General features: G+C 45.7%; 1 protein-coding gene across 1 annotated transcript; it reads right to left on the bottom strand.

Annotated features, from left to right (window-relative positions):
• Positions 1-20,012: 20,012 nt before the first annotated feature.
• Positions 20,013-71,640, bottom strand: LOC141052110 (protein phosphatase 1 regulatory subunit 14A-like). Its single transcript, XM_073549332.1, has 4 exons — positions 70,977-71,640; positions 47,529-47,609; positions 33,356-33,388; positions 20,013-23,157 (listed from the first exon to the last, which is right to left on the bottom strand). The coding sequence occupies exons 1-4, from the start codon at positions 71,166-71,168 to the stop codon at positions 23,047-23,049; spliced, it is 417 nt and encodes a 138-aa protein (XP_073405433.1). The 5' UTR covers positions 71,169-71,640; the 3' UTR covers positions 20,013-23,046.
• Positions 71,641-129,178: the final 57,538 nt, after the last annotated feature.

Raw genomic sequence — 129,178 nt, 5'->3', positions numbered from 1 at the left:
TCATCTGAATGTCATTAGGTTTTCTATATATAGACAATAGTACACTAAAAGAATGAGACCATTGGCTAAGCCCCCAAAATGTTTTAATTTTAGTTTTTTTTAATAAAAAAGTTTTAATGACTACTTCCTACCCCCAAAAACATTCACCAAAAAGTAAAACAACCACTAGAAAATATGTCTTCTTGAACTGATATTCAACTGTTGTATAGTTTGATAGGAAAGTTGGGTGCCAGCTAACATTAGCACCATTTTACCATTCATAGGTGTATCACCCAGCTTTCTTATACTTCCGAATGATAAATTTGCTAAGTTATGTAGATTTGCGTATCCCCATCTCTCATATCACTGGCATCTTAGCTGCCGTGTCATTCAATTTCCAACAAAAAGTATATGGAAATTATCCAGTCACCAAATATTTTTGTAAGGGAGATGTACTTATGTACTTGTCTCTAAAAACTGTGTGTTTTCTGGTTGAAGAATAAAGGTATTGCTCGTAGAAATTTTTAGCCATTTTTGGTATAAAAGTATTTATATATGTCCAATATAAATCTGTTTTTAATCTAAGAGAAGACTATTAATCAAATAAGTATAGATGGAAAAAAAAGGGGACCATAATGGGGACAATCTTGCCCCCAGAACTGCATGATCATACACTAATCTTAACTAATGACTGCTGGAACCTAACAAATAGGATAACCCTTTATCTTGAGGCAGCTTTCCTAAAATTTAACTTATCCTGGAGATCTGGACACTAGGCAATCATGACTGCATTTAAGATATAGAAAGCAGCTAGTTAGTCCACATTTTACCCGCATCTATTTCATGATTTCCCATTAAAAGGACCTGTCAGCTGTTATGACATGTCTATTTTAGGAAGTAAGGTGCTCATAATATGACTTTTCATAACTACTTTTTAGAAGTCTGTTCTTTGCCTTTCCCCTGTTATTCCTTCTGGAAGTGTATTAAGGACAAATGTGTTTTCCATTTTCCCCCTGTCAGTAGTGTGTATCCCTACATAGTAAGATAGTATTGACCAGTGTCAGACCATGTAGGTGTAGCATTCGCAGGCAAGCGAGATGCAGTGACTAGACGGGATGAACTTCAAGATGTAACTTTATATATATATATATATATATATATAGATGCCTATAGGGGCTATCTCAAGCAGCCAAACAAGCTAACAGCAGTTGTCCTCGCAGGGATCAAAACAAGAATACACTGGTAACACAAACACGACTAACCCGGCAAAGACCGGTCACTATATGGCCGCGGTATGGCCGACTAAGGGTCCTAAATATTTACTACAATATGTCACTTCTCCTCTCTGATGTACGGCAGAGTGCTGATCAGCAATGCTTTGGCATTTCAGTCGCTGGGCCCAGCCGACGAGGATCTGCCAGAGACTTCAGGCGTTCCTACGCCCAAGCGAAGTGGGGGCACAGCAGGCCCCTGGAGAGTTCCTCTGCGTTGCGCCTCCCGGCGGAGGCGATCCGGTTTTGCCCGGGGACCGGACAATGGAGGCCACAGCCACAAGATGGGGGCGGGCAGTGGCGGCCGCGGGTGGCGGCGAACAGGCCGCAGGCCGGAGCCGAGCTGCGGGGGCAGCGGGCGACAGCGGACAGGCCACAGCCGCGGGCTGGAGTGAGGCGGCGACCGCTGGCGGCAGCAGACGAGCTGCAGTCGCGGGCTGGAGTGAGGCGGCGGCGACCGCGGGTGGCGGCAGACAGGCCGCAGCTGCGAGCCGGAGTCGGGCGGCAGCGGACAGGCCGCAACTGTGGGCGGGAGTCAGGCGGCGGAGGCCGCTAGGAGTGCGGATGGACAGTCAGTGTTTCTCCGCTGGACGACTCGGTGCCGTCTCCCTTCTATCCGCGGTGAGTCTCCCTTCAGTCTCTCCAGTCACTGCTCTCCTCTCTTGTCTCTGGCTCTCTGGCACCCTCTAGCTTCCTTGCTCCTTCTCTCCTGCTTTGTCGACTGCCCTCTGTTGACGTCCTCAGCCCCTTTTATACTAGCTCCTCCCCCAACCTTTCTGGAACTCTATGTCCGTCCCCTAATTATGTCCCCCGGAAACAGTCCCCCTAGGAACCTTGGTGACAGTCCCCTTGGTTCCGGCCCGGGCAAACAGCAGGGACTCCTCCTACATAGGAATGCCCTAGTAACAAGAGTAATGTCACTAGACAAAGCTCCTATCCCACTTTTAAAAAACAGAATACAAAGTAATTGTAAAATTACATCGTAAACTCGTCGCATAAAAAAATAAACCCTTTCTTTGCTCTGTGAATAGATAAATAAAACAATTATAGCTTTCAGAAAGTGTTACCATCCACCTTTCGTGTCTCCCCTTTTTTCCTCATAGATTGTAAGCTTGCGAGCAGGGCCCTCATTCCTCTTGGTATCTGTTATGATCTATGTGATTATTGTTATGCTGTAATGTCTATTGTCTGTACAAGTCCCGTCCCTAAAATGTAAAGTGCTGCGGAATCTATTTGAGTTATAGAAATAAAATTATTATTATTATAAGTGTTGACAATGCTTTTTTGTTGTTATGTAAAAGTAATAAAACATTAAAAAAACTATATAAACTTAGCATTGCCATAATCGTACTAACCCCCAGATTAAAATTAACATGTTATATATACTGCAAAGTAAACACTGTAACAACAGATGTGGAAATAAAAGCAATTGCAGTGTTGTTGTTTTTTATTTATTGTCTACTTCCACAAAAAAATTTTTTACGATAAATTGCATGTACTCCAAAATTGTGCCATGCTAGAATACAACTTGATCCACAAATGTCCTCATAAGGCGCTATCGACAGTAAAAATAAACACCTCCTTTTGCAGCAGATCGGCTGAATCCAGGTCCCTTCTGCATTTCTCTAAAATTGATTCCATCTGCTCCCATTCACATGCAAAATAATGGCGACTGGTCATTTATATTCTCTTCTAAGTGCAAATTTTACCTGAATTGGAGGGTCCCTTTTGTGAACCAAAACATCTTTGTCTTCAAGGATTTAAGTGGAACAAGTCTTTCAATAACTTCAACAAAATTTGAAAAATTCTAGAAAAATGCAAAAGATACAGTAAAGTCTTTCAACCTGAAACGCTGTTAACTGTGTTTTATGTAAATTTTTCTTTGCAGCGAGCGGAATGGTATGGGGTTTTATAGGGAAACAAGAGCACAATTCAATCTTTGAGGTGTGGCAAAGCGTAAGAACTGACCCGTGACCCACTGAAGAGCTCTTGTTATGGGCCAATTTTCCGCCCAAAAAAATACAACCTTGTTTTTCCCCTTTGCTTTGTTTGCACAATATATGAAGTCACATTCAGCAGTTTGCAGAAGACTCCAGATTATTTCCTTGTTTTGTTTAGAAACAAATAAAGACCCCCCAATACCTTCTATGGTAATGAATACGTGTGAGGGTTACGGTCTCATACAAGCATCTGGACTATTATACACAAGTTTCCAAATCAGAGGAGACAAATAAATACAGAGAGCAAGAACCCGTCCCAGACAAGTCAGCATCGCCCACAACTAAAAGTGACTTTCCCTTGTTTCTCCCAAATGTTGGGTGCCATCAGGAATATTTGGCTCCATATGGCCAGGGTCCCTGAAACTCTAACATGTCAATCAGTGCCATCTTGTGCTTTATTACACACATTTTCTGGGGATCTGAAAACAATAATTATGAAATGAAGGTTGTAGCAGATCCAGGTAGGACAATGTAAAGTTCTAGCTCTACAGAATTTGATTAGATGCACTTTCCTAGGCTTTTACTAAAACCATAGCCTGTGTGTTCACTAAGTATGTCAGTGTGCTGGATGGAGAAGAGTCGTGTTACCTCTAAAATGTGAGCTGTAGCTGGGAGAGAGACATGCCAGGGTCTCGCTCTGAATGGAGACTGCAAGGTTCAGCTAGGAAAGCTGAGCAGTCTGCCGAACGAAGCAGAGTCAAGTATGCTGCTGGTGAGTGACCAGCCAAAATGTGAGCTGTACCTGAGATAGAGACATGCCAGATTCTCTATCTGAATGGAGACTGCATGGCTCAGTTATGAAAGCTGAGCAGTCTGTGTGTTGGAGTTGCAGAGAAACGTGTGGAAGCTGCAGGCTGTTCAGTGTGAACTGTACCCGGAGTCAAACACTTCTGTTTGGAGCTGGAAGCTTCTGGAGCTCAAGCTGTAGTGGATACCGAGACTGGTGGGATTGTGACTTTTCTGTGCAGAAAGGACAGTAATCTGTTCGACTGAGTATGTGTGCCCAGCTTACCTGTTTATTTGCTGTGATACCCTTTGTGCCCAGAAGAGGCTATTTTTTGTTTTGAATCCTTTGGAGTTTTATGAAACCAATAAAACTGCACCTGTATGGACCCGTCCGCACTGCCTGTGTGAACCCTGCCTAATGCCTACATGAGAGTGGATCCCTACAAGGGGAATAACAGGAACTTACTATTTCACATATTTAATGGGTCCATAGTGATTGGAGTTCATGCAACATTTACGTGAAGTGAAGGGTACCATGTTGGAAACCAGGTTTGCCAACGATTCCCCACTGAATAGAACCCTTTAGTTTTGATAAACTTTGTAGCTCCTGTGTACAATTGCGGGAGGATGGCAGACCACAGATTAATTTGGTCCCCTTACAAGTACTGGCGTAAAATCTATACCTGACCCAAAACTTGCAATCAAACGTAGGAAAAAAAGCTTGTTCTCAGCGATAGTTTAAATGTTGCAATATTTTTCAGATAATAGGAAAAGCTGTTCAACAAACCGCGCCACTCTTGTCTGGACCCGGGGAGAGCGAGTAATGCACTGTTTGCTTCTTTTTTAAAAAAAAAAAAACAACCTCAGCACTCCTTTAAAAATAAGTAGAGCTCCTGAAAAGGTCTTCTGGTTTTTGAAAACCCTTATCCCCTTTCAGCAGATTGTTTTTAAAAAACAAGCTATCCTTTACTCATCCTTCCCAGGTCTCTGCCACTGCCCACTTTGTCTGTTATTGTCTGCAGCACTGATGTCACGTCGACAATGCTGCTGCCAGTCAGCGAGTTCAGTGGCGCTGCCCAAGTTAATGGCATGATCAATTCAGAGCTACTGAGCTCAGTGATTGTCTGCAGCACCATGGACATGATGCCAGTGCTTCCGACAAAAACAAACACTGGGAGCAGCGGCAGAGACTCAACACTGGACCTGGGAAGGGTGTGCAAAGCGGCATTTCCTTTTTTAAAACAAAGTGCAGCTTGGGGGGGCAGCGGTTTTATAAAATGTAAAAAAAACCTTTAAGTGCCATCTTTACAAGTAATAATGAAAGGAATCATGTAATATTGAGTGCCTCTTAGAAAATAATAATGCCCCTGAGAGCCCCCTGTAGCAGGTAATAATGCCCCTGAAAGCTGAAAGCCCCCTGTAGCATATAATAATGCCCCTGAGAGCCCCTGTAGCATGTAATAATGCCCCTGAAAGCCCCCTGTAGCATATAATAATGCCCCTGAGAGCCCCTTGTAGCATGTAATAATGCCCCTGAAAGCCCCCTGTAGCACGTAATAATGCCCCCTGTGGACACTGATACTGATCGTTATCCAGTGGTTGGGCCCTATAAATGGTTTCAAAGTCACCAGCATATAAAGCTTTCTTTTGCAGTTCCCCTTTCTCAGCTAAGTGTTTCATCTATACAACTTCCCTTGGATGGGGGTCTCAGTCCTGTCCTGCTCTGTCCTTATTCACATTGACGTCGTATGACACATGGTAAGGTTTTAATAATGGACAGGTAGAACTGTAGGAGGGAGAGTTCCCACTGTGTAACCGGACCAGAACCAAGGAGACTGTCACCAAGGTTCCTAGGGAAACTGTTTCCGGGGGACATAATTAGAGGACGGACCAGGGACAGTTCTAGAAGGAGTGGGAGCGGAGCAAGTATAAAAGGAACTGAGAACGCCAGCAGGGGGCACTCGGCAAAGCGGGAGAGAAGGAGCAGGAAGCCTAGGTGGCGCCAGAGAGCCAGAGCCAGAAGAAGTGAGCGACGACCAGAGAGATTGGAGGGGGACTCACCACGGTCAGGGAGGAGACAACACTGAGCAGCCCAGCAGAGAGACGCCAACCGAACGACCGCACTCCAGCTCCTGTCACTTCAGCCCGCGGTCACGGTCTGCCTGCCGCTGTCCACGGCCGCCACTGCCCGAGTCCAGCCCGCAGTTGCGGCCTGCACGCTGCCACCCGCGGCCGCCACTGCCCGAGTCCAGCCCGCAGTTGTGAACTGCCCGCTGCCACCCGCGGCCGCCACTGTCCGACTTCAGCCCGTGGTTGCGGCCTGCCTGCCGCCGTCCGCAGCCGTCACTGCCTGGCTCCAGCCCGCGGCTGCGGCCTGCCCGCTGCCACCCACAGCCGCCGCTGCCCGACATCAGCCCAAGGTTGTAGCCTGCCTGACGCCACCCGCGGCCACCGCTGCCCAACTTCAGCCGGCGTTCGCGGCCTGCCTGCCGCCGTCCGCGGCCCTCACTGCCCGACTCCAGTCTGTGGCTGCGGTCTGCCCGCTGCCACCCGCGGCCGCCACCACCCGACTTCAGCCCGCGGTTGCGGCCTGCCTGCCACCATCTGCAGCCGCAGCTGCTCGACTCCAGCCTGCGGCTGCGGCCTACACGTCCAGGGCCCCGGCCACCGACATCCCGCCTTCGCAGGGAGGCACAACGCAGAGGAACTCTTCAGGGGGCTCCACCTGGGCGTAGGAACGCCAGAAGCTTACGTCAACTCTTTGTCGGCTGGGCCTAGCGGCTGAGACGCCGGACAGACACCGACCACCACTCTGCTGGATGTTAGAGAAGGATAAGTGACACGTTGTAGTTGATCAATCTTAGTTCTTGGACCCGTAGTCGCCCATACCGTGGCCTCATAGATACCAGTTCCGACCGGGTAGTTATTGTCGTGTTTACCTGTGTATTATTGTTTGGATCCCTGCGAGGATAACTGTTGTTAGCTTGCTAGTTATTTGAGATAGCCCCTATATATAAAGGTTGCAATCTATGCTCACTCCGGCTCCCGTCTCGTCACTGCATCACGCGTACCTGTGATTACTACAGAACCATCCCGATATGGGCACACAAGTCACAGTGGGCCGGCTTTTTTTTTTCATGAAAATAGTGTAAGTGACTACTGTATGTTATTTACATGGACTGTCACCAGTTACTGATTTACTTGTAGGGTACAGGCTCAATTTATTTTTTTGTTTTTATTCCTTGGGTTTTCACTGTTGTATTAGGGGCTTAATAAATATGATCGTATGCTTCTCTGCTGGGTCAGTCCCACCTCAGATCTCACTAAGTAATAGCTGAGCAGGAAAAATAGAAGCCAAGGCCTTGGGTGTATATGAAGATGAGATCTGTAGTCACCCTGAGGTCAGTATTCACAGCACGCCAACATCCACAGCACTCACAGCATTCACAACACCCGTAGCTGCAAGGGGCTGACATTGCTATGGACAGCAGAGACACGCTGCCCCTTTAAGAGACAGCACCCCCTTGGCTGATGCGATGGTACATTCTATTCTACCCTTCAAAAGTCTGCTTTGGTTTGCTCTTCCAGCTATGGAGAGGGGAGGGGCTGTTTTCCCAGAGTGTGATTGGAGCTGGGAGTCTGCAGGAGACTGACGTGAGGAGAAAAACGTGCAGCTTGTAACTGACTGAACTTGTGGATTGTGTATACCCTTCTGGGGATAACGAAGGTGGTTTTCCTGTGATACTGCGAGGAGCCACGAAGATCTACAAGGAAGGAATTCAGAAGAGGGAGTTCACCATTTCTAGGAACAGGTTCGGAATTGTCCCACAAGGACAGGACCACGTTGCGCAGAACTTCCAGGGAGGCCATCGCATCATCTTCCAGAGTACCAGACACCAACTTCACCGTGAGTGTTAACTCCGTGTGCGCACATGTTTAGGGCTTAGGATAGGCTGCAATAGACAGAGCACGGTAGCCGTGCAGCCGAAGTAGCAGCGGCCAGTCAGGCTATAGTTAGAGTAGCAGCATCCTGTACTTTATTGTATTGTTTTGCCTTTTGAAAGAGTACACTGATCTGTAATAGTTGGTGCACCGTGCCATTTGTATGGCCCAGCTAGAGAATATCACTTTTGTAAATTGCTTTATGTCATTGCATACCCCTGTTTACACTTTCCTAACACTGCATTCCTTGCCTGTAAATAAATTAACCCTTTGTTGTTTGCACCTCATCTTGTGTACCGTAGTCTCCCTGCATTGTGGTGGTCACCCGGCCATCGCTTCAAGTGGCGCTGCGAGCAGGGTGACTATCACCAAGATGCAGGCAAAAGGTGGCAACGGCGCAAATGCTAGTGTTAGTCGGGATGCTGTGGACATTGGTGGAACCCCTGCAAGGACACTCCCTATGGGCACCATATTTAGTGTGCTTCCGAAATTTAATGGCAATAATATGCCCCTGTCTGATTGGGTGTCCCGGCTGCAAAGCACCCTTAAGATTTATAACATCAGCACAGTTCTTGAAGTGGACATTGCTTTGACTGCCTTGGAGCGACAGGCCCTTAAAAACATCTGTCTACAGCCGGAACTCACCCGTAGAACCCTGAAGGAGCTAGTGAAATTCCTGAAAATGATCTACGGCGAGACTGCTAGCTCTGGTCACCTCCGCCCCAAATTTTTCTCTAGACTGCAGCAGGAAGAAGAAGGGATCTCTCAGTATGCGATAGCACTGCAGGAAGTGTTGGCAGAAGTGCAAAGGAAAGAGACGGATGGACTCAGTGACATGGGCTCCACAGACCAGATACTCCGGGAACAATTCATTCTGGGACTGCATAGCACATCCTTGAGGAGAGCACTGTCAGAACGGGTCCGTGTAGATCCAACTCTTTCATTCCGTCAAATCCTTGTAGAAGCAGTAGCCCGAAGCAAGGAAGACAGTTACGCGTCTGGTGTGATGTGTGTCCAGGGTGCCAATACCAGAGGAGACCCAAATCATCAGGAGGCACTGGTCCAGGTAGTGCACAACTTACAGCAGTCTCTTGTCAGTATGCAAGATACATAAACCTGGATGGAGCAAAGAATGGGAGAACAACAGTCTGTTTCAACGCACTCATATAACCATCCTTTGGCCCGACCTTTAAGGGGTCAGTGGGTGTAAGCTCCCCCCCGCCAGTCATCAGAGGTATGAAGACAGGCTCGGGGTGCCCCTCGGCGAAGAGGAGGCATCCAATGCTGGGAATGTGGAGGACAAGGGCACCTTGCCAGGGACTGCCGGGATTATGCTCAAAGCCAGCAACAGCCGCCGTTAAACTACCAACCCCCGCAGTAACGCGGTACTCTGTGGGGGGAGCAAGAAGAGAGGCCGCTCCTTATCATAATGAACATCTGATTGCTGGGAGTCCCATCCTGCATGCTGAATTTGAGGGCGGTCCAGTGGATTTCTTGATAGATACCGGGTCACAAGTGACAATGATGCCAGAATCATATTTCAAACAGCATTTTCAAGCCCTGGCCAAGCCAGAGAAGGAGACATTGATCCGGTTGTTTGCTTCCAATCAACAGCTGATCCCGGTCACAGGGGTCGTGTGGATGAATATTCGAATCTGTGGGCAAGAAGTAGGAAAGAAAGGGATCCTGCTAGTCCCTGAGCCCATCAAGGAAGATGTGTCTGTAGTACTGGGAATAAATATCCTATGAGAACTTGATCAGATAATGTTCACCAACCTGGACCCAGTTATTGGAAGAAGGCTGCCACACACAAGCCTACTCAAGAAGCCCTTCAGCGATTGATCTGTGTCTGTGGGACGCAGAAGAGTGTGCCGTCTTATCAGGCAGTAGGGGTCATAAGGGCCCCTGGGAAGGAGTCTGTAATCCTGCCTCCCGAGCGAGAAAGCATATTACACCTTCCAGTGGGGACTCATCGCAACCTTGATGGGATGGAGGTGATAGTTCAGCCTGTGGTAGGTGGAGGAGCGGACCAAGAAGTCACAATAGCTCGTACGGTAACTGTGGTCCAGCAAGGACACGTCCCTATAAGAGGTTTGAACGTGGGCCCCGTGGAAGTCACCTTGCCCCTGGGAACAGATCTGGCCCGGGTGTACCTACACAAGGGCGAAGTGGTGAGTCAGAAGGAGATGTCTTTATTGCCGATCGAAGGTGTGGGGTGGACCCTGGCTGTGGCTGCGGGGCCCGAAGAGAAGCCATCCCCAGAGTGGAATGGGCGGATCATCCTTGACCAAATGGAAGTGGATGTGAAGGCTCTTAGCCCTGAGCGTGTGCGGGCGATAGAAGCTATGCTGTGGGAAAATCAGGCCGCATTCACACGTCACGCCGAAGATTTTGGCTGTACCGAAGTGATCACACACGAGATACCGACCAGGGACGCTCGTCCAATTCGAGAACGATACCGGAAAATCCCACCCAAGATGTACTAAGAGGTGAAGACATAATTGAGGCAGATGCTGGATTCAGGAGTCGTGCAGAGTAGTCAGAGCCATTGGGCGGCACCGGTGGTGCTCGTCAAGAAGAAGGATGGGATCATCCGGTTTTGTGTAGATTACAGGAAACTCAATGTCTGCACTGTGCGAGACTCATATCTGTTACCCCGCATTGAGGAATCCTTGACAGTGTTGGGGAAAGCCAAGTACTTCTCCACCTTTGATCTAGGAAGCGGATACTGGCAAGTGGTCATGGACCCGAGAAAGACAAGTAAAAAACTGCCTTCATCCTCCCTATGGGATTGTTTGAGTTTAACCGGATGCACTTCAGACTCTCCAATGCTCCGGGCACGTTTCAACGGCTAATGGAAAAGTGTTTGGGAGACTTAAACTTTGAGGCTACCCTGATCTACCTGGATGACATCATTGTGTTCTCTGCCTTGTTTGAAGACCATCTTGCCCGGCTTGGACAGGTACTTGGAAGACTGCGGGCTCATAACCTGAAGGTGATGCCAAAGAAGTGCCACCTCTTCAAGAGAGAGATCGAGTACCTGGGCGACATAGTGTCACAAAACAGAGTTCTGCCTTCACCAGAAAAAGTGGCTGCAATCCATAAGTGGCCAGTTCCTCGAACCATGCGGGAACTCCAGGCCTTCCTTGGACTCTCTGGGTACTACCGACGGTTTGTCAAAGATTTCGCAAAGGTGGCGGGTCCTCTGAATGAACTGCTGAGGGGGACCACTGGAGTGCTGAAGAGAAAGTGCATCCCCTGGGACTAGAGGCGAGAGGAGGCCTTCCAGGCTATAAAGAATGCTCTTACTTCAGCCCCGATTTTGGCCTATGCAGATTTTGATCAACCATTCCTGTTGTACACAGAGGGTAGCCTTCATGGACTCGGTGCAGTACTTTCCCAAATACAGGATGGACATGAGAGAGTCATCGGGTAGGCCAGTAGGTCCCTGCGAGACAGTGAAAGAAACCCCCATAATTACAGCTCTTTCCGGTTAGAGCTCCTGGCCCTCGTGTGGGCCATGACAGAGAAGTTTGCGTGCTTCCTGGCAGGGACATAGATTCAAGTTCGAACAGACAATAATCCCCTGGCCCACCCTGAGAATGCTAAATTAGGGGCCTTAGAACAACGGTGAGTGGCTCGCCTGGCCAAGTTTGACTTTACCATCCGTTATCGCTCTGCTACTGAAAATGCAAATGCCGATGGTCTGTCACGAGTGATGGTGGAAACTTCAGTGGGGGATCTCGATGAACAACTTGAAGAGGAAGAAACCCTAGACATCCGTAAGTTCAAGACCCCAGTGGTTGCGGTCCAGTCAATTAGGGAGGCCTGCGCACTACCCCGATCTCTGGGGAGAACCAATGAAGAGTGGGGAAATGTTCAAGATGAAGACAGAGGGCTGAGAAAGATGAAATGCTGGGTAGCGCAGAAGCGGAAGAAAGGCAAACAAGAGAGAGATAGTCTGGACACTGAGATGAAGAGTGTCTAACACCAGTGGGATAGACTGGTGGTGCTAGAATCGGTGCTATATCGCAAGAGGCAACATTCGAAAGATACTGAAGTAAGGTGGCAGGTGGTCATCCCAGGAGGAATGGCCCAAGAAGTGGCTAAAGATGCCCACGAATTCGGAGCCCACTTCGGGTCCACAAAGACCTACCAGTGGTTACAGCGGCACGTGTACTGCCCCCGGTTGTAGTCCGTGGTAGAAGAGGTTTGCCGGCAATGTCGGGTATGCGATCTCATTAAGAGTACTGATCAAAGGGCACCCATCCAGACCATACATAATAAGGAACCGCTAGAAGTCTTAATGATCGACTATCTCCTCGTGGGACACTCAGCCCGGGGTCCACAGTACTGTTTGGTGATGACCGACCATTTCTACAAGTTCGCGGTAGTCACCCCGATAAGAGATCAGACTGCCGAGTCGGCAGCATGGGCCATCTGTCAAGACTTCATCAGAGTGTATAGGTGCCCAAAGCGCATCCACTGTGACCAAGGTGCATATTTCCAAGGCAAGGTGATGGAAGAACTGTATCGTTTGTATGGCATCAAGCGGTCCCGGACTACCCCTTACCATCCTCAAGGTAACGGAGCATGTGAACACTTTAGCCGAACCTTGCTTCAAATGCTGAGGACGTTGGAAGAGGACAGGAAGGCATGCTGGCCAGATTTCCTGACAGAGTTGGTCTGGACCTACAACTATCAGGTCCATTCCACCACGGGTTACACCCCCTATCTGCTGCTGTTTGGAAGAGCTGGATGAGAGATCATTGAATTGAAGTTGGAACAGCCAGAGGAGCTGATGGAGCGAACCGTCACTTCATGGGTGAAAGAACATCGGAAACGACTGTAAACAATTCGGCGGTTGGTGAGTCAGCAGCTCCAGGACAAAGAACATATGGGCCGTAAACCGATTCAAGACATACCGCTCCAGCCCGGGGAACGAGTATTACTCAGGGAGAAACGCCCCAAGGGTAAACTAAGCGAGAGATGGGAAGTACAGCCTTACAAAGTCATCGAGCGAGTGTATGCTGACGGTCCGGTCTACAAGGTGCAGGTTGAGAATGGAGCGTCCGCCCCTAGAGTGCTCCACAGAAATATGCTGCGGCCATGCCAGTCTGAGGCCTGTTCTGTACCATTGCCGCCTGAAGGCGCTGCCCCACTTCCTGAACCTGTTTTGCCTGCTAATGAAATCAATGATGAGTGGTGGACCGGCCCTGACACCGTGGGGGGTGCTCAGGCGCACAGAGAAGGTAATGTTCTGGATGTACCGCTACCGCCAAGTGACGACGAATCCCGAAAAGAACCTACTATAACTCCTGCAGCAAGTGTTCCTCTGGAAGATAGTCAAGAGCTCCAGAGATCCCAGCGGTCTACTGCAGGGGTTCCACCAGTCCGATACGTAGAACAGTGTTCTCTGTCTGTTTTACGGATTTTGTTGCCTCCACTGTAGGTGCTGTTCTCGCTTTGCAAGTTTCTTCATTTCACTGCAACCTTGATGCTGTGATGGCCGAGGATGACCATCTTTAAGTAGGGAGGCATGTAAGGGGCTGACATTGCTATGGACAGCAGAGACACGCTGCCCCTTTAGGAGACAGCACCCCCTTGGCTGTTGCGATGGTACATTCTATTCTACCCTTCAAAAGTATGCTTTGGTTTGCTCTTCCAGCTATGGAGAGGGGAGGGGCTGTTTTCCCAGAGTGTGTTTGGAGCTGGGAGTCTGCAGGAGACTGTCGTGAGGAGAAAAGCGTGCAACTTGTAACTGACTGAACTTGTGGATTGTGTATACCCTTCTGGAGATAACGAAGGTGGTTTTCCTGTGATACTGCGAGTAGTCACGAAGATCTACAAGGAAGGAATCCAGAAGAGGGAGTTCACCATTTTTTAGGAACAGGTTCGGAATCGTCACACAAGGACAGGACCACGTTTGCACAAAGCTTCCAGGGAGGACATGGCATCATCTTGCAGAGAACTGCAGGGGGCCCCCAGGAAGGAACTGAGACACCAACTTCACTGTGAGTGTTAACCCCATGTGCGCACATGTTTAGGGCTTAGGATAAGCTGCAATAGACAGAGCACGGTAGCCGTGCGGCCGAAGTAACAGCGGCCAGTCAGGCTATATTTAGAGCAGCAGCATATAGTACTTTATTGTTTACCTTTTGAAAGAATACACTGATCTATAATAGTTGGTGCACCGTGCCATTTGTACGGTCCAGCTAGAGAATATCACTTTTATAAATTGCTTTATGTCATTGCATACCCGTTTACACTTTCCTAACACTGCATTCCTTGCCTGCAAATAAATTAACTCTTTGTTGTTTTGGACCTCATCTTGTGTACCATAGTCTCCCTGCATTGTGGTGGTCCCCCGGCCATCGCTTCACATCATCCACAGTACTTGCTGCATCTTCAGCACCCGTGGCATCCACAGCAGCTGCAGCATCTACAGCACCCGCAGCAGCCGCAACTACAGCACTCGCAGCATCCATAGCACCCACAGTATCTGTAGCGCCCACAGCATCCACAGCACTCGCAACATCCACAACACTCGCAACATCCACAGCACTCACAGCATCCACAGCACTCGCAGCATCTACAGCACCTTTGGCATGCACAGCATCTATAGCACCCGTGGCATCCACAGCACCAAGAGCACCTGCAGCATGCACAGCACCCGCCGAATCTACAGCACCCGCAGCATCCGTAGCACACACAGCATCCGTAGCACCCGCAGCATCTACAGCATCCGCAGCAAACAGCACCCGCAGCATCCATAGCACACAAAGCATCCACAACACCCGCAGCATCTACAGCACCTGCAGCATCCACAGCACCCGCATCATTCGTAGCACACACAGCATCCACAACATCTACAGCACCCGGAGCATCCACAGCACCCGCAGCATCCACAGCACCCGCATCATCTACAGCACCCGCAGCATCCACAGCTTCCGCAGCATCTGCAGCATCCACAGCACCCGCAGCATCCACAGCACCCACAACATCCATACACACACAGCATCCACAGCACCCGCTACATCAAGAGCACCCGCAGCACACACAGCATCCACAGCACCCGCAACATCTACACCACCCCCAGCATCTGCAGCATTTACAACACCCGCAGCATCCACAGCACCTGCAGCATCCGCAGCATCTACAGCACCCACAGCATCGACAGCACCGGCAGCATTGACAGCACCCACAGCATCCACAGCACCCGCTGCTTCTGTAGCACCTACAGCACCCGCAGCATCCACAGCACCACTGCATACGTAGCACCTACAGCATCTACAGCACCCAAACCAACTCCAGCATCAGCAGCACCCCACAGCCCGGCACATGATGTTTGCCTGAAACAAACCCAAGATGTTTATGTTTATAAAGGAATGTTTCTTGTAGCTGAATAAAAGCAGACTTTTCCTGAGGCTTCTAGAGCCGGCGCGGGCTGTCACTGATCGAGGCCACATGTCGATGGCTGGATGCAGTACAATGCCACATTGACAATGGGCTCCAGAGAGGGGGGAACAGGACGTGTACAATGGTGACCATCCCCACAGGGCACAGGAGGAGAGAGCAATGGGAAACTGGCTTCTGATCTCAAATTCACAATTCATTCCTCGTAATTGCTTCCTAATGTGATCACTTGCACGATGCTCTGTGACGGCTTATTATGGTGTCAATTATCAGCACAATACAGATTATTGCATCAGATGACTTTAATAAAAGCCACAAAATTAATGAAAAAAATGTTTGTTGTAATTTCCGACAACTTAATCTCATATGAATGGTAATGTGATAAATAGACACTCTGCAGATCGCTTTATTAATTAACTATGTTGTCTTACCCCCTAAGAGTGCAAAATAAGCTGGGAAGTGAAGGAATGGAAGTTCCAGCTCCTGTAGTGCTGACAGACTGCTGCTAAAGAGAAACCAACAGCTCAAAAATAAAATTGGCTGATTAGGAAAAGAGCGCAGGAATTGGGAAAGTTCTTTGACATATTAAATTGCACCTAAAGCAGCTCTAACTTGTGGGGGATGGGGGCAGCAAGATTATGTCATTTTACAGGCTGTGTGTGAAAGGACAGATATGCTATCAATAGAAAGCTTTCATTCTTAAGGTACTGTCACACTTAGCGATGCACCAGCGATCCCGACAACGATATGACGCGGTCAGGATCACTGGTGCATCGCTAAGTGGTCGCTAGTGAGCTGCCACACAGGCAGATCTCACCAGCGACATAGCAGGGGTCGGGGGTCACTACTTACCTGTCAGACGAGGCGATCCTGACGTCCTCCCGCCCGCATCCACGTGTCACTCGTCGTCACAGCAGGAAGCCCAGCAGGAAGCTGACGACGAGAAACGGTCCAGGACGTCCTCGCATGATCAGCGATAACCAGCGGGGGAGCGGTCGGAGGTAAGTATCAGACACAGCGATATCGCTATAACGTCACAAAAACCAGTGACGTTATAACGATATTGCTAGTGATATCGCTATGTGTGACGGGGCCTTTAGAGATAATTAGTCTGTTAGATGTATCTAGGGAATTTTCCTAGGATGCAAAATGCTCAAGGGGCTGATTTTTAACCCTATAACCCTTTTTGTATGTTCTCAGTATTATTTAGCATTTATTCCACCTACACTACAACTATACACACCATTACTGTATTACAAGGGCTTTTGCAGGGGCTTTCTGACATTGAGGACACATCTATATAACTCCGTGTTCATTGACATATTGCTGAGGAGCTGGTGGAGAACGGAGCTGCAAAGAATCCCATACACAACAGACTCAAAGAAAGTATTTGAAGATTTGCATTAAAGGAAATATTTAATTAGAAAATGACCTGATATACATACATATATATATATATATATATATACACAGTATATAACAGTGATTCCAGTGGTGATAGGAGCACTTGGAGCAGTGACCAATAAGTTAGAAGAATGGCTACAATAGATCCCTGGAGCAACATCTGAGCTCTCTGTCCAGAAAAGCACAATGCTGGGAACAACTAAGATCCTGCGCAGAACCCTCAAACTCCCAGGTCTCTGGTAGATGACCCGAGAACAAGAAAGGACAACTGAGACCACCCACCGTGGGGGTGAGAAGGAAGTTTTTTTTATGTTATCAGTCATTGTACAGGAGGAGGAGGTGAACTGTGACATCACCTATTGTGAATGGTGGATCCTGTGTTATCTACTCTATATAGAGGTTTATCAGTCATTGCACAGGAGGAGGTGAGCTGTGACATCACCTATTGTGAATGGTGGATCCTGTGTTATCTACTCTATATAGAGGTTTATCAGTCATTGCACAGGAGGAGGTGAGCTGTGACATCACCTATTGTGAATGGTGGATCCTGTTATGTACTGTATGTAGAGGTAATACATATTGTATATAGAGGAGTTGCATATCACTGTAACCTTGTCTGTGATATAATTGAGACTGCTGAAAAATGTCCACTACATAAGGATGTAGGAGTTTAGCATATGGCTTAGGCTAGTTTCACACTTTTAAATGTTTTTTTAATTTTTTTGCTATCATGCAGTAATAAAGGCTGAATATTTTATGGCTTAACTTCGTTTTGCTTGTTTGATATTATACTTTCTCACTTGCGTTTGGAGACGCAGCGGACGCTCGCCATGAAGCTCCGCCCCCTGCTGCTCCTCCTCCGGTCAGCTCCGCCTATGGGCGCATGCCGCTGCATGCGTCCTGCGTACCCTATCCTTAGCATTGGGTATGCAGGACGTGGGCTGGTATGCTTTTGCCGCCGCATGCGTTCTATTGACGGTGCGGCGATCACTCCAAAATGCAACACATTGCGTTTGGCGCAGGTCACCGCATCGTCAAAAGGACGCATGCGGCGGCAAAAGCATACCTGCGCACAGCCTGCGTACCCAATACTAAAGATAGGGTACGCAGGCCACATGCAGCGGCATGCACCCATAGGCGGAGCTGACCGTAGGAGGCGCGGCAGGGGGCGGAGCTTTACGACGAGCATCCGCTGCGCTTCCAAACGCAAGTGTGAAACCAGCCTTAGTGGCTATTGTCAACATTGCAAGATTTCAGACTTTTTTTTGTAATGTTATAGGTATTGATAATTGAAAAAAAAATGCATTTTTTTAAAATACATATGACATAAAAACCTAATTTAAATAATAGGTCATTTTCCCTTTTTGAGAAAAGAACTGTATATTTTTTCTGATCACTCGATAGAATTGACGTCTCATCTTTCTGCTTACTTAGTTTGTCTAACAGTTTCTGGAGGGAAGCTCCAATCCTAAATTCATATCATGTCATTGCCAAATATGGTCAGCTCTGTGGAGCCATCTACAGGATCATTAATTACAAGCCAATCCCCAGGGCTGATCACCGCCATAAATCTCTAAGTAATCTGTCTGATCCTCACTGAAAACAGTGGAGACCCCTAATCAGTGGAATGGAAGAAACTTAGGAAAGTCATCCATTAAGTTCTTTGTAAATACCCAACTAATGGCTTGGTGACAGTCTAGTGGTTGCACTACTGTCTGTCTGGCTTTTTTTTTTTTTACACCTGTGTGCGGTAAAATCTTTTTCTCCCCCTAGTAGTTGATGAAGTCAATGAAAATTTTACCATTTAATCGTTTAAATAAGTAGTATATATTTTTATTTTAGTTAATTGCATTTACTTTAAGCTGAAACTTATTTTTGCAATTGCATTTCATTACAAATGTTGCATTGTTTTCCTTACATAGTCCGTGTCATATAGATTTCTGCCTGTACGAGTTTATTGAGAATTTGCCAATGAGTGTATTCTGACGGAAGAGATTACAACACTTAGCTTCCTTTTTCTGAGCTTTTATAATCACAAAGCTGAGCTCAACATTTATGCGGCCATGAATCAGCTAAAGGAGCTTAGAAGAATGAAGACAAGAGTTATAAACTCTCTGACGGAGGGAGCTCGCTGATGGATTCTCAGTTGACTCATTCTGCAGTCAGCAGAATAGAATAGACTATAATGCAGAGGCTTTAAAAGGCAAACGATGCAAATTTTTTAATGGAACCTAATTTCAAAAAAGATTTTCAGCCAAAAATATATGTATTTAAGTGAGAAAAAACCTTGAAGGTGTCTATATCCCAATTACAATGTTACCATCTATCTACCTACGACTACCTACGTAAGTCCATTAGTAAATTTACCAGTGATCGACCGCCATTCTGAAGAACCCTGAATGTTACGATTGGTGGTTGTCTCAGTGCTCAGACTCCCAGCGATATGGGAGTTATAGGGAATACCCCATTAAAAAGAATTTCTAAGATTCGTCCCCGGCACTCACTTTACAGCAGCCTAAATTAGTATTGGGGAACCATACACTGCAATGCCGAGGGGTAACCTGAAGCTCCAGGGCCCTATTGCAAAATCTAGAGCAGCCCCCAACCTACCATGTCCATTTGTAACAATATAGGTATAGAAGAGACTTTCCGGGTGCAACTGCTCCCTCTGCACCCTTTTGCTGGAGATAGTTAGGTGACACAGAAAGATTATTTAGAAGTCAATAATACCAAATATTGTGGCAACTCTGTACCAAGAGCTTCCCCATTGTATATATTGAGCAGCTGCAATTTCTACTTTAAATGGGTTGTCCAGGGTCGGGGTTCAAACCTGTAGCCTTCTGAATCCTCACAAAATGCACAGTGCATGCTGTCAAAGAGCGGGTGGGCGTGTGACCGTAAGTATGTGATTTGCATATATGCAGTTACGTGCAGACTAGACGTGCACAGCCTCGTTCTGAGCAAGGACGGGCACGTCTAGTCGGAATGTGGCTGGTAGTAAGCAAGTTGCATACTTGTTGTCACATTATTGCCCGTTCCCAATGCCGGAGAATCCTGACAGCATGCAGGGCGCACAATGTGAGGATTCACAAGTCTGTAGACTTGAACCCCCAAGCCTGGACAACCCCTTCAAGGCAATATGGAGAAAACATAGAACCTTTTGCGCTTAGCCATGCTGCTCACATACACAGATTATAATCTGCCTTGTACTAACAAATTTGGCATAATCTTAATGTAAACCTTTCAAGATTTCAATTACAGCAGACCACAAACATAAAGTAAAACATTTTATTAACATTGAATTAACGGCACGGCATCCATGTAAATGCTTATATTAAAAGGATAACAAACGTGTATAAATAGGCTTATGCATGCTCCAGTATTACATCAGGTTACTAGCCAGCAGTAGAAAATTGTGTGAACTGAAAAACGGGTTGAAGAGTTTAGAACTTCCCAGATTCTGGAAAATGTACTGGGGTCTATTGAAATATACGAGGAATGCTACTATAGGTACTTAAAGGAGCGTAGAAAACACAGGTTCCCCCTTTTTAAGACTTTAATCTATTAGAGTGGAGAGCCTCTCATGTGGAGTACCCAATTAATACCTTATTCTACCTGTGGTGGTACTGTAGGGGAATTCAACACTTGCTTTCAGGATCCCATACATTCTATGCGTGACCTTCCCGGATACTAGCAGCCAAACAGCTTGTGATCAGTTTATAATCAGGATTCATTCTTATTAATGACTGGGTGATCTCTGGTTCATATTCAGGATTGCTATTATAATTTATTGATCTTTGGGTCTTTATCTTTATATAAAACCCTGCTTATTTTTATTTTTTTTTCTCTACATAATTATTAATCTTTTGCCCTAATTTCATAGCAATCGGTTCCCTCTATTCAAACATCTATAAAACGGGTCCAGTCGAAATTCTTAAGAAACTTTTATAAATATTTAAAAAACCTGTTAAACAGTCACAAAAATTTAAATTAGAAAAAGCAAGCGTGCTATCTGCTGCTTATCAGTATACCTGATGGCTCCTCCAATGGTGTGCAGAAGAAAATTATGGCGATAGCTGTCGGCCAAACAATTGTCCGACCGTCATCTATCTTCCCCATGCATAGGAACGCTGGACTTGGCCAAGCATGCCAGTGTTCGCTATAAGAGAGCCTCCATCAGACTCATCTGTCCTCCACCTAAAGACTTTTCTGGCGCTGGCTTATCTTCTGGGGGACAAAAGAATTAACCACTGGATTTACAACAGGTCGGCTCTTCCCTCCTCCAACATCATCTGTCGGGGAAGAGTCAAGCTCTCATACACATTAGACTGTAGGCGAATCCACCGATGCTGGAGAGTTCGGTCAGTTTTAATCTAATTTTTATGATGGCCCTTGGACTATGTTCACACTATTTGCAGTGCGTGTTCAAGCGTATGGGCAGCACGGTGGCTCAGTAGTTAGCACTGTAGCCATGCAGCGCTGGAGTCCTGGGTTTGAATCCCACCAAGAACAACATCTGCAAGGAGTTTGTATGTTCTCCCCGTGTATGCGTGGGTTTCCTCCAGGGACTTCGGTTTCATTCCAAAGACATACTGATAGGGAATGTAGATTGTGAGCCCCATTGGGGACAGTGATGATAATGTGTGTAAAGTGCTGTGGAATATGTTAGCGCTATATAAAGATTATTATTATTGTATGTGCCATTAAAACTCCCAACTTATATGTCAAATTCATCCATGGGGCCATAATGGTGGTTAAAAAAAAGTCTTTTTGGGATTCATCAAGCTTGCATTTGACAATACATCTCTTTTTTACTATATAAATGAGCACAATTGAATGCACTTTTCTATACAGAAGCTTCCCCAAAAAGTATAGTGCATACCATGTAGTATATTTTTTTTTTTAACATGGATGACCATAGAAGACATGGAAGACTTAAAGAGGATCTGTCACTTGCTCAAAAAAATAAGTTAAATACCTTGTAGTAATCTCTGAGTTCAAATGATTCTGCTGCTTTTTTCAGTTTTGCGCTGTGTTGCTCCATTTCAAAGATATTCACATGTGTTGCTTTTGAAGCGCAGTATGTGAAATTCCTGCTTGTAGTTCAAGTGGGTGTTCCTTTTGAGTCTTCTCTGGGGACGTGCGCTTTTATCCATCCCAGATCAATCACAGCTTGGCAGAATCTGAGAATGCGAGAGCTGTAATTGACAGCAAGTGGGAGAGTTATTTCTTTAGCACAAAAAGAAAATACTGTGAAGAAACTCCCAGTTGAACTACAAGCAGAGATTTCACATACTGCAACCCAGAGTAAACAAATGTGAATATCTCTGCAATGGAGCAATGCAGTGCAAAACAGAAAGGAGCAGCAGAATCAGCGGAGCCTCTTTTTAGCAAGTGGAAGGTCCACTTTAAGTAAAGTATGAGTAGAGCTTTAAATGCAAGTAGACTGAGCCAGACACACAAGTTGGCCAAAGCACCAGTAATGGTAGAAGTGACCTATGGTCTCATGTGTTGGAGCCAATTATTCCCCTTTCCTCAGTAAAATATGAATGTTTACGGTTGATTCGGCATTAGAAGCTGTCTGACGAATAACAGTTAGGTTGGCACCTATCTCAAGTGTACAGCTACCTTTCCAAATTACCATGATTGATGAAGATGAGTTAGGAAGGACCTCAAGAATTGACTGAGCTTAGCCCTAAAGAATTTGTGGGCTAAGCTCAGTCAGTTTTTTTGGGCTGCACCAACTAGCATAGCGCTAATTAGGTAGCTAAAAACTGTCCTAAAATAATGAGTCTGGTGACCATGCACCAGAACTTATGTACAAGAAATACACTGCAACTTTTTTGAATGCTGCTGAAAAAGGAAACTACCATCTTGAGACATGAATAATGTCCCCAGACATCTTGTAAAGTCTTCTGCACAGTCTATAAAGAGAAGTAACACTTGAGATTACAGTGGACACTTCACACATGATACGTATATGAACGGTTTCCATTCATGATCAGAATGATGATTTCTAAAGAGCAACATTTTGTAGTAGGCATACTGCGCTTTTTAGGACAATGGGTAATGTAGAAGAAGATGGTGTGCTGGCATCGTATCGTAGGCATCAGGTCTGTGACATGGTGCTTTTTTGGAATAATGAGTGGTGAAGATGTGTGACACACCAATGTGGACCTATCACCAGGTACCTCCTGATCAGCGCTTTAATAGTCATTTTGTCTTTTCAGCCATCCATTCTGAACTTGCTGAGTTTTCTTGTGCTTGTTGACCGCCTCCCCTCTCTACAAGTCGGGAATATTTGCTGGTCATGCATGCTCCATAATCTCCTCTTCATTGCTGATCTCCAGACCGTTCTTCCTTATGAGAGTTTGTTTCTGAAGACCCTTTAACTTGAACAGGAGATCTCGAATAAATGCCTAGAAAACAGTGAACAAGATTTATGCTCATGATCAGCAAGTCAGAGGTATATCTTATAGCAGACAATTTCCTAGAGGAACTGTTTAACCCCCTTAGGATGTACCTATTTGGGGATTTTTTTTACAGCCATATAAATAGGCTTTGGTTATATTTTTATTCAAACAATTTTGGGGTGTAAACAGTATACACATTATCTATCTATCTATCTATCTATCTATCTACATTTACAAAATAATGAAATTGTTAAAGGGAAAAGTCAGCACATTTATACACATAAGAAAGTCAGCGGTGCCACCGAAATCTGACGGTTTTGCCAACTTTTCTCCTCTCTTATGTGTATGGGCACTTTTGGACCTTTTAAGACCACTAAAAAAAGTTCATTGGCTGCAACTGATAATTTTAAACTTTATCTATTTTTGTTGTGTCAGTTTTGGGGTTAGGGGTGGATTATAGTTTGGATTAGTTACACAACCATAACCAGCGATATCTGAACAACTTAGTTGTTAGCCAACAGTTGAGTAGTAATTGGAAAATCTCTCCATACATGCAGAGAAAAAAATGTCCAGATGTCACCATACGAAATCGGAAGTATAGGACGGTACAGTAAAGGGTCTGTGGAAACCCCATTACGGTTCCATACAAAACATGACTCTACAGTGGCTCTTAAAACCATCTCTAACTATTTAAAGCAAAAAAAGAAAATATAAAAATCAGCATTAATCACATGATTTTTCCTTCAAAGAATTTGGCCTATGTGCGGGAAATCACCACAATTTATATTTACCAACTTCCTCAATGTGAGCAATGTAGGTATGACATTTCTTACAAAATCTTTGATACATGAGCTCGGACAAGAATGTGCCTGTTCACACTAGTTATGGGAGCATTCTGCTGGCATTGTTTATGGGGGACACATGGGTGACACTATATGGGGCAGACAGAGTGTATTGCTTATGTAGGCAACCTGCTGACACTATATACTACATTTTGCTGGCATTATTTAAGCGGGCACCCAACTAGCATTATTTATAGTGGATATTCTGCTGTCATTATTTAAAGGGCACAGAGCTGGCACTATAGACAACACTATGTTGCCATTGTTTATGTGGATACCCTTCTGACACTATAGCAGACACTATGCTGGCACTCTTTAAGAGAGCACTCAGCAGACACTATGGTGGAAACTCTGCCATTGTGTATGGAAGCCCCCAGCTGATGCTATAGTGGGACAAATCTATGTTACAGAATTAAGTTGATAAAGATATGGTAATACGAGCGATAAAAAAAGATTACGTCAACTACTTATTCTCAGCAATTTGTGGATGAATGGAATTTGAAGTATTTATGAACAAGGCTCAGTCAACTATCACCAAACTTGAAGACAGTATCATGTCCAGAAAGAAAAAGGAAAGATGTATATCTTTGTACCGTGTTAGCCAGTAGATAGAAAAATATTCAGACTCTCAATTCTGAATATTTTTCAGAAAGAAAAATACATTTAAATGGAACACAAATGATTATATGTCAAACCAAGTGTATGAGAGAGGCAGATGGAGTGGAGCCTGTCATGCACCTAAATCTATACTGAAACTCAACCATTCATTCTGAAAATCAGCGTCCAAAGCTCATGTTAGCTTCAGCTCCTCTGAATTTGATTCCTCTGATTCCACCTTCCAGGACTCTGATTCTAATGAATCTCATCATAATTCATCTTACTATCACAACCTTAAAACTCTAAAGCGTCGAAAAATCGACAGAGGCGTGACGGCAGGAAGAACAGGAAACATGCCAGGAATGATGAGCGGCCGCAGAAACATGACTTAATTCCTGATTCTGCCAAAAGTGTACTAAACTTATCATCTGTACCTCTCACCAAGGACCAATTGAAAGTTCTTTCATTCGGATTTAATTTTGTTCCAGACTGCAACTTTAAATTATTTTCTACCTTATTGGATATAAACCGATTTTTCTGTAATCTTACATTCAGGAGACATTTTTGGTCAAAGGTTGATTTAGCTCATGTTCCAAGATTTTCGTGAACAGCAATCTATTCTTACTTTACATTAACTGCAAAATGATGATCATTCTACAGGGTGGGCCATGTATATGGATACACCTAAATAAAATGGGAATGGTTGGTGATATCATATCACAGATATGTTCTGTGTAAACTGAGGGTCCTGTTCCAAATTTTGCTTTGCCCATTCTGCAAATTCAGCGCGACGATCTGGGTCATCCTCGTTGAGATGCTGCAGCAGCTGGATTTTGTAAGGGTGCCATTTGTGAGTAGCTAATATCCGCCGAAGGGATGTTCGACTGATGCCAGATCGGCGCGCTGAATTTGCAGAATGGGCAAAACAAAAATTGGGACGGGACCCTCAGTTTTCACAAAACATTATGTTTAGTGATGAGGCAAACTTTTTTGGGTGGGCCATTTATGTGGATACACCTAAATAAAATGGGAATGGTGACAGTTTTCTTGTGTAGGGTGTCTTGCATTGAAATCTGCTGCAATGACCCGGGTATTGCGCTCACCAGACATTAACACAATTTCTATCAGCTCCTCACGTGTTAACCTCTGAGACATGTCAATGGTTGTAAACAAAGAGAAACTTGTAAATAAATCATGAAAGAATAAAGTTACGTTAAAACCAAGCACACCATTGTTTTTCTTGTGAAATTTTCAATAAGTTTGATGTGTCACATGACTCTCTTCCCATTGGAAAAAATAAAGTTGGATCCAAAATGGCCAACTTCAAAATGGCCGCCATGGTCACCATCCATCTTGAAAAGTTTCCCACCTCCTATATACTAATGTGCCACAAACAGGAAGTTGATTTCACCAACCATTCCCATTTTATTTAGGTGTATCCATATATATGGCCCACCCTGTATTATACCTACCAACCTGATTAGTAGGTTTCTCACGTAAAACTCAAATCCATTATAATGTATGGATAGATTTCAGGAAACAGTTGAGAGACAACCTAAGAAATTACATGTTTCTGTACAGTCTAATCCATAATCTATGAATTAGTCTCCTTCAGAATTTAAATCGCTAGAGTACCTGAAGAATATGACAAATATCATCAGCAAAATGTCAGATTAGGAAGAAGTAGTGTCGTGATGGACTCCGAGGTTTATAGGTCACAAATCATGGATCTCTTAAGTGACATTTCCACCTATATCAAATTACCACATAACCCCACTCAACTTCAAAATGAAACCAACATAATTATTCAAGAGGCTTATACATTGGGGAATCTCAGTGAGAAAGAAAAGGATTACCTATTAGTGGAACACCCCATTCTACCTATCCTACATTCTCTCACAAAAGTTCACAAAGCCACCAATATCCCCCCTATGAGATCTATTATTTCAGTGGTTGTTTTTGGAACATCTGAGTGAATGGCTGGATAGGGCGCACCAACCATTGGCTCAGAGAACACCGGGTTTCCTAAAAAGACTCCTATGATATTTTGGAACACTTCTCTGATAACATATGGTCTGATAACTTATGACTCAACTATGTCGTTATTTCATTATATACGTCTATTCCCCATGATGTCTCAATTATGGCTCTTGAATTCCATTTGTCACATTACAGAGATTTTTCCACTGATCTCCAGAATTATCGGTACATCATACACGCCACCCATTTTCTCATGAAACACAATTTTTTATCTTTGATCATGCTTATTATTTACAATACGGAGGTGTGTTGATGGGGGCCAAATACTCCCCGTACTTCGTTAACCTGGTGATGGCAATTTGTAAGATGACTTTTTTATATTCTATGTCTAACAATTTTTCAGCTGACCTTATTTGGTATGGCAGATACATAGACGATCTCCTCTTTATATGGGGGATGGTGTGTATCTGCCATACCTGCTTTCATTGAGTACGTCAACAGTAACAACTATAACCTTAAATTAATGTACAAATTTCATAGTACCCAAATGGCCTTCTTGGATTTGCAGTTGATAGATCTACTAGGCAAAATTATTTGTCCGTCCACTGGCAATAAGATATAACATCCCCGCAGTAGCCATCCACACTATTAGATCTATAACTATTGGGGATTTTACCAGGATTAAAAGAAATTGCAGTAGCCAAGACAAACTGGACAAGGAAATAGGGGAATCTCGTCATAGAGTGAAACAAAGGGGATAACCCCTCCCCATAGGAACTAAATAGGGCATCCAATATTGCTCAAAACAAAAGTAGTAGGCAATGATTATTAAATAAAAAATCTAACGATTTAAAATCAACCACTAAACCTACTTTATCTATTCAATATAGCCCACAATTTAATCACATAAAATCTGGCATTTCAAAGTTATTGCCCCTTCTATATGAAGACCCCATCCTGTTTTTCATCCTGGAACCAAGGATGCTCTATTGTGGCAAAAAGAGCAATGACAATTCCTCCGTCTTTGTCTTTTGCAATGAAAGAGTCAAGAGACCTATCAGGGGGGAGATCACAGGAGACCCTTACTTACCAGGGATCTACAATCTAGGCACTCGCGTCCCTGATGGTCTGAACATGCGCAGAGAACTTATGTTCAGGTTATCTGCTTGTTTTAATTTTATCTGTTCTCTGATGTTTTTGTGAGTGTATAATTTGTTTCCCATTGTTTTTATTAGGGATATGGAGGTGTGTTATTCTAATTAGACCCATGCGATTAGATCTCACATGTCACATACCATGTGACTACATTATTTCACCTGTTTGTAATTACACCTCCGTCAATAAAACCTCCGCTATGTTACCATCTCAGCAGTTCTGACAATGGACAATGAAAGTGCGTCTGAAACACATCACACTATGTCCGTCATATTTAACTTCTCCCATTATGGAAATGGTATTTTAATCAAGTTTCTCAATAAAATAACCACTTTAATTGGAGCTGGATACATTCCCTTTTTTCCCTGCTGTTTAACGTCAGGTCAGGAAGAGCTTTCCAAGCTCCTGCCCATTGAGCCCAAACAGGTGAGCTGGCTTTTTTACTACATATTTTCTGCTATAGTGGTATCTCTGCTGCCATTGTTTTGGGGGCACATGCCTGATAGCATTTATAGGGGACACTTTGCTTGCTTTGTTCATAGGGGCACATGCCCGATATCATTTATAGGGGACACTCTGCGGGCATTGTTTATGATGGCACATGCCCGATATCATTTATAGGGGACACTCTGCAGGCATTGTTTATAGGGGCACATGCCTGATATCATTTATAGGGGACACTGTGCTGACATTCTATATGGTGGCACATGCCTGATATCATTTATAGGGGACACTCTGCTGCCATTGTTTATGGTGCCACATGCCTGATACCATTTATATGGGACACTCTGCTGCCATTGTTTATAGGGGCACATGTCCAATGTCATTTATAGGGGACACTCTGCTGCCATTGTTTATGATGGCACATGCCTATATCATTTATAGGGGACACTCTGCTGCCATTGTTTTTGGGGGCACATGTCGGGTATCATTTATAGAGGACACTGTGCTGACATTGTTTATGGAAGCACATGCCTATATCATTTATAATGGGACACTCTGCTGCCATTGTTCCATGGAGCACATGCCTGACATCAATTATAGGGGACTGTTGTGAGCTCATTTTCGGGTTTGCATCTGGCTTCTGGTGAGGGTTATGGAGCTGGCTGTGCTGACAGAGGAGTAGTGAGTTCTCTATATGGACTCCCTCTGTTGGTGAAGGGAGGTAATGAAGCTGATCTAAATGGCAGAGACCGGCCACCTGAGGAAGAGGACTGCGATTAGACATCAGGAGTTTCTGATTGGATTTAAGGCAGCCGACTCCCTAGTTTCTTGCTGGTGATTTTTCCTGACTGTGGCTTCTGGTTTCCAGTTTGGTTCCTGCCTTCACAAAGCTGAGTTTTCTCTGCTATTGTTCATATGAGTTTTGTCTGGTTTACTTAGTTTTTGTGTTCAGCCAGCCCTGGCTGGGACTGGGCTGAATCCCCATTTTGTCTCTGATCAGTTGATCTCTTTTGCTCTGTCTTCAGAATATACCTGAGTGCTGATATAGTGTTTTGAAGTCTAGCGACTTCAGGGCCTTTTTCTATCAGACGTGTTGGACATTTTTTTTGGCAGGGTTTTTTGCGTGATTGCAGACAGCAGCTTTTCTTTCCTGTCCTTTCTAGTTAGTGAGGGCCCCATCGTTTGCTCAGCCTATCTTTCTATCTGTGTCTGTGTTTTCATCTTGTTTCACCGACAATACATGTTGGGGGCTGGCTATTGCTTTGGGGTCTGCTATGGGGCAGTTTAGATTTTCCCTTTCTTTCTTTAGGCTTATTTAGTTCTCCGGCCATGACGAGGCATCTAGGACCACCGTAGGCACGCTCCACGGCTACTGCTAGTTGTTGTGGATAGGATCAGGGGTCTGCAATCCGCTAGTTACCAACCTCTCCGGTTTTCTGGGCTTAGCTTGCTTTTTGTTTTTTCCTCCTCGGTGACTCATTCATAACAGGGGACACTCTGCTGCCATTGTTTATGGGGGCATGTTCCTGATATCATTTATAGGGGACACTCTGCTGCCATTGTTTATAGGGGCACATGTCTGATATATTTTATAGGGGACACTGTGCTGACATTGTTTATGGTGGCACACGCCTGATATCATTTATATGGGACACTCTGCTGCCATTGTTTATGGTTTAACATGCCTGATACCATTTATATGGGAAACTCTGCTGCCATTGTTTATGGGGGCACATGTCCGATGTCATTTATAGGGGACACTCTGCTGCCATTATTTATGGGGGCACATGTCCGATATCATTTAGAGGGGACACTCTGCTGCCATTGTTTATGATGGCACATGCCTGATACCATTTATAGGGGACAATCTGCTACAATTGTTTATGGGAGCACATGTCTGATATCATTTATGGGGGACACTCTGCTGCCATTGTTTTTGGGGGCACATGTCTGGTGTCATTTATAGGGGACACTGTGTAAGGTTTATGGAAGCACATGCCCATATCATTTATAGGGGACACTCTGCTGCCATTGTTTTTGGGGGCACATGTCCGGTATCATTTAGAGAGAACACTGTGCTGACATTGTTTATGGAAGCACATGCCTATATCATTTATAATGAGACACTCTGCTGCCATTGTTCAAGGGAGCACATGCCTGACATCAATTATAGGGGATACTCTGCTGCCATTGTTTATGGGGGCACGTGCCTGATATCATTTATAGGGGACACTCTGCTGCCATTGTCTATGGGGGCACATGCCTGACATCATTTATAGGGGACACTCTGCTACCATTGTTTATGAGGGCACCTTTCTGACACTATAGTCAACACTCTGATGACATTGTTAATGGGGGCACACTGCTGATACCATTTATAGGGGACTATCTGCGGACGCTGTTAATTACACTTGCCAAATCCTCCAGAGCATCTGAGAATCTCTCCGGAAAATGGGAGAGCTCCTGAAATCCTGGAAAAAGTAGAAAATTCTTGTCTGTCACCAAAATCTACATCAGGGGTTCCAGAAGGTTTCTTTGATTTGTGATGCTAGGACACTTCTTACTAACATGGAGCCCCAGAACCCAATCGCCCAAGCTGGAAATGGGGAAGAAAGTAAAAGAGTGCATGTTTTGGGCAAACATTTTTAGCAATGCTATACTGATAACTCCTCTAGGGAAGATCTTGGCAAAGGACATTTTAATAAAGGTGCTCTTGGGTTAGAGACATAGAGGTTGATCTCGACCTATGGTGTCACAAAGATCTTTTTGCCATATAAAAAGACACCAGTACCATCAGGCCGCAACCCTGCCTAGGAGCCACTATGATATTATCAGATCTCTTCTGCTTGTGAAGGGACATTCTAACAAGAACATTTTACTAGGAAATCTCTGATATTGCACTTTTCTAACAGGAATAGATGTGATTTCCTTTGGTGACCCAAATTCTGCTGACGGGGTCGGGTTGTGATGTCCTGCTCCTACGTGCACACCCTTAACAGGAAAAAGGTTTATGCTTGGGGTTCAGGGAGTCAATTTATTAATGGCAGGCGGAGGAAACTGCCTAGACATATTACACAACGCAGACGCATTTCACGGGCAAACGTTAAACCATTACTGTGGAATCTGATGAGCTGGTAATCCGTGCTTCACCTCGCACAGAACAAGGCATGCATTGTTCATTGCCCACATGTAAACACGCACTCTACATTTCTCATAACCTACAGCTCCATGTTTAAGAAGAATGGTCAACACCCGATGACACTCAAGATCAATGTGTTATGTAAGGCTACAAAATAGCTGATGGCAAGAATATTCCCATTACCCATATGTGGACAGATTCAAACCTAAATTCTGCCAGCATTTATGCACCGTACATAACTGAGAACAAAGGATCAGACATATTGAAAACCAATATGCCTGATCCCTTTTTTTTTTCTTATATCTCTGACACTGGGAGAGAGGCCAGGACAACTACATACACAATGGATGGTGGATCAGTCCTATAAAAATTAGCAGTCGGTCTGACATTTTATCTTATAAATATTTCCATCTTGATGTGCGTGGCTGTCTTGAAGAAACACTAAACCTAATAATAAATTAATAAAGTTAAGAAGAAATCTAGTTTATTGTTAGTCTGCAAGATTTTCTGCATTCCCGTTGATTGATTCTATATTCAAGTGTGGAATTATCAAAGTTCCGGGCTTAGTTATAGGGGTAAAATGTGACTCTATTTTATTACAATGTGCTAACTACCTGCCTGTTGTGGGCGGCAACGATCTGCTGGTCACTGACTGCTCCTGCTGGCGAGTCAGAGGTTTCCGCAGACATCATATCGACAGGGCAGCGGCTTCTTTTTCACTTTGCTCTGCTAATGGGGTGTGACTGCCAATGTCATGCTGATTGACACCTAGCTCCCCATTGCCTAACTGCGGGAGTCGGCTGTCACTCAGCATGACGTAAGCAGTCATGCCTCGTCGACAGAGCAGTCTGGAAGAAGAAGGGCTGCTCTGCTGTCGTGAAGCAGCTGAATCTATGGCAGTATTTGTTCTACTGCAGACAACACAGAGGGGAGAGGCTCCTACTCCAGCCAGTCGTCTTATAGGAAGACTGAGGAGGAGAATTGATTTCTCTTAGATTTTTGCTTTCTACCTGAATTTTGAATACCTTTTCTCTGTTTTAGAGAAATGGAATTATTATGGAATTGGATTGAAGCAAACTAAAGAAGAAGGACCCCGTTGACTATAATGGGGACCACTTGGTTTATATTTGTTTTACAGAACAGAAAGTTGATAGACTTTTTCTCAGCTAGAAGATGTAAAATCTCACTATTGCTAGTCTAAGCTGCGCTAAATCCATCCCACCTATCACCATTGGCAAAGGTAAGGTATGTTGATGCAGCCGCATTAAAGGCTCCTATGTGCATGATATTCAAGTCCCCCTTTCTGAGCTGGGCTTTTCATCTATACAGCTTTCCTTGGATGGGGGTCTGTTGGGCCCCTGTCCTGCTCTGCCCTTACTCATACTGAGGTCGGCTGACACAAGGTAAGGTTTTAATACTAGAGACAAGATAGGATCGTCCTGACTGGGTACACCTTGTCTTGGTGGGATGGCTTTTACGCTTTTTGATCAAAATAGTGTTAACTAAGTACCCTATGTTATTTATATATCCTATTACTATTTATTTATTATAGGGTATAGGCTCATTCGGGTTTTTTTTCTTGGGTTTTGTCTGTGAAATGGCCACAGTGTGAACGTGCTCTTACATGTTGCACTTATACCAACTAATGGTGCGGCTCATTTCTTTGGTTTTACTGTAGTTTCTTGTATTTTTTCAAACAGTGGCATGGCTCCCCTCTCTGAGCTAGGCATTTCCTTTATATGACTCCCCAGGAACACCTGGTTGAACAGCTGGGTATATGCACATTTTGTAGTTTTATATTAAAGTTGGCCTAAACCACCAATTTTGGTGATATCGACCAGCCATCTAATATATATATATAGATGCTTTGTGATGATTTAGCCAGGCAGATAATCAAGAACCAGCGTTCCTACAATTACCTGTCCCTCATTATCAGCTGGTCTAAATGGGATTTTCAAAAATAAAGCAATCAATATAAATTACAGAATATATACGGACAAAACACAACAATTCACTAAAACACAATGTAGCCTTATACTATACATACCTCTGTGTTGTTAGTACAAGAACCGAGGATGACCTGGAAACAAGCATAAAATCACATAAATCTGTTAGTTACTGTGTGATTTTTCAAAAAATTCTACAAATATATGAACACATGATGGAATAATCAACTAGATATAAAAATAAAGATATAAAAATAAATAAAACCCTCAAAGCAGAACATGCTAATTATATAATGTGATTTCTAGAAGGAATTTTGAAACTTGTGAAGACAGAAGTCCCAGTCGAGCCCTGTGTATATGCCGATCTTCCTGGAGACTCTTACCCCCCCTCCGACTTATCAGCTGTATGTGGGAAAGCATTTACTCTGGACCACTTCAAAGATGGGACCCTTTCCCTGGAAGTCCCAGCACTGACATTCACAGATTACATTTATTAGTGAAAAGTTAATCTACATCTCCCAGATGTTTGAAGTGGTCGGCGAGTTCTGTACTGAAAACCCCATTAGTCAGAGATAATATACACAAAGTAAATACTGAACTGTTGGAGTCTACGGAAAGGAAAAATCTGGATAACAAACAGAAGAAAAACAAGGACAAATATTTCCCTATCACCAAATGACTGTATAGTGCAACTTATGGGAAGGGATAGATTTGGGGGGAAGATAAACTGAATAATTGTCCCAAAAAAACAGAACCATTGTATCACCTTGGGAAAGGATCTTGTAAGGAATTATTTCCCTGCAAAAAATACTTGCTACTCATTCCCTTGCCAGCAGCCCACTATGATTAAAGGCGAGGACCATTAAGTAGGAGTTGTGAAATAGATATAAGCGTTATGTCATGGGAATAAACCAGACAACAGTGGTGGCTGGTTTCACGCATTTCTGCACTGGAGTTTTGTCTGTGTGCAAATCCTCATCCTCTCCTATTTGGTTTCTCCTTCCTTAACCTCCTTTGTGTCCCACTTTGTTGTTTGGTGTGTGCATTTTGTATGGTTGGTATTTTCATTTCTCACTGTCCATCTTCCCTCATTTGTCTAGTTAGTGTGTTCCTATACACTTCAGCTTCCCACTAACCTGGGTCGGGGAGGTGACAGATTGAGGTTAATATATGAGCATAGCAAGTCAAGAGGACCTGGTGTCTCGTCGTTCAGGAGTAATCCGGGGGACAGGGAAAGATTAGGGTTCCCTAGTAGACTAGGAGACTATACCAGACTACAGTGGCAAGTAATGAGCTTGCACAAAGTGGCTAATCATTACCCACTTCTACACCATCAGAGCAGCACAATGGCCGGATCCAGCAAGCCAGTTTCAGATCAGCACTTGCAAACTCTGTAGATAAGAGCTTACAAGCAAGAGCTCCTTATCTAGGAGAGTCTTTGATACTGCCGATGCCATACCCTAGGCAGTAAACTATAACTCTAAAAACCCCTCTGCTCTTTAAAGCAGGGATGATTTTGAAGAGGTAAATTGCACTATAAAATTTTACCCATTCTTGATCATTAAAAACACACCATTATGACTCGCTCACTCTTTTGTATAAATCGGATCCGGGTGCAATCTGATAAAAAAATAAATAAATCGGATTGCACCCGGACCAATGTTATTCAATGAGGCTGTGCAGATCTATGTACTTTTTCTCAGCTGTATTTGACATGCTGTGATTTTATTACAAAATCAGACAGTGCGAGAAAAAATTGCATGCCATATTGACCGTCAGTCTAGCATCCAATTTTTACAGATACATTACAATTCTGTAGCATAGAAAACCGTAAATGGTCCTGTAAATGATTAATAGCTGCTGGTTAAAAAAGCGGATTGTACACGGATGACAAATGAGAAAAAATTGTCCCACTCTACTAGATGAGAATGGGTCCGATTTTGTAAACACAAATGTGAGGGAACCCTTAAGGGGATGTTCACTTAGAGTTTATTTTTAATGGAGTTTGGAGAAGATTTAGCAAAATACACATCAAAAACTACTTTAAAAACTCTCGGAATAAATAAGCTCCATATTGATAAATGAGAAAATACACTACCGTGCACATGAAGCTATTTTTTCTATGTGGCTTTTTTTTTCAGTGTGCAAAAGAAAGCAGCATGTCAATTCTTGAGGCATTTATTATATAGGCACCATGGCTGTGAGGACATTGTATGGCACTGGATGGCGGAGAAATTGGAGTATAATATTGCAATGTTACGTGGTATTATTATGTTTTCCAGGTCATAAAGGATGGATCGTTTTATGGCACTCTGCATGACATTTTAGAAAACCCTGCCATCACTCGATTAAAACATCAAGTTTTATTCATTATTGATTAACAGCATATACATAATGGCAACGACGCCTAATCTGTCGGCTCTTACTCATTTTGCACAATGTGATTTATTGCCAATTGACGTGTTATAATTGAAAATGGCCGGGACAAGAGTAAGATATTTCTTTGGCTCGATACACCGGAGCACCATTACTATTATATGTATGGTTTTAATCACTAATAAATAAAACCTGAAGCTTTAATGGAGCCATTCACATCCACCATTCCACAATGTATTTTGCAGTCCTGCGGGGGAAAGAAGCTTTTATTCATGCTTCCTAGTGATACAATGACATCAAAGGTCACTCCTGGAGCCGACTGTAAGCTGGGAGCTGGCTCCGCTTCTTCCTCTATAAATTGATTGCAACTTAGGGCCCTGTCACACATAGCGACTCACCAGCGATCCCGACAACTATATGAACTTGTTAGGATCGCTGGTGTGTCGCTACATGATCGCTGGTGAGCTGCCAAACAGGCAGATTTCACCAGCGATCAGGACAGCGACACGCGGGTAACAAGCGACACACGTCGCTTAGCTACCCGCAGTGTACTTAAGATACCAGCGCGCTGGTGCAGGGAGATGGTAACCAAGGTAAACATCGGGTTTCTAAGCGCCGCCTTGGTTACCAGCTCCCTGCACCAGCGCGCTGGTATCTAACCTACACAATGGGTTTCTAAGCACCGCGCGGCACTTAGAAATCTGATGTTTACCTTGGTTATCAGCTCCAGCTCGCTGATCGATGGTCTTCCACTGCCACACGATGCGTGCTGGCCAGCGGGAGACCAACGATCAAAAAAAAGTCCAGGCCATTCGAGCACAAATAGTGATACCCGGCAGGGGGGCCGGTCGATGATAAGTGTCACACACAGCGATTTCGCTGGTGAGATCGCTGTTGCGTCACAAAACTTGTGACTCAGCAGCAGTCTCGCTAGCAAGATCGCTGTGTGTGATGGGGGCTTTATACATCATGTCCCATACAGATAGTACTATTAAGAAACTGTGTAATTAACTTATTAAGTAATTTGAGCTTTGATGGCATAAAGATTAGAGTACATTTGGTGTAATCACTCATACAGCAAAAAGAAACCGTGTGGACCCCATTCGGTGCTTACAGACTTAACTCAGCCCGCAATCTACCTTTTCTTTTCAAGTTACGCTACTATGAGCTGCATTGTCAGTACTTAATTACAATTGTGCTCAATAGTCTATTAGCACAGATACTTGTTGGTTACATTCTATTGGCACAGAAACTTTGTGGTTGCTGTCTATTGGCATATACAGTTGTGCTCAAAAGTTTACATATTCCGGCAGAATTTTTGCTTTCTTGGCCTTTTTTCAGAGAATATGAATGATAATACCAAAATTTTTTCTCCATTCATGGTTAGTGGTTGGGTGAAGCCATTTATTGTCAAACTAATGTGTTTTCGCTTTTTAAATTATAATGACAATTCAAAACATCCAAATGACCCTGATCAAAAGTTCACATACCCTGGTGATTTTGGCCTGATAACATGCACAGAAGTTGACACAAATGGGTTTGACTGGCTACTAAAGGTAACATCCTCACCTGTGACCTGTTTGCTTGTAATCAGTGTGTGTACATAAAAGATGAGTGAGTTTCTGGGATCCAGACAGACTCTTGCATCTTTCATCCAGCCACTGACGTTTCTGGATTGTGAGTCATGGGGAAAGCAAAAGAATTGTCAATGGATCGAAGGGAAAAGGTAGATGAACTGTATCAAACAGGAAAGGGATACAAAAAGATATCCAAGGAATTGATAATGCCAGTCAGCAGCATTCAAACTGTGATTAACAAATGGAAAATTATGGGCTCTGTAAAAACAAAACCACGGTCAGGTAGACAAACAAAAATGTTGTCCACACTTGCCAGGAAAATTGTTCGGGATGCAAAGAAAAACAAATAACATCAGCTAAAATACTGGACTCTCTGAAAACTAGCTGTGTGGCTGTTTCAAGATGCACAATAAGGAGGCACTTGAAGAAAAATGGGCTGCATGGTCGAGTCGCCAGAAGAAAGCCATTACAGCGCAAATGTCACAAAGTATCTCACCTACAATAGGCAAAATAGCACAGAGACAAGCCTCAAAACTTCTGGAACAAGGTAATTTGGAGTGATAAGACCAAAATTGAACTTTTTGGCCACAACCATAAATGTTAAATTTGGAGAGAGGTCAACAAGGCCTATGATGAAAGGAACATCATTCCTACTGTAAAGCACAGAGGTGGATCGCTGATGTTTTGGTGAAGTGTGAGCTACAAAGGCACAGGAAACTTGGTCAAAGTTGAAGAAAAGATGAATGCAGCATGTTATCAGCAAATACTGGAGGCAAATTTGCAATCAGCCTGGAAGCTGCATATGGGACGCACTTGGACTTTCCAACATAACAACAGTCCAAAACAAAAGGCCAAGTCTACCTGTCATTGGCTACAGCAGAACAAAGTGAAGGTTCTGGAGTGGCCATCTCAGTCTCCTGACCTCAATATCATTGAGCCACTGTGGGGCAATCTCAAGTTCGCAGTTCATGCTAGACAGCCCAGGAATTTACAGGAATTGGAGGCTTTTTGCCAAGAAGAGTGGGCAGCTTTACAATCTGAGAAAATAAAGAACCTCATCAACAACTACCACAAAAGACTTCAAGCTGTCATTAATGTTAGAGGGGGCAATACACGGTATTAGGAAATGGGGTTTGGGAACTTTTGATCAGGGTCGTATGGATGTTTTGGGTTGTCATTATAACTTAAAAAGAGAAAACACTGTAGTTTGACAATAAATGGCTTTACCCAACCACTAACCATGAGTGGAGAAAAAGTTTTGGTGTTATCATTCATATTCTCTGAAAAAAGGCCAAGAAAGCAAAAATTCTGCTGGAATATGTAAACTTTTGAACACAACTGTATATGCCAGAAGACAGCAACCACAAAGTTTGCGTGCCAATAGACTGTAACCAACAAGTATCTGTGCTAATAGATTGTAACCACTAAACATCTGTGCTAATAGACTGTAACCTCTAAGCATCTGTGCTAATAGACTGTAACCAGCAAGTATTTGGGCTAATAGACTGTACTCATCAAGTATCTGTGCTAAAAGACTGTAACCAACAAGTATATGTGCTAATAGACTGTAACCACTAAGCAACTGTGTTAATAGATTTTAACCACAAATTATCTGTGCAATTAGATTGTAAATAACAAGTATCTGCGCTAACAGACTGTAACCAACAAGTATCTATACAAATCGACTGTAACCACTAGATACCTGTGCAAATAGACTGTAACCACTAAGTATCTTTGCTAGTTATTATTATTAATATTTATTTATATAGCGCCATTGATTCCATGGTGCTGTACATGAGAAGGGGTTACATACAAATTACAGATATCACATACAGTAAACAAACTAACAATGACAGACCGATATAGAGGGGAGAGAGGACCCTGCCTTTTCGGGCTTACATTCTACAGGGTAGACTATAACCAACAAGTATCTGTGTAAACAGAGTGTAACCAACAAGTACCTGTGCTAATAAACTGTAACCACAATTATCTGTTCTAATATATTGTCACTACCAAGCATCTGTGGCAATAGACAACATCCACAAAGCTTCTGTGCTAATACAGTGGGGCAAAAAAGTATTTAGTCAGTCAGCAATAGTGCAAGTTCCACCACTTAAAAAGATGAGAGGCGTCTGTAATTTACATCATAGGTAGACTTCAACTATGGGAGACAAACTGAGAAAAAAAAATCCAGAAAATCACATTGTCTGTTTTTTTTCATTTTATTTGCATATTATGGTGGAAAATAAGTATTTGGTCAGAAACAAGCAATCAAGATTTCTGGCTCTCACAGACCTGTAACTTCTTCTTTAAGAGTCTCCTCTTTCCTCCACTCATTACCTGTAGTAATGGCACCTGTTTAAACTTGTTATCAGTATAAAAAGACACCTGTGCACACCCTCAAACAGTCTGACTCCAAACTCCACTATGGTGAAGACCAAAGAGCTGTCAAAGGACACCAGAAACAAAATTGTAGCCCTGCACCAGGCTGGGAAGACTGAATCTGCAATAGCCAACCAGCTTGGAGTGAAGAAATCAACTGTGGGAGCAATAATTAGAAAATGGAAGACATACAAGACCACTGATAATCTCCCTCGATCTGGTGCTCCACGCAAAATCCCACCCCGTGGGGTCAGAATGATCACAAGAACGGTGAGCAAAAATCCCAGAACCACGCGGGGGGACCTAGTGAATGAACTGCAGAGAGCTGGGACCAATGTAACAAGGCCTACCATAAGTAACACACTACGCCACCATGGACTCAGATCCTGCAGTGCCAGACGTGTCCCACTGCTTAAGCCTGTACATGTCTGGGCCCGTCTGAAGTTTGCTAGAGAGCATTTGGATGATCCAGAGGAGTTTTGGGAGAATGTCCTATGGTCTGATGAAACCAAACTGGAACTGTTTGGTAGAAACACAAATTGTCGTGTTTGGAGGAAAAAGAATACTGAGTTGCATCCATCAAACACCATACCTACTGTAAAGCATGGTGGTGGAAACATCATGCTTTGGGGCTGTTTCTCTGCAAAGGGGCCAGGACGACTGATCCGGGTACATGAAAGAATGAATGGGGCCATGTATCATGAGATTTTGAGTGCAAACCTCCTTCCATCAGCAAGGGCATTGAAGATGAAACGTGGCTGGGTCTTTCAACATGACAATGATCCAAAGCACACCGCCAGGGCAACGAAGGAGTGGCTTCGTAAGAAGCATTTCAAGGTCCTGGAGTGGCCTAGCCAGTCTCCAGATCTCAACCCTATAGAAAACCTTTGGAGGGAGTTGAAAGTCCGTGTTGCCAAGCGAAAAGCCAAAAACATCACTGCTCTAGAGGAGATCTGCATGGAGGAATGGGCCAACATACCAACAACAGTGTGTGGCAACCTTGTGAAGACTTACAGAAAACGTTTGACCTCTGTCATTGCCAACAAAGGATATATCACAAAGTATTGAGATGAAATTTTGTTTCTGACCAAATACTTATTTTCCACCATAATATGCAAATAAAATGCAAAAAAAAACACACAATGTGATTTTCTGGATTTTTTTTTCTCAGTTTGTCTCCCATAGTTGAGGTCTACCTATGATGTAAATTACAGACGCCTCTCATCTTTTTAAGTGGTGGAACTTGCACTATTGCTGACTGACTAAATACTTTTTTGCCCCACTGTATACTGACACCAACAAGTATCTGCTCTAATATACTGTAACCAACAAGTATCTGTGCTAACAGACTTTTACAAGCAAGCATCTCATCCTATAGACTGTAACTAACAAGCATCTGTTCCTATACATTTTAACCAACAAGCATCTGTGCCAATGTATTGTAACCACAAACAGGGCCGTATTTAGAGTTTATGCTGTCCTAGGCACTTTTAGTGCTGCCTCCCCCATTGGTGAGTATGACTAATGCAGACAGTTTGGCAAAAATCACTGATGTGAAAGTAGCCTTTCTCCCTAGTGCAGCCATCTCCCCAGTGCAGCCGTTTCCCCAGTGCAGCCATCTCCCCAGTGCAGCCATCTCCCTAGTGCACCCATCTCCCCAGTGCACCCATCTCCTCAGTGCACCCATCTCCCCAGTGCACCCGTCTCCCCAGTGCACCCGTCTCCCCAGAGCACCCGTCTCCCCAGAGTACCCGTCTCCCCAGTGCACCCATTTCCCCAGTGCAGCCATCTCCCCAGTGCACCCATCTCCCCAGTGTAGCCATCTCCCCAGTGCAGCCATCACCCTAGTACAGCCATCTCCCTAGTGCAGCCATCTCCTCAGTGCACCCATCTCCCTAGTGCAGCCATCTCCTCAGTGCACTTGTGGCGCCCCTGAGGCTCAGTCGCCACAGAGGTACTGCACCTTCTCCTAAGGTGTAGTGCCCCACCAACCAGGTAAGGTGGGAACTCCTTTCCACACTCCAACACTCGCACCCCACACAACAGGGTAGTTCTGCACAACCACATTGCGGCTCAGTGCTTAGAGAGTAGCAGAGCACCTTTGGTGGTTCCCTGCTTGGAACACTGGATGTGCTGGGAGGGGGGTGGAGTTAGGACACATAAAAAGAGTGGGAAAGTGTAGGATGACAGGTCAGTCTGACGGGAGGTCAGCGAGAAAGGAAACCACTCGGGAGGAGTGGGGATCCCTGGAAGAAGGGATGGAGGAAGGAGTGCTGCAGCTGCCTCAGTGATCTGAGCCGGCTGGCACGGGAAAGGAAAAGATGAGAGAGACGTAGAACTGCAACCTAAGCTTCCATAAGAAAGAGAAAGACTAGTACGGAACGAAGGAGTAGGAGAACAGAGAGGACGTGGGTTGGAAGAGGAACCCTGCCTATAGGTTCTCAGCGCAAGGCCGGGGCCTGGTCCCCGAGGTTGCATGGACACTTATGGTTCTGCAGCAGACACCGGTGGAGTAGTTGGCTGTAAATGCACTACTCCCATCTAAGACTTGGGGCACAACAGCAACTGATTAGAGAGCCGGGGCTCAGGAGAAGGGAGTCCCCGAAGCAGGCTACAGCTGTCTGCCGTACAAGTAGAATTCTTGGGAACATCTGTAAAGAGGAACTCCAGGGTACCACGGTACTGGAGATCTTCACACCTTAAGGCGCAATAGAGGAGTCGTTCAGGAAAGGTACATGTTGGCGGAGTGTTGGAGAGGAGCTTTTCATCTTGCCTGGAGGTTGGCTGAGTCTCAGACCCGGAGGACACGGCCCGGAGGCAGGCACCATTGTGTACCACAGACTGTGAGTAAAGCTTTGGAACTACAAGCCCCGGTGTCCTCCATTCATTCTTGCGCCAACCCGCTCAGCTCTGCTACATCTGGGTATCATCCTTTACACTGCCTGCGCCTCTCCACAACCCTTACAACTACACTGCCCTGGGACATCAGCCCTGCCTGTGGAGGGCTATACCATCACTGCTGCACTACACCATCTGTCCCAGCGGAGTTGTCTGCAGCGTCGGCTTAACACCTCCCTTGCCGAACACCACAGGTGGCGTCACGAACCATTCCACTTGAACTATTACATTACAAACTTCCACTGATTATTGGGCGCCCAGGGCCACGGACCGGGTCACCCCTGCTGTGACACATCCCCCCTGACACCGGCCCGGTACCGAGTACCCCACGGCCCTGGGAGGGTGACCCACACTCATCTCCCTAGTGCAGCCATCTCCCTAGTGCAGCCATCTCCCTAGTGCAGCCATCTCCCTAGTGCACCCATCTCCCTAGTGCAGCCATCTCCCTAGTGCAGCCATCTCCCCAGTGCAGCCATCTCCCCAGTGCAGCCATTTCCCTAGTGCAGCCATCGCCCTAGTGCAGCCATCTCCCTAGTGCAGCCATCTCCTCAGTGCACCCATCTGCCCAGTGCAGCCATCTCCTCAGGGCACCCATCTCCCAGTGCACCCATCTCCCTACTGCAGCTATCTCCTCAGTGCACCCATCTCCCTACTGTAGCCATCTCCTCGGTGCACCCATGTCTCCAGTGCAGCCATCTCCTCAGTGCAGCCATCTCCCCAGTGTAGCCATCTCTCCAGTGCAGCCATCTCCCTAGTGCAGCCATCTCCTCAGTGCAGCCATCTCCCCAGTGCAGTCATCTCCCTAGTGCAACCATCTCCCTAGTGCAACCATCTCCTCAGTGCACCCATCTCCCTAGTGCAACCATCTCCCTAGTGCAGCCATCTCCTCAGTGCAGCCATCTCCCTAGTGCAACCATCTCCCTAGTGCAGCCATCTCCTCAGTGCACCCATCTCCCTAGTGCAGCCATCTTCTCAGTGCACCCCCTCCCTCCCCGCTGGGCTCATACTCATCTCCCCCCCAGGGTCATACTCATCTCCCCACTCCCTGCCCTCTGGGCTCATACTCATCTCCCATCCCCCCCCGCGCAAACTCATCTTCACCCCCGGGCTCATACTTATCCCCCCCGGCTCATACTCATCCCCCCCGCTCATACTCATCTCACCCCTCCCCTCGGGCTCATACTCATCTCCCCCCTCCCCTCGGGCTCATACTCATCTCCCCCCTCCCTCCCCTCTGGGCTCATACTCATCTCCCCCCCTCATACTCATCTCCCCCCAGCTCATACTCACCTCCTCCCCCCAGGCTCATACTCGTCTCCCCCTCCCTGTATGCATAGCTGGGCTCACCTTGCGCTTCCTGCATGTATCACGTTTACCGCTCCAGGCGCTGGAATTCTTCCTGTGTGTGTGAGCGGTCACATGACACCACTCATTAAGGTCATGAATATGGACGCCACACCTATGGGAGAGGAGTGGCGTCCATATTCATTACTGTAATGAGCAGTATCACGTGACCGCTCACACACACACAGGAAGAATGCCGGCGCCGGAGACCATCGGAGCTGCAGGCACGCTGGAGCCGAGGAGGCGAGTATGATGTCTTCAAGAGGGGAGGGGAGGAGAGGGGAGGAGAGGAGAGAGGAGCGGAGGGGAGGATCTGACCCGGACTTCTATTATAATAATAATAATAAATTTTATTTTTATAGCGCCGACATATTCCGCAGCACTTTACATTTCAGAGGGGATTTGTACGGACAATAGACATTACAGCATAACAATAATCACATACAGTAGATTATAACAAATACCAAGAGGAATGAGGGCCCTGCTCGCAAGCTTACAGTCTACGATGAAAGAGGTAGACACGAAAGGTGGGTGGTAACAGTTGCCCTGATTGAAAGGACCAGCCATAATGTTAAGTGTGTAACAGTACAAACACAGAGGGCTAATGGATGCATAAAGCATGTGGGAACATGATGCGGGAAATCTGGTTATGGTAAAACTTTTGGCTGTGCCACACAGGGATAGATTAGGTTAATGTGTTGAGGCGATAGGCCAGTCTGAATAAATGCGTTTTCAGGGCACGCTTAAAATTGTGGGGATTGGGGACTAATCGTATTGACCTGGGAAGTGCATTCCAAAGAATTGGCGCGGCACGTGTAAAGTCTTGGAGACGGGAGTGGGAGGTTCTGACTATTGAGGATGCTAACCTCAGGTCATCAGCAGAACGGAGGGCGCGGGTAAGGTGGTATACTGAAACAAGGGAGGAGATGTAAGGTGGTGCTGAGCTATGGAGGGCTTTGTGGGTGAGGGTAATAAGTTTATACTGAATTCTGGAGTGGATGGGTAGCCAGTGTAATGACTGGCACAAGGTAGAGGCATCGGTGTAACGATTGGTGAGGAATATGATCCTGGCTGCAGCATTCAAGACAGATTGGAGAGGGGAGAGTTTGGTAAGAGGGAGACCGATTAGAAGAGAGTTACAATAGTCGAGACGAGAATGAATAAGAGAAACAGTAAGAGTTTTTGCAGAGTCAAAAGTAAGAAAAGGTCGAATTCTAGAAATGTTTTTGAGGTGCAGATGACAAGAGTGAGCCAGTGATCGAATGTGGGGGGCAAAGGAAAGCCCGGAATCAAGTATGACCCCAAGACAGCGGGCCTGTTGCTGGGGAGTAATAGTGGAACCACACACAGAAATGGCAATGTCGGGTATAGGTACATTAGTAGAGGGAGGAAACACCAGGAGTTCAGTCTTTGACAGGTTCAGTTTCAGATATAGTGAGGACATGATATTAGACACAGCGTTTAGACAATCGCTGGTGTTTTCTAGAAAGGCTGGCGTGATGTCCGGAGAAGAAGCGTATAATTGGGTGTCATCAGCATAGAGATGGTACTGGAAACCAAATCTACTGATTGTTTAACCAATAGGGGCAGTGTACAAGGAGAAGAGGAGGGGGTCTAGAACCGATCCTTGAGGGACCCCAACAGTAAGGGGAAGGTGAGAGGAGGAGGAATCGGCAAAAGATACAGTAAAGGAGCGGTCAGAGAGATAGGAGGAGAACCATGAGAGAACGGTGTCCTTGAGGCCAATGGAATGGAGCATAGTGAGGAGGAGTTGATGATCCACAGTGTCGAATGCTGCAGAGAGATCCAAGAGAATTAGCATGGAGTAATGACCATTTGATTTAGCTGTTAGCAGATCATTAGAGACTTTAGTGAGGGCAGTTTCAGTGGAGTGTAAAGAGCGGAAACCGGATTGGAGAGGGTCGAGAACAGAGTTTTCTGAGAGATAGCAGATAAGACGGGAGTGGACCAGGCGTTCCAGGAGTTTAGAGATGAAGGGAAGATTAGAGACAGGTCTATAGTTAGCGGCACAGTTTTGGTCGAGGGATGGTTTTTTAAGTAGTGGATGTATGATGGCATGCTTAAATGAGGAGGTAAAAATACCAGAAGAGAGAGAGAGGTTAAATATTTTAGTTAGGTGAGGGGTCACAGCAGGGGAAAGGGACTGGAGGAGATGTGACGGAAATGGATCACTGGTGCAAGTGGTTGGGCGAGAAGATGCAAGGAGCCTGCTTACTTCTTCTTCTGTGACTGGTTCAAAATCAGAGAGTGAGCTAGATGCAGTGGGGGAGGGAGGACAGTGCATGGTATGAGGTGATTGGGAGATAATTTCCTGTCGAATCTGGTCAATTTTTTCTTTGAAGTAATTGGCCAGATCGTCAGCTCGGAGCTCCGTGGTTGGGGCCTGTACTCTTGGATTGAGTAGAGAATGAAAAGTGTCAAAGAGACGTTTCGGGTTATTGGACAGTGAGGTGATGAGGGTGTTGAAATAGGCTTGTTTGGAGAGGTGAAGGGCAGTGTTGTATGTTCTAAGCATAAACTTAAAATGGATGAAATCTTCGTGTAGATTGGATTTTCTCCACAGACGTTCGGCACACCTGGAGCACCGCTGCAGGAAACGTGTTTGCACCGTGTGCCAGGGTTGTCGCCGTCTGAGTTGTGGTGTTCTATTTATAGGGGGTGCAAATTCATCCAGGGCACTTTGAAGTGTTTCATTGTAATTCTTCAATGCAGAATCAGGACATGAGAGGGAGGAGATAGGGGCCAATGAAGACTGCAAGTTCTTCATAAGTTTCTGGGTGTTAATGGCCTGTATGTTTCTATAAGTCTGGACAGTGGGGGTGACCTGAGCAGCCTGGCAGTTCTTGATAGAGAATGAAAGAAGATTGTGGTCGGAGAGCGGGAGAGGGGAGTTTGCAAAATCATCCACTGCTCAAAGCCGAGAGAAGACCAAGTCGAGGGAGTTTCCGTCTTCATGCGTTGGAGAATTAGTAAGCTGCGAAAGGCCAAATGAGGAGGTTAGAGATAAAAGGTATTATAAAAAAAAGAAAATAAAACTTTGCCCAGGTGCCGCCCCACCGCATCGTCCCGGGCTAGGCACGTGCCCACGGGTGCCTAGTGGCAAATACGGCCCTGACCACAAAGCTTTTGTGCCAAAAGACAAAACCATTGAGCGCCTGCTCAAATAATCTACGACTGAACTTCATTATATCTGCCATACCACACCCCGGTGTGTGAATATGTGATTAGCCAGTTCCACCCATGTCTCTGACTGCTTGTAAACCCAGCCCTTGCCACACCCTATTAACACTCAGCACTATACAAGCTGGAGTTTGCTTACGGGCTTACATCACTGAAGACAACCACCTCCAAGATGCATATCTCCCATCAATGATGTATCCCGCTGCATGTTACACTAGGTAACATTAACCTGGGCAATAGAAGTAGGATCCAAAAATGTTGCATTGCCCTTTGGTACGTCTTCTCTATATTCTGTCCCAGACACAAGACACAATGAGAATGGTTTGATGTGACTCCTATGCAAGAATGTTATCATGTGTTGCTTATTTTGGGGTAATTGCTCAAATATAAGATGTATTAGTATGTCATTTTTTCCATGGTCAGGTACGTACAATATCGGTGAAAGAACAAAACCATCCAGAAAACAAACTCAGCTGTAATACAGAATTCTCCTCACCTGCAAGCTGCTCCTTCTCTGCTCATCTGTATCTAGGTCCAGAAGATCATCAATATTTACTTCATCGGGCATGTCCATTTCCTACAAGACAGAGAAACAAAATTTTGAGAAAGGGGTTAAAGGTAATAGCTCTGATAAGGCTTCCAGCCTGGTCTTTTTTGTGATCACATGTGAATAGAGGAAGCTATAGAGGAAATTGGAGGTGTATATACTGTGCGGAAGACAGCTGCTGGGTCTCCGAGGGGCCACTAAGACCAATAATAGGGCAATTATTCAGTAATTGCACAACGACTGTGTTCCTGGAAGAAGCCAGAACCACCAGAGAAGGAGGGTTAACAGGAGACTGAAGGTTCTCTCAGGAGACACAGAGAGGTCAGAAAAATGACCACACAGGGAAGAGGGAGACACCTACACTGTGAGTCATTGGCCGTGGACTTGTTCACTTTTGGGTACAATTCTACTATTTTATCTAAATGCTTGTATTTATAGGTAAAAAGCATTTTGCAGTTGGGTTTCGTTAAACATGCTGCTCCCGTTGGCCTTTTACAGACTCTTTGTCATCCTGCACATTAAACTTTGATGTGGTCTGTTGTCATAAAAGAGAAGAACTCAGAAAACAAAACAAATAAAAGCACTATAAACTGTCTGTATGACCTTCATAGCAAACTGACTGCCGGATTCTCTTACAACTCATTCTACAGCCAATAGTCAGTGTAGCATGTAGGCTGTAGAAGGCAAAATGTTTAACAAAACCCAAGAGTGAAAAAATATTTTAGCCTCACTAACATGCAATTAAAGAAATCTCCAAAATCCGATTCCAATATGTAGTAGGTGTAGTAATAATAATAATATTAGCAAATGCCTTTAATTTGAAATGTAGTATAGTTCTTTTGATAAGCAATGTTGCTTAACCCATGTGCAGTGCATTGCCGTAGCGTAGGTAGCCATGGTTATGACCAATTATTTAGTGACAGTTAGTTAGTTGTTAATGGTCTTAACCACGGATATCTTTGCTACTGACCCTGCATGGGGTAAGAGACATAACAAATCAGAAGTACTAAATGTAACAACTCTGTTGTCAGGTGTCCTGGGACCAAGGGTTCCTTCCCTGACCCTAACACTAAGGGTGCCCCAGCTCGCCCTGTTCCCCAGATTACTTCTGAAGGTGAAGATGCTGGGGCGATGCCGACGTGCCTTACCTTAGGTCCTGGATCTGCCCTCAGTCTGTAACCTTTCTCTACCCAGGGAAGAGGGGAGTAGTAGTGTACCATAAAACACCAACCAGACTAACAAGTTAATACAAACAGGGGTAACAAAAAATGCCAATCAGGGCAGTTTCACATGTCAGTGTCTCCGGTACAGTTGTGGCCAAAAGTATTGACACCCCTGCAATTCTGTCAGATAATACTCAGTTTCTTCCTGAAAATGATTGCAAACACAAATTCTTTGGTATTATTATCTTCATTTAATTTGTCTTAAATGAAAAAACATAAAAAGAATTGTCCTAAAGCCAAATTGGATATAATTCCACACCAAACATAAAAAAAAGGGTGGACAAAAGTATTGGCACTGTTCGAAAAATCATGTGATGCTTCTCTAATTTGTGTAATTAACAGCACCTGTAACTTACCTGTGGCACCTAACAGGTGTTGGCAATAACTAAATCACACTTGCAGCCAGTTGACATGGATTAAAGTTGACTCAACCTCTGTCCTGTGTCCTTGTGTGTACCACATTGAGCATGGAGAAAAGAAAGAAGACCAAAGAACTGTCTGAGGACTTGAGAAACCAAATTGTGAGGAAGCATGAGCAATCTCAAGGCTACAAGTCCATCTCCAAAGACCTGAATGTTCCTGTGTCTACCGTGCACAGTGTCATCAAGAAGTTTAAAGCCCATGGCACTGTGGCTAACCTCCCTAGATGTGGACGGAAAAGAAAAATTGACAAGAGATTTCAATGCAAGATTGTGCGGATGTTGGATAAAGAACCTCGACTAACATCCAAACAAGTTCAAGCTGCCCTGCAGTCCGAGGGTACAACAGTGTCAACCCGTACTATCCGTCGGCGTCTGAATGAAAAGGGACTGTATGGTAGGAGACCTAGGAAGACCCTACTTCTTACCCCGAGACATAAAAAAGCCAGGCTGGAGTTTGCTAAAACTTACCTGAAAAAGCCTAAAACATTTTGGAAGAATGTTCTCTGGTCAGATGAGACAAAAGTAGAGCTTTTTGGGCAAAGGCATCAACATAGAGTTTACAGGAGAAAAAAAGAGGCATTCAAAGAAAAGAACACGGTCCCTACAGTCAAACATGCCGGAGGTTCCCTGATGTTTTGGCTTTGCTTTGCTGCCTCTGGCACTGGACTGCTTGACCGTGTGCATGGCATTATGAACTCTGAAAACTACCAACAAATTTTGCACAACAAAAGGGGGAGGACAAATCCAAAAACACAACTGAATGTCAAATGTAAAATTGCTTTATTAGCGTGGAAGGCATGGTACAAATATAATGTGCTATAAAATCATAAAAACACAATCAGCGAAAATGGACACTGATACCCTGTTGGCCAATACTACCCATAATAGTACAATAGAGTACATAATAAACATATATCTGAAGACTGGTTTATAGATAATATATATAATACCAATAATATACCAGTATATAGTCACATGTCGTATACACCAGGTTCTACTACCTTCTTTATTTATTATCAACAAATTTTGCAGCATAATGTAGGGCCCAGTGTGAGAAAGCTGGGTCTCCCTCAGAGGTCATGGGTCTTCCAGCAGGACAATGACCCAAAACACACTTCAAAAACCACTAAAAAATGGTTTGAGAGAAAGCACTGGAGACTTCTAAGGTGGCCAGCAATGAGTCCAGACCTGAATCCCATAGGACACCTGTGGAGAGATCTAAAAATGGCAGTTTGGAGAAGGCACCCTTCTAATATCAGGGACCTGGAGCAGTTTGCCAAAGAAGAATGGTCTAAAATTCCAGCAGAGCAATGTAAGAAACTTATTGATGGTTACCGGAAGCAGTTGGTCGCAGTTATTTTGGCTAAAAGTTGTGCAACCAAGTATTAGGCTGAGGGTGCCAATACTTTTTTCTGGCCCATTTTTGGAGTTTTGTGTGAAATGATCAAGGTTTTGCTTTTTGCTTCATTCTCTTTTGTGTTTTTTCATTTAAGACAAATTAAATGAAGATAATAATACCAAAGAATTTGTGTTTGCAATCATTTTCAGGAAGAAACTGAGTATTATCTGACAGAATTGCAGGGGTGTCAATACTTTTGGCCACAACTGTACGTGTAGTGACAGTTTTCTCACATACCGGAGACACTGACACACGTAGACACAATCTCATAAATGTGTCTATGCAGATGTCAGCGTGTTTTCACGGCCGTGTGTCCGTTTGCAAAACACGCTGACATGTCCGTTTTTGTGCAACAGCACGGATCACACGGACCCATACAAGTCAATGGGGCCGTGTAAACACGTACCGCACACGGATGCTGTCCGTGTGCTGTCCGTGTGCGATCCGTGTGCGTTTTTAAAAGTCAAAGGGTTAAGATTAAAAATAATTTTTAAAAAACACGGATACTGACAGACGGACAGCACACAGATGGTACACGCGGGCTGCACACGGATGTCACACGGATGACCTCCTTATGCACACGGACACACGGACACGGATAGCTCCGGTACCAGTTTTTCTGGTACTGGAATTATCTGGACGTGTGAAACTGCCCTCATACAAATATACACACATAAACAACAGAGGTAAACACCAGGGAATGGAGGATAGGGAAAAACCACAGTAGGAGAAGGAGAGGATTGTCACACACCCAAAACCAAGCAACAGTCTCAGATAAATCCACCAAATGCCTTCTCCAATTACCACAAACTATCATCTCTTAACCATGCAGCATAAGCTACTCTGACAATGAGTGCTTGCCAGGACTCAGATTATATTGGAGATGGGAGTGACAGTGAACAGCTGAGAGCATTAATGCAGGAAAGTTTCCAGGAGCTCTAAACTGAGCAGGTTAACCCCTGCACTGTTAAAAGAAATCTGCGCCATTTAATAAGTAGGTGAAGTGGTTCTAAACAGTGCAGGAGTAGGAGAAATCAGTCATTGCGGTTTTCTGACTCTTCTATGTTGAGATAAACCTGTGGTAGTATACTACATTTTTAACCGGAGGTATTTGCTAATATTATTATTATTACACTAACTACATATTAGAATGTGATCTTAGAGATTGTAATATCCTATTAAGTACAAAAAATTGTCCCCAGAGGTGGGCAAGGCACATAACATAATTACCGTATATACTCGCATATAAGCCGAGATTTTCAGCCCATGTTTTTGGGCTGAAAGCCCCCCTCTCAGCTAATACGCAAGTCATATACCGGGGGGCGGCGGGGGAGGGAGAGCACAGGTGTCAGAGATCATACTCACCCCCACCTGGCGCTTTCTCTGCAGCCCCCCCTGCTTGTTCCATACTCTTGGCGCCCCTGCTCTTCCTGCGTTCAGTGGTCACGTGCATATTCATGACTTTAATGAGCGTACCACGTGACCGCTGAAACCTGGAAGAGCAGGGGCACCGAGACCATGGAACAAGCAGGGGGGCTGCAGAGACCATTCCAGGAGGGGGTATTACGGGGGAAGATGGGAGCAGAGCAATATTCACCTGTCTCCGTTCCATTGCTGTGCGCCGCTCTGTCCTCCTCGTCCTCTGTCTGTGACTTTCAGGTCAGGGGGCACGATGACGTCGTCAGTGCGCGCCCTCTGCTGAACGTCACTGCAGAGACCCGGGAGACAGAGCGGCGCCCTGCAATGGAACATGGACAGATGAATATCACCAATGCCTGGGACCTGAGCGAGCGGTAACACCAGCACCTGTCCCACATAGCACGCCGGTGTCCCCGCTTGCTTAGGACACCGACACCTGGCCCCCAGCGACGAGAGGCGAGTATGTCATTTTTTATTTTTTTTCTAATCGCAGCAGCAGCAATATTTGGGGGGTATTTATCTATGGAGCATCTTCTTGGGCCACCATTAACCCTTGTGCAGCAATATATCGGGGGTATTTATCTATGGAGCATCTTCTTGGGCCACCATTAACCCTTGTGCAGCAATATATGGGGGGTATTTATCTATGGAGCATCTTCTTGGGCCACCATTAACCCTCGTGCAGCATTTTATGGGGAGTATTTATCTATGGAGAATCTTCTTGGGCCACCATTAACCCTTGTGCAGCATTTTATGGAGGGTATTTATCTATGGAGCATCTTCTTGGGCCACCATTAACCCTTGTGCAGTATTATATGGGGGTATTTAACTATGGAGCATCTTCTTGGGCCACCATTAACCCTTGTGCAGCATTTTATGGGGGGTATTTATCTATGGAGCATCTTCTTGGGCCACCATTAACCCTTGTGCAGCATTTTATGGGGGGTATTTATCTATGGAGCATCTTCTTGGGCCACCATTAACCCTTGTGCAGGATTTTATGGGGGTATTTAACTATGGAGCATCTTCTTGGGCCTCTATTAACCCTGCTGCAGCATTTTATGGAGGGTATTTATCTATGGAGCATCTTCTTGGGCCACCATTAGCCCTTGTGCAGCAATATATGGGGGGTATTTATCTATGGAGCATCTTCTTGGGCCACCATTAACCCTCGTGCAGCATTTTATGGGGGGTATTTATCTATGGAGCATCTTCTTGGGCCACCATTAACCCTTGTGCAGCATTTTATGGGGGTATTTAACTATGGAGCATCTTCTTGGGCCACCATTAACCCTGCTGCAGCATTTTATGGAGGGTATTTATCTATGGAGCGTCTTCTTGGGCCACTTTTAGCCCTTGTGCAGCATTTTATGGGGGGTATTTATCTATGGAGCATTTTTTTGGACCATCATTAACCCTTGTGCAGCACCACCCTCGGCTTATACTCGAGTCAATAAGTTTTCCCAGTTTTTTATGGCAAAATTAGGGGGTCTCGTCTTATACTCGGGTCAGCTTATGCACGAGTATATATGGTAACTCTTTAAATGGAACTGCTACCATGAAAAGAGAAAACTAACTCTGTAAAAGAAACCATGACTTGAACTTTCGTTAGGCACTACACGGTCAATGGCTCCATATAGTCAAGTAGTTACAGTCATACCATGGTTTATGTTATAGCTGCATTATAAAGGATCATTTATGTACAGCTGTTATCGGAGTGGGACCAGCATTTTATGGTAGGGGAAGCCAATGTGGTATGAGGCTTTGTCAACGCCTTCCCATTTTGTTCAGTATGGTGGCTTAGTGGTTAGCATTGTTGCCCTATATAGAGTTGATTAAATGGGGCAGAACCTGAAAATTTCAGCCTGACTGTCTCACTGTGTACGTGTGCCATCCAACTTAAGCTAGCCATATACAGCTGTAGATAAAACTCTCCTGTGCTTGTTGACAACACATGAGGGTTTGGTCAAGTATGTTAGTCAGGTTTTGCGTGGATTTCCTTTAGGTTCTCCAGTTTCCACCCACACTCCACAAACATCTGGATTGGTAAATTGAGTTCCTATGAAATTGGCCCTATGTGCTTGAAGGAAATGAATAGTGATAAGCTCTGTTCCAGGCACTTAGTGCCGACCATTGTAAGAATATTACTATCCACAATAGAGTCGTAAGACATCTATGATTTTCTAAAATGTTCTGATGCAAAAATAAGGGGTTTAATTGTTGTGTTTCAATCATAATATTGTGATACTTATATGGTTCAGACATTGTGATCATCTCAAACCTACATCATCTGTATGGCGAAACAAAAAAAGTATGTTGAAAAATGGCTGCAGTTCAAGATACTATGATGGACATCATTGTGTTACTCATTTCTACTGAATCCAGTGCCAGGCGCTGCATCCTCCACCTGCCTCAGCCAGATACCTCTGCTCTTATACCAGTTGGGTCACCATGTGATGCCACATGTTGTAGCCTTGTATTCCAGCTCAGGTGATGGTTCACCTACTGAATATTCAGGAATTTCGTATCCATAAACTACTTCTGCTGTAGTACCTAATGACAAACCCAGCTCTACTATTCAGTGCTATATTGCTGCATAACTCTTCTACATATCACTGTGACTACTTTGCTACGTATGCTGGACTCTGTGACATACCCACCACTGCCATTCAATGTTAGATCACTGCGTAACACTTCTACATATACCTGTGACCCCTCTGCTGCCTACACTGGACTCTGTGACAAACACAGCACTGCTATTCAGTGCTACATTGCTTTGTAACTATTTTACTTATTAGTATGACTGCTCTGCTACGTCTACTGGATTCTGTGACAAACCCAGCTCTGCTATTCAGTGCTACATTCCTGCGTAAGTCTTCTACATATCATTGTGACTACTACGCACACTGGACTCTGGGACAAACTCAGCTCTACTATTGAGTCCTAAATCACTGCATAACTATCCTACATATCACTGTGCCAGCTCTGATAGTTATAGTGGAATCTGTCACAAGCCCAGGTCTGCTATATCACTAATCAATTCTGTTATACTATTAGCCAGCTCTGTCTTGGACTCCGTGACTCATTCAGCTCTGTTTCATTGTTAGGTAATGCTGCCTTACTGCTGAGTCAGCTCTGTTTTGGACTCTATTACAAATTCAGCTCTACTACACTGCTAAATTATCTCTGCTATACCAGTTTTGCCACTGTATCTACTTTGGCACTCAGCTCCACTAAAACTCTGCTGTCAATACAGTTGGACATGGATTCTTTTGTAATGGAAGTTTGATGCAGTTCTGACTCCGATACATCTGTGCACACAACTGGTGTAAAGTAAGCCATAAAATACTGTTATAAACTGAACACACACTATTAAGGAACACAACTGCAGCCATTGTCATACATCAAGCAGTACAAGGATCAATAAGTCAGTCGAGTCAAGCAGACACTATGACTTTAGCAGAACATGGATTTACTACATTACCAATTGGTTTTGTAAGACAGCACTAGCGAGGTGACAAATTATAGAAATAACACATTTTATTAGATGCTACTTACAATCACTGCACATTGATGGATTAATAAAAAAGGAACTCACAAAAAGTAATTCAACATCACAAAATAATACTCTGTGCTCAAAAAAGTCCCAAATTTATATACCATATGTCAAAAATGGCATTTTGTGCCACAATATGGATTTCTGTCATTTGCCCAGTATTAGATTATATGCTATGTTTAGGATCAGGCAAATAAAGCACTCGCTAGACACAGCGCCCTATATTAAGTTGTGGCTGTCATTGGTACTGCAGCTCAATCTCATTTACTTGAACAGGGTTTTGACAATGAAAGCAATAATGTCTACAGAATCAAAGTGGTCAGAGCCACCCTATCCTTCACACAATAAGGGATTGCAAAAATGCCAATTCACTGCAATACTGAAGTATTACTGTGTATTGCACCTGCAATCACAAAATCAAGTGCCCAGGGGGCTAAAAATATGTTACAAAATCATTTTTTTAAATGACTCCCCTGCCTTTTCTAGTTTAAATACGACTGGTAGATTTGAGAATTGCTGTTTTTTTAGCACCCACACCTTAAAAAAAATAATTATTTTCCATAAGTCATCTGTATCCGAAAATGGTATCAATAAAAAAGCTCTAAACACAGTTTTATCCACAGAAATCTAAAAAAAAAAATGCATGGGTCTCAGAAAATGGCGACACAAAGACAAATTTTTTTCAAGAATTTTTTTTAAACTTTAAAAGTAGTAAACAAAAACTGTATAAGTTTTGTAGTGGTATAATTTTAATAAAAACTAATATTGAAAACTCGTATGTATCCCAAAATGGCAACAATAAAATGCTCTAAATAATAAGTAATAAAATAGTTTTAAATAAATACATTTATTAAATATAGATACAATAAATGATAAATCAATACATTATTAATAAAAATAATAATGATAAATATATAATTAATCTATAAAATATATACAAATGATCATAATAATATAAAATGTATAATATAGAAGTATAAATAATACATACAAAATAATAGGAATACATAATTAATAAATAAATAAAATATATTTATGAAATATGTGTAAGTAATAAAATGCTTTATCGACAGAAAACTTACAAAAAAAATGCATGGGTCTCAGAATAGCGTGACACAAACCAAATTTTCTTTTATTTTTCAAGTTTTTTTATTTTTTAAAAGTAGTAATAAAAACAAACAACGGTATAATTTTGGGATTGCTGTAATCATACTGACCTTCAGAGTAAACGTGTCATTTTTACCCTGTAGTGAACATCCTAAAAATGGAATCTGAGCAACATTGTAGGAGTTGCGAGGTTTTTTTTTTTTTCATTCTACTGCACAAATAATTTTTCAACTAATTTATATTATATGGTAAATTAAATGACGACATTAAATCTGCAACTCATTTTTCCTAAAACAAGCCTCATATCATATAGCTTATGTAGATAGAAAAAAAGATCATCGCTCTTGGAAGCAGGGGGAAGAAAAAATTAAAGTGAACTTATAAAAAGAATAGACAGCGGCAAATGGTTAACATCAATAACTTAGAGGTTTATTCTCAAGACTGACCCCGTAGCCTACAAACAGACCGACGTCAATGCTTATCTGAATATTATACAATAATATATAATATTCTAGAACGAATGGATGAGACTGAGGGTGAATAGATTAAACACAGAATGGCCCTGCGTGGGTCACTTTGCCACCCCATAGATAACAAAGATGGACCCAGCTGCCCAATTAGCAGATAACAGACGATGCCCCCAGAGAATGGAGGTGACACTCAGAGAGGGGGGATGCGCTCCTCTAGGGACACTGATTAATGTCACATACACAGAATGTCCATCCATGCTCATGGGAAGATGAACGATAGACATCCCTGAGAAGCTGTTCAGTGCTGAGGACTACATGAATAATTTATACATGTGCACGCATGAATACATTATACAGAAGGAATGGAGAGTAAATACCCACGATAGGACAATGTGCCAGGTCTGCAACTAGCCTACAAAAATGATGTTTAAGAAAAGATATCACTAAGTCAGACCCCAGATCTTAGACAAGAGTCACCGATGAAAGATGACTTAGACAAGGTTTTGTCACAAATAACAAGACATAAAAATGAGCATTCACTAGGGAACTATTGTCAGCTTTGGTCAATATTTCTTGAAGATGGAGCCACCACTAGATTTTGGTGGAGACCAAAAGATGAGACCATTCTAGAATGTTGTTAGAAGGGGTTGATCATCCAAATAACCAGTTACCTGTGAACAGCCAGCTGAACCCTAGTGGGTCATTTTTCCATACAATACCCAATGGCTAGTGCCCAAAGACTAAAATCACGTAATGAAAGGTTCATTCTACAGAATGGGGTGTAAGGATCCAGTTATTTTGTTTGAGAATCTTTTGGTATTTAACTTTTTCTTTGCTATGAAGGCTTGATCTGTGAAAAATTAAGAAAATCAGTATTATGTACCTGCTGCTGCTCAAGTGCTACCTTTATGGTGCTGTCACCAGTCTTTGTTGACATGGCTGTAGTGACCCCCGCAGCCAATCACTGGTCCACTGGTCATGGTTATGAAAAAGAATAAGCCCAAATGACCTCTTGATATGCATTTTGCAGCCTGATCTAAGTTTCAGATTTTTCACTTGTGGGAGTATCTTTCCCAGTAATAAAGGCTGGATGTGAGCTTTTGTGTGTATCCAAGGTGCTGCTGTATTCTCTCTCTCTTATTTATCAGTACTGCTTCTATCCTGCAATTGTTTCCTCTTCATATGCTTTTCTCCTTATCTACAGCTATTTTCTCTGCCCTCCCTGAGATACTTTCTCTCCTCTCCATGATGTGAAAATCTGTGTATTCCCCTGCTGTTAACTCTAAAATTCAAAGAAAGGATGGGAGAGCAGAGAGAGTCATCAAAACTGAACAAGAGCATTGATGCATAAAGTAACATTATTGCAAAGTCACAGAGCCAAATAAAGGACTCACAGAAACTGTGCGCAGCAAAATGTTAAAAGATGATGATGATGATGAAGACTGCTTTTATGAAGCAAGTAAACACTAAAAAAATTATCTACAAAGGTGTACATAGCGTGTAAATTAGCACAGTTCCACTGTTCATATCGATGGCAGGTGCTGGTGCAATTTTGCTTTAAATATCCAAAATTTATAAACCTAATGAGGAAAACACTGTATGGAAAGTACTTTTAAGTATTAAGATCTCTGTCAGCTCCAATCGGGCACCGTTGTACCTACAGCCAAAAGATACAAAAAGTTTCACCACCTAACAAAGACTGCAGAAACCCAACAATCTTCTTTGTTAAAGGGAATCCGTCAGTAGGTTGTTGCTATGTAATCTGAGAACAGCATGATGTAGGGGTAAAAACCCTGATTCCACCAATGTGTCACTTACTGGGCTGCTTGATGCAGTTTTGATAGAATCCCTGAAGATCTAGCAGAGCTTGGAATGCTGAGCTGTGTATAATCCCGTCCACACCACTGATTGGCAGCTTCCCGTGTACATTGTGCATTTTCAGCAATCTGCCAATCAGTGGTGGGGAGTGGAGCTGGACCAGGAGTCACAAGACTCCTAATGCTGTAGTGATAATCTCCTGCTGATAAAACACTGATTGAATTGAAACCACACCACACTGTCTAATAAGTGACACATCTCTGGAATCAGGGTATCAGCCGCTACATCACGTTGCTCTCAGACTAGATAGAAAAAAATCTGCTGATAAATTCCCTTTAAAGTGATTGTTTTAGACAAAACCATTTAAATTCAATTTAATAGGGTTCTGCGCTTCGTACAATCCCTACATGTTTGCACGATCCCTTGGCAATTAGCAGATCACAAAGTGACTGAAAAAAGCTCCCAGCAATCAGCTGCAGTCCGTGGTAAAAGCTGTCTGTGAGAGTTTCATTCATTTCCCTGCATTACATAATGGCCATTACTGTCAATGGGTTGTCCATGTAATGCAGCACAGGACAGGTCCTCCAAAGCGACAGACAGTCCTTGTTCTCCTGATTGTTCTTTGCTCTGATTCATATACGAGGACCACCGTTCCATATACAAGTAGTACTTACTTGTCGCTATCTCACATAAAAGAACAAAAAATATGAAGTACCACTTTAGAGTGTGTTCACACTTTGCATTTTTGTAGTTTTTTTTTTATGAACCAAAAAATGAGAGTATTGGCAGGAAGGGAAAACACTGTGTATGATATGCGTGTTTTTCCTTCATTTTTGCAGCGAATTTATGTGTGAATGAAAAACACTGCAAAAATGCTGAATGGGTTGACATGCTGCAGAGTTAAAAAGTCTACCTAACATCTCAAAAAACATCAGAAAAAACAAAGTATGTGAATGAGATTTTTTTTTTAATTTCATTCACTTTGCTTGTACTGTAAAACATAGAATTTTTGCCGTTAAAAAAAGCAGCAGAAATTTGCTGCAAAAATGTCATGTGTGAACATAGCCCTAGGGGCATCTGCGTTAATTAGGGTTCCCTGTTCAGGACCTTAATCTACTAGCCAGTGTGAAGAGAAGCTCTAGTCTTGGAAGATCCAAGTAAACGCAGCTACGGCTGGGTGTCACTGCTCGACCTCTATTGCTGAAGGTCCGTAGTAAATAGTTTCCGTAGGGACGTAGCCTTAAAGGAGTTGTCCAGGATTGGTGTTCAAGTCTGCAGTCGCCCTATGTGACTGTAGACTTGTAGTGCGCATTGTATGTGCTGTCAAGATTCTCTTTAGCCTGGAGTGGGACATTTGCATACATGAAGTCAAGTGCTGACTAGACGTGCATGACATTGGGCAAAACAAGTGACTTGGGTGTGTCGGACACATCTAGTCGAAATGTGGCTGGAAGTATGGAAATTGCATACTTGTGTTCACATGGCCGCTCGGAATCCGGAAAGTGATAGTGCACACTGTGAGGATTTACAAATCTGCATTCACAGAGTAACTACTGACTGTAAATAGTGGATTCCTTTTTGTATGTGTAAGGGTATGTGCACACTTTGCGGATTTTGATGCGGATCTGCAGCAGATTCTGCTTCATTGTACAGTACCATTAAAGTCTATGAGAAATGAAAAACACTGTGCACATGCTGCAGATTTTTACGCGCGGATTTAAATCCTCAGCATGTCAATTCTTTGTGCGGATACGCAGCGTTTTGACACCTGCTCCATTATAGGAATCCGCAGGTGTCAAAACACAGGGGAAATCCGCACAAAATCTGCACTAAATCCGCAGGTAAAACGCAGGTCATTTGACCTGCAGATTTACCTGCGGATTTAGCCAAATCCGCGCAGAAAAATCCGCAGTGTAATCCGAAACGTGTGCACATACCCTCAGAAGATGAGCCGAGACAGAGTCAACGGTGTCCGGTGCCCTTTAAGACCGGAACTATCAGGACTGTCATTACTGTCACCGCCAGTTGCTGTGAACTTTAAGCGTGCCCATGTTTTGTGTCCGGTGCCATTGGTGAGGAATCCGCCTAAAAGATTGTTTCATCATTCCAACGCACTCAAGTCAAGCAGGACCGAATCCATCAACACAGTTGGGAGACAGTGCTTCTCATATCTCCGTAGCAGAGCCAGAGACTTTGTCCACGATTTGCGACGTCGAAGGGAGATTTTCCAACCTTTTCCCTGCAAGAACTGCAAGAGATAAGTGTCATGAACTCATTTTCTGCTCCACCAGTTGAGAGTTCCCCTTCCGTTCTCCCTCTGGTGGTGACAGGAGGTAGTGCAGTTGGTTTAAGTGGTAATGATCTGCCACTTGATGAGGAAGATAACGATTGGATCTCTGGAGTATCAGACTGGATATAAGACAGCCGACGCCCTATCCGGGTGCTGGTGATTCAGTCTGCTTCTCAGGTCCTGGACTTCAGCTCTCATCCAGTCTTCTCAATTTAAATTTGTTTTTTGCTAATGTTCACACTTGCGCTTGTTGGTCAATTCAGTTTGTTGTGTAATCAGCCTGCCCCTGCTGGGGCTAGGCTGAAATTCCACTCCTATTAATCAGTATTTGCCAATCTGCTTTTTGTCCCTTATTAGATTGGCCTCTTTTTTGCTCTGTCTCAGAATATTTCAGAGTGCTGATATAGGTTTAGAAGTCTAGTGACTTCAGGGTTAATTTTGCTATCAGAAGTGTTGGACAATATTTTTGTAGGTTGTTTTTGGCAGATTGCAGACAGTGTCTTTCCTTTTCTGTCCTTTTTATTTAGCCGGGCCCCATCGTTTGCTCAGCATATTTTCCTGCCTTTGTTTGTATTTTCATCTTGCTTCACCGTCAATACATGTGGGGGGCTGTCTTTCCTTTGGTGACTGCTCTGGGGCAGTTAGTTTTCCTTTTTTCCTTCTGTAGGCTTATGTAGTTCTCCGGTTGTGACGAGGCGTCTAGGACCAACGTAGAAACGCTCCACCACTGCTTCTAGTTGTGCGGTTAAGATCAGGGATCTGCAATCTGCATAGTTTCCAACTTCTCTGGTTTTCTGAGACTTAGCTTGTTGTGTTGTTTTTTCCTCCTTGGTTTCCCAATTATAACAGATAAGTTACTGTGTTTCTTTATCTCTTATTCCTGAGCCTTGTGTTTGTATGTGTTTTCCTCTGCTCTTTACTGGACTTGCCTCCATGTCTGGAGAATTACCTGTTAATTTCCTGTTCAGTAAACCCTTGCTAACCCCTTCTCTGCCTCCGGCTATACACTGCATCAAACGGACCTCTCCTGTTATGAGCAGGGTCACCGAGGATGAAAACAAGACCAAGCTAAGTCACAGAAAACCAGAGAGGTTGGTAACTACGTGGATTGCAGACCCCTGATTCTAACCACACAACTAACAGCAGCCGTGGAGCGTACCTACGATTATTCTAGACGCCTCGTCACAGCCGGAGGACTAAATAAGCCTAAAGCAAGAAAAGGGAAATCTAAACTGCCCCAGAGCAGACCCCAAAGGAATAGACCGCCCTCACACATGTATTGACGGTGAGACAAGATGAAAGCACAAACAAACACAGGTAGGAAAATAGGCTGAGCAAGCGATGGGGCCCACACAAACTAGAAAGGACAGGAAAGGAAAGATACTGTCTGCAATCACGCCAAAAAATCCTGCAAAAATGTCTAACACTTCTGATAGCAAAAAATACCATGAAGTCACTAGACTTCTCCCACTATATCAGCACTCTGGCATATTCTGAGAACAGAGCAAAAAGAGGCCAATCTAATAAGGGACAAAAAGCAAACTGGCACATACAGTGACATAGGAGTGGAAATTCAGCACAGCCCCAGCCGGGGCTGGCTGACCACACAAAAAACTGAATAGACCAAACCAAATCAAATGAGAGCATAAGCAGAGAACAACTTAGCTTGAGAAGGCAGGAACTGAGCTGGAAACTAAGACCTCAGGAGGCAGGAAAAAATCACCTGCATGGGAATAGGGAGTCGGCTGTCTTAAATCCATTCTGAGACTCCAGATGTCCAATCCTCTTCCTCATTATCAGGTGGCAGGTCTCTGTCAATTAGATCAGCTTCACTACCTCCTGCCACCACCAGAGGGAGCCTGGAAAGAGAACTCACAACTTCTCTGTCAGCACAACCAGCTCCCTCACCAGAAACCAGAGGCAGACCAGAAAATGAGTTCACAACACTCTCCTCTTTACATTTGCAGGAGATAAAAACCTCTAGATTCCTTGCTTTGGTTGTCCACCAAGCTGTGCTGTGCTTTTTCTGTGCCTGTTGCAGATTTCAGCCTTCAGCAAAATCATCAGCATTCAGACTTTGTGGGAGAATTAATCACTTTACTTGGCACATACAGCCACCGTTATCTTCATCATCACAACGGGATAGGTCATACATGATAATCTGGAGGAACTACATGCAAACCATAACAGATAAAATGTCACCATCTGTTGTCTGCTCAATTTAGTCCTTACACAGTATGAGCATGCAGCTGTTATATACTTCAGCAAAAGTGACCATGCAGAATAACAGTTGGCCAAGCAATAGATTGAAAGAAATCTCTTAACCCTGATGTCTTTAAAGTTGTCCATGTGCAATGGAACCAATGGATATTGAGGGGGGACGGTTGACCATTCCACTAAATATAGTACCCATTCACAAAGTGATGTCCATAAAGGCAAATGGTGAAGAGGAACTTGAGTGTTTACACAGAGCCCTGACCTCAGCTCAACTGAACGCTTTTGGGGTAATTTGGCATACCGATTGTAAACCAGATCAACGTTGGTGACTGACCCCACAAAAATTCTATTGACCCAATGGGTACAAAATCTCACAGAAACACTCCAAATTTTTTGTGGAAAGGCTTCCCAAATGAAAGGATGCATTCATATTTGCAAAATTTTAACCCTCAGGGTTGTGAAGTGAATTGTCCACCCAGCTCCCCCAGGTGCGGTGGTCAGGTGCTCACGTACTTTTGGCCATTTAGTACGTATATGTCGAATACGCAGCATCCGCAGTTCATGACATTTCGTCTGCATACACATTACATGGCAGATTTCAATCTATAATAAATCAGATTTTCTTCCTTGCTTTTGCCTTGAAGGAAGATTTGCATATAACACGTTTTCTGTTCTTGCATAACTCTGAAATGTAACATGGAGACTTTCCAGGCGTGCAGGATCCCCTTATAAAGACACAGAATTGTGATTCGCACACGTGTGACAATTACAGAGGAGCACAGTCACAAAGCACAAGACTTTTCTACATATATACTGGCCATAGGCAGGTGTATAGATCCTGCCACCACAACAAACCCACAGCAATGTTCATTTGCAGAGGAGTCGGTCTTATCTAAATAATGGGCAAACATTCACATTAATGCCCCAGCCCTACATGTAAATACCCGGGCAAGACAGAGCGGCTTGTGCCTAACCACAGCAGTCAGGGCATCTATTAGGTTAGTACGACCTTTCTCTGCTTCTCTCAACTCCCTATACTGTATATCTGTGTGCCATAAAGAGTCCATAGACCTGATAAGAAAAATTAGGATTTATCCATAATCCATGAGTGTTAATCCTTAAGATTAGAGATGAGCGACTTTGCCTTTTTTAGGGTCAAGTCGGATTCCATGAAACCAGACCTTCTCAAAAGTCGAGTCGTACGAAATCGGCCGACTGTCGGGAAAAGTCGAAGGTCCGACTGAAACACGAAACCCAATGCAAGTCAATGGGGAAGCAAAGTCAGTAGGGAGTGGAGGACAGTAAACACATCTACATGCCGGACCGCTTTTTTAACGTGCACGAAAACTTTCTCCCCCCCCTCCCCCCGGGACGCTGCACATGTCATCTTGTTGCCCATAGTGTACGCCCTTGCTCAGTGGCTGAAAAAAGTCACGTGCAAGCATCCTGGGAAATCCGACTTTGGCGCTTGTTTTGCCGACCGCATGGCCGACTTCACGCTGTGGTCGGGTTTCGGTCGGCGAAACCCGACTTTGCCATAAGTCGTCGACTTATGAATCTGGCCGACCTGTTTCGCTTAACTCTAATTAAGATCCATTATGGCCCAGGACTAAAACTACAGGTTCCAACCATTGGAAGCTTGTCTAAAATCCACGTTCATCAAAGGTCATGTTACACACCTGACTCAGATCCGTGCTTTGTATACCTCACCCCGGTGCACTAGACTCTGTTGTACTCCATGTCGGGCTTTGCAGATGGCCCTGCGTGATTCCATCTGAGCATTCACCTGGGCCTATATAAGGCTCACCAAGACACGTACCTGAACTTTGGTATTGAGACTTCAGTGCTTCTAAGACTCTTCTAAGCTCTGCTGCCTGTCTACTGTCTCCTGTATGTCTCCTGCCTGCCTGCAGTTTCCAGCATCTCGAGTGCCTTCCTGCGGTCTCATGGATGTCTCCTCCATGCGGTTTGTAACATTTCAGGTGCCTGTCCGTGGTCTACTGCCTAGCTGCAGTTTCCAGTTGCATGAACACGGTCTCCTGGACAACTTCTGCCTGTCTGTGTTACCAGCATGTCTACTGCCTGCCAGCAGCTTCCAGTAACTTTGGTACCTGTCTGCGGTCACCAGGACATCTTCAGTGACCGCCTGCGGCTTCCAGTAACTTTGCTACTTGTTTCCCATGTGCAACACCCACCCGCTGCACCAACGCCCATGGCCTGTATGCCCACCTGGACACTGGGCTTGAAGGATCCACCTCACTTACTGAACCTAATAGGTTCTCTTTTGGGGTATATGGACATCATCAATGGTAAATTCCTTGCTTAGGATCCCCTTATATAAATGGATAGTCTCTTCTCTCTTTACAAGCGGCTGCTGTTCTGACTGCCGAACCTGTATGAATAGTGGCAATGGCTATCATATATTTCTATATTTCCAAACAGGGGAAAAGAAAAATTAAGAGAAAATGATCATCTGGCTGTGACTTCAACTGGCATAATCGGAAGTTTGGTGAGAGATGCCTTAAAATGGACCTAGAACAATCAGCTGGGGGCCTCGTGGGCGGCATTTCAAAATAGGGTTTTTCTGAAGATATTATTCCTTTAAGGGTACAGTATAGGGATATTTTGAAATACTTTGTACTGCTGCGGTATACAGAAATGATATAGCTGGATGCAGTCTTGGGTGCTAATGAGGGCCCTCTGCTCCACACAAGAGAACATCAATGTTCTTATGTTACATTTCTAATGTATAGATCCCACACACAGTATAGATTTAGCTCCAGGGTGCAGCAGCTTTTGGCAGCAGATATAAATGTATATATTGTATATATGTAGATATATTGTATTTTCACTTACATAATCAATCCAGAATGTTTGCTGTTGTCTTGGATGTGGTATCCCCTTCCTGCCCCTCCACCAACCACGCAAGATCAATAAATGACAAGAGAATCCTTTTAAAAAAAAATCCCATCTGCTGAAAGTCTACCCAAAAATCTATGCCTCTTATTCTCTGACACCTGAACTCAGCTGTAATCCTTCCAGAATCTCAAGTGACAAATGGAGACCTGGCTTCACAATGACAAACCACGTGAAGCACAAATGTATATGAATATATATGAGAAAACTAAGAAAAAAATCACAGCCGAACCCTGATATCATTTATAGAGATGAAAACCCTTTTTTATTGTTCCAAAAATTAGTAAACCTTGCAAATAGTTTGGAATAAAAATCTCACACTGTTTGCATCTACAGTGCCTATAGAGATCTAGGCATCATGGTAACAGACTACAAACACACTGTGTGTAGTCAGATCCTTCCATTATTCTCCGCTTCCATGACAGGACCTGTTTCCTCATTTGAAAGTGAAAGTGGGCCCCCCTTGCCTCCTGGGCCCCTGTGCGGCTGTGTACGTTGCACCACTGATATGTTCGCCCCTGCCTTGATATTATATACCAGAAATAAGGCTTTGGTTCCTAAAGAGGAGTTGTGTTGCAACTCTCAAATGCATTTTGTTAGTCAAGACTAGGGCTAGGTGCTACGTAAGAAAAAGTCTTGAGCATCAGTCAATGATAAACTGATAAAACAGATCAGCTTTCAATCTGGGCAATGACTGGCAATGCTTATTCTTACGTATTCCTTCCAGATGACTATCGGCTCATATAAAAGGTCCCTAATAATTTTACTGATCTCTTCCCGGACCCTTTATGTGCTATTTAAAGGGGATGTCTGGGTTTTTCATGAAAGTCTGCAGTCACTCTATGTGAATCCTCACAGTGTGAACAGTACGCACTGTGAGGATTCTCCAGTGCCGGGAGATCAAGCAGTCATATGACTGCAAGTATGCAATATGTGTACTTCCAGCCACATTCCAACTAGACGTGGCTTCACTAAATTCAAGGAAACTAAGCAAGGTCTGACACGTCTAGTCGGAATGTGGCCAGGAGTGTGCATATCACATGCATGCAGTCTTATGATCTCGCCGCTGGCACTGGAGAATCCTCATAGAGGGCACTGTGAGGATTCATATATAGTGACTGCACACTTTCTTGATAAACCCAGACAAATCCTTTACGGTCTATGAAAAACCAAGTAAAGTCTCTAAGGCTAGATTTACACTTCTGTATGGGTGCTCCCATCCGAGACAAAATGACCGATTTTTTCTCAGTTCTTCTGTTAGTTGCTTCCTTTCTTTTCGCATCTGTTTTTTTTCCTGAAGCAGGTAGACGTTCTGAACTTACTTTTTATCCAATGACTCCTAACAATGGATTAGCTAAAATGGATAAAGCTCGGTTGGAAATCCGAAGAACAAGGTCTGTTTTACACGGGACCCATAGACTTTAATGGCCAAGTCAGACCGCAAAACGGATGAGAATAGGCCATGATCTGAGTCTCACCGACCGGAGACAGAGACCCGATGTTAAAACTGATGTGAGCATGGATCGATAAAGCGCTGTAGGTCAGAAGAGAACAGAGAGCGCTAGGATGTGTCACACAGAGGTGTGGATGTAGCCTTATTACTAGTTGTCACCTTTAAAACCAGATCAAGGCAAGCCAGAAACAGCGTAATCGACTTTTATATTATTTTTAGTTTCCGTGTTGACCCCCTACATCTAGTACAAAACTCTCAGCCCCCTAAGTAGTCATTACAATTACTACTTCCGCCATCTGCACCACAGGATCTCAGAGATTCAGGAAAAGAACATTTTGCAGCAGAGAACAAGACGACAGAGCGAACTTTACAGAAAAACGCAACAAAAGCTAAAAATGAGAATATGGCCTCATTCAGACATCCATTTTTCAGGTAAGAGTGTAATCCGTGCTTTTCATAGATTGCACTCGCACCTACAATAATGAACGGGGTCAGTCACATGTCTGTTATTTCCCATGGATTGAGTGATAGGCCGGGGTCACACTTGCAACTGCAATGCGAGAAACTTGCACGAGTCTCTCGCCTCAATACCCGGCACTGCCGGCGGCACTCAGACCGGAGTGAGCGGCTCCATGTATTTCTATGCAGCTGTACGCTGCGGTCCCGAGTGCTGGCGGCAGTGCCGGGTATTGAGGCGAGAGACTCGCTCAAGTTTCTCGCATTGCAGTTGTAAGTGTGCACCCTACCATAGGAGCAAAATCAGAGAGACATGTCCAATTTTGCTCAAAGTCTATCCAAAAACATAGATCTCTTAGGGCTCATTCAGTTGTCAGTGATTTTTCTTGTAGTTTTTCAGTAGACGGAGGATCATGGTCTTAGATGAGAACCAAAAAAGCCTAGAAAGCTTTACACTTCTGCTAGGAAGTCAGAAAACTAACTGGGACTATACAGCAATTTTGGCTCCAACACAGGTCGTACGGGCAAATGCCGCCGCTACATCGCCGCATCAGGCAAGTGAATGGGGTCAGCAATGAGTAATTCGGATAGGCTCCATCTGATTCCGACTTTTTTTTGCAACTTGCTTAAAATGGCTGCGGTACCCTTTGGTTTGCAATGCGATCATTCCCTTGCATTATGTCGCGATGTAGCAGCGGCACAGAGTGATATCTGGCCGTGTGACCCATGTCGCAGCCATAATCATCTTATATCACCACCATTTAGGGAACAAAGCATCCGCTTTCCCATTACCATGTGTGTCTGGCATTTAGGAGCCTTATTTCCTGCCGTTCTGTAGATGATTAAGTATCAGAACGACAAATAGCGTAACGAGCAACTGCACTTTATATCGTAATTACCGCAAAACACGCGGCAGACCCACGTCATCAAGGGAACATGAAACACATTGTAAACAGTGCGCTCTTCTTGGTGGCATTTTTTTGCTGCATATTTACAAAAAAAAAATTAATATTTACTTTTTTTGCCAAATGAATTCTTGGCTTTTTTCATTTGTTTTTCCATATGCTTGTCTACTAGAATAAAAATACATGAGAAAATAAAAATTGTGACTGCCATAGGAAAATACTTTTAAAAAAATGCTTGAAATTGATCTCAGTTTTTACAATTGTGTGAAAGGCAACCTATATGATCAGTTTATGGCAGCCATATGTAGTCGTTCCACAGCATACATTTGGGGAACGTAGAAAGCTGTAAATGTTGTAATGGGGGAGGAAATGCCCTGCAGAGTCATTATTGGATCGCTTCTAAAGAAACCAGTATGGATACTTATATTAAAGCCTCGCTAGTCCTCCAATTACCATATGTAACTAATTACAGTGACCAATTTGTATCCAGTATTTCATGCCCATTATCCATGGGCATCAAGCGATGGTTGATACTTTGTAGCTTTATCATAATATTTATTTATTATAACAAGAATCTTTTATTCCCTATCAGTATGTCTCTGGAATGTGGGAGGAAACTGGAGTACCCGGAGGAAACCCACGCAAACACGGGGAGAACACACAAACTCCTTGCAGATGCCCTTGGTGGGATTTGAACCCAGAACCGCAAAGTAATAGTGCTAACCACTGAGCCACCTAGCTGTCCAAATTTATGTGTATTGCTGGTTTAATAGGGTTTCGCAGCCGCTGCTTACTCAAGTGAGCAGCATCGGCGAAACCCAAACAGCAGCTAGGACACATGCACTAAATTTGATAGGTGCACAATTCATGACGACTGTACACATATTCTTCCTGGCACTGGGGGACCCTCAAGCCCAATGTGGAAATAACCCAGGCCCAGTATGTAGGTGCATGATGGCCAAACCTGGCCTTATTTTCAATAGTGATCTGTGCAGTACTTTCTATTATCACCATCTGCTTATGAGGTACCATATAATGCCTAAATAATAAAATCATCCTGCCTACAAATAATAACGAAACCATATAGCTGCCAAAGTAGCACTTGCAAATGAATGCTATAAGGTAATCTTGCAAATTTTAGAAATCAGCCATCCTATATATTTATCGGGGGAGGACACAGACAGAAGAAAGACTCTGTGCAAGAACATTATATAGGCCCTCTGCAGTCCAATATTGCACCTATAAGAGCGCACTGCATTGCACGGACTGGCCAGCGGCTCTGCCGACCCGAGTGTGGCCACGAGTATTTCTGTGCAGCCTTCCTGCTTGGGTCAGGAGAGCTGACGGCCAGTCCGTGCACTCGTCGTCCCCCTTTACCTCTCGGCCCCTGTGCGGCTGCACAGATTGCACCAATGTCTGCGCCTGCTATTCCTGCGCACAATTCATTAGCTCGCGACTTTATGATTTCAGAACCCATATGGAGTGAGTTTGTATATTCCTATAGGATGCGTCTTATATGCTGGATCCTATCTCAGCGCACTCAGTCGTATTTTATCAGAAATAATTAGGACTGACAGTAACTGCGGCAGTCACATAAGATTAGATGAAAAATGTGGGTAAAAAGTTATACAGTGGGAACTGCACGTATTTCCAACCGAAAAGTAGAAGATTTTATTCCTCTAAAACACAGGCTGAAATCTAATTATGACCCCCTCCCATATGGCCATCGTGCCCCCCTGCACTCACCCTGCCCTGGTACAGCTGCTCCAAGCTCTCATCTATCCACTTCTCCACGTCCAGCCTCTTCTGCAGCTCCTTGCGGTCATACTTGACCGTCACCCGGGCTTGTCTCCTTTGGATGGCTTGTCCTGAATCTCTGCTCCGGGATGGAGAATGGTTTTTATTTATCAATCTTTTTCCAACCTTATTTGCAGCCATTATTGAAAGTCCTGGTCTTTGAGGAATGGGGGAAAGAAGGTTGGTGGTCTGTCCTGGTCAGTACAACCAAGTCACTTGGGCTAGTCCCAAATTACCAGGACTATGTCGTAAAGTGATCACAAGATATAAGCATCAGCGATGTCGATCGATCGATGTCGATCGGTGGTAAGATTGATGGGTAGAGATGCAGAATTAGTAATTTCCCTGTGTATGTTCTCCAGATCTGGGGTCTCCACGTGCAAAGAAAGGATCCAGGATAATACAAAAGGCTTATTGGCTGCAGACTCAGTCCTGGGGGGCTCTGGTTTTGGGGTCTATTACATGCATCTCCTCCACATGGTCTATAGCTGCAGAATGACTGTGGCAGCGCTGATCCCAGCAGCAGCTATGTGGACTGACACAGCACAATCCTGCACCAACCCCTCCAGCCAGAGAGAAGGGAGGGAGGGACGCCTGAAAAACTCACAGTATTGTGCCTCAAAGCCTTTCAGCTATTCATCCATGTGCAAATGAGACACAGACCTCCCATGTGAACAGACCCCCAGACACAAACCTCTCCCACCCTGCGCCGCTGCTAGAGGACATTACGCCTTTATAATATAAATATGCAAAAAAATAAAAAAAATGGAATAATATGTGCAATTCAATATTTAAATACCTAATTAATTTTTTGTCACCTCTGAATCCCTGTTGACCAGTTCCTCACTGCAGGAGCCTTACAGCAGTTTGCTGGCACCCAACACATGGGACATATGCTCCATTATCCTCAACCTAGGTATACACGTGGTTATTGGTAAATGCAAAAACTATATGCCATGAGCAATGTGATGGGACGCCACAATATCCTCCCAAGGGCTCAAGTACATGGCTGTATTTTCGGTCCTAGTGCGATACGACAAAACATCGGAGAGCAGTCGGCCCAATGTTAGTCTATGAGGCCGTGCATAAGTTTGATTTTTTTTTCCTCGGACCGAGCTGGTACGAGTAAAAAAAATCACTGCATGTCCGAGTTTGCTCCGATATTTGCACTCTGCCACGCAAGTTTATGAGTCTGTGGAAACCATTGGGCTGCACTTGGATGACATCTGAGTTCAGTCCAATTTCCACGAACTGACACAATAGAGAAGATGGAGAACAAAATTTCTCCATCTTCTCCATTGTGTCAGTGCGTGGAAATCGGGCTGCATTCAGATGTCATCCGTATGCCATCCAATGGTCTCCTCATCCGAGAGAATTAAAGCACACTACGATGACACTTTGATCAGAGTGTGAATAGCATAATTGGCCCGACTCTCTAAATATACGGCATATATAGATACCAAAAAAAAGATCTAATTTTTAATTCTCGTCTCCAAAAACTGTCACTACACCTTTAATAGCAGGTAGTAGATGAACACTGGTTTAATTTTCCCATCTTCCTCATACTCATGAATGCTTGGCCATGAGAAGCTGCTAGACATTCCCGGACCCCGGCATCTGCTTATCTCCTGTGGGGGGAACTAAGATTGGACATGTTGAAATCCAACATGCCCAATCCTGCTGCCTCATGTCAACTAGCTTTGGAGCACATTTGCAACCTTGATATAAAGTAGATCATCTGATTGCTGTGGTCTCCACGGATCCCGAGTACCAAGCGCTGCGCTCGACAATTTCGGTCAAACTTGCCGATTTGGAGAGGTGTCCTGATGCATCATCATCTTTCATTGATCAGTCATAGGGTCTTATAGTTCAGAGGGTCCTTTTGGTCCCCTTTCCTATAGATAGGACTGTGATTTCTGCGGCCCCTAGTTATGCGTCTCTTTCCAATTGTGCAGCATATTACAAAAGTCATGAGCCAGATCCAGCTCATAGAAGTGGAAAAAATAATCACCTGCCATCTGGAATATTTCAATGACACTAAAGCATTTTAATATAGTAATTCAATAACTGACAGTTGGCACAGGACATGTGACTGCTCGCGCATTCGTGTCTCATAGATACTTACTGTATATGGGGCCAGTGCTGCCACTAGGTGCATTTTCCACCGTTTATACGCTTACCTCTGTCGCCATCTTGTGGTGAACTACTAGTATAAAAAACAGTGGGTATAGATCTGCCACCAATTGTGAGAGCCATTCTCCACGTCAGCCTATTGGCGCCCTGATGGGTTACCCTGGCAGCCCAAATCTACCAACCATGCCAACCAGACCCATCAGTACCTTACCTACTAAGCCTGGTCAGGGGCATAGCTTATTATATTGTCTATCTGTATAAGGCAAAAATAAACTGCACCAAAGTTATGGTTGTCAGGAGGCAGGATACTTACAAAAATGAGTATTTTGCATGAAACATGCTTGTTTTTTTTCTGCAGAAACATTAAAATATAATAAAAAAAATACACAGATGTGGTATCGGCACATTAATACCGACCCGTAGAATACATTTCTTTTTACTGCATGCAAAAAAAGAAAAAAAAGACACATTTTCTTCATTCTTTCCTAGAAATGATTAATAATTACTCCATAAACTCTAAATACATCGAAATGGTACCAAGGAAAAAAAATACTCATTCTGCAAAAACAAATGCTTGTACAACTATATTAAAAGGGGACTAAAAGCAAAAAAATAACATTGTTCTTGAAATGCAAAATGATCATTAAGAATATTCCACCTTACAACTTTTTTCAGTAAAAAAAAACAAAAAAAAAAAAACAACTTTTACTTAACTCCTTCCTCTTCACTGCTGCCCCTGGTCATATGTAGGCATGTCTGCAGCAACGACGTTACGATACAGGATGTGACCATTGCAGCCAATTACGGGGCCCAGCAATTTGCACGCCCAGATGGTGGTTGTCTGCAGTGGTCAACTAGCAATATTCAATGACTTATTGAGACAAAAACCATTTGTACCGTGTTAGCCAGTTGTAAGAAGAGTGATTGCTATCAGTAAACCCTAAATCAGACGTCTTATTTTTGTGTACGACTGCTATATGTGATCTTCGGAGATGGCACTTGTACCTGTGATAGTCTATAGGGCCAGTCACATGTCTGCTATTTTTCACGGACTGTGTGATCCAAGGAAAATCGTGGAGACGTCCGATTTTGACCCTGGGGCTGGATCAAAGTTGGCAATGGAAGTCTATGAAAAAAGGCGTCTGCAATCTCCGTCTTCACCTTTTCAACAACAATGACAGAGAAGACAGAGAGGTCTCTAATATTCATCAGTAGAATCCAGCCAAACAACTTCTATTTGTCACGCTGCTGCAATGCAGGTAGACGCAAGTGGGTCACCCTCCCAGGGCTGTGGGGTACTCGGTACAGGGCCGGTGTCAGGGGAATGTTTCACAGCAGCGGTGACCCGGTCTGTGGCCCTGGGCACCCAAGTAATGGGTGAATGTAATGGTGTAATGGAATGGAATAGTTTGTGACGCCACCTGTGGTGCTCGGCAAGGGAGGTGTTAATCCGACGCAGCATGCAGATCCGCTGGGACTGATGGTATGGTGCAGCAAGGGTGTAAAAGCTCCGCACAGGTGAAGCTATAGTCCCAGGGCAGTGTAGAGGTGGTTGGCACGGGGATGTAGCAGTGCCAGAAAGGTAGGAAGCATACAAGACACAGCGGGGTGCAATTTCTGCACCTTTACTTGATAACTGCAGCCCAGGGTCCTGATTACAGATGGTAACGGAGCAGGCTAGCCTGGAAGCAACTCAGGGATTCTCTCTCAGCAGATGGGCTGTGCAGTCTCCTTCCTAGCGCTTGTTTGAATGAAGTACTCCAAGTACTGAGTTACACTGAAGTTCCTCCTGTCAGATGTTCTCAAGAACCTTACTTGCACGGCAGACAGCTGTAGCCTATCTCGGGGGCTCCTTTCTCTTGAGTCCCGGCTCTCTATGCAAGCTGCTGTTGTGTCCTCAAGTCTTAGATGGGAGTAGGGCATTTAAAGCCTCCTATTCCTCTGGTATCTGTTGTAGGACCGTTAGTATCCGTACAACAGTGGAGACCAGGCTCCAGTTCATGCACTCACTGTGAGGGAGCTCTCCTTTCCCAGCTCAACCTCCAGCTTCTCTCTACACGTCTGCACACTTCACCCTCCGCAGACTAACTCACCACTCCTTCCTCTTGGCCCTCAGAGAGCACTCCTCCCCTTAATCCCGGTTCAGAGTTCCCCCTGCTGGCCTGGAATGGAACTGTGTTGCATGCATGGATTGACTGCGAGAGAGACCCATCATTGCCTCCAAGCATGGCATTACCCTCCCCTGGAGGAAGGCAAAGCCACTGTGGCGGCCATACTCCTGGGGGCGCCACACAAGCTCCACTAGATGGCGATAGAGTGGAAGGGGGTCTGCAAAAGATGAAGCAGACCTGCCGTGCAGCAGCGAGGCTACCACCAGATGGCAGCAGAATAGTCAAGCAAGCTGGGTCAAATCCTAGACTGTAGCACAGTACCAAAGTAACAAGCAAACTCAGGGTCAGGGACAAGCCAAAGGATCAGGAGCGGTCAGGAGCGGATATGCCAAAGACAAGAGACAAAAAGCAGGTCAGGGTCCAAGCCGAGTTCAAGTACCAGGAAGTCCAAACAAAAGGGGAAACACAGAGTTGGGACAGGGAGAGGGGAATACCACACACACAGGTCAAGTCAGGAATCACAGCAGGACATATCTGGATGAACCAGAGTCAGCTACTCACGCCGTAGGCAGAACTATAACTGACATCCCTGCAGGAAGCAGCGGCGATAAATAACAAACATGAACCCAGACTGAGGCTGAGAAAGGTTAACCCCTGACATGACCAGACCAGGAACGGAACATGGAAAGTCAGAACTCAAAACCCGGTCTGGATCATGACACTTTTACTTCTTTTCCCAATTTCAGAAAATTGAAGATTTTCACATACAGTAGACTTGATGCAGTTTTTTTCAACTACTTAGTCATATGCTTGCTGCCAAAGTAACCCCATACAGATGAATGGGAATAATTAAGGCTATGTGCCCACGTTAGCGTTTTTAAACGCTCAGGAAACTGATCCCCTTCCCAGAAAACACGCGTTTTATTCCCACGCATTTCCTGCTCGTTTTTTGCACAAAAGACGCGCGTTTTTGACGCGTTTTTTGACGCCCGTTTTCTGAGAACATTGGGGAAGGCTAAAAACGCTCAGCAATGCGGAAATTAATGAGCATGCTGCGTTTTTAGCCGCTAAGCGATTCCTGAGAGTTTAAAAATGCATGTGTCATGATCCAGGACGGGATTTCGCTTTGACCCGTCCTGGTTAGACTATGGGTTAATTGTGCTGCCTCTCTCTGGCAGCAGGAGGCTATTTAGTGCTCACTAGACCTGGGTCCGGTGTCAGTTATACTCCTGCCCTCAGCTGAGTTAAGTGACCTCTTGTATACGTGTGCCTTGTGCCTGATATCTTGCTTGCTTGTGTGGTTTTGATCCGGTTCTGTCCCTGTTACGAGTTCTGCCTGACCCTCTTGTACTGCGCTACCTCTCGTGTATAACTCTCTGCTTGTGACCCGACTTCTCTCTGCTTGTCCCCTTGGTACCACGTCGCCCTCTTGTGTATGACTTTTGGCTTTGTCTGACCTCCCGCCTGTTTATCCCTCCTGTACCTCGTTTGCCCGTACTGTTGTGACCTCCGTTTTGCCTGACTCTGAGTTGTTGTATGGTGTCCTGTCATATCTGAAAGCAGGACGCTAAGCCATGCCCCCTTGCAGTCACATGACCATAGGTCCTGTGCAAGCTTGCTCATTTTCAGTGTCCGCAGGTCCCGTGCCTCTTTACTTTCCAGCGCTGACTGGACCCTGACACTATTAGCTTGAAGCACGCCTGGTCACCTCTGCTGCCCTGCTCCACAGGTAACTTTCAGCACTGCTTCTGCACTCAGGACATGCGCACTGGCTCTATGAGCAAGTGTAGTGCGGTGTCTCTGACAGCATGCATTGGCACAAAAAGCCAAAAACTCATACAAATTAATTTGAAGCGTCTTTTAAGCGTTTCTGCAGTGTCTGAGCCGGCACAAACGCAGCAGAAACGCTTAAAAAAATGCAACGTGGGCACACAGCCTTACAGTTGCAGAAAATGTTGCCTGTGTGAATATACCCATATGCTGACTTATAAAGGTTTTGAAGTAGAACTTACAGTTTACAAACCTTTTTATTTATTTATTTTTTAATATTCTTTTTCTTACAATTTTTCAATAATGCAATAACAGAAAATATAAAAATTTTAAAGGCAAACTTTCCATGGATTTTTTGTTGTATTTATATTGAGTACCTCCTCCAATTGCCGCTGCTCCACTGATTTTGGAAAAGTTTTTTTTTTCTTCTGTGCCCCTCCATTCCAAAGTTATTCCCCCTGGTAATTTTTCCCTTCAACCAACTGGGCGTATATCAAAGAACTTCTCCGTGTGTGCTTCTGTGTTTTGATTGGCCCAGCGTCAAAGTAGAAAAAGGGAACTCTCACAGAGAAGTTCTGTGCTACACGCCCAGATGGTTCAAGGGAAAATGTGCCATATTACTGGGGGCATAACTTTGGAAGGGGAGGGCACAGAAAAAAAAAGTATAACTGTTTCATAGTCTGTGAAATAATGGCAATTGGAGGAACTGCTCAGTTTAAATTTAAAAGCTCCTCTTTAAAAATATTAGAACATTGAAAAACAAAACCTTCAACCCTGTATATATATAGAAACACACACACATATATATATATATATATATATATATATATATAGTTAGTAACATCCACACCCACAGGATCCAAAAATGCTCAACCATGTATTAAAGACACAGCAATGTATTTTTAAGAAATCAGAAAGTTTCTAAAGTTTTTCTGAAATGTGACAGAACCCAAATGGCAGAGTGGTAAAATGTTGATCTTGTGGGAAATGTCTTTTATTATACACACACTTTTGGGTCTTCCGTAACTGTCTGGTCTCAATTTCACAGCATTTCTTTCTTCTAACAATTCCCGGCTGCTCTACAACTATAACCCTTCTTTTCCGCTAACTGGATTTCTATGGTGCACTAGGTGCCTGTGATAGATCGTTCTTCATCACCATGATCACATTGGGTCCCAGCAAAGTTTTGAGCACGTCAGACATAGAGGGAACATAAATTTGCCATTGACTTTCACGGGCAGCACAGGAAAAAATGTCTTTTGGTGGATACACCTTGACTTTAGCAATGCCAAAGTATTCTTTTATGTCTTTAAAATGCTTGTAAATGATTTCTGGGTGTTATATAGGATATACCTTGGTTTTGTTTACAAAAGGGTATAGGCTTGTAAAATCATAGTAATTTATGGTTTTTCCAGGGGCCACTTTATGGTATAACTTAACAACATTAGTTCGACCACCATATAAAGCATACCGAGGCTCCAATGGTTGAGGATTCTGCATTTCAGAGAGAAAAGCTTTAACCTCTTTGTCATTTTTGATCATCTCTTGTCAATCATTTTCCGACAGAGTCCTGACTTGAAAATTGTGCCCTTCAAGATAACGTTTTTTTCTTTCGTATTTGTCACACAATTCAGCATTTTTTTGCTATTTGGCAATGGGATTGGCGACTTCACCTCTTAAAACAAGTTGGACAGCAATAGTAAATGCAGTCTAGAAACTCGAAAGCTTTGGGGACATTATTAATGAGAGCATAGCCGTCCAGAAAATATTTCCCTACTTTCTTATCACCACCTTGTTATGCATGCTGTATGTTCATTTTTTCCTTGTAAGAAACACATGAGCCACTGTATGGCCGGAGTAGAAAAATGTTTTTTCATTCTATGATATCAGTCATTAGGCACAATAGCTATGGTCTTCTCGGGTAAAAACATAAGTCTGTACATAGCCATACAGAGTGAGGATAACATAGGGCATTGGATGGGTATCTACAGTGTCACTTGTCATCTCCATCACTCTACCTCTAAAGCAAATGCAGGCTAGTCTTATGATTTCAACATCCTGCTTACAATATCTTTTAAGTTCTACCTGGAAGTCAAAAAACCTAATTTTTCTTCTTTTGCTTGTCATTACCATTTCAGAAACTCTTCTTTTTCTTGAGGCATCATGTAATCCGCCCCGTACTTTTCTACTGGAGACAAACTTCTTACATAATTTTGGTTATCATCTGTATTGAAAAAATGAGGAAAGATACCTTTAACTTCGGTGAATCCCAAAGCTTGGGGAAATTTGCTAAGTTTCATGGGTAGGAAATTTATGGAGTCGATGAATCAGATTTTGAAATCTACTACCATTACACAAATCAGTTTCCCACCGTGTGCCATCAATCGCACTTCTAGTTTCTCTCGAATCAGTTGCCAAAAGATAAAACATGAATCATGTTTCCCAGCGTTATGGGCTATAAATGTGTATCTTTCAAGTTTTGTGTCTGCGAAAAATCATAAAAAATCCAATATACACAATGAATCCTTAAACTCCCAAGAATTCTCACCATCTAAAGTCTTGGTGTAGATATAATTGGGGATATGCTTCTGGTTGTCCAGTGTGCATTCAATATCATATATGATGTAGTTATCATCAACCTCTTGGAGTTTATAAGGGGTCATATAGCATGGGTGATCTTCGAATTGAAGTATGGCGCCTCCGCACACAACACTTTTCATCTCGTCACTCGTGATGACTACCTTCCTTATAGCATCGGTCACACTGTTCACAACAGACTTTACATTTGCATTCCACTTTTCCTTCCTTGGACTGATTTCTGTGATTAGCAAGACATTCTTCAGAACGACAAAACAGTCAGCAAATGGGACATAAGACTGATTTTGGCAACAATTCTTTCTAAGGCAGGCTTTGCAAAAATCCTGGCAAGAGTGTTGGTTTTTATGATAAAAAATAGTTTGGCAATACTCGCAGAAGTAGTCGGCACCAAGCAAAGCCTTAGTGTTTTGAATCCCATAATAGTGCTTATCGTGTGTCACAGGTGTGTCAGAGGCTGCAGTCACACTGCATTTAACTGCAGAAGGTCTCAGCGATTGGCTTTGCAGACTCTTTCCTAGTTCTTCTGACTTTGGGACCCAGTGAAAACCTCCCCTGGCTCTAGTTGACACACCTGGACCGGGGTGTATATAACTCCCAGCTTGCTGCTGGAAGTTGCGGTTGATATTTCTATTTTCAGTTCCCTGTTGCGGCTTGGAGCTGCGCAGTGGTGTAATTAACAAAATACATAATTACTAATACATTGAGGTGTTTTTTTGCCATATTATATAATAATTTTATATGTTTTTTATATATTGTTGCCGTATATTGTGCTAAAATTTATAATAATAAATATTATTTTTGTGATACATTATTTTGATTATATTTATTTTCCATATTTACACATTCATTAATCTGTGGTTCATGCACATCACATGGTAGTTTCTTCTTGTTAACAGAGCCATTAGACTAGCTGCAAAACATAACTTATTGTTCAGAAAATCAAAAAGCCACCGTCTTTTTTCTTTCTAGGACTTTGCTGCAACGAGTAGACTTCAGGTATCTAAGTTTTTTCTACCGCCATATATATTACGATTACGTACAACAGTGACTGTCAGTTTGAGAGAGCTGGTCCCCAGTGAGTCGCTGTTACTTTGCAGCACACTGGCGAAATAGCTTAAAAACTTTTCGGCACTGACTTCATTTCTATTTTTTTGCAAGGAATTGATTGACTCGGTAAGACTATTGCCTTCCAATCTTAACTGGACACGATACTGAAGGCCGACGTCACGCATTATCCCATCCAGTAAACTTCGAATTGCACCATGTACAGCCTCCAAGACTTCTTAAAATCATGGAAGGCAACCTATGTTAGTAAATCTGAATTTTTTCAGACACATTCGGGAACTGGTGCCGGTACCGCCATAGCGGCATCAGAGTTTATGGCCTGGCTGCACAAGAACTAGGGGTTCAGAGTTCAGGACCTGACTGCACACGGACCAGGAGCTCAGGTTCAGGACCTGGTCACACAAGGACCAGGGGTTGAGGTTCAGGGCCTGGTCGCACAACGACCAGGGATCAGGTTCAGGGCCTGGCCACACAAGGAACAGAGGTTTGGATTCAGGGCCTGCCCACACAAGGACCAGGGGTTTGGGTTCAGGGCCTGGCAACACAAGGACCAGGGGTTCGGGTTCACAGCCTGGCCGCACAAGGAGCAGGGGTTCGAGTTCAGTGCTTGGATTCAAGATTCAAGGACACAGGACCTGGCAACATACAGTTGCACATACCACACCAACTACAGGAACTATAGAGGTTGCTCAGGCACCTCCCTATTGGTGCCTTTTATATGAGGTGCCTCACAGATACAGGCTGGAGGCATCTTACCAGGTGCGCCCTCTGCTCCTCTAAGAGCAGGGGAGCGCATAATGTCGGAAAGTTCACAGATGCAGGAGGCAGGGGGCATGCCACAGACTACGCCACGCAGCCCGGGCAGTGATTATGTCGACGTCCCTGCAAGAGGAGGAAAAAGAGCCATGCGGGGACAGCGGCATTAGCGCTACAGTAGGGAGGAGTATGTACAGGGAATAGCGGGTACAAAAATTCATGGACGTTTCTCTTTACACACGGAATATCATCATACACATTCTCTCTTTGCTGCCTAAACTCACTAGTTCCTGCCTCAATTATTTCCTCTGCCTTCACCACATCCCAGCACAGTGCTTTAGGAGCTTCACTTGTTTCCACTAGCGGCACGTTAGTCCAGTTAGCGAGAGTCCTGTATGTCAACCCACAGTTCTGCATCTTTTAACCCTTAGGGGAGCAACTTACGCCACTCTGGCCTTCACTTAGCTACTCTGTTTGTCAATGCCTCAGAGCTACTGCCCAGGCCATTGCGTGGCCACAGACTACGCCACGCAGCCCGGGCAGTGATTATGTCGACGTCCCTGCAAGGAGGAGGAAAAAGAGCTATGCGGGGACAGCGGCATTAGCGCTACAGTAGGGAGGAGTATGTACAGGGGATAGCGGGTACAAAACTTCATGGACATTTCTATTTACACACGGAATATCATCATACACATTCTCTCTTTGCTGCCTAAACTCACTAATTCCTGCCTCAATTGTTTCCTCTGCCTTCGCCACATCCCAGCACAGTGCTTTAGGAGCTTCACTTGTTCCCACTAACGGCACGTTAGTCCAGTTAGCGAGAGTCCTGTATGTTAACCCACAGTTCTGCATCTTTTAACCCTTAGGGGAGCTACTTACGCCACTATGGCCTTCACTTAGCTACTCTGTTTGTCAATGCCTCAGAGCTAATGCCCAGGGCATTCTCTTTGTCTTGCGTACCCGGTTCCGATTCATCCTATTACCTCTTCGCTTGCGAACTCGGGAACATCCTACTAGCCCTCCTATCCCAGATCCCGTCTCCGGTAAATCACTCACTCTATCACTTTGGATCTCGCTATCTGTTGCCTTTGGTCTCCTCTCACTTCAGGGACACCCAATTCATGCGGCTCTGTTTATTGATCAGACCATAGGTCTGCTTCCTTTGTGTGTGGGCCCTATCTGCCTGCCTAACAGGAAACTCCCTCTGTCCCTTCACTTTTGCCCTTCCCACCTTGGTCTAGTCCCAATCGTTAACCCTAACTGTCCCTATTAACTTCTTACTGCTGGGCACATGTATTCAAGGCAGAATGTGGGCAACACTTCCATCTTCTTACACTTCTCAAATGCTGCAGAGGCAAATCTGCCTCTACTAGTATGAGCGAGAGCACAGTTCAGATGAGCAGCGCAGCTACAAAGCATAGACAAGAATAACACTTTAAACCTGTTTTCAACATCATCTCAAATTCCATAATTATTTTTGCATGAATGTGCAGTCAAGAGATGATGCAATACAACACCACATTCACTATTAACAAAACTATATCCTTTATTTATTTAATTACACGCACAAATATTGTGCAAACAAAGACTCGAAAACTGGGCTACTGCTTTGTATTACTTTGGCCCTTTTTTAAGATAACACCTGCTTAGGCTCACCTGGTGAGGTGGATCCATTAAGCCTCAAGTACGGTTAGGCACACGGACCCCGGGTGTGGAGCAGCAACAGCAATGCATGTGGGAAACGAGGACTTGGCAAACTCAGAAATCTTGGGAGCAGCAGAACAGAAAAAGTGGAACTCTGTAGGGATTGAAGCAGGTTAAACAGAAGGCGAAGTACACCAACCAAAAGTCGAGTCTCAATCCTAAGACACAGGTGAATGTCCTAATGGGCCTTACATAAGATTAGGAAGATGACGTCACTGAGCCACTCTGGGCAACTTTCAAATCCCGACATGGAGCACAACAGAGGGCAGTGGACCAAGGTGAAGGAAGCGGAGCCCGGGATACATGGAACAGGTGTGTAATAACACCCCTAGTATAAAGCTCATACTATACCTACCTCAACGTCGCCCTGTGGGTTCACAGTATGGGTCAGCCTGTCTCCTCTGGCAGGTAAGCACTGTGTCCAAGAAATATACGAATATCATGAACAACATACAAACCCACCCATGACTGGAAGGGTTACTTTTGGTCGAAGCCTAGAGGCTCAGGATGAATCATACCAATGAAATAAACCACAAAACCACAAGACAAACTTTACATTCAGGATCTTTCCAAAGACCAAATTTTAGCTGCTGTTTTGATAAAATGTAAGCTATAAATATAACGCAGGCAATTTATCAGTGACTCTACACCCCGATTTTCTGGTGTGGAATTTAGAGAAGTACCGTAGTTATTTTTTGAGCACCAAAAAAATTGCAGCTTTTCCTTATTTGCCCCTGACTTGCCACTTTAAAAAAAAATTAATGAAAGAAAATGTAATAGGATTTGTCAGAAATTAGAGTAAATTGTAGCGGAAAACTACTCAATAACAACTCTGTTGCTTCGTATTACTACGGCCATCATAACCTTGGCCCTTTTTTTTAAGGATGACACCTGTTTAGGCACACTTGGTCAAGTGGATTGTCCAAGCCTCCAATCTCGGTGGGCACATGGACCCCGGGCGTTGGTGCAGCAAAGCAGGATGGCAAATGGAAACAATTTATTGTTGTGTCACTTGAGCTCTGCAGCGCTGACTGCATCCTTTAATATTTTGTCAGGGCGAATGTCTGCAGCAGCAGCAGATGAGCGAACACTGATTGTCTGCAGTGCTCATGACACATTACACTCTGATGTCCCCCTCAAGGAACAGCAGCACTGACATCACTAGTACACATTTTCTATAGGTCACTAAATTGATTATACAGTGATGGTCCAGTAGTGGGCAACACCTTTAAGTGATATGCAAAGTGGTAAGAAAAAAATTATCTTCAAAGGTGTATATATAGTAATGGCCCGGATTGGGGGTGGTCCACTGCTTACCGCGCACAGTCGACACAGAGATGAGACGGAGGCAGATTTCAGTTGCAACAGGTCCGGGTTTTATTGGTTGTCCTCCTGACGACTGTAGCCATACACCGCAGTTCCTTTACAGCTCTTCGTACTCAGGCCCGGGTACCTCCACCTTTCCTTCTGTCGTAGTGACATTCCTCGCGGATCTTTCGCTGGGGCTGTCCTAGCCCTATCTACCGCCAGCGCTTCACCTGTCCGAGGTTGTCGTCCACGCGGTACCCCCGGGGCCTCGTCTGTCCTGCAGTTCTTGATGTCAGGGCCACCCCCGACTGTCTCTTCCTGTCAGTCCCCTGGTCGAACTCTCCACCATTGTCAGTCTTCTGCTCCAGAGCTCCTCACGGGACTAGACTGCCCTGGAACCCTGTCCTGTCCTATTTATCCCCTCCCTTGGGAATTTCCCTCCTGGGTTCCTATCTCCCCGCCCCCCATGACTAAGCTGTTGTCAAGTCCTAAACTACGCTCCCCCCTGCCATCTTGTGGTCAAATCTAGGTATTGCACTCCTATTCCACTTTCCCCCAGCTGTTTCCCTTCTATTATTATAAACGTCCATCTACAGTGCACAAACCATCCTTTCTCCCTTCAGTCAAGTTCGTCCGTCAAGTCACCTTCCCCACATATATATCCTTAATAACGACTCCATATCTTAGAGATTGGCATCACTCTATGAGATGAGAACACCTTGTTACGTCCATGCAGGAGATTTGAAAGTTTGTTCTAAAAAATAAAAATGTTTGCTCTAAGGGCTCGTACACATGACCGATTTTCACGTATTAGTGCTGTCTGTGGTTTTCACAGATCACGCTCGTACCTAGGATATTCTATGGGGTTGTGCACATGTCCAATTTTTTGCTCAAAATAAGGAAATGGTTGCACTCAATTGCTTCAAGGCATATCAAATATGAAATATATGAAATGTGAATAGCATAATGGCTTTTGGAATTTAGAAAAAACATATGAGATATTTAGCACAAAATTTGGCCAAAAGATGTGAGCCCATTCACCAACGTCAAGATGATCTCATTGAACGGGTCCCTATTCTAATTGCATCCAATCACTTTTTGGTTCCTATCCTCCTATAAATACAGGCTTTATCTTGTTATTAGCCAGTAGTTCACATTAGGCAGTTAGAATAGGGACCCGTTCAATGAGATCACCTTGACGTTGGTGAATGGGCTCACATTTTTTGGCCGAATTTTGTGCTAAGTATCTCATATGTTTTTTTCTAAATTCCAAGAGCCATTATGCTATTCACATTTCATATATTTCATATTTGATATGCCTTGATGCAATTGAGTGCAACCATTTCCTTATTTTGATATGTAAGTTGTTTTTTGGTATGCACCTATTCAGACTAGGATGTGCCGTCAGATTTTTCTGTCAATTTTTTGCTCATACAGAGTGGTCCGTGGAAAAATTCAGATATATGTTCAATTTTGACCCGAAGCTAGGATAAAAATCTGCACTGCAAGTCTATAGCTCCGTAGAAAAAATGATTATTGATTTTGGTTCCAATGTGATCACTGTATTTTGATTCCCAAATAAATTTGCTATTGGAATTTGTTTGAGTTTTTTTTCTTTTTTTTTTTTAACACTGGGGGAAAAGTGGAAACCTCCCAAACTCCAGTAATAAGTGATCATGTGTCCAGCACAGATGCTATAGGGTAATATTGTATCTGGATTTATTTTTATGTGCTTGCCATGTGCTACTTGTAAATGTCACTACTATGAAATATGATAATATAACAATATCATAATAATCCATCACTTTCATAGCTCAGCATATGGATATTCCTGCTCCACCAGTTGAAAACAAAAATGATTATTATGACATGTAAAGGAAGTTTCAACCTAAAGTCATAAAAAAATGCATAAAAATCCAATTTGATAAAATCCACCTTTCCACTGAAGTTTGTTAATATACTAATTGGATGTTTCAATATTTGGATCTAATTTATTTCCAGCAGCTTACATAACCCCGTCATCAGGACGTATTGGCGAAAACGTGATCTTATAAGTGGTATTGTAGATGATCATAGAACGGTAGAGTTGGAAGGGACCTCCTGGGCCATCTAGTCCAACCCCCTGCTCAAAGCAGGATTCGCTAAATCATCCCAGACAGATGTCTGTCCAGCTTCTGTTTGAAGACTTGTATTGAAGGAGAACTCACCACCTCCCGTGGCAGCCTGTTCCACTCATTGATCTAATATCTAATCTGTGTCTCCTCCCATTCAGTTTCATCCCATGATGCACTATCATGAATGGTCTCACGGTGGCGCCAATAATTCATCACCTTTTCAGCTTCCAGACTATTCAGGGTGTAAGATAATGTCATCTTGAGATGGTAAAGAAAGCCATATGTCCCAGGTAATATAAGACTTATATGTCAAAACCATATGAAAATGCTTGCGAACTCCGTCTCTCTCACATATACGCTAGGGGGATAGGGGAAAATATGTGTAGGTGGGTTAAGAGCTGGCTCTGGGATAGGAAACAAAGGGTGGTTATTAATGGAGCACACTCGGACTGGGTCACGGTTAGCAGTGGGGTACCACAGGGGTCAGTATTGGGCCCGCTTCTTTTTACCATATTTATTAATGACCTTGTAGGGGGCATAGAGAGTAGAATTTCAGTACTTGCAGATGACACTAAACTCTGCAGGGTAATCAATACAGAGGTGGACAATGTTATATTACAGGAGGATTTATGTAAACTAGAAGCTTGGGCTGCTAAATGGCAAATGAGCGTTAATGGGGATAAATGTAAGGTCATGCACTTGGGTAGAACGAACAAGATGTATAATTATGTGCTTAATTGTAAAACACTGGGCAAAACTGTCACTGAAAAAGACCTGGGTGTATGGGTGGACGACAAACTCACATTTAGTGGCCAGTGTCAGGCAGCTGCTGCAAAATAATGAGATGCATTAAAAGAGGCATAGATGCTCATGAGGAGAACATAATTTTACCACTATATAAGTCACTAGTGCGACCACACTTGGAATACTGTGTACAGTTCTGGTCTCTGGTGTATAAGAAAGACATATCTGAACTGGAGCGGGTGCAGAGAAGAGCGACCAAGGTTATTAGGGAACTGGGGGGGTCTGCAATACCAAGACAGGTTATTACACTTGGGGTTATTTAGTTTGGAAAATCGAAGGCTTAGGGGTGATCTTATTACAATGTATAAATATATGCGGGGACAGTATAAATACCTTTCTAATGATCTTTTTACTCTTAGACCTGTGACGGGGACAAGGGGGCATCCTCTACGTCTGGAGGAAAGAAGGTTTAAGCATACTCACAGACGCGGATTCTTTACTGTAAGAGCAGTGAGACTATGGAACTCTCTGCCATATGATGTTGTAATGAGTGATTCCCTACTAAAATTTAAGAAGGGCCTGGATGCCTTTCTTGAAAAGTATAATATTACAGGGTATATACACTAGTTTCCTTGATATTGCGTTGATCCAGGGAGCTAGTCTGATTGCCGTATGTGGAGTCGGGAAGGAATTTTTTTTCCCCAATGTGAAGCTTACTGTTTGCCACATGGGTTTTTTTTTTTGCCTTCCTCTGGATCAACATGTTAGGGCAAGTTAGGATAGGATATGGGTTGAACTAGATGGACTTAAGGTCTTCCTTCAACCTTAATTACTATGTAACTATATGTAACTATCTACATCCATCTATTTGTTTTGTTTTTAAATAAGTATCCGTTTATTTTTATTTTATTTTATTTTTTTTAATTATCTTTTGAGGGAAAGGGCTGGAAAATGTATATATTTTAGACGTATTGAAATGTACAGATATATGTATCAATACGTCTCCCGTCAAGAATAATGATGTAAAAAACGTATACCACTTCCATATGATTCTTTTAGGGCGACCAAAAAAGTGGTCAACTTTGAGTTTTGCAATTAAAAAAAATGCATTATGATGGTTTTTACTAGGTCTTGCCCTTTTTAGCCAATGCATACGCTGCCATGTACATCTGAATGCAGGGGGGGATTTGCAGTGCAGGCGAATACATCCTATGACATGCACTGTATAAATGGATATGAAATTAATTATGGCCAGTAAACAAGCTCTATCTAATGTGTATGGCACCCTAATCCACCGTCAGACACCTCTGACAGCTGCTTATCTCCCCTGAGCACAGTAGGATCAGGCATATTGAAATCCAACTGTCTGATCCTTCTCTCATCCTACAGCTGCCCTATACACATTAGAGGATTGTCCAGCCCCATCAAAATGGGTCCAATATTAATCTAACGTGTATGGCCAGTTTAAAAGTTGCCTACCTTAGCAGATCAGTGGATGTAGGAAGCCATTAAGGAGGTTTTGTGAGGTTACTCAACAGTCAAAAAGAGCTGACTTTCCAGCACAGATCCCTCAACCAGAAAGTTCGTACCCAACTTTTTGATAGAGTCCGATCCTTTTGGGGCCATTAGGGTCACTCGCAAGCAATTTTTAAAATAGATTTTAAAGGGGTTGTCCCCATTTAGAAAAGTTCTCCCTATAAACTTCATTAAGTGAAAAATAACCTGTGCTTTACTAAACTTCCCCAGGTCCAGACATTAATCTCCATCGCTGCTCCTGGTGTGTGATATTGCCTGCAGCACTGACGTCATGTCGATAGGGCTGCAGGCATCAGCTGAGCCAAGCGGCTCTGCTGGTGTAGAGTGCACTGATTGCCTGCAGCGCTATCGACATGACATCAGCACTGCAGACAATAATCAGGAGCAGCAGAGCAGATTAAGCATTCGATCCAGGGAGAGTGAGTAAAACACAGTTTGTTTTTTTAACAGTAATGGAACTTATGGGAAAAACTTTTTTGAAGGGTGACGACTCTTTTATTTAAGAAAATCACCAATCTGCAGTTGCCCGTTGTTTTCTTAAATACAAAGGGCAGCCGCAGACTGGTGATAGGTACTATTTTAAACAATGAGCAAGTTATTAGAGAGTCAACCAAGGAAGATCCTTGAGTCAGGACTATCATCTTTAGGCCGGAGTAGAGAACGATTACAAAAGCATTTCTCAGTCTGGAGGACTTGATTTGAATGGATAGTGTGTAATCCTTTTTTTTTTTTTTTTCCTGTGGTGGCACTGCAGGGAAATAGAACATAGGTATTTCCAGTACCCATCCGCAATGCAGACAAGCACACAGACCTGCACAAGGAGCCACGCTCATGTCACAGTTTACGGTCACAAACAGACCATTGTCAATACGGCCCTCTGAATCCAGCCTTCCTGCCACTGGAGGTCACAGCAGAGGAACGCTTTGTGCCCACCTTATGGACAAAGGACCCTTCTAACAAGGAGAAATTGATAAAAGAGGCAAACCACTATAACCAGGCAAAACAATCTGCTCATCCCCTCTTACAACTTAAATTATGATCCAAATCTTTGATGTTTCCTCGCTCTGGTGAAGTTTCGGAAAAATAAGCAAATGATGGTGCCCGTAATGACGGCCCAGAAGAAAGTATGAGTTGTAGTGTGATTGTCGTGTAGTGCAATAAAAGGGTTAATGATAAACCACTTGAAGTGACCTTACTTTGGGAGTGTTCGCCATACCACAACCGGCCTAACAAGTTCACACAACGCTCTGCCCCCAGTTGACTAAGCTGCTTGTCTGAATCTTGGACGGTTGACACTCACTTCCTTGTTTGGAGCTTCCGACCTTTCCTGGAGACAGCAAATATTATCCCAAGCCATAGAGATATATTACCAGTAACTGTAGAGATTGGCAAAAACATTCTAGGTATTGGAAGATAACCCTCCCTATAAAACACTCAGGAACCCCTATCACAACCTGGACCTTTAGGGAGAGAATCCCCTTTGAGCAATTTATTTTTGGCTAAATCGGTTGTACCCCTTGTAGAACCCCAGCGATCATCTGTAGCATATGAAGTTGGGAAAGGTGTAAATTTTGATCCAAAATGCGTCCTTCCAACATTAAAAAAGAAAAAAGGGCTTTATCCCACCAGATGGACAGACACCGAAGTGTTACATTTACTGTATCTGAGAAGGCAATAAACATCTATGAAAGGGAACATTTTCTTTTTTTTTTTATGGTAGAATTTGGCAGCATGTGCCCATCATTCTGTCTATGAGAAATCTCAAAACTTGACCTTAAAGAGGTTGTCCACTACTGGACAACTCCTTACATTTCAGCAATGTTGGCTCTGTGCCTTCTGGTGGTCTTTCATCACTGATATGATCAGCTTCAGCCTTCTCACTTCCGTCAGATGAAACTATGAAGGCTGCAGCCCATCAGTGGCCACCAATAGGCTGCAGCGTTCAAGAGACATAACAGTGTCATGTGACTACCAGGAGACTTAGCGGTGACATCCCTGGAATGGCTTAGTTTGGGAGGTGAGTATCTGGGTTTTGTAATTTTTATCTGGGATACTTTAGCATTTAAAGGAGTTGTCCACTACTAGGACAACCCATTCTTAAACTAAATGTTCGGCCCTGATAAAATAAACAAACCTATACTCGCCTCCCGTGTCAGCTCCGTTCCAGCGGTGTCTGCACTTGTGGTCCCAGGGCTCTGATGCAATGGAATGACACGATTCTCGGCACCCAATCAGCGCTCCAATCACTGTCTCCGCCTCCTGTCGAAATGAACATGAAGAGGAACTCCGAGATCAGCTGCAGCCTGGACTTCCGCTTCATGTTCAGTTCATACGAAGGCGGGGCAGTGATGCCAGCACAGATTGGGCACTGGGCATCACGTGTCATTCCACTGTATCACAGCCCCAGTACCGCGAGTGCCGACACCGCTGGGCTGGATTCGGAACGGGACGTTTGTTATAGGTTTGTTTATTTTATCAGGGCCGAACATTTAGTTTAAGAAGGGGTTGTCCTAGTAGTGGAAACCCCTTTAAGAAGGAGCTGTCCAGTGTTGGACTGCAATTTTAAAGAAGTATTTCCATCTAGAAATAGTATGGTGTATCGCTATTATACACCATAACATTCTCTTTGATTAGAGGTAGACCATTGGGATCCCGATTGGCCATATGAATGGAGCTGTATTGCAGTTCCCTACAGAGCGGGTTGTTGGGAACGACAAGAAAATCTGTGATGTAGTTTCAGCACTTAAAGGGGTTCTCCAGAAATAGAAAAAAAAACAGAATAATTAAAGGAAATGTCATTATAGATAAGTTCCTAAATATTTAAATTTAGCAAATAACAATGGTTTTGGCAAAAGAGGTAACCACAATAGAATTAAAATGGTCGCTGCCTTGTTACACTGATAGTAAGAGGTCTTAGAATGTTGATAAGACAGAAACCTATGAGAATGTGCATTAGGAAGTTCCACTGCTGAAACCAAGAGATAAACCAAACCATGTACCATGTTATTCAGAAAGACAGTGGACAGCAGTGTGAGCAGCCTCTTGTTAAATCAGCACTTTTTTGATATGTCCATTATTAGATCAGATGGACAGCAGTGTTAGCAGCTTCTTATTACCTCAGCACTCCTGGTATTTCCAGCATTAGATCAGATAGAGAAGGTGAAGAGCAGTGTGAGCAGCCTCTTCTTAACTCAGCACTCCCTAGTATCTCCAGTATTAGATCAGATAGACAGGGTGGACAGCAGTGTGAGCAGACTTTTCTTACCTCAGTAATCCTATTATATCCAGCATTAGATCAGCTAGACAGGGTGGACAGCAGTGTGAGCGGTCTCTTCTTACCTAAGCACTAATGGTATCTCCAGTATTAGATAAGATAGATAGGGAGGACAGCAGTTTGAGCCGTCTCTTACCTCAGCACTCCTGGTATATCTAGTATTAGATCATATAGACATGGTGGACAGTAATGTAGGCATACTCTTCTTTCATCAGCACCCCTGGTAACTCCAGTATTTGATCAGATAGGCGTGGTGGACAACAGTGTGAGCAGTCTCTTCTTACCTCAGCACTCCTGGTATCTCTAGCATTAGATCAGATAGACAGGGTGGACAGCAGTGTTAGCAGCCTCTTACCTCAGTACTCCAGGTATGTACAGTATTAGATCAGTTAAACATGGTGAATAGCAGTGTGAGCAGCCTCATCTTACCTCAGCACTCCTGGTATCTCCAGTATTTATTTACTGCAGGGTATTTGCTCACTTTGTTTTTATCTTAGGTTTTCTCTTCTTAACTCAGCACTCCTGGCATTTCCAGAATTAGATCAGACAGGTTGTACAGCAGTGTCAGCAGCCTCTTCCTACCTCAGCACCCTGGTATCTCCAGTATTAAATCACATAGACAGGGTGGACAGAAGTGTGAGTAGCCTCTTCTTACCTCAGCACCACTCTTATCACCAGTATAAGATCAGATAGACAGTGTGTACAGCAGTGTAAGCAGCCTCTTCTCACCTCGGCACTCCTGGTATCTCCAGTATAAGATCGGATAGACAGGGAGAACAGCAGTGTGAGCAGTCTCTTTATACCTCAGCACTCCTGGTATCTCCAGTATAAGATCGGATAAACAAGGAGAACAGCAGTGTGAGCAGCCTCTTCTTACCTCAGTACTCCTGGTATCTACAGTATTAAATCAGTTAAACGTGGTGGATAGCAGTGTGAGCAGCCTCATCTTACCTCAGCACTCCTGGTATCTCCAGTATTAGATCAGATGGACAGGGAAGACAGCAGTGTGAGCAGCCTCTTTTTACCTCAGCACCCCTGGTATCTCCAGAATCAGGTCAGTTAGGCAGGGAGGACAGAAGTGTAAGCAGCCTCTTTACTTCCCTCAGCACCACTGGTATCTCCAATGATAGATGAGATAGACATCATGGACAGCAGTGTGAGTGGCCTCTACTTGCCTCAGAAACCCAGGTATTTCCAGTGTTAGATTAGATAGGCAGATATACCAACTTATATTCCAGTTCATCTCTTTAGGTTTTTGCTTCTTGCTTTTGCACTCTCTGCAAATAAGGGCATGGCCTCCCATTTCTTTGAGCTGGACATTACGTTTATACAGCTCCCCATGGTTGGGTGCCCATTAGTCTGGGTTTCAGTCCTGCTTTGCCCTTATGCACATTTACCTCACTTAACATATGGTAAGGTTTTAATACTAGAGGTTAGGATCATCCCAAATATGGTCACCTTGACGTGGTGAGATGGCTTTTACTTTTTTTTTATCAAAGTTATGTTAACTAAGTACGCTATGTTATTTTCATGCACTATTACTATTTATTTATTGCAAGGTATTTGCTCACTTTGCTTTTATCTTAGGTTTTCTCTTCTTACATTAGCACTCCTGGCATTTCCAGAATTAGATCAGACAGGTTGCACAGCAGTGTCAACAGCCTCTTCCTACCTCAGCACCCTGGTATCTCCAGTATTAAATCACATAGATAGGGTGGACAGAAGTGTGAGTAGCCTCTTCTTAACTCAGCACCCAGTATATCCAGTATAAGATCAGATAGACAGGGTGGATGGCAGGGTGAGCAGCCTCTTCTTACCTTGGCACTCCTAGTATCTCCAGTATAAGATCAGATAGACAGTGAGAACAGCAGTGTGGGAAGACACTTCTTAATGGTACTGTCACACTTAGCGATGTACCAGCGATCCCGACCAGCGATATGACGCGGTCAGGATCGCTGGTACATCGCTAAGTGGTCGCTAGTGAGCTGCCACACAGGCAGAGCTCACTAGCGACATCGCTGGGGACGGGGGTCGCTACTTACCTGTCACACTAGGCGACCCTTCGTCCTCCCGCCCGGCTCCACGCGTCGCTCGTCGTCACAGCAGGAAGCGCCGCAGGAAGCTGACGACGAGAAACAGTCCAGGACGTTCTCGCGCGATCAGCGATAACCAGCGGGGGAGCGGGTCGTAGGTAAGTATCAGACACAGCGATATCGCTAGCAATATCGCTATAACGTCACTAGTTATAGCGATATTGCTAGCGATATCTCTTAGTGTGACATGCCCTTAAGACTTCAGCACTCCTGGTATCTCCAGTACAAGATCAGATAGACAGGGAGGATAGCAGTGTGAGCAGCCTATTTTTACCTCAGCTCTCCTGGTATCTCCAGTATAAGATCGGATAGACAGGGAGAACAGCAGTGTGGGCAGACTCTTCTTACCTCAGCACTCCTGGTATCTCCAGTATTATATCAAATAGACAGGGAGGACAGCAGTGTGAGTGGCCTCTTTTTACCTCTGCACCTCTGGTATCTCCAGGATAAGATCAGATAGACAGGGAGGACAGCAGTGTGAGCAGCTTCTTCTTACTTCTGTAGTGGTATATCCTCTGGTAGCACATATTCTTGCACAAGAAGGGAGGAGGCAGAGCTTCCTAATGCACAGTCTCACAAATGCTATTAACATTCTAGGACAGATCTGTCAGTGTAACAAGGTAGCAGCCAACTAAATTCTATAGTAAGTACAGTCATGGCCAAAAGTTTTGAGAATGACACAAATATTATATTTTCACATGATCTGCTGGCCTCTGGTTTTTATGTGTGTTTGTCAGATGTTTTTTTATCACATACAGAAATATAATTGCAATCATATTATGAGTAGCAAAAGGTTATATTGACAGTTAGAATGAGTTAATGCAGCAAGTCAATATTTGCAGTGTTGACCCTTCTTCTTCAGGACCTCAGCAATTCTCCCTGGCATGCTCTCAATCAACTTCTGGATCAAATCCTGACTGATAGCAGTCCATTCTTGCAAAATCAATGCTTTTATTTTGTCTGAATTTGAAGGTTTTTGTTTGTCCACCCGTCTCTTGATGATTGACCACAAGTTCTCAATGGGATTAAGATCTGGGGAGTTTCCAGGCCATGGTCCCAAAATCTCTATGTTTTGTTCCCTGAGCCATTTAGTTATCACCTTTGCTTTATGGCAAGGTGCACCATCATGTTGGAAAAGGCATTGTTGATCGCCAAACTGCTCTTGGACGGTTGGGAGAAGTTGCTCTTGGAGGACATTCTGGTACCATTCTTTATTCATGGCTGTGTTTTTAGGCAAGACTGAGAGAGAGCCCATTCCCTTAGCTGACAAGCAACCCCACACATGAATGGTTTCAGGATGCTTGACAGTTGGCATGAGACAAGACTGGTGGTAGCGCTCACCTGGTCTTCTCCGAATAAGCCGTTTTCCAGATGTCCCAAACAATCGAAAAGGGGATTCATCAGAGAAAATGACTTTACCCCGGTCCTCAGCAGTCCACTCCCTGTACCTCTTGCAGAATATCAGTCTGTCCATGATGTTTTTCCTGGAGAGAAGTGGCTTCTTTGCTGCCCTCCTTGAGACCAGGCCTTGCTCCAAGAGTCTCCGCCTCACAGTGCGTGCAGATGCACTCACACCTGCCTGCTGCCATTCCTGAGCAAGCTCTGCACCGCTGGTAGCCCGATCCCGCAGCTGAAACACTTTTAAGAGACGGTCCTGGCGTTTGCTGGTCTTTCTTGGGCGCCCTGGAGCCTTTTTGGCAACAAGGGAACCTCTCTCCTTGAAGTTCTTGATGATGCGATAGATTGTTGACTGAGGTGCAATCTTTCTAGCTGCGACACTCTTCCCTGTTAGGCCATTTTTGTGCAGTGCAATGATGACTGCACGTGTTTCTTTAGAGATAACCATGGTTAACAGAAGAGAAACAATGATGCCAAGCACCAGCCTCCTTTTAAAGTGTCCAGTGGTGTCATTCTTACTTAATCATGACAGATTGATCTCCAGCCCTGTCCTCATCAACACCCACACCTGTGTTAATGGAGCAATCACTGAAACGATGTTAGCTGGTCCTTTTAAGGCAGGGCTGCAATGATGTTGAAATGTGTTTTGGGGGATAAAGTTCATTTTCTAGGCAAATATTGACTTTGCAAGTAATTGCTGTTAAGCTGATCACTCTTTATAACATTCTGGAGTATATGCAAATTGCCATTAGAAAAAATGAAGCAGTAGACTTTGTAAAAATTAATATTTGTGTCATTCTCAAAACTTTTGGCCATGACTGTACCTTAGTGGACAAAACATTTAAGATTTGCTACTTAAACATATTTAGGAATTTAGTTATAATGATGGTTCATCTATTTATTTTTGTATTCCTGGAGAACTTCTTTAACCCTCTTATTTTTTTAAGAGGATTCCTACAAATGAGAAGGAAATTGCAAATCCTAGTTATCCATTGCTTACAAGTTGCTTTTGGAACCAAATGGTCTCCCCTTCCAAGAAGTAGAGTCCCTGCTAAAATTGCAGCTTTTGCAATCCCTACTGTTAAGGTGTTCATACATATGAACGCTCCTTTGGCTGATGACTATCTCTCCCAACTCCAGCATTTACATGAAGACTAAGCTTGACTGAGTGCACATGTGCTGTTCATTGTGAGAGGGCTGGATATAGATCTTGACATTATCTATCAAGGAAGAGCTGGTAGCCCCCCATGCACATCAGACTGTGGTCCGCCAAATCAGCAAGTTCTGCCCACAATAATCGAACATTTATGGGGTTATTGATCCCAGTAAAAAGCCCAGTAAGATTATATACCACGGCAGAAATCTAAGCATGTGTGCGTTATGCCTGTCATCACTGCCCGCTGAATCAATGACACACTAACACTATGGTAATATTGGACAAGCACTGGACAGGATTTCTCATCTGTTTGTATAAATTGACCTTCTTATGGAAAATTAGCGCTATATCATTATGTCCCAGCATGGTCCAGAGTTAGCCTGTCATTACAGTCAGTTAATGACATAAATACGGTGACTAACATAGTGCATCTCATGAGATTAAACCATGGCTGAGGATGTGCAGTACAGAATATATGGATAGGGCTGGTTCAAAATAATGTAGTCTGTGCTTTGTATGAGACCGGTCATGGGTATTAGCAGTTATTCTAGCGCATTATATTATTATTATAGCGCCATTTATTCCATGGTGCTTTACATATGAGAAGGGGTATACATAATAAAAAACAAGTACAATAAACTTAAGAATACAAGTCACGACTGGTACAGAAGGAGAGGCTCACAATCTACAAGGGATGGGTGGGGATACAGCAGGTGAGGGCAGAGCTGGTCGTGTAGTGGTTTGATGGTTACTGCAGGTTGTAGGCTTGTCAGAAGAGCTAGGTCTTCAGGTTCCTTTTGAAGGTTTCCATGGTAGGCAAGTCTGATATGTTGGGATAGAGAGTTCCAGAGTTGGGGGGATGTGCGGGAGAGATCTTGTATGCGATTGTGGGAAGAGGAGATAAGAGGGGAGTAGAGAAGGAGATCTTGTGAGGATCGGAGATTGCGTGCAGGCAAGTACTGGGAAACTAGGCCACAGGTGTATTTAGGACACAAGTTGTGGATGGATTTGTATGTCATGGCTAGGGTTTTGACCTGGAGTCTTTGGGTAATGGGGAGCCAGTGCAGGGATTGACAGAGGGGAGAGGCCTGGGAATAGCGGTGGGATAGGTGGATTATTCGGGCAGCAGAGTTTAGAATAGATTGGAGGGGTGCAAGAGTGTTAGAGGAGAAGCCACAGAGCAGGAGGTTGCAGTAGTCAAGGTGGGAGATGATGAGGGCATGCCCTAGTGTTTTTGCAGATTGTTGGTTGAGAAATATGCAGATATGGGAAATATCTTTGAGTTGAAGTCAGCAGGAAGTGGAGGGCTTGGATATGTGGTTTGAAGGAAAGATCAGTCAAGCTTGTGGGACTGGGGAGAGTGAGCAGCCATTTAAATTAATGGATAGGTTTGTTGGGGGGGTCGAGTAAGATGAGGGAAAGTTGATAAATTCTGTTTTGTCCATATTAAGTTTTAGAAAACTAGCAGAGGATGAAATAGTGGACAGACATTGTGGAATTCTGGTTAGTAGGGAGGTGATATCTGGTCCAGAGATGTAGAGGTGGTGTGCGAGTGGGAGACACTGAATGTCCGGTCTGTTAGGTATGACAAGATCCAAGATAGGGCCTAGTCTGTGATGCGAAGAGATGAAAGGGTCTGTAGTAATAGGGAATGGTCCACTGTCAAAGGCAGATGACAGGTCCAGGAGGAGGAGGACAGAGTAGTGTCTGCTTGGCTTTGGCGGTTAACAGGTCATTGGTGACTTTAGTTAGGGCAGTTTCAGTGGAGTGATGTGGTTGGAAGCCAGATTGTAAGTGGTTGAAGAGGGTGCGGGAAGAGGTATGGGAAGACAGTTGAAGATGGACGTATTGTTCCAGTAGTTTTCAGGCATAGGGGAGAAGTGATATGGGCTGATAGCTAGATACAGAGGATGGGTCAAGAGAGGGATTTTTGAGGATGGGTGTGATAGAGGCAAGTTTGAAGCATGAGGAAAAAACACCAGTTGTTAGTGATAGCTTGAAGAAATGGTTTAGGGTTGGGATGAAGACTGTGGTGAGTTTAAGGATGAAGTAGGATAGAATGGTGGTGAGATGTGATCTTGAGAGTAGAGTGGAGAGTCGATCTTCTGTAATGGTGGAGAAGTTGTTTTTGGAGGAAGAGGGCTGAGCAGGGTCTGTGGGGACTGCAGGTCAATGCTTTCTCTGATGTTGTCAATCTACTGCTTGAAGAAAAAGGCAAAGTCTTCGGCTGAGATGAGTAGAGAGGGAGGAGGTGCTGGGGGACATAGGAAAGTATTGAAAGTGTTGAATAGCTGTTTAGGGTTGTTAGGGAGGATATGAGAGATGAGAAGTAGGTTTGTTTTGCTGCAGCGAGTGTGGCCTTGAATGTAGTAAGGGATTGTTTGAATGTGATGAAGTGCTCATTGGAGTGGTATCATTTCCATCTCCGCTCAGCAACCCTAAAAGCCTGCCTCAGTTCTTTGGTCAGGCTGGTGTGCCAGGGTTGTCTGTTGATTTTGTGAGCTTTGGTATGTGTGAGGGGCGACCGATTCCAGAGCTGCAGCTATTATGGTGTTATATAAAGTGGCAGCAATGTCCGCATTGTGTAAGGAACTTATGTCTGTAAGAGGGAGAAGGGATTCAGAGAGTGAGTGTAGATCAAGGTGTTTAAGATTTCTGCAATGGTTTGCAAGTTTGTGGAGTGGGGATTGTGGACAAGGAGAGGAGAGGGAAGAGAATGTACAGTAAGTAGGTTGTGGTCAGAAAGAGGGAGCAGTGTTGTGAGTTCATTTTCCCCTTCACTATTGAGGCCCGAGGAACTCCCTCTTCTGGTAAAGAAAGGTAGTGAGCCTGATTATCAAACACCTGAGCTTGATGATGATGACTGGCTGAGTGGAGTTACTGACTGGATATAAGGCTGCCGACGCCCTTCTGCCCTGCGGGTGATTTCTCTGTGGGATCCTTGGAAACCAGTCTGAATTCCTGCTCTTCTAAAGCTAAGTTTTCTGCTCAGCTTTTTGCATTTGTGCTTTGACTTTGTTTTGCTTTGTTTTTCTGGATTTCTGCCATTCCCTGCTGGGGTGAGCTGAATTCCTTTAGCTCTGTCTTCTGAAAATACATGAGTGCTGATTTAGTTTTTGAAGCCTAGCTGCTTCAGGGTCTTTTTCCATATCAGCTTGTTGGCTTATGTCTTTGATAGGGTTTTGGCAGATTGCAAACAGCAACCTTCCTTTCCTGTTCTGTTTAGTTAGCTTGGGCCCCATCGTTTGCTCAGCCTATCTTTCTATCTGTGTGAGTGTTTTTTCATCTTGCTTCACCGTCATTATATGTTGGGGGCTGCCTTTTACTTTGGGGTCTGCTCTGGGGCAGTTTAGATTTCCTTTTCTGTCTTTAGGCTATTTAGCTCTCCGGCTGTGATCGAGGGGTCTAGGGCATCGTAGGAACCCCCCACGGCTACTGCTAGTTGTGTTGTTAGGTTCAGGGGTCTGCAATCTGATAGTTGCCAACTTCTCTGGTTTTCTGGACGTAGCTTCTATTTTTGTGTCTGCCTCCTACGGTGACTCAATCATAACAGAGCAGCGAGTTAGAGAGGTTAGATAAGGAGCAGAGGAGGGTGACGATGAGGTCCAATGTGTGGACATCTTTGTGAGTGGCTGCAGAAGACCATTGAGCAAGGCTGAAATAGAAAGTGAGACATAGATGTTTAGTGGCAGCTAAGAGGGAAGTGTCAATGGGGATGTTGAAGTTACTCATGATGATAGTGCGGATGTCAGTGGAGAGGAAATGAAGTAAGCAGGTAATGAATTGGTCGAAGAAGGTGGTGGCTTGCCCTGGGGGGGTGGTAATTGACAGCCAGTTGGAGGTTGGAGGGGGAGTAGAAGCGCACAGCGTGCACCTCAAGGGAAGGGAGGGTAAAAGAGGGTGGCAGTGGGATTTGGGTGAAGGAACAGTTATCTGACAGGAGAAAAGCAAATCCTCCGCCATGCTTGCGGCTGGGGCAGGGATGGTGGGAAAGGTGGAATCCACCATACGAAAGTGCAGCTGGAGAGGCTGTATCAGAGGAGGTGAGACAGGTTTCGGTGATGGTGAGGAAGAAAAGTTTGCTAGCAATAAAAAGATCATGGATGAAGGAAAATTTGTTGCAGACAGAGCGAGCGTTCCATAGAGCTCCTGTTAGTGGGACTGGGGAAGTGGGGGCTGGGTGAATGGGTATAAGGTTAGAGAGGAAATGTGTGATAGTGCATGGATAGGAGGTGGAAGTGACTGTGGGGATGCGGTGAGAACCAGGATTTGGAGAAATATCACCAGCAGTGAGGAGGAGCAGAGAGAAAGTTAGTATGTGGGAGCAGGAGAGGGCATGAGGAAGCTGTTTGTGTTTGGGGACAGAGGATTGTATGTTGAGGAACAGTTTTAAGGAGGAGGTGAAGTGGATGAGTAGGATGGAGGGAGAGATGACCAGTTCATTAATAGGTGCAGGGATTAGGGGGGTTAGTAAAAAGTGAAGGATTATAGGGGTGAGAGTGAAAACAAACAGAAACATTGCTTACTGCAACTGTGTATCCAGTTACCTTCAGTTCCCTTCTGGTTCAATTCTGGATTAATTCATAACTCACACTTCTATGATGCACTTATGTTATGCACTGGGCAGACTGACATCTTGGCAGATGTATGGTTTGCAATATACAGCTCTGGCAAAAATTAAGAGACCACTGCACAGTTTTATAAAAATCAGCTTCTCTACATGTCTGACAGCCATTCCATTCTAGTGTCAGTTGAATTCCAATCAGAGGACACCTTATTCTACTTAATGTGCTTCTGATTAGGTGATCACCTGAACCAAATCTTACTTAATGAAGGAAAGTATAAAAAAAAAACCCTGCTGTGGTGAAGAATTGCTTAAATTTTTGTGCCAAGACGCATGAAAGCTGTGATTAAAAATCATGGTTATTCCACAAAATACTGATTTCTGGACTCTTCCTGAGTTAAAACATTAATATTGTTGTTTCTAAATGATTATGAACTTGTTTTATTTTTATTAGTATTATTTGAGGTCTGCAAGCACTGCATTTTTTTGTTATTTTGACCATTTCTCATTTTCTGAAAATAAATACGGTACAAAATTTAGTGCTTGGAAATTCGAAGATATGTTGTCAGTAGTTTCTAGAATAAAACAACAATTTACATTTTACTCAAAAATCTATTCTTTCTAAACACTGTTTTTCGGTGATTACTTTGTACAGTATCTCCATTCATACTGCACCCACACACACAAATGATACACCATTTGAAAGGTAAACTTGCCCCCTTCAGCAAGAAAATAGCCAAACAAACCACAAATCCACGATTTGATCACAAAATACAGTCTAAACATTAATTTTCATAAACCTGCAGTAAGGAAAAATGACCTGCAGGTGGCACCACACTACCCCAAAGCACACTACCACAAAGCTGCTTACAGACATCACAAACAAATCCAAACATTTGCCTTGGGGGCTTTCCAGCTTGCCGAACTGCTTGCCCAGCCTATTTCAGCCAAATTGGAGGACTGTACACTTCAGTGCAGGTGAGTAACATATGCAAACACATTTGTAAACATGCACTGCCTATTGAATTGCACAGTTGCTCCATTCATACTCCACCCACACAAACGATACACCATTTGAAAGGTCAAATGACCTGGAGGTGGCAGCACACTACCCCAAAGAACACTACAACAAAGCTGCTTACAGACATCACAAACAAATCCAAACATTTGCCTTGGGGTTTTTTCCAGCTTGCCCAGCCTATTTCAGGCACATTGAAGGATTGCACACTTCACTGCAGGTGAGTCACATATGCAAACACATTTGTATACATGCACTGCTTTTTTGGTGATTACTTCGTCCCACACACAAATGGTCAGTCACATATGCAAACACATTTGTATACATGCACTGCTTTTTTGCTGATTACTTCGCCCCACACACACAAATGATACACCATTTGAAAGGTAAACTTGCCCCCTTCAGCAAGAAAAGAGCCAAACAAACCACACATTCACAATTGTATCACTAAATACAGTTTAAACATTCATTTTCATAAACCTGCAGAAAGAAAAAATGACCTGCAGGTGGCACCTCAACCGAAAGACATTTTTTGGCCTCTACTTATCAAACCAATTTATTGCATTGCCAATCTACATATATAAATACCTGTCTGTGTTCATCAGCTCATGAAATACATTTACATTTGACCAGCTTGCTTTTTCTGAAATTGCCTGAGCCACCGACGACCAATGTGCGAAAATTTCGCACGGGCCAAGCTAGTATACCTATAAAGAGAAAAATCAGACAAACTGAAAATTTTTGCCAGAGCTGTATTTGCTAGAAAATGTACTCAGGTATGGAGCTGAGGGGAGTGGTCAGAGTGGTCTGTGCTCATCTTGGCCAGATAATTAAGAGTGAGCCAGATGCAGGATGATCAGAGCAGAGTAAACAGGGGGGTCATAAATAACATTGGGGGTACAGCAGGGGTTAGTTGAAAAACATACAAAGTGGTTGCAAGAAGCAGAAGTAGGGTATGTTCACATGTTGTGGATTTGCCTGTGGAATTTTCTGCGCAGATTCTGCATCTCTTGGCAGAAAACGCAGGTAAAAATCTGCACATTTTTTATGCGGATTTTCATGCATTTTTTCATGCGGATTTGTATGCGTTTTTGTAAGCTAAATAAAGATATATTATTAAACAAGCAAAAAAAAGAATTGTGATGTCATTTCCTTGTCCAACCTCTTCTTTTACATACTCCATTGAAAAATAATGTTTACACACATAGATAGATAGATAGATAGATAGATAGATAGATAGATAGTGTCATGGTCACGTGTGACTGGACACACCGCCTCCAGCAGGGCGAATTTATATGACACGCGTGACCTTGGATACACCGCCTCCAGCAGTGCGAATTTCAGAATAAAGGGGAAAACCAGGAAAGCAATTACAATGGTGGCCCTGCGTTAGAGAACGGGGACGTGGAGACCTTCTGCACTCCCCTTAGTCAGAGTCTCTACACTCCTAACGATCCCTAGGCCGGTTCCGCACCGGGCGCCGATCAGGATACCTGAAATCCCTAGCTCGCCCTGAACCAATCCCTTACTAGTGAAGTGGATGGTGTAGACACTAATCCCGCCACTGCACTAAAACACACATTGAGGAAAGTGACAAACAGGAAAGCACCACTTAGCTTTGCTCTGTTGCTAATGCTCCAAGCAACAGAGTCCGACACCTGAGTGCATCTTTTCCTCCAACCGGATCCAACATCTGAGTGCAGCTTTCCAGCAACAGAGTCCAGCATTTGAGTGCAACTTTACAGCAACAGAGTCCAGCATCCGAGTGCAGCTTTCCAGCAACAGAGTTCAGCATCTGAGTGCAGCTTTCCAACAACAGAGTCCAGCATCTGAGTGCAGCTCTCTTCCAGCAACAGAGTCCAGCATCTGAGTGCAGCTTTCCAGCAACAGAGTCCAGCATCTGAGTGCAGCTTTCCAGCAACAGAGTCCAGCATCTGAGTGCAGCTCTCTTCCAGCAACAGAATCCAGCATCTGAGTGCAGCTTTCCAGTAACAGAGTCCAGCATCTGAGTGCAGCACTCTTCCAGCAACAGAGTTCAGCATCTGAGTGCAGCTTTCGCCATAGCTGCCACTCCACCAAGCTTTGCAAGAACTCCTTGCTGACACCATAGCTGCCACTCCACCAAGCTTTGCAAGAAGTCCTCGCTGACACCATAGCTGCCACTCCACCATGCTTTACAAGAACTCCTCGCTGACACCATAGCTGCCACTCCACCAAGCTTTGCAAGAACTCCACCCTGACACCATAGCTGCCACTCCTCCAAGCTTTGCAAGAACTCCTTGCTGACACCATAGCTGCCACTCCAGGATTCTGACTGAGCAGCCCGGGACTCTTCTCAAGTTCCTTCCTTCACCGAGGATGGTTGGAAAACACCAATATCACCAACAGTGAGTGAGAACACCTGACACACCTTTATAGTTAGGAGCCAGAGTCTCACACCTGTTAGAGACTCCCATGCAATAACGCTCACCACCACCGGGGGCAAACTAGAACAAAAGACACCACTGTGTAATAACCCTAATGGCCACCGGGGGGCAAAACCAACTCCAAGCAACCAGCTCAAAGGAAAAAAAAAGGTTACTTATTCAAAACCTGTCATATCCAACCTGGATCATGACAGATAGATGATAGATAAATAGATAGATAGATAGATAGATAGATAGATAGATAGATAGATAGATAGATAGATAGATAGATACAGTGTCTTGTGAAAGTATTCGGCTCCCTGGAACTTTTCAACCGTTTCCCACATATCATGCTTCAAACATAATGATACCAAATGTAAATTTTTGGTGAAGTATCAACAACAAGTGGGACACAATTGTGAAGTTGAACAAAATGTATTGGTTATTTTACATTATTGTGGAAATTCAAAAACTGAAAAGTGGTGCGTGCAATATTATTCGGCCCCTTTAAGTTAATACTTTGTTGCGCCACTGTTTGCAACGATTACAGCTGCAAGTCGCTTGGGGTATGTCTCTATCAGTTTTGTACATCGAGAGACTGAAATTCTTGCCCATTCTTCCTTGGCAAACAGCTCGAGCTTAGTGAGATTTGATGGAGATCGTTTGTGAACAGTTTTCAGCTCTTTCCACAGATTCTCGATTGGATTCAGGTCTGGACTTTGACTTGGCCATTCTAACACCTGGATATGTTAATTTGTGAACCATTCCATTGTAGATTTTGCTTTATGTTTGGGATCATTGTCTTGTTGGAAGACAAATCTCCGTCCCAGTCTCAGGTCTTTTGCAGACTCCAACAGGTTTTCTTCAAGAATGGTCTTGTATATGGCTCCATCCATCTTCCCATAAATTTTAGCCATCTTTCCTGTCCCTGCTGAAGAAAAGCAGCCCCAAACCATGATGCTGCCACCACCATGTTTGACAGTGGGGATGGTGTGTTCAGGTTGATGAGCTGTGTTGCCATTATGCCAAACATATCGTTTGGCATTGTTGCCACAAAGTTCGATTTTGGTTTCATCTAACCAGAGCACCTTTTTCCACATGTTTGGTGTGTCTCCCAGGTGGCTTGTTGCAAACTTTAAACAACATTTTTTATGGATTTTTTTGAGAAATGGCTTTCTTCTTGCCACTCTTCCATAAAGGCCAGATTTATGCAGTGTACAACTGATTGTTGTCCTACGGACAGACTGTCCCACCTCAGCTGTAGATCTCTGCAGTTCATCCAGAGGGATCATGGGCTGCATCTCTGATCAGTCTTCTCCTTGTATGAGATAAAAGTTTAGAGGGACGGCTGGGTCTTGGTAGATTTGCAGTGGTATGATACTCCTTCCATTTCAGTATGATCGCTTGCACAGTGCTCTTTGGGATGTTTAAAGTTTTGGAAATCATTTTGTATCCAAATCCGGCTTTAAACTTCCCCACAACAGTATCACGGACCTGCCTGTTGTGTTCCTTGGTCTTCATGCTGCTCTCTGTGCTTCAAACAGAACCCTGAGACTCTCACAGAGCAAGTGCATTTATACAGAGACATACTTGCTTTAATTATTGTAGTGTTAACGTTGTTACTTATGACTTGTGTTTTGAAACTGTTAAACTGTAAAGCGCTGCTGAATATGTTGGCGCCATATAAAGATTATTATTATTATCTATAGATATAGGTATCTGTCTATAGATCTATCATCTATCTATAGATCTATCTATAGATATATCCATCTATAGCTCTATCTATCTATTGATATAGAATAAAAAAAAGGAAAACAGCACAAAATTATGAAAAAGGTGGACTTTATTGCCCAATGGCGTTCCTTTTTTAATTCTATTGCTGGAAACCATTGGATTAGTGGTTGGGAAAACTTTGCACATCATCTGAGGTAATATTTTGATGCTGTTCCAATGTTTTTCTTTATCATCTATAAATATATCTATCTATCTATAGATATAACTATCTATTGATCGATCTATCTATCTATAGATCTATCTATAGTTATATCTATCTATAGATATACAGTGGGGCAAAAAATTATTTAGTCAGTCAGCAATAGTGCAAGTTCCACCACTTAAAAAGAGGCGTCTGTAATTTACATCATAGGTAGACCTCAACTATGGGAGACAAACTGAGAAAAAAAAATCCAGAAAATCACATTGTCTGTTTTTTTTCCTTTTATTTGCATATTATGGTGGAAAATAAGTATTTGGTCAGAAACAAGCAATCAAGATTTCTGGCTCTCACAGACCTGTAACTTCTTCTTTAAGAGTCTCCTCTTTCCTCCACTCATTACCTGTAGTAATGGCACCTGTTTAAACTTGTTATCAGTATAAAAAGACACCTGTGCACACCCTCAAACAGTCTGACTCCAAACTCCACTATGGTGAAGACCAAAGAGCTGTCAAAGGACACCAGAAACAAAATTGTAGCCCTGCACCAGGCTGGGAAGACTGAATCTGCAATAGCCAACCAGCTTGGAGTGAAGAAATCAACTGTGGGAGCAATAATTAGAAAATGGAAGACATACAAGACCACTGATAATCTCCCTCGATCTGGTGCTCCACGCAAAATCCCACCCCGTGGGGTCAGAATGATCACAAGAACGGTGAGCAAAAATCCCAGAACCACGCAGGGGGACCTAGTGAATGAACTGCAGAGAGCTGGGACCAATGTAACAAGGCTTACCATAAGTAACACACTACGCCACCATGGACTCAGATCCTGCAGTGCCAGACGTGTCCCACTGCTTAAGCCTGTACATGTCCGGGCCCGTCTGGTTTGCTAGAGAGCATTTGAATGATCCAGAGGAGTTTTGGGAGAATGTCCTATGGTCTGATGAAACCAAACTGGAACTGTTTGGTAGAAACACAACTTGTCGTGTTTGGAGGAAAAAGAATACTGAGTTGCATCCATCAAACACCATACCTACTGTAAAGCATTGTGGTGGAAACATCATGCTTTGGGGCTGTTTCTCTGCAAAGGGGCCAGGACGACTGATCCGGGTACATGAAAGAATGAATGGGGCCATGTATCATGAGATTTTGAGTGCAAACCTCCTTCCATCAGCAAGGGCATTGATGATGAAACGTGGCTGGGTCTTTCAACATGACAATGATCCAAAGCACACCGCCAGGGCAACGAAGGAGTGGCTTTGTAAGAAGCATTTCAAGGTCCTGGAGTGGCCTAGCCAGTCTCCAGATCTCAACCCTATAGAAAACCTTTGGAGGGAGTTGAAAGTCCGTGTTGCCAAGCGAAAAGCCAAAAACATCACTGCTCTAGAGGAGATCTGCATGGAGGAATGGGCCAACATACCAACAACAGTGTGTGGCAACCTTGTGAAGACTTACAGAAAACGTTTGACCTCTGTCATTGCCAACAAAGGATATATCACAAAGTATTGAGATGAAATTTTGTTTCTGACCAAATACTTATTTTCCACCATAATATGCAAATAAAAGGAAAAAAAAACAGACAATGTGATTTTCTGGATTTTTTTTTCTCAGTTTGTCTCCCATAGTTGAGGTCTACCTATGATGTAAATTACAGACGCCTCTCATCTTTTTAAGTGGTGGAACTTGCACTATTGCTGACTGACTAAATACTTTTTTGCCCCACTGTATCTACAGGGTGGGTCAATTATATGGATACACCTGGGTGGGCCATGTACAGTATATGGATACACCTAAATAAAATGAGAATGGTTGGTCATATCAACTTCCTGTTTGTGGCACATTATTATATGGGAGTGGGAAAACTTTTCAAGATGGGTGGTGACCATGGCGGCCATTTTGGATCCAACTTTATAAATGGCCCACGCAGGTGTATCCACTTAAATGGCCCACCCTGTATAGATAGATATATCTATAGATAGATATATCTGTAGATAGATGGATAGCTATATCTATAGATAGATAGATCTGTAGATAGATGGATAGATATATCTATAGATAGATAATACCAAGCCCGATGTTTAGTAATAAACATAAAATGGTACGTAGCTAAATAAAGACACACACGCACAAAATCTGCGTTAGGCCGGGGTCACCCTTGCGAGAAACTCGCACGAGTCTCGCACCTCAGTACCCGGCACTGCCGCCGGCACTCGGACCGGAGCGATCTGCTGCATAGAAATACATGAGGTGCGAGACGCATGTGAGTTTCTTGCAAGTGTGACCCCGGCCTTAAACGCAATGTTTAACCCCTTCACCCCCAAGGGTGGTTTGCACGTTCATGACCGGGCCAATTTTTACAATTCTGACCACTGTACCTTTATGAAGTCATAACTCTGGAACGCTTCCATGGATCCCGGTGATTCTGACATTGTTTTCTCGTGACATATTGTACTTCATGTTAGTGGTAAAATTTAATTCAAATAACTTGCGTTTATTTGTGAGAAAAACGGAAATTTGGCAAAAATGTTGAAAATTTCACAATTTTCCAACTTTGAATTTTTATGCCCTTAAATCACAGAGATACGGCACACAAAAAACTTGATAACTAACATTTCCCACATGTTTACTTTACATCAGCACAATTTTGGAACCAAAATTTTTTTTTGTTAGGAAGTTATAAGGGTTAAAAGTTGACCAGCGATTTCTCATTTTTACACCATTTTATTTTTAGGACCACATCACATTTGAAGCCACTTTGAGGGGTCTATATGATAGAAAATACCCAAAAGTGACACCATTCTAAAAACTGCACCCCTTAAGGTGCTCAAACCCACATTCAAGAAGTTTATTAACCCTTTAGGTGCGTCACAGGAATTTTTTTGAATATTTAACTTTTTTTCATAAAAAAAAACTTCAGGTTCAATTTTTTTTATTTTACCAAGGGTAACAGAAGAAATTGGACTGCAAAAGTTATTGTGCAATTTGTCCTGAGTACGCTGATACCTGATATGTGGGGGGAACGACTGTTTCGGCGCATGGCAGAGCTCAGAATGGAAGGAGCGCCGTTTGACTTTTTCAATGCAAAATTGGCTGGAATTCAGATTGGACGCCATGTCACGTTTGGAGAGTCCCTGATGTACCAAAACAGTGGAAACCCCCCACAAATGACACCATTTTGGAAACTAGACCCCCTAAGGAACTTATCTAGATGTGTGGTGAGAACTTTGAACCCCCATGGGCTTCACATAAGTTTATAACATAAAGCCGTACAATTAAAAAATCATATTTTTTCCACAAAAATGATCTTTTCACCCTCAATTCTTATTTTTCCAAGGGTAACAGGACCCTAGAAGTTATTGTGCAATTTGTCCTGAGTACGCTGATACCCCACATGTGGGGGTAAACCACTATTTGGGCGCATGGCAGAGCTCGGAAGGGAAGCAGCGCCATTTGACATTTTTGGCTGGAATTGAGATCGGACACCATGTCGCGATTGGAAAACCCCTGATGTACCTAAACAGTGGAACCCCCCCACAAATGACACCATTTTGTAAACTAGACCCCCGAAGGAACTTATCTAGATGTGTGGTGAGCACTTTGAACCCCCCAGTGCTTCACAGAAGTTTATAAAGCCCGGGCGTGAAAATAAAAAAATTCGTATTTTTTCCACAAACATGATCTTTTAGTCACCAATTTTTTATTTTCCCAAGGGTACCAGGAGAAATTGGACCCCAAAAGTTGTTGTCCAATTTGTGCTGAGTACGCTGACACCCCATATGTGGGAGAAAACTACTGTATGGACACACGTCGGGGCTCGGAAGGGAAGCAGTGACGTTTTGGAATGCAGACTTTGATGGAATGGTCTGCGGGTGTCATGTGCGTTTGGAGAGCCCCTGATGTACCTAAACCATTGAAACTCCCCACAAGTGACCCCATTTTGGACACTAGACCCCCCACGGAACTTATCTAGATGTGTGGTGAGCACTTTGAACCCCCAAGTGCTTCACAAAAGTTTATAACACTCGGACGTGAAAATAAAAAAATCATTTTTTTCCACAAAAATGATATTTTTGCCCCCAATTTTTTATTTTCCTAAGGGTAACAGGAGAAATTGGACCCCAAAAATTGTTTTGCAATTTGTCCTGAGTAGGCTGATACCCTACATGTGGGGGTAAAACACTGTTTGAGCATGGCATGGCAGAGCTTGGAAGGGAAGGAGCACCATTTGACTTTTTCAACTTAGAATTGGCTGGAATTGAGATCAGACGCCATGTTGCATTTGGAGAGCCCCTGATGTGCCCAAACAGTGGAAACCCCCAATTCTAACTCCAACCCGAACCCCAACACACCCCTAACCCTAATCTCAGCCCTAACCCTAACCCTAGCCCTAACCCTAGCCCTAACCCTAGCCCTAACCCTAGCCCTAACCCTAGCCCTAACCCTAATGGAAAAATGGAAATAAATACATTTTTTTAATTTTATTATTTTTCCCTAACTAAGGCTAGTTTCACACTTGCTTTTTTTTGCAGCGCGTTTTTCCCGCAAAAAAACGCATTAAAAAAACGCATACAAAAGCATACAACTGCTGCGTTTTTTTCAAGCATTTTTATGAGCATGCATGAAAAAAACGCAGCATTTTTATGCGTTTGTAAGCGTTTTTAGTGCGTTTTTACCGCGTTTGCGTTTTTTTCCAACATTAGGTGGCCCCTCACACTAACCCAAACCAAGACTTTACTAACCCTAACCCTGACCCTGACCCTAACCTTAACCCTAACCCTAACTAACCCTAACCCAAACCCTAACCCTGACCCTAACCCTTAACCAAACCATACTTAACCCTAACCCAAACCCTAAACCCTCCCTGGATACATCCGTCATGATCACATATACAGCACCCCTGAGGTAGACTCAACCACAGGGATGGCGCCTACACCGCTGACGAGCATGCGTCGCTTTCATGGAAGACATTCCAACTGGCTCCGTCTTTCACTATCAACTCATGGTGGCAAAAGCAGTTAGCGCTTGCTTTTACGCTTGCCAAGAGTCTGACGACCCGGGTTCGAACCCTGTCATGGCTGGGAAGTGATATGTATTCTGTGGACTTAGAAAATGTTTTACCTGTGACAGACTTCCAGGTGGTCCGTTTTTCGTAAAGAACACGCCCGCTTGGGTGCTGGATCTCCAGAAGGCGACAATGGAGATCTTGGTGGCGACAGATGTAGGCCGTGTTTTGTGCATGCCAGCCCCGTGGGTAGCCCTCCAGCTAGGAGTTCCCCTTACCGTTTGGTCCGCGTCTCCTAGGGGGGACTCTTTCTGGTTGGCTGCCCGAGTCGGGTGCACATTCCTGGGTTACTCAATCCACGAATCCTTCTGCTTGGGTGCTGGATCCTCCAGAAGGCGACAATGGAGATCTTGGTGGCGGCAGACGGACAGATGTAGGCCGTGTTTTGTGCATGCCAGCCCCGTGGGTAGCCCTCCAGCTAGGAGTTCCCCCTACCGTTTGGTCCGCGTCTCCTAGGGGGACTCTTTCTGGTTGGCTGCCCGAGTCGGGTGCACATTCCTGGGTTACTCAAGCCACGAATCCTTCTGCTTGGGTGCTGGATCCTCCAGAAGGCGACAATGGAGATCTTGGTGGCGGCAGACGGACAGATGTAGGCCGTGTTTTGTGCATGCCAGCCCCGTGGGTAGCCCTCCAGCTAGGAGTTCCCCCTACCGTTTGGTCCGCGTCTCCTAGGGGGGACTCTTTCTGGTTGGCTGCCCGAGTCGGGTGCACATTCCTGGGTTACTCGAGCCACGAAGCCTTCTGCTTGGGTGCTGGATCTCCAGAAGGCGTCAATGGAGATCTTGGTGGCGGCAGATGGACAGATGTAGGCCGTGTTTTGTGCATGCCAGCCCCGTGCGTAGCCCTCCAGCTAGGAGTTCCCCCTACCGTTTGGTCCACGTCTCCTAGGGGGACTCTTTCTGGTTGGCTGCCCGAGTCGGGTGCACATTCCTGGGTTACTCGAGCCACGAAGCCTTCTGCTTGGGTGCTGGATCTCCAGAAGGCGTCAATGGAGATCTTGGTGGCGGCAGATGGACAGATGTAGGCCGTGTTTTGTGCATGCCAGCCCCGTGGGTAGCCCTCCAGCTAGGAGTTCCCCCTACCGTTTGGTCCACGTCTCCTAGGGGGACTCTTTCTGGTTGGCTGCCCGAGTCGGGTGCACATTCCTGGGTTACTCGAGCCACGAAGCCTTCTGCTTGGGTGCTGGATCTCCAGAAGGCGTCAATGGAGATCTTGGTGGCGGCAGATGGACAGATGTAGGCCGTGTTTTGTGCATGCCAGCCCCGTGGGTAGCCCTCCAGCTAGGAGTTCCCCCTACCGTTTGGTCCACGTCTCCTAGGGGGACTCTTTCTGGTTGGCTGCCCGAGTCGGGTGCACATTCCTGGGTTACTGGAGCCACGAATCCTCCTGCTTGGGTGCGGGATCTCCAGAAGGCGAAAATGGAGATCTTGGTGTCGGTAGATAGACAAACGTAGGCCGCGCCCGGCTGAAACAAAACGACTGTTCCTTTGGGCGGGACAACTATGACCGAGGTGGATCACTTTGGCCGCGGCCGGGCTGTGAACTCCCGACCCCCAGCTCAGACCCACCCTGAGTAGATTCGGAAGGGGGCTTAATGGTCGGTTGGCGGGCTTAATATTCGTCCTGTAGCGGTCGGTTGGCGGGCTTAATATTCGTCCTGTAGCGGTCGGTTGGCGGGCTTAATATTCGTCCTGTAGCGGTCGGTTGGTGGGCTTAATATTCGCCCTGAAAGCGGTGGCTGGAAGTCAGAGAGTGAAATATATGTCTGAGAGTGTCCCAAATGAGGCCCCAAACTGGGGGTGAAATTTCTGGATCCTGGGCGGAAGGTTGAATTTTGGGTGAAAAAACCGAATTTTGGGACTTAGAAAAATTTCGAGAGGTGACAGACTTCCAGGAAGGGGAGCGTCTCGGGAGGTGTACCCAGGAGGCTTCCAGGAGCCTGGGTACACTTTTCAGAAAGTACCGTTGGGACTTAGAAAAATTTTCAGGATTTTTGGACTTAGAGCGATTTTTGTGCAAAAATCAGATTTCCCCTTCTCCCACCGCTCTGGGGCGTCAATATGATGTGGGGACCCGAGGGAGAGTGCCTCCCATGAGGGTAGAATGTGTGGTTTTTGGGGGGAAAGTCGAATTATGGAGCAAAAACCATTTTTTGGGACTTAGAAAAATTTCGAGAGGTGACAGACTTCCAGGAAGGGGGCGCCTCGGGAGGTGTACCTAGGAGGCTTCCAGGGGCCTGGGTACACTTTTCAGAAAGTACCGTTGGGACTTAGAAAAATTTTCAGGATTTTTGGACTTAGAGCGATTTTTGGATTTTTGTGCAAAAATCAGATTTCCCCTTCTCCCACCGCTCTGGGGCGTCAATATGATGTGGGGACCCGAGGGAGAGTGCCTCCCATGAGGGTAGAATGTGTGGTTTTTTGGGGGAAAGTCGAATTATGGAAGAAATTGAGTTTTGAGGACAAAAAAGTTTCTTGAGGACAAAAAAGTTTCTCGAGGACAAAAAAGTGTTTTGAGGACAAAAAAGTTTCTTGAGGACAAAAAAGTGTTTTGCGAACAAAAAATGGAATTTTGTGATTTTGTGTAAAAATAAGTAAATTCCCCTACTTCCACCACAGGGGGGCTTCAGTATGTTGTAGGGCCCCCAGGGAGGGTCCCCCAACTGGGTTTAAAGTTTGTGGATCCTGGGCAGAAAGTTGAATTTTGGATGAAAAACCGAATTTTGGGACTTAGAAAAATTTCGAGCTGAGCAGTGACAGACTTCCAGGCAGGGGAGCCTCTCTGGAGGTGTACCGAAAACAGTTCCAGGAGCTGAGGTCATTTTCGAACATTTTTTGTTCGCTCAAATTTTTTTTGTTTTTGAGCTCTAAAAAGCTGTTATTATCAATTGGCTCAAAAATTTCAAGTGTCATGAGCTAGTACATGTTGGAGGAATACGTTTTAGGCAAAAAATTGCAAAAAAAAAAATCCAAGTGAAAAAGAACCGGAATGGGGAATTTCTGACTGCTGTAGCAGCCGCACAGTTCCAGGAGGTCGGATACATTTCCGACTTTGTCCCGCTCATTGAAGTACATTGTCCCGCAATGCAAATACATAGTAATGCGCACCTGCGGGAGAATATAGGAGAGAGTGGGCTCTCTCTACCCCGATGTATGGCGGTTGTTCCTATGGTTCTCTGGCTCGGGTAGGCGACTTAGAAGGTGGTCCCTCTTGTCGTGGAAGTTGCAAAATACGGCCGAGACTGAACTTCCACGGCTCCAGGAGGGACTTTTGCTGGTCGTGCGTCCCAAGTGAGAGAGGCGATCCTGGGGTACCTGAGCCTGACCAGACCCTCCCTCGGTGGTCCCTGGTCTTCTGAAGGGTGATGGCATTCAGGGGGGCAAATCTGGAGTCCGTGGCCGAGTTTGGGCTCTAGAAGGCGGACGCCCCTTCTGACCATGTCCCCTCAGAGCCGGCTGGATGGTTCATGGTCCGCGGCTTTGTCTGGCGGTCTGTGCCCAAGCCGGAGAAGCTGTCCTGGGGTACATGAGCTTTGACCAGACCCTCCCTCGGCGGTCCCTGGTTCTCTGGAGGTGATGGCTGTCAGGGGGGCAAATCTGGAGTCCTCGTGGGAAGGAGGGCTCTGGAAGGCGGACGCCCCCTCTGACTATGTCCCCTCAGAGCAGGCTGGATGGTTCACGGTCCGCGGCTTTGTCTGGCGGTCCATGCCCAAGCCGGAGAAGCTATCCTGGGTACCTGAGCTTCGACCAGACCCTCCCTCGGTGGTCCCTGGTTCTCTGGAGGCGATGGCTGTTGTCAGGGGGGGCAAATCTGGAGTCCTCGTGGGAAGGAGGGCTCTGGAAGGCGGACGCCCCCTCTGACTATGTCCCCTCAGAGCATGCTCGATGGTTCTCAGTCCCTGGCTTTGGCTTTTTGGCCATCCTGGGGTACATTCTTGCCAAAAAAAAAACGACTAAGTGAAAAAGAACCGGAATGAGGAATTTTCTAGGTGCCGCATCCGCCCTACAGTGACTTGAGGCCGGGTACAGTTCCGACTTCGTCCCCTTAAAGTGGGGACGTTGTCCCGCAATGCAAATACATAGGAATGCGCACCTCTGGCAGAATGTACTTGAGAGAGTGTCGTCTCTCTACCCCGATAGAAAGCAGTTGTTTCTCTGGTTCCCCGACTCGGGTAGGCGACTTGGCATGTGGTCCCTCTCGTCTGGAAGTTGCGCACTCCGGCTGAGACCGAACTTCTACAGCTCCGAGAGGGACTTTTGCCGATCGTGCATCCCAAGTGAGAGAGGCAATGCTGGGGTACCCAAGCCTGACCAGACCCTCCCTCGGCGGTCCCTGGTTCTCTGGAGGTGATGGCTGTCAGGGGGGCAAATCTGGAGTCCTCGTGGGAAGGAGGGCTCTGGAAGGCGGACGCCCCCTCTGACTATGTCCCCTCAGAGCAGGCTGGATGGTTCATGGTCCGCGGCTTTGTCTGGCGGTCCGTGCCCAAGCCGGAGAAGCTATCCTGGGCACCTGAGCTTCGACCAGACCCTCCCTCGGTGGTCCCTGGTTCTCTGGAGGCGATGACTGTTGTCAGGGGGGGCAAATCTGGAGTCCTCGTGGGAAGGAGGGCTCTGGAAGGCGGACGCCCCCTCTGACTATGTCCCCTCAGAGCATGCTCGATGGTTCTCAGTCCCTGGCTTTGGCTTTTTGGCCATCCTGGGGTACATTCTTGCCAAAAAAAAAACGACTAAGTGAAAAAGAACCGGAATGAGGAATTTTCTAGGTGCCGCATCCGCCCTACAGTGACTTGAGGCCGGGTACAGTTCCGACTTCGTCCCCTTAAAGTGGGGACGTTGTCCCGCAATGCAAATACATAGGAATGCGCACCTCTGGCAGAATGTACTTGAGAGAGTGTCGTCTCTCTACCCCGATAGAAAGCAGTTGTTTCTCTGGTTCCCCGACTCGGGTAGGCGACTTGGCATGTGGTCCCTCTCGTCTGGAAGTTGCGCACTCCGGCTGAGACCGAACTTCCACAGCTCCGAGAGGGACTTTTGCCGATCGCGCATCCCAAGTGAGAGAGGCAATGCTGGGGTACCCAAGCCTGACCAGACCCTCCCTCGGCGGTCCCTGGTTCTCTGGAGGTGATGGCTTTCGGGGGGCAAATCCGGAGTCCTCGTCCGAAAGGGGGGGGCTCCGGAAGGCGGACGCCCCTCTCGTCCATGTCCTCTCAGAGCGGTCTTATCCTCCGATCGATCTGGCACGGCGCTCCCGGGTGGGGAGGTGGTGCTGCTCGCTCGACCCGGGCTTTGGAGCTCGCGTCGGTTTACGGTGAGCGGTGTCCTTCCTCCTGTACCCCCGGGCTTCCACCACCTATCTTTGGGCGCGCACGCCGGCCGTCACCTCCCGTTCGAGGACGGAGGCGGCCGAGCTGTGGGAAGTTTGAATCGCACCGAACGACGAACAGTGGTCTGACGACCCGCGCGGGCGAACGGCGGGGCGCCCACCCACCCCGGCGTGGGGGCCAGCCGTCCGAATCGCTCCCCGCGTGGGGAAGCACAGTGTTAGCAAGGGCGGCCCTTTTCGAAGTTCCAGATGCGCAGCCCTGCCCGCGGAGGTCCGTGCCACGCATCGCCCGAAGGGCGGCCTCCGCGGCGGGCACCAGCGAGAGCGGCGGCGGTGGGTGGCGTTTCCACGCCGCTGCCGAGCTCCGCGCCACTAGTCTTTCCCGAGCCCCTACGTTAGTGGGGGGATGACAGAGCTGTGGAGGCAGGCGAGGGGGGGGTTCTCACTGCGCGGTGTGCCCCCACCCGACTCGCCATCGCCTTCCGCTCCTCGTACGTCGTCCTCCGAGGCGGCTCGGAAGGGAGAGGGAGAGCGAGAGAGCGAACGCCCCCCGAGCGAGGGGAAGATGGAGAAGGGAGCGATTTGAATGGGGCGAGAGGTGAAGGGAGTACGGCAGAACGCTGCCCTGCGCACCCCCCGTGTTCCCGCCAGGCGGGGGAACAGCCCTGGGAGGAAAAGCCGCTCGGGCATCCCTTTGAGGACGGGCAAGAGCCGGGTGTAGGGACTACGCTGGAGGGCGACGCCGATACGGCCAGGCCGACTACGCCCCGCGCGACCTCTGAGTCGCTGGGGCTTGTGCCGGAGCCGCGGCGGACCCCGACGGCCAAACCCCCTCTCCCAATCCTCGCGCCTGTCCGCTGGTCGGTCGAGGACCCCCCGCGATTGAGGCAGGTCTAAGCCAGACGGTGGCGCCGCAAAGGCCCCCCACGCCCCGGCCCCGCTCCCCAGCGACTCTGTGTGTCGCCCAAGGAGCGTCGGGTCGCGCGGCAGGGCGGCCGCGGTGTCTTCGCAGGCCAGTCACCTTGCCCCTACCCGTGCAAGGGGTGTATTCCAGACGCCTTCTGCTTCGGGCTCTGCACCGTACAGCGAGCTGCTCTTCCGACGCCCCCCGCGCTCCGCTGTGGGCTCCCCCTGCCCCGAGGGTCGGCCCGACGCCCTCCCGGAACCCCGCAGGTACGCCCCTGCGCGATGCCGACGACGACGATGTTTCTCCGGGCGCCCCGCTTTCCGCCGAGGGGGTCTCCTCTCTCTCGTCTCTCGGACCTCTCCCTCGCCTCAACGCGGTCCAGTCGTGTTGGGGAGCTACCTGGTTGATCCTGCCAGTAGCATATGCTTGTCTCAAAGATTAAGCCATGCACGTGTAAGTACACACGGATGGTACAGTGAAACTGCGAATGGCTCATTAAATCAGTTATGGTTCCTTTGATCGCTCCAATCCGTTGACTCGGACAACTGTGGTAATTCTAGAGCTAATACGTGCAAACGAGCGCTGACCGCCAGGGATGCGTGCATTTATCAGACCAAAACCAATCCGGGGTCCCGGGCGCGGCGTCGGGATGGTCCTCCGCGGCCTCCCCCCTGCCGCGCTCTCCCCGTAAGCGTTGCGACTCTGGATAACCTCGAGCCGATCGCACGTCCCCGTGACGGCGACGATCCATTCGGGTGTCTGCCCTATCAACTTTCGATGGTACTTTCTGTGCCTACCATGGTGACCACGGGTAACGGAGAATCAGGGTTCGATTCCGGAGAGGGAGCCTGAGAAACGGCTACCACATCCAAGGAAGGCAGCAGGCGCGCAAATTACCCACTCCCGACCCGGTGAGGTAGTGACGAAAAATAACAATACAGGACTCTTTCGAGGCTCTGTAATTGGAATGAGTACACTTTAAATCCTTTAACGAGGATCTATTGGAGGGCAAGTCTGGTGCCAGCAGCCGCGGTAATTCCAGCTCCTCCCAGACAGGAAGTGGAGAGGGCGGAGCGCTGCTGCTGCTGCTGGTGGGATCGCTGCTGAGTTCTCCTGGGAAGGGAGGATTTTCTACCTGGACTCTTTCACCTGCCCCCTTCCCAGGCAAGGAGAGACCTCCCTGGGACTGAGCGTCGGGGCTAAGCCCCTGGCTCCCCCCCCGGCAAGCCTGCTGGGGGTGGGGGGCCCAGTTACCATCTACCTACCACCTAGCCAGTCCCAGGGATGGGGAAGAGAAGGACCCAGGGTGGCCAGATGGAAGCTCCAGGGACCAAGCCTCCCGGAGGCAGCGACATGGCGGCCGCCCCCCCCGGAGGTAAGGCCTCCACCAGCAGGGGTGCAGCGGGAGCCCCCCCTACCATCTGGGGCTCCAGGATTGCGGGGGAGTCGGCTGCAACCTTCGCCTCCCGCATCCACGCTCACCTCGGCGAATACAAGGAGGCCGGTGGCGACCTGATAAAGCTCCGGGGGGAGCTGCAGGGAGCCCGGGCTATCGCCAAACAACGGCTCCCTGCAGAGCAAAGAACTGGAGTGGCCGCCATGGTGAAGAACCTGATGAGGGAGGTCAAGGCCCTGGAGGAGAGGAGAGCGGCCATCCTGGACGGCAGCGGTCCCTTCCGGGAAAAGCTCTGCAATGATGACCGGTTTAGGGCCCAAACCGGTGGGCCTCCTGGGGGGTCAGGAGACTCTGCCCAGGTGGGGGAGGAGGAGGAAGATGGCGGGTCATCGGCGCCAGCCCCACCTGAAGACCTGGTGTGCAGCAATGGATCCCAGGTAACATATAGCGGGATTGCCCCTGAGCAAGTGGCTCCCCCACTGGACTCCAGTTACTCGGAGGAAAGTGGGTGCGAGGGGGAGGACGGTGGTGGTAATAGCAGTGAGGGGGGCTGCCTCGTCCTGCAGCAAGTGAGGCAGATCGAGTCCCCAGAGCGGTTTGGCACGCTGCTGTTTGGGGACGAGGTCTGCCCAGAGGACGGGGCAACCGGGAAGAGGAGAAAAAAAAACAAAAAAAAAACTACAGCTAAACCGGCTGAAAAGCTGGTTTTTGCTCCTCTTTCCGGGGCCTCCCTGTCCCGCAGTATGGAACCCGCTGCCCACCCCGGCTCGGGCCCTGTGGTGGGTCCGCAGCGAGGGAGCGGGCAGAGTGATGTGTGCCTGGACTCAGCTGTCATGTCTAGTGGTGGCAGCGGGAGTTCAGGCAGCGACATGGAGGTGGTCGGTGCTGGTGCCAGCGGTGTAAAAGCCGCTGGCGGTATGTGTAGTGATGTTCGGGCTCAGTCCCCGGTGGCAGGGGGGGCTGGCCCGGCATCAGGTACAGCCAGGGCCGCACCTCCGGCGGCGAGTGCTGGGGCTCCTGGGCCCCCCACGAACGGATCCGTTAAATCTGGATCGCCGGTGGGGGTCCAGGGGCCTAAATGGGGCGTACCAACAAGACAGCTCAGGCGGCGCAAGGTGCTGGTAGCCCCCCTATCGGCGCCCGTGGCGAAGGCGGGGTCTCAGGCACGCCGGCCCAGAAATGGGTCCGTGCAGGAGGCTCCGCCACCACTGGGTGACGTGGGGGAGTGGCCGGCCTTGCCCGCCTCGAGCGGTGGGCTCAGAGTGGCGGCGGTAGGGGTCCGTGAGGGGGGCGTGGCCTCCCCGGGTGTCGCCAGGCCTGCAAAGGCTGCGGCATGCGGGGGGGGCGTGTCCTCCTTGGCCATAGTCCCGCCCGCTAAGCCCGCATCACCCGGGGGGGGGCGTGGCCTCGCAAGGGGCCGCTGCTCCGCCTGTGGTGGCTGTGGCTGGCGGGGGGGGCGTGGCCTCGGTGGTCGTAGCTCCGCCCGCTGCGCTGACGTCACCCCGGGGGGGCGGGGCCTCGCAAGAGGTTGCTGCCCGGCCTGGGGGGGCTGCGGCCGGCGGGGGGGGCGTGGCCACGGCGGGCCCGCGGCCCTCTGTCCCACCCACCCTTCCCAGTAAAAGTTCTCAATGCCTTCAACAAACCCCCAATGCTGGTGGGGAGTTGTCGGGGTCCCCGGCCCACCTACCGTCATCTGGGGGTGCGGGGGCTCCGGCGCTTCCAGTGGTGCCAGCGGCGGGGGTAAAGAGTGGAGGAGCAGGGCAGGGTGCGGTGCCAGTGGCCGTCCCTGCCCTGAAGAAAGTTACTAATGATGACCAAAGGAAAAAAAAACCAGAGCTGGAGAAGCCAGGAGTTGCTGCTGCTCCCAGACCCAGCAGGAACACTATAGAGGACAAAATGGAGGTCCTTAAAGGGGCAGCGGCACTCCTGGCCAGCGGCACCGGCCAGCAAGTCGGCCAGGAAAAAGAAAGCGCTTCGGGCAGCAGAGGGCCCCCAGCAGGTGGGAGGGAGAATGGCAGGGAAAAAAGAAATAATAATGTAAATAATAGTGGAAAAGATAGTGAGTGTGATAGTGAGTATGAGAGCATGAGTGACATTTTTGAGGAAATGTTTGCGGATGTGGATAGGGATATGAGTGATATGGATGAGGGAGTGAGTGGAGGTGTGAATGGGACTGAAAGGAGTGCTAGTGTGAATGTGGGTGTAGGTGCGAGGGTGAGTGCACATAATAAAGGAGTGACCGGAAGAGTGACTGGGAGAGTGAATGAAGGTGCTGGAGCGAGTGGTGGTGGTAGTGGGGGGAGGGCTGGCCCATCTGCCCCCCCGGCCGCAGGACCCCAACGTAGTTATGCGGGGGCCGCGGCCGGGGGTCGGGGGGGTCCTGGGGGGGTCTCCTCGCCTCCGGGCTCCAGGGACGGCGTTTTGCACCGCCGTTTCCTGGAGGCTCTCAAAAGGGGAGAACGGTCGATTGTAGTAGAGGGGAGGACGGTGGACTTGTCTTTCTGGATAGAGAGACATGGCCTTGCCGCCTTCCAAGAGCAAAGGGAAGGAGGGACTGTTTGGTCTCTCCCTACAGCCGGGCAGGGGCCGCAAAGGAGGAATGTGGTCCGTCTTAGGTGGGGGGGCAATGATGCTTGCCCGCCTAGGAGCAGGGTGGTTGAGCTCCTCCTTAAGATGGGCTTCGGGGCGAACGACATCTTCGCCCTGATACATCCTTCGGCGTCCCGCTTCTTTGACGTCAGTTTCGTGCGGCCAGAGGGGCTTGAGCTCTTCTGGTCGAACTACGAGCTGGTGCGGGAAGAGCCCGGATGGCGAGATTTCTTAGCGCAAGCGGTGTCTCGCCAAAATTCCGTCAAGCGAGTGACCGTAGTTACATGTAACGAGTCTCTCGCAGGCGTGGACATCATGACGTGGCTTTCCCGTTACGGGGAAGTCACTGAAGTCCCCCAAAAAAATCGGGACGAATTCGGCATTTGGTCGGGGGGCTGGACCTTCATGGTTAAGTTGAAGGTTTCCGGCGGCACGGTCACCCACATCCCTTCCTCGGCGTTCCTGGGAAGGGACAGGATCCTGGTCTTCTACCAGGGGCAGCCGAAGGTCTGCCACAAGTGCGGCGACCCCACTCACTTCAGCGCAAGCTGCAAGGTGCAGAAATGTGCCTTGTGTGGTGGGGTGGGTCATCTCGCCGCCTCGTGTAAAGATATTCGCTGTCACCTGTGTGGTGACCTAGGCCACCCTCTTAGCCGCTGCCCTCGCTCCTTCTCCAATGCCGCCACGGGCCCGGTGGGGGGAGACCGTGAGGGAGAAACCCCTGGCGGTGTCCCTGCTGCTGTGGCGGGTGGTGGTGGAGGGGAGGGGGCTAGGGGACCAGTGAGGAAAGGCATTGTCAAGGCAAGGGGCCCCGCGTACCAGCGGCGGCAGGAAAAACGCCATGTAGGCGGGGGGAAGGTGGTGTCCCGGGCGACCGGGTCGATGCCTGCTCCTCCCTCCAAGCCCGTGGCAAGAGCCTCTGAGGTCCTGGGGGAGCGTGCGGTAAGAGAGGAGATCAGGAGGATGGAGAGGGAGGAGAAAGCGGCTGACTCAGACGGGTCCTCTCAGTATGAAAGTGTTGAGGAGGATGTCCAGGGGCAGCCTACAGTACCGGGTGACAGACCCAAGCGTGCCAAGCGCAATAAGAAGGGGAGGAAGAAGACTGTTAAGCCTTCAGAACCTCCCCCACCCCCGACCATCAGGGTGCGTACGGAAGGGCCCGCTGACCCCCCTCTGATTGTTCTCTCCAATCGGTTCAGTGTCCTCGGAGGCTCAGATGATGAGCCGCAAGACGGGGATGCTGGGCCGGGGGTACCACCGGAGAGTCCTTCAGGGGATGGTGGAGTCCGTCCCTCAGGGGGCACTGTTCCTCCTGGGGGGGGGACAGACCTGGAACCCGGGGGCGAGGACACCAGGGGAGGGGGGATGGATATGTCTGGGGCATCTTTGAAGAGGAGGATGTCCGACCCCTCCCCAGATGGAGATGATAAGATGGGGAAGAGGCTGGCCGTCCAACTCGATCACCCATGATGGCTGAACTCGCCCCGTTGACGCTGGCGTCTATTAATGTCGCCAGCATAAAGTCAGATGCGGCTCGCTTCACGGCCTACGATTTTTTCTCCCGGATTGAGGCAGAAATTTTATTCTTGCAGGAGACCAGAATAACTGACATGGGGGCCATCCATAAAGCACGAAGGGAGTGGAGGTGCGGGCCCTCATACTGGTCTCTTGCGGCCGAGCCGTATAGCGGGGTGGCGGTCCTTTTTAAGACCGCAGATGTGGAATGCAGACGGGTTACCGAGTTGGAAATGGGGAGGTGCCTGATCCTTGATGTCTTCATGAGGGGACAAGAGCTTCGGCTCATTAACATCTACGGCCCACAGTCAAAGTGGGACCGCAAATGTCTCTTCCTGAGGATCAAGCCCTTTCTTTTTACGAGCCGACAGGTGGTCTTCGGTGGGGACTTCAACACCATTACGAGGTCCCGTGACCGGGGGGGTCCCGGAGATCGCCTGGCTTATGATAGCGTCGCGTTGAACAGCATAGCCAGTGAGGCTCGCCTGGTGGATGTCCACATCCGGCACACCCCAGGTCACGGGGGTTTCACCTATCATAGGGGTAGCAGTAGGTCTAGAATAGACAGGTTTTTTTTAAAGGAGGACGCCATCTTTTCCGCTGTGTCCGCCGTTGAGGTGGAGTTCTCCGACCACTGTCTAATTTTCTTTTCTCTGAATGTTGCAGAGACTCCTCGGATGGGAAGAGGGCTGTGGAAGCTCAATTCGTCCCTGCTGGAAGAAGCGGAGGTGAGACAATCCTTCGAGGATTTTCTTCAGAGCCAGGTACCGCTGTTGGATCTCTGTAGTAGTAAGTCAGAGTGGTGGGAGATCTTCAAAAAGCGGGTGGCAGGTTTCTTCCGCCAGCTCTCGAGCCTCAGGTGCTTGAACAGGCATCGCTTGTACCAGGCCCTGGGGAGGAAACTCGAGCAGCTTGTCTCGACTGGAGGTGACCGCGAGGAAATCTCCAGGGTGAAATCTTTACTCAAGAGGTGTCAGTATGATAGGCACACATCTTTGGTTTTTGAGAGGGATTTCGGGAAGTACCGCTCGCCCGACCCTTACAGAAACTGCAAGATGTCAGTGAATTGTAAGATGGTGACTGGACTGATTGACAGTACAGGGTCCCTGAACAGATCCAAATCAGGGATCTTGGAGGTGGTCAGATCCTTTTACTCACACCTCTTGGAAAAGAAGGATCTGGATCGGGACAGGATGTCGGCTTTCCTGGCCGAAGCCGTCCCTGAGCCAGGGGGTGATCCCGCTCTTGATGTTTTGGCAGAAGAAATCAGGGAAGAGGAAGTTAGACTGGCCATTGATGGGCTTCGGCCCAAGAAATCGCCAGGTCCGGATGGCTTAACATCCGAGTTTTACAAGACTTTTAGGGACTCCTTGGTCCCCCTCTTGACAGGGGTATTTAATGAGTGTCTTTCCTCGGGCACTCTTCCCGAGTCAATGAGGAAGTCAGCCCTCATTATCCTGTCAAAGGGTAAGGATCCGTCCCGTATCGAGAATTGGCGTCCCATAGCGCTTCTCGATACGGACCGGAAGGTTCTGGCCAAGGTGCTTTTTAATCGGCTGGTGAAATTTGCACCCCGGCTCCTTTCGGGGGCCCAGCACTGCTCTGTTCCAGGCCGCAGTACTTTTAGTGCTGTACTCGGTGTCCGAGAGGCAGTGGAGCGGGGTAGGGCAGGCCACTGGAAGGGGTACTTGCTGTCCTTAGACCAGGCGAAGGCCTTTGACCGGGTCAACCATGAGTACCTCTGGTCCGTCCTTTTGAGGTACGGTCTGCCCGGGAGGTTTGTAAATTGGTTAGAGACCTTATACCAAGGGGCTGAGACTTTTCCGCTGGTGAACGGTTGGTCAGGTCACCCTTTTGAGGTGGGTTCTGGGGTCCGTCAGGGCTGTCCGCTGAGCCCGCTTTTATACGTGTTCGCGATTGATCCCTTCCTGAGGAGGGTCGATCGTGGACCGTTGGCGGGAGTCGGGATGGACCAGGCGGGCTCTGGGTCTTCTCTGAGGGTGGTGGCGTACGCCGACGATGTTTCCCTTTTCGTATCCTCGAGAGGGGAGGCGGACTGGGTTATGTCGGAGGTGGTGCGCTACTCGGAGGCATCCGGATCCATGATCAACCGGGACAAGTGTGAAAGTCTCTGGCTGGGAGGGGGAGATCCTAGTTTTGGTCTCCCGGACACCCTCCCAGTGCCTCAGGCCACCGCCAAAATTTTAGGCATCAGTTTTGGCCCCGGGGACTACCCCCAGCAAAATTGGGAGGGCAGACTGAAGATCGCCGCCCAAAAGGTGGACCAGTGGAAGGGTTGGACTTTAACCCTGAGGGAAAGGGTTGCTCTGGCCAAAGGCTATTTGCTACCTTTGTTAATCTATCTGGGCAGTGTGTGCATCTTGCCAGAGCCCCTCTGGACACGGGTTTACAGCCTGTTCTTCCAACTGTTATGGGGGAACAGGCTCAACCTAATTAAGAGGGAGGTCACATACCGCACGAGGAGACTAGGCGGGTTGGGTATGGTCAACCCAGTGGTGTTCCTGGTAAACACCTTTGTCAAGATTAATATTGCAAACCTCTGGCAAGAGAGGGCTCCTCCGTGGGTAGTCTCCTGTCGGGGTTGGCTTCGGCCTTTCTTCCAGGAATGGGAGACAGGAGGGCGAGTGAAGGACCTGCGTACACCTCATGGGCATCTCCCGGCTTACGCTACCCCGGTTCTGAAGGTGATCCGCCGGTGGGGTCTGGGAATGTGGGAGATCAGGACCATGTCGAGGCAATGCCTTGACAGAAGGGTCCTGGTGACCCATTTCCAGAAGCCCCTGGCCCTTAGGGATTGCCCAGGCCGGGATCTGGAGGTCGGGCTGGGGTTGTTAAATTCCAAACGGATCCCCATGAAGTTTTGGGACTTGGCCTGGCGCTGCTTTCACGGGAGACTGTATGTAAGGGACAACCTGAAGTACAGGAACTCTGATGATCGGGGTTGCCCCCGGGAGGAGTGTGGCGACGTGCTGGAAAGCATGGAGCACTTCCTGCTTCATTGTCCCTTTAATACAGAGGTCTACAACAGGGTGGGTGCTTCCATACGCTGGCCGCGGCTGGCGTCCCTCTCCTATGCAGAGTGGGCCTATGGGGCATTCAGAACCCTGGGTGGCCGGGACCCGTGCACTTTATTCCTAGTTAGTGTAGTGGTTAGGTTCTACACTTGGAATGCACGGTGTTTAGTTTCGACGCAGCAGAAATCCCTCCCAAGGGACGAGGTTGTAGGCAACATCTTGGGTGACCTGGTGAAGGTCCGTTCTCTGGAGTTTGAGAGGTTGGGTACGAGGAAGGCCTCTCAACTTTGGAGAGGTCTTTCCTTTTAAGATCGTACTCTAGGGAGAGCTAGGCCCGTGTGAATGAAGTAGGGGCAGCATAAGTTCACCTGGGTGTGATAGGGACAGAAGTAGGGGTAGATAGGGACAGGGAGGGACAGGCACTAAGGGTCAGATAGAGAGTTAGTCATGTTAAGTTAGGTAGAATAGGGATAGAGAGGGTCAGGTAGGGACAGTTTCTTTAGGGACAGTAGTAGGGACAGTTTTTAGTATTCTTTAGGGACAGGATGAATGTGTTAGTTAGGGAGAGGGCCTCAAGAACTCCCTTCCTGGTGGTGGGCTGGTGCATGCCACAGTAGCCTTTTGTTTTGAAGATATTTCAAATGGATATTGGGCTTGCAGGCACTGAACTTGGGTCTGCAAGGGTAAAGTAAAAAAAGGGGTGTTAATGAGTGTTAATGTTAATAAAGATATGGTAGTTATGTGAAGGTTTGTATATACTTGTATATATTTGTGTGTTGTATCTCTTAGAAAAGTCATTATCACAGTAGTGTGCTATTTTATTTAGTTAGTAGTGAATGGGGGGGTACAGTGAGGTTGGGAGGGGGGTGAATGGGGCGTGAAAGGGAAGGAAACAAGACTTCTCAAGGAAGATGGACAAACCGTGGAAAAGTAAAAGAAGAAAATAAAGTGATGGACCACGTGGAAGAAAGTTAAAGGTGCTGGTTGGGGTTTTCTTTTATTCTGGGGGCATAAACTGTTGTTTCCGGAAATAGAGGTGATAGGCCATGAACGTTGATGGACCTGAGGTGAGGTGGTGGGTATAATAATAATTAAAAAAAAAAAAAAAAAAAAAATTTAAAAAAAAAAAAAAAAAAAAAAAAAAAAATTTTTTCTTGTGTGGTATAGTATAAGGATGTGTTATTTTTTCGGCCAAAGTGGCTAAGGATTGTGTTAAGGCGGTGGGCCGGATAGTTTTGTTCTTTTTTTTTGTATATAGGTATGCATGGGAGTATGATTGAAGAAGTGAGTGGTGTGTGTGTGTAAACGGGGGTTTTTTTTTGTTTTTCATGTTTTTTTTGAGTAGGTTCCTGCTGGGGGTCCCAAGCTGCAAAGCTTGGACGGAGAACTATGATGAAGGCATGGACCCTTTTTTGCGGCGTAAGCTTTGGTTCTTATCTTATGGTTAATTTTGAGTTTTTGTATGTTATTTCTGTTCTGGAATGTATGTTTGTTTGTGTTTTGTATTTTTATAAATAAAAAAGAGATCCAGCTCCTCCCAGACAGGAAGTGGAGAGGGCGGAGCGCTGCTGAGTTCTCCTGGGAAGGGAGGATTTTCTACCTGGACTCTTTCACCTGCCCCCTTCCCAGGCAAGGAGAGACCTCCCTGGGACTGAGCGTCGGGGCTAAGCCCCTGGCTCCCCCCCCGGCAAGCCTGCTGGGGGTGGGGGGCCCTCTTACCATCAAACAACACCTAGCCAGTCCCAGGGATGGGGAAGAGAAGGACCCAGGGTGGCCAGATGGGAACTCCAGGGACCAAGCCTCCCGGAGGCAGCGACATGGCGGGCCCCCCCCCCGGAGGTGAGGCCTCCACCAGCAGGGGTGCAGCGGGAGCCCCCCTACCATCTGGGGCTCCAGGATTGCGGGGGAGTCGGCTGCAACCTTCGCCTCCCGCATCCACGCTCACCTCGGCGAATACAAGGAGGCCGGTGGTGACCTGATAAAACTCCGGGGGGAGCTGCAGGGAGCCCGGGCTATCGCCAAACAACGGCTCCCTGCAGAGCAAAGAACTGGAGTGGCCGCCATGGTAAAGAACCTGATGAGGGAGGTCAAGGCCCTGGAGGAGAGGAGAGCGGCCATCCTGGACGGCAGCGGTCCCTTCCGGGAAAAGCTCGTTAATGATGACCGGTTTAGGGCCCAAACCGGTGGGCCTCCTGGGGGGTCAGGAGACTCTGCCCAGGTGGGGGAGGAGGAGGAAGATGGCGGGTCATCGGCGCCAGCCCCACCTGAAGACCTGGTGTGCAGCAATGGATCCCAGGTAACATATAGCGGGATTGCCCCTGAGCAAGTGGCTCCCCCACTGGACTCCAGTTACTCGGAGGAAAGTGGGTGCGAGGGGGAGGACGGTGGTGGTAATAGCAGTGAGGGGGGCTGCCTCGTCCTGCAGCAAGTGAGGCAGATCGAGTCCCCAGAGCGGTTTGGCACGCTGCTGTTTGGGGACGAGGTCTGCCCAGAGGACGGGGCAACCGGGAAGAGGAGAAAAAAAAACAAAAAAAAAACTACAGCTAAACCGGCTGAAAAGCTGGTTTTTGCTCCTCTTTCCGGGGCCTCCCTGTCCCGCAGTATGGAACCCGCTGCCCACCCCGGCTCGGGCCCTGTGGTGGG

The sequence above is a fragment of the Dendrobates tinctorius genome, unplaced genomic scaffold (genome assembly GCF_039654945.1).
Source record: "Dendrobates tinctorius isolate UK_male_01 unplaced genomic scaffold, ASM3965494v1 ptg000158l, whole genome shotgun sequence".
In the NCBI taxonomy this organism is placed as follows: Eukaryota; Metazoa; Chordata; class Amphibia; order Anura; family Dendrobatidae; genus Dendrobates; species Dendrobates tinctorius.
This window is presented reverse-complemented; position numbering and strand designations above follow the sequence as displayed.

What these genes read in the sequence shown, in the direction of transcription:
- LOC141052110 (XM_073549332.1), bottom strand. Translation starts at nt 71,168, where the DNA reads ATGGCTGCAAATAAGGTTGGAAAAAGATTGATAAATAAAAACCATTCT. An exon ending in AGAGAAGGAGCAGCTTGCAG is followed by an intron (nt 33,389 to 47,528) that starts GTGAGGAGAATT and finishes GCTTGTTTCCAG; the next exon opens with GTCATCCTCGGTTCTTGTAC. An exon ending in CTTGTACTAACAACACAGAG is followed by an intron (nt 23,158 to 33,355) that starts GTATGTATAGTA and finishes ACTGTTTTCTAG; the next exon opens with GCATTTATTCGAGATCTCCT.